At 34.2% G+C, this 144,179-nt stretch overlaps 1 protein-coding gene across 2 annotated transcripts; it reads left to right on the forward strand.

Annotated features, from left to right (window-relative positions):
* The first annotated feature begins 9,252 nt into the window (after positions 1-9,252).
* LOC137921591 (transcription factor sem-2-like) lies at positions 9,253-120,404 on the forward strand. Of its 2 annotated transcripts, XM_068764392.1 has the most exons (3): positions 9,685-9,771; positions 95,763-95,822; positions 117,285-120,404. In XM_068764392.1, the coding sequence occupies exon 3, from the start codon at positions 117,321-117,323 to the stop codon at positions 117,999-118,001; it is 681 nt and encodes a 226-aa protein (XP_068620493.1). In that variant the 5' UTR covers positions 9,685-9,771; positions 95,763-95,822; positions 117,285-117,320; the 3' UTR covers positions 118,002-120,404. The 2 variants fall into 2 exon arrangements, with proteins under 2 accessions (XP_068620492.1, XP_068620493.1); XM_068764391.1 differs by lacking the exon at positions 95,763-95,822 and having other exon boundaries at positions 9,253-9,771.
* Positions 120,405-144,179: the final 23,775 nt, after the last annotated feature.

Here is a 144,179-nt window from a genome sequence, read left to right on the forward strand (position 1 = left end):
CCAATAAAATATTAATTTTATTCCAAATCAAATTTCTCCGATTCATGATTTCGATTGCTTGGATTATATTTGTAAAGTAATATTAAAGATAAATATATACAAATTAATTTTTAAAAAACATACTTTAATACACAAAATCTGTGATATTAAATAGATTGGACATCTTGGAATAATTAAAAAGTATATTAAATTAATGAATCCACATTTATATGCATTATCATGGTAAACATTTTTAGGTTAATTATAATTGACAAAACTGATAATTTTCAATACGATAAAAAATTTCATAGTTTTAACTCATAAAAGCCTGATGCAGTATATGCCTATTCCAAAGATATCTATAAGGAAACATATCTTAACCGCCACGCTTGGCCACGGTAATATAATAATAAAAAGTGTTTTTTTGAAATTCGAATTAATATGTAAGTACGAGTAATATCGTTTTCTTAAGTTAAATTCACACGACTACTTAACAAGATTTTATTTTTAATCAACAATATATTCACCTTCGTTATCAACAACCTTTTGCCATCTAGTATATCATTGCAGGAGTGGTAAAAATCAATCGGTTTTTTCTGTAAAATATGTAGATAGAAACGACATTACTTTCCGGTCCCCCTAATAATTTGTTATTGTTTATTCTTTGTCCCTGCAGAGGGTTTAATGCAAGAAATTATCGCCCTGTCGTATTAATATATTTTAAAGTGATCACCCTGTACATGTTGAAGTAGATGATAAAGGTTTGACAATGACCTTTAAGGGACTGATCCTGTAATTTGTGATTACTTTTCACTATAATATATGAGTTTGTATGAAGTTACTTAAAGGTGAATTTAAGAATATATTTCATATCGAACCCTTATCATACTTGCAGAGAATGCTTTTGTACACACCAAAACGAGTGAATTCATATTTTTAATCTCTCCACTTCCACTTTCTTGTATACGAATGCATCTAATGGTCCGGTTACTTATGCGAAAGCGAGACATAATGTATCTAGTCTAAAGTGCGACAGAAACAAAAAATCAATGATCTTCAAGGAACACACTCGTCTATTCGATAGCTTGTTGCATTTAAAATTTCATGTCGTTTTAATTTAGACTCTACTCCTAAACATTATGGTTGATATTTGAATGCGGTTTGATTTAAAATAAGACTTTTGTGAATGTAACTTGTCTTCGTCCACCCTGACATGGCCAATTCGATGTTATCAGCAACTTCATGTACCTAGAGTGCCGATGAGTATGTTTTTTTTTGTTTTGTCCATCGCACTTTTTCCATTTCTGAATCGTATTTCGAACTACCGTTCAATTTACTTGCTCTTTAACATACGTACTTTGTCTCACATAATCCTTATATCGACAATCCCTAAGTATTGTGACGACTTTATCGAAACTTATAAACACTACATACACAGGTTACCATGATTTATTTTCTCATTGTAAGATTCGATCAGTGTGATAGAGGAATGAGACTTGCGGGTATTTACACTTTGTGTAATAATTATACAAGACTGCTCGCAAACAAGTTTTAGAGCTTTTCGTATAATATATATATTAATACATACAGGCGAAAGACTACTTATTCTTCTTTATACATTTCGAGACAAAGATCACCGTCGTGATCACTGGACAGTGGTCTGGTTGACTATATCATCGGTCTACCTAGTGGTGGGCATGCCCACATCACGTCTACCAGCTCATGATCGCCTTTCTAGAACCTTTCGACCCCAAAGGACATTGGTTGCACGAGCGATGTGTCTCATCCACTGCCAATTATATAACACAGAATAGCCCTCTCCATTGATCTTTGGGTCATCTTGAGTTTTCTAATGAGCTCCACCGTAAGTGACCACGCCTTATCATACCATCAGCAAATACGACAACGATGGTACTTTGTATTAAAATCATAATACGATTTAGTCAGAGCTGAATCGTCAAATCTAGATTATCAAAACAAAGTGAGTCAGTGTCACGACTGGGTCAAGGTACGTGACTTCGCACTGACACCCGAAACCCCCCCCCCCCCCGGCGCACGTAATACACGCGACTACCTACGCCCCACGGCTTTACGTAGTTTACAAATCGATATTTCCAATGGACAGATTTGTTCACGTCAAACGTACGAAAGTGCCTTCACTTGGTTTTTAACTTTCTCAAGGATGTTTGTTCGCGACCTTTGGATAACGGAGGTCATTTTAAAGTGGTTTCGATATATTTTTTACTCGGAACAGTTGATGTGATTATAAAGAATCGATGTTTCAATGACGATTTTAATCAATTCCGGTTATTGATTTCGTTTTTTTACTTTTAAATATAAGCAAATAGATTTTTGTCGTTATTTATATCTATCCAAGTGAGATATTATTAGCTTTGCATAACTTATGAACATCACTTGAATACGTTCACTGATGATAGAAGCTAAAATCTAATTCATAAGCGCTCTGATCCCACAAATACTTCTAATTCAGGTTTTAATTAGTGATGACTGTCTCAAATATGTTCTTTCCCTGTTTTTAATCACCATAAATAAAGTGATCACTATAAAATAAGTAACATTACAACTGATATAACTTTATATAAGTCAAATATTGTGCATTAATGATACAGGATTGCCTCTGCTTACAATCAAGTTTCTAGAGGATGAGCAGCAGTGTGCTGTGTTATAATATTGTAATCAAAAAGTAAGGTATTTACATGTTTATAAAATTTAATTTATTTCTCTATTTTCCTATCAATTTCATCCTTCGCAATGTAATCTTCTGATAAAAAGACTTTTGCCAACGTTTTTTGCAGTCCTCGAAACAGTCGGAATAGTCTTTCTCCTGCAGAGCCTTCAAGATCTTCGATTCGGTTTTTCCCGCGTTGGCCTTTTGAGCTTACAGAACAGCCAGAAGTCGTATGAAGCAAATTCAGGCGAGTGCGGTGACTACGGAACGATATTAGTCGAGTTTTAGACAAAAATTGTAAAGAACTAATGCAGTATGACATCGACCAATCGAGATTGGACGCTTTTGAGATACAAAATATCCTTCAAAATGGTTCAGGCTGATCCAACTGATATTCCAACACTATCAACAAGATCTCTAGTTATTGGTCGACGATTTTCAAACACTGAATCTTTGATTTTTTGACCTCGTCGGTATTAAATGACAATTTCACTATATATTTTTATCACAGTAGTAAACCACACTGTATTCGTCAATCCACCAGTCAAGTGTGGTGATTATAGTATATGCATAGATAACTTGACTAACTTGACTATGTTATAATAATAAAACCTTTTATTCGGACTTACAGAGTACAATAATGTTTACTTAATATTACACTAATAAATATTGACTAAATAACTTTTTTACACATATTTCGTGTTTTGTTATTCATGTAAGTCCGTTTGTCAGTTGGCGAAGTCCTCCTCCAACCTACTTCATTCCACTCTATCTCTGGCAACTCTGCTCTATGTTACTCCTGCAACTTGACTCATGTCATCGTCTCACTTTTTTGTTTATCTGTCTCTTTTCCTTTTTCGTTAGCTCGGATACCATTGTGCAACTATTGCTCCACTTGTTTTTTCCTCTTATCATATGTCCTGATCACTTCTCTTTAAGTCTTTTTATTTTTTAGGTTACGTCTTGTATCTTGGTCGTTTTTCTTATGTCGATATTCTTTACACTTTCCCTAGAGAGGACCTATTGTTTACTACATAGTCCTTGCGAGGACTACGTTAAACTATTTATACAACATATTATCATTAGGTTAATTATTTATGAAACTATTGATTTTTGGATGGAGTATATCATACATTGAGTGACAGCAAAATAGCTATATATTCACACCTTAAAAGCCTTTATAACTGTAATCAATCAGCCTGTATACAGTCATTGGTACTTCTAGCAATTTTGTATATATATGCATAGATAATGTATTCGTAAAAATGACGTTGTGTACATTTAATAATGCATCGCTAGCACAACCATCGATGAATCAAGTGTTTCCGTTACTGTTTTTTTTTCTATACCCTCGCAAACCATGACGCACGCCCGTTACAAACATATCTATGATTAATTCAGGTGTCAAATCAAAGGTCACGTTTGATTCTAGATTTATTTCGTTGCTTAGTATTTTATATTATCGCATTGATGTGTCTATTATAGTAACAGACGCGTTTTGTTATTATTGACTTCATATTCATTTTTTCATCTGAATTTATCTCTGCGCAGCCAAAACTGTTAATTGTAAGAATATGTCTTCAGGAATAAGATCATCGTTCAAATAAATAATGTAGGCTATTTAGAACTTTTCTAATTACAGAAAAACATTCATTTCTTGATATCTATTACTTAAACCAGTGATTCCCAAAGTGGTCTATGTCGACCCCTAGGGGTCTATGACAACCTGCAAGGGGTCTACGTCAGCGAAAAAAAATTTAGGGGTCCATGAAATGAAAATGGGCGTCCACGACAGAGGATCGCAACACATACACCGTTAGCACCTATTTACATACATCATACTATCTAATAATATCAAAACATTTACATTATTTATAAAAGTACCAATGAAGTAAAAAAATTATTGAACATGTTTATAAAATGTGTAAGTTGTAGGATTAATAAATTAACATGTGTTTTTACTTTAAGTTTTTAACACTAAACTTAACTACAGTTAGAAATTTACAGGAAATCAATATCAGATAAGTAGGGGGTCTACCCAACACGGAAAAACATGGCAAGGGGTCTACGACACAAAAAAGTTTGGGGAACTCTGACTTACACAATAACATCCCTTCTTTTCAGCCGACGGATACCCACTGCTAGGCATGGGACTGCCTAAAAGATTGCCACTAAGAACATTCCTGCACTTTTCGCATCCAGTAACTTCCTGTGACCTTAGCTATCGTCAAATACCGGAATGTTTGAAGGTCTTTCATCACTGCATAACTCCAGTGATGACATACTCATAAGGTTCAAGATCACCCAGAGAGCAATGGAGAGGGCTGTGCTAGTTTCGCAGCAAGATCGAATCAAAAACGAAGAGATTCACAGAATAACCAAGATAACTGATATAGTTAGAATTGATGTCTGAAGTTGCAGTGAGCATTTCGGACGTGCAACTAAAGGCCGTTGAGGTTGAAAGGTTCTAGTGTGTCGACCATGCAAGTAGACGCGGCATGGGTAGAAGCTCTATGTGTCAACACAGGACCTGTCATCATTGCGATGCTTATTGGAGACCTATCCCATATACCTTCGCTGACCACACAGAATGTGTGTGTCTACTTTTTTCGACTTTGGTTACCAGTTAGTCACTAAGAAACAGAGATGAAATTAATTTATACAACATTGGAATTCCGACCGACAGATTCTCCAGTGGGAACCACGAGACGTAAGTAGACTCTTCTCTAGGTGGACCAGGGAAATAGTTAAGGTAAGTTGCTAGAATGGTAGTAAACCATCTCATTTCAATGTAGTATCATTTTATTCTGGATCTTTTATTATGCGTTCATATTTATAATACGTTTTGTTTAAAAAACATTTCTAGTTGTATCAGAAAGTTAATTAAATTAAACAAAATTGTCCATTAAAGATTTCTTTTAATAAAAAAAAATTATGACAACAAACTCTTTAAATATTGCATTTGTTAATTAACAACTGTTCAAAAACATAACATTGTTTTATTGCATGTGAAAGAGTTTGCGGAATTATCATTATAATATTTATTTCCTATTACGAATATCTTTTAAAAAAATATATTTTAATTTAAACAAAGTTCTAATTAAATAAACATTTAAAATAACCCGAACTTCGTTATAAAAGTCAAATATAGAAGTGTAAAGTAATTTTAGTGTCGCCATTTGTCAACAGATGGCGCTACCCGTATCGAAAATAGTACAGAAAGGGTTAAAATTAAGATTGATTGTCTTTTATATGGAAACAGCGGTATGTAGATGCTATCTCTTTTTCACTTAACACTATATGTCCTTGACCCCGACAGTACAGAGAGATTGCTGAATCATTTCCAATTGATGTCAACCATTAAAAATACTGTTTAGTCATTGATTTTCAAAGATGAAAAATCTTATGACATTCCCTTCAAATGTATCTTTGGATGATATTTTGTACCAAAAAATAATAAGTTTTATAATTTAAAATGCTTTTTTAAGCAATTATATCAAAAAATATGCCGTTAACGTAAGAAATCATATTGTTTATTTATTTATGAAAACTAAAAACGGGTGGTGCAAAAGTAATGTCATATTTTGAAGCGACAACCATTTTAATATAAATTAAAATAAAGTTGTCTGTGTTTCGGAAAAAAATACTTTGAAAGTGTAAGATTTATGACATTAATTAGAAACATAAACCACTCAAGTGGTCACCCCAATCTCTTCGATGTGACATCTAAATAAAACATTTGAATTTGGAAAGATCTTAGCCATTATTATATCAGCCTATGGAGTACTGCAAGGTAGGCTTACACAAAAGATCGACACTATAAGTCTTGCGCTGCCTACATCCTGCAACTTTTTGGACTATGTCATCGGTACCTAATAGAGGTATGCTTACTCAAGCTATGTCTGTCCGTTGTTGATGCTTGTCAACCTTTCGGCTCCAACAGCTTCCGATTTTCCTCGCCTACTGGTCACTTCACACGTGGGTAGGTGCCACAAGATATTTAGATTCCATTTAATTCTTTATTTATATTTTTTTCTACTTTCAATTGTTTCTATTACGGGGACCGGAAAATAATGTCGCTTTCTTAAGTTAAACTCACACAATTACATCTTTAACAAGTTTTTATTTCTAATCGACAATATATTTACCTTCATTATCAATAACCTTTTGCTATCTAGAATTAAAATTTTCAATGCCGAAGCGGTCAAAATCAATCGATTTCTCTATATGTCGACAGAAAACGACATTACTTTCCGGACACATTAATATATGTGTAAGAAATATTGAAAATACAGTGACTATATAACTATATTAACAATTGAATTTCAAGGTTAACAGTCGTAACAAACGCTTCGCCGCATACTTAAATTGTACTTAAATAAGTTAGGTTTACGGCGGAAGGCCATCTGCCTGCCCGCATGCACCGTGCATTGCATCTACCCTAAGGTGTTTTGCATTGACATAGACGGTGCGAATTCACTTTTAGTTCGCAGGTGAAAACATGTCTCAAGTTGTTTAAAACATAATATTACAAATTCTAAAACTACACGATAATTATTACAACCTTTGGATGGATATATAGAAGAGTGTATGAGGGTATGTCACGTTTGGATAAGGCTTTGCAGAAATCGTTTCTTAACTTTGTACTTAACTTTGAACTGCCGGATATCGACTTAACTCCTAAATTTTCAGTTACGGTTAGTTTCATCTAGAGTTAGCGTTCACCAATGCCCTCTTTACAACCACACGTAAAATTAGTTTACTTAGATTTGCATTATTATTAACATTACAGCTGTAAGTCATACACTGTTAGATATAGGTCTGCCCCATAAGTTAAGGATCGAAGCATCTTTCGACGACCTTTTTTTATTTTGACCCTCATTTTTGGAGACCTCTCCTACGTCCCCTGTCATGGAAGGACACAGACTATTTTTAAAGTAATAATTTTTTCAAAGGCTTTATTATATGCATTCTCGTTGTTTTTCTATTCCTTTCATACGGCCTTACGACGCCTTCCTTCCAGAATACTGAAGGTTTTATATTTTATCCTCTTACACCTAAAAAGGTTGTCTACCCACCTTCCGAGTGGATATCTTAACTTTTGTTGTCTGAGGTCCTCACTCAAAAACCTTTAAGGCTTCAATGACCACCTATTCTAGTCTCTAGTGGCCTACCTATATCAGTTATCTATCTTACACGGATCTCCTCATGGCTAATTCCACGGCAATATAAGCTTGCTAATAAACGAAATGAGAGACCACGTGATATTTTTTAAGATAAAGATAAAATTTAAACAGAAGTCTTATTGATCGCTGTATTATTCAAATTAATTGAAATAGATTTTTAGTTTGTATATAGATTTATGCCAGTTTTATCCATTAGTCATCGACGTCATAACAATCGTACAATGCCCACCGCTGGACATATGTATATTTCCCACAAGGACACACGAGTAATAGCAGAAAATTAATTCTATAATTATTTTATTTGGGCAAATTTTTTTGTACGACGTTAATTAGAGTTATAATAACCACCGCAAATGCCTGGAGGGTTGGATGAGTAAGGCTGCTTTATATTATCAAATAAAAGCCTATTTCCTCACCATAATTTTTAGTATAAATTAATTTGCAGAATACGATGTTTTCCATCATCTGGAAAGTTTTTTGTGAGCAGTGGCAATTCTATATAATTCATGTATAAAGTGTAAATTATATAAAATTATACCCCGGGAATTGAACCCGTGACCTATGTTTGCAAGTCTCAGTACTTTACCACTGAGCTATCGACCCCATTTTACAATATGATAATTTAAATTTATATAAATTTAAATATTTTAATTAAAAGCTTCCTACAGAGAACAATTTTATCAAATGTATTTATGTTATTTGCTATTATTAATGTTAATTAAAAAACTAATTCATACGTTGTTCAAAACATCCTGTATACATAGTCATAGTATACTTAAGAACATTCGATATATAAATGTCATTTATATTCATTAGAAATTTAAAAACTATTTTTTTATTCCTTTATTGCGCCTAATATGTATTGCTAATTTTATTTTTTTAAAGAAATAAACGTGTAGGTGTCGTATATACTGTATAAAGTAATGGCTGCGAAATGTGACATTGGTTTTTTTTTAATGCGACCGGCAAATAACTTCACAGATAGTAAACAATAATTCATTTCAATATGAAGTATTTTGAATTTGGAAAACGCTTGAAACCAATGACTTTCGAATAAGATGTATAAACGCATTAAATAACAACAGCATATAAGCTATATTAACTTTTTTAAGGCTTTTACATGTGTAATCAATGACTCGGTGTATAAGTTGTGTGGTTGGAATATCTCGCGAGTTGTGAGCTGTGATGTTTGCGCTGATACGCGGGTCGTCACAGACGCAACAAGCGTGCGCTCGCGTCGTGCGTGCGCGAGCGTGTGCGGCGGGGGCCGGGGCGGGGGCGAGCGCGGACGAGCGGGGCAGCGGCGCGGCGCGGCGGGGGGGCGCGGCGGCGCGGGGCACGCGGGGCGGAGGCGGCGGGCGAACAGCTGAGCGGGTATATTGACAGCGGCGGGCACGTTGCCGTCGCGCTAGTCGCTCCAGTGCGGTCGCGGAGTGCACACGTAGCCGCAGTTGATGCACCGCTGAAATTATGACTTTTGGACCGTTCGCCGGCGAAGAAGGCAGCGCGAGACCACTCGTTCCGGAGCGAGCGTTGAGGACACTGTCCAGGTACTGGGAGGTCGACGGCCGAGCGCCCGCCAAAGGGCTCCGGTACTCCAAGAGGCTGCTGTTTATCTCCCCGTTCGGACTCTTATAAACTCGAAACGTAAACTTTTTAAAAGAGCAAAATAAAAAACATTTTATTTTTTTCTCACGCTAGTGTTTAGTGCAATACGTGAACTGTGCCTAGTGTTTAGTTATCTGGGGGGTATTATTTTATTTTTATTTTTGGTACCACTTTTTGGATAAACGCAAGATGGTACCGCAGCAGGTATCCGAAGTGAGGTCCATGACGCCCACATCGAGTGGCGTGCCGGTGTTCGGTTCCCAGCTGGTGGACAAGAACTCCTCTACGCCTTACACTGATGCCACTCAGGTAAGTCTCAAAAAGTGCGCGTCTCCCCACGTCTTCCAAAAAAAAAATTAAATCTAATTTCCGCGGGAACAAACCAAATAAACTTAGTATATTAGTGCGTCGTAATTTATTTAAAACAAATATAAAGTTTATAATAAAAATAACCAAGTGAATTTTTATAAAACAAAAAAATAAATCAATTAAACTTTCACGGCTATAAATATAAAATAAGTGTCTTATAATTCGTTAAAAATAAATTTAAAATTTACGGAATAAAAATAGTGAACTTTTATGATCATAACAAATTTCCTGGTTAGATATACCGTCGGAAAGTGAAATAAAAATTGAATTAATAGCTCCCTTCAAAAATTAACTGTGAAGTATAAAGTGTAAATCATTCTTAAACTTTAACGAAGATAGGTTCCGATTGAATTATCTCGTGAACTCACTTTCAATTTCTCAAACTCCGTGGAAACTTCGATGAAATAATTAAATTTTTGACGTTCAAAAATTAAATTCACTTTTATAATAAAATAATCATTTATTTATAAATAAACCAATAAATTATTGTTGCGTGAATCGTGAAAGTCGATGCGTAGTATATTCGTATGTTGTAAACAAGTGAATACGTCGCTTCTAATATTCGATAAGAGATAAAAACAAAATTATTTAGATTTTACGAAAGCATTTTTATATTCGTAAAAATTAAATTAAAGTTGAATATAAGTACAGCCTTCGTTCAAAGTTAAATTGTATTAATAATTCACATAAATGCTTATTGAACACGCAGTGAAATTTTTTCAACCCTTTGGTAGGGGCGTAATTAGGGGGATTATGTTTATTTAGCGAGCATTCTAGAAATCGGTGAAAAGGGGCTGCCATTATCGTGGGGATAATCTCTGTAAACATTCACTGGCCTGCGCGAGCCGGAATTCAATTGGCCAACTAACAGTATGCCAGGAGTTACGGTCAGATGGCACGCATCTGTACAGCAACCCTGGGTAATTTGAAACTTCCAAAAAAAAAAACACTCGGGTCCAATCGAAAACCATTCCAGGTTTTTTTGGACACGTACATATTTCTAAACTCCTTGAAATATTCCCGAGAAAAGCTATAGATTATATTAAAAATAATTTAAGTGTGAAATTATATTTTTTAAAAGTTCAGTATATAAATTTTATACAGTAAAATCATTCTATACATGATATTATATAGTAATACAAACTGTAAGGGATATGTATAATAAAATATAAATCAAATCATAAATAATCGACGGTAATTTAAAATTTATTATACAGATTAAAAATTATCAGGCATGATAATTTTACAGAAATAATAATAATAGTTCCGTAAATATTTATAAATAGTAATAAATACTGCAAGCGATATTTATACGAAAGTTATTTATTTAAAAAAATTCCAGTGTTATTAAATTGTGAAGCGTCTTAAAATTTCAGTCAATGTAGTTTTATACAAATAAAATATTATTTTACGTAAAGATACTTCTGTAAATGTTCATGAGTGTTAATTACTGCCAGTGATATATTTACACGAAAATATACATTAAAAAGAAATTTCCGACGGTCAAATTATAAAACATTTAAAATATTGAACTTAAATGTTATAGTTTTAAAGTGAATTAATATATAAAATAATTTATCTTTCGGTAAATGCGTATAAATAGTAATAAAAACTCCAAATGATATAAAATATAAAATAATGTAATTTAGGTTAGGCAAATATTTTTAGAGTAACGGTATATTATTTCTCTATCAATCTTTCGATACATTCTTATAAATAGTAGTAAATATTATATGTGATATATATATAGGAAAATATGGTGCAATATGACCGGCGAGTGCTCCTAATCACGTACACTAAACTTGTGCGTAATAAGCGGTCATTATAAAAAAATCACGTGCATTTATTATTGGATATCCGTCATTAATTTTCGGAATAAAATTATATAATTTTAATTTTATATCATACCATCGAATAACTTTCGAAATTTAAAAACGTTATCCTGTTTAATCGAAAAAAGCACCAATCGCTGGATACATAGGCAGTTTCTATAAATAAAAAGATATGTAGTGAACTAGACAAAATTTCCGAAACGTGCATATAGCATTATCAATATTTTTGGCTTCAATTTACACCTTTTTAGTCATGTAGCAATCATTATATATGATTAAAAAAAGAACACTCGTAATAGTTAAAATTTAAAAGCATATAGCAGATATAGCTCCAAAATGATTTAAATATAGCATTAACACATGCGATAGATTAAACTAAGCTATAGCAGTCAAAACAATCAATAATAATAAAAAAAAAAACTCTCAGCCCGATCGGTGCGCCGACGGCAGAGCGAAACATCCGTAAAATTCTCAGAGTGCATTAACATTTCAATGTCAACTGGTAATATTTTTAGTCATCCTCTTGGCACGTGTGACTGGCCTCTGATCTTAACGTACACTACTAGGAAACACTCTTATAGGTCATTCTCTAGAACTCTCATTTCAAGTTTAATGCAGCAAGAATTTTGATCGACCTCATATCTGTAAGATATGACCTTTTTCATCATTGCTGCAATGATAGTTTGGTATCCTCTGTTGTGTATAGGTCTACCCTATAGATTTTTACATCCATCTTCTATATCTGAAACATTATTTTGCTGTTTGGAACAACGATATAAAATTTCCGCTAAGGAAGCTAGGAGAGGTATGAAACCAAAAACGCTCGGAACTACTGATTAGCCAGCACAAGTTGTACCGCCTCTTTTTATCTATATTATAGCCTAAATATATGAATGTTGTTTGTTATTGTGGTGTCCAGAAGGCATAGAATTTTGTAATAGACTCCTGTAATATAGGGAAACTACTAATTATTGTATCATTTAAACAGATTGAGACCCGATTGTTCTTACAATTGCTATTGCATAGTCACGACGATACAAAAAAAAAATTGTAATTGTAAGTAATGGTAATTGATAGATTGAGAAATATCTTCCGGATTGCTCAGAGTTTGTTACAATTTAACTCGCATAGATACAAGGGAGTTTTCGGATCATTATAATCCGGTACAGCGAGGAGAAGCGTGTTTTTTTTTTGTTGTTTTTTTATCACGATCATGTGTCGAGTACGCCTTCAGTACTCCAAGGTTACGTTTCGTTTTATTGCCCGACCCGCGATTGTCCGTTCTCCGAGCCGATTGTTAGATTATACGGACGTAAAATAAAAAAAAAAAAACTAGATACGCTCGCCTTTTTAATTTACTTTAAGCACTTCCTAGAAAAGTCGCTGTGTAAGAACACTGCTAACTTTTTCCACACGTTTCAAAGCTCCCTCGGGAACTTTAGTCCTTATCTAGTTTCCTTTTGTTTTTATTTTCGAAGAATTTTTTTTTTCGTAGCTTAACATTTACTATGTTTACTGTGATAGTTCTATTTCACATTCCTTTTTCTTTAAACGTGATTTGTTACGCAAGTGTGATAGGTGCATGATGTCTTACGAAGTGAATTTCGTTTACTTGTTCTCGTTTATCGTTTCAAGTAAATTTATGTACACCTAATGCACTCCTGGCGGTTCGTTGCAAATCAAGGTTCGATTGTAAAGTTCGCAGTCATGTCGGCAAAAGCAATTTGCTCCACACTCGTGGGTGGCGTTTTAATGCCACCATTATGCCGGAGAACGGTGTTCGTTGCTTAAGAGAATTGCCTCTCGGCGTACACAAATGTTGCTTGAACGTTTTCAACCTTTTTACATTCGGTCATAAACTGCGATTTCAAATGCATTATACTATTGTGACATAGTTCCTATATAATTCTATATGAACATTTATATAGAATATGAAAATAATTTGTTTGTTACTAGCTTTGTGTTTGTTGTAAGTTATGTCTTGCTTGATGTTGGTCGATACCGACGGGTACTTTTGAAAATCTATTGGTAAGAAATCTGTTCTACAGTAAACGTTCTGGTGGTCAAAAACAGCCATGGCGTTTCGAGTAAGAAAAAGCAGTACAGGCCATAAAGGTTGACATCAAGGAAACTATAGTGTACGAATAGAGGAAACATGCTGAGTAGTTCTAAAAAGGTTTTATATAACACTGATGTAAGAAACAGTAAAGAGTGTAAGAAAAACTTTAAGATAGATCTTTGTAAGGTATATGTCCATGTTTTGGGCAGATACAATAAAACATAATTACCCTAGACTATTTAGAATTACGCAAAAGAATTTATGGAGGGTTAAAATGTTTGTGTCAAAAATTCAAATGTTGAAAATGAGAGAATTTTATTTTCTTTTCGGAGGACGATTTAGTTAACCCGGTCCGTACAAAGCTCTGAACTTTTTAACCAGTGATATGTCGTAGGAAATTTTACTTTGAAAATGACAATAAATTAATTATATCTAGAAATATACAAACTCTTCATTCGCTTCGCAGATATATTTTTAATTAAATTTCAACTACTTTGATCTATTACTTTGGAATAATCATTTGATGGTAGATTATGAATTTTGTCACAATGTACACTTTGAATATTTACATTTTTAGTCTTTTTAATCATATATTACCGTCTAAATGGAGGCTTTAAATATATTATGACTAAAGTTCGCGTATACCTACAATAGGCCAACTAATTAAAATTTGTAATAATGATGTTTTGCTTTAGGCGTATAAAATAAAATCTAGAATGTTCCAAAGCACTGTTGCTAATCTACGCAAGCCTGATTAGGTGTTTCTAGACGTGCCAACTTTAAGTATAACTTTGATTGGGTGGTAATGAAAGGTAGAAACTTTGAACACACCTTATTCTTGTTTTCGTTGTGTAGTTCAACAATAGTTTTTTCGCTCCCATCTAGCTGTTCGCCGACGTTACAAATGACTCTCTTATGGTAGTTAGTTGTAATTGATTTGGACGCTGGGGGAGTTTTTATTATCGTTTCCGATGCGAAAAAGTTGTCTCTTTCGTTCTCTCGATAATGTATTGGATCGAACAACATTCATTTGTCTTTTAATTGTATATTAAACTGTTTATTCATACCTTTACATGTAATTACTACAGATTACTTGATTATAACTTCATTTAAAACTGTTATTTTAATATAGTAGAGAATGTACATTTCAAGAAAGATGTAAACCGTTGAAAACATCAGTAATGTCAAAGAGAAAACATAAGGTTAACTTAAACATAAACGTTAAAGTGTCTGTTAAAATAAACACGTGAAATTAAAAAACTTAATGTTTAAAGACCGCTCGTAATTCTCATTTTTGCCGGAAACACAGTGACACGCGGCCATGTCGGACCAATAAATTGTCCCTCTTTGTTTAATTCAGCATCTCGGAACGCCAAAAACGATAAAGTTTACGACATTCCCACCAACTAACTGCAGGACGCTCGCCTCGCTTTCCAAAAAAGAAAATTTCTCCTCACTTAAAACTAGAACTTAAATTCGCTTATTTCACTTTATGGCTACCTTCGTTATCAGCTTGGTTTTATAGCGTACCGTCACTCGATCCGTCTCGGAGGCGAATTTAACTTGTGAAGACGTAAACTCGGCATAACTGTCGTTACGTTAAATGCTACCCGTAGATTGCAATCATTTGCATCGAATCCAAGCGGTGGAGGTTCCCTACCTTCCATTCCTATTCTATTAAAATAAACTTAAATTTGATCACATGCCAAGAAAACTGCTTTACCTAGATTGTCATAAATCACACTTTTTTTTTATCGAACACCCATAACCAGTGTTTCAATGCGTGATAATATATTGGATCTCCATAATGCCATATTATTACTATAATTTATAGCAACGTCATGAGTTTTGATTCGAATAATATTTCTACCTACGATGTGATCGGTGGATTTAATGTTCGCAAATTATTACTCATAAAAGCGACTCCATTCCTTTTTTATGTTTGTGCTGGGGTCTGTTCTAATCCCATCCTTGTCGATTAGATGAAGTTTATCGTGTAATTTACTGTTTGTCTCCTTCATTTGACGGTAAGAGGTGGTAGGAATATGATCGATGGGATACTTAAATATTAAAGCCTTTACTGTCTTCGTTTACATTCATCGAAATACAAAAACTATACAGGATGATTAGTTATATATGTAACAGCTTATGTTGACAATTCACCGTGTATTAAAATTAATCATTTTTAACTATATATCCCTGTACACTTCCTGCAAAAGTTATTGCCCCGTCGAGTTTTAATGGAAAAAATAAATCTGACATATATCACAATGATCACTTAGTACGTGTTCCGAAATAGGTGTAGAGTCTTTAAATATTTATGCTGACAAATAGGCTATACATTCATAACTAAGGATTTTACGCCAATATAATCAATCTATATACGATCTAATTCACAATTTATAGTTTTTGCATTTACTCAAGTTAGAACTTATAGATGTGATTTGTCTTTGTTTTTATTATTACTTAGTGTTGGTTTTTTAACGTCAGATTTATTTGATCGCGTTGTTTGATGTTGCAGCGAAGAGGCGAAGTGAAGCAAAGCTAAGCCGTTCTTTGAACGCTATCGGCAATGACCTTTAGAGCTTACTTTTATTTCGTTCAATTGAAACCGGTTTCTACGGGCGAGTCGGGACCCGTTTTCAATCCAGCACGCCCACCGGCCGCCACAGTTGCTGGCTCGACACTCTGACTTAGAGACATTTTGATGCATACGTGCTCTGAGCTATGCGTCTGTCCAATATCAAGTTCATTGCTTGCTTCATTCGTTACTTTTAACCTTTACAATTTTGTCTCGTCGATTCTAGGTTTAAGTTATTATTTTCGACATATGATCATTTGATCTTATGTCTTGTTGTCTATCATCTGTCATGATGATGATGATATCTTCTGTAGGTTACATATCATCCATAATGACATCAGGGTGTCCAAACACACCTAAATCTGAGAAGAACCTATAATAGACTGAAACTACTTTTGTTGTAGTCACTTTTATAACATCCTTAATACAATAGTAGAGCATTTCATTCCCAAGCTTCATTAGTACTTCAAAGATCAAAAACATCCTTCATACTGTAACAGGATTGTTTTATGGGTGTTCATAGATTTAGTGAACTGAGAAATAGCTTCTCTGCAATATCCAATAACAATAATTTTTTTAATGAATATCAAACTTCTAAGCATCTGTTTCAATGAGTGATAATATGTTTATATATTACACACTAAAAATTTTAAATAAGCTAGAGAAAAATGTCTATTTCAGACAAAATACAATCGGTAATGATTGTAAATGTTACAAATATTTACTGTAATTACTTCAATTTCCTCTTATATTTAATGTAAACGATTTTGCTTTATTGGATTAAATATCTTTTCTCATGGAACCGTCAAATTACCCATCGCTTGGTGAGAGTAATATATAGCCTTCTTAACAAAATTCAAATTAAGAAATTCTTTATTCAAAATAGGATGGATTACATATCTTGTCATCTTCACGTCAAATTGAGTCTACTGCCTGTTTAAACGAAATACCTCAGACGCGTGGAAAACAGACGAAAGAAACATCAGTAAAATATGCTAGAGATCATCAAAAACACTTGGTAAGGTTAATCATCATCATGGCTGATAGAAGCAAGACATAGACATAGATTTGCCAGAAAGTTTATATCCACACCGCGTCTACTGGCTCAGGTGGCCACTCGCGATATGCCTTGTCCGCTGCCACTTTAAACGAGCAATTCTTCGAGCTGTGTCTGTATTCTTGATTTTTCTGCGGATCTTAATTCTAGTTCTCTCAGATCTTTACTTAGTTAGGTTAGCTCATTTTTACTTTTTACTTCAATTAAGTCACACCTAAGTTACCAACAAGGGTAGCTAATGACTTTCACTTCTGTTTAAAGTGTTGGAACTTAGATGAAATCTTAAGTTCTGATGTAAGATTGAGAAGTAGTTAACAAATGTGTTCCCGGACAGCTACAGTCGTACAATTAGCCGCTTATTGAGACGACGAAAAAAACTCTGCCAACTTTTTATCTTAATTAAGTTAGTCTGGCGTTGTCGGATGGCTCCGATCATAAAACTAAAAAGCTGAGACGGAGCTCGGATTTCACGATAAGTTGCTACGATCCGTAGATTAGAAACTGTACAGGGTGTTTTGTGAAATAATAATTACCATAATAATATAGTAAGAAAAATCTTTTTCAAAATTCGTATCACTACATATTAAATTTAATTTTGCTTACTACCTGTTCCTTGTCTTTGTATTACCAGAAGTAATAGATCTATCGTATTCAAATAGTTTAAGATTTTCACTTTATACAGGATGATTTTAAATTGATTTTAGTTTAATTGATTTCGACTTAGTACTCCGTTAAAAGAATAGTTTGATTCGATTCGCTAGATTCTAAACATTTAGATGTTTGTTATAAAGTCTCTGATTATTCAATAAAATTTGCGTATATTTCTGCATTGATTAGAGTAATTTTAGGTCAATATACCAACAATAAATTAGAAAGAACTAGAAAAGAGAGGAAATGTCAAACCAATGAAACGATAGATGAATGTCATTCACAATTGCTAGGACAAACTAGATGAGACACGACAGAGACAGATAATGCTGCATCTAGAAAAGGCCTTTATGAGCGATACGGAATAATTTAAAACATTACTTTTCAATGGTATTTTTTTTTATGGCCCCCGCTATTGGGAGCCTCTCGTACCCCTATTTTGTTTGGGGACAGGGACTTTATTTACAAATTTTTTTTTCAGGGCTTTATCTTTATTCTACACTCTTTTTCATTCTTCTCAATTTCTTTTATTCTTTCCTTTTATCATTCACAATATCTTGCAAGTTTTTTTTGTTCTTTTATTCCTTCTTGCTTTCATCGCCTTCCTTTCCTCATCTTTTTTACTCTTAGGTGGCTTGGTACATTTTTATTTCAAATTTTTATTTTATTCTTACATTTTCTATCATTATCTTTTGCTATTACAGATTTGTTTAGATTAGACTTTTTAATACATTAGAGTCTTGTCTTACATTTTATTACAATGGTAATATTAGGTACATAATTTGAAATATAAAACAATACATTTTAAAGATTACTTTTAATAATATTTCGTGTATGGCTTGTATCAGGATAGCAAGAATCGTGAGCTAATTGTCCAAACAAATCCCATAATCGATAATGAAGGTAAATATAATTTTAGTAATGCGCATCCTACCCTCGTCGAAAGTCATCTACTCCGCAATAGGCAGGGGCAAACATCTAATTTTGCTCCCCCCCGGGGCTCGGGAATTTTCTCCAGGAAATTGAGCAAGGGATCGGCATTCGCTTCCCAATTCAGGTCGTTGGGGAAACGTTGAAATAAATATGGGCTGTGTTATAAAACGTGACACGCTTATGCCTGGCAAACTGTTACGTTTTAAACTAATAAAATTTTCTTATTCAAAACTCAATATATCAATTTTATTTTACATTGCTGTTACACAATGTTGACTTACATTTATAAATATATGACTAAAATATACAGCCTTTTAGATGGACTTGGGATATACGTCTAAAGTGACAGTGAGCAGGTGGAAGGTTCTCGAAGCGAATACCAGGCAGTAAACGCGTTGTAAGTAGGCACACCAATAGGTAGACCGTCAACATAGTTGAGGTGACGAGATGTCGCTAGGTGCTGGCAGCGCAGGATCTGGCATCGTGGCGATCATTGAGGGAGGCATATGTCTTGCAATGAGCGTCCATATGCTGAAAAGAATATGAAGAAGAAGATGCAATTCTAGTGTCATTGGTAGCTGTACAAATAACTGTGATAGAGCCGACAGCTTCCTTTGTATATGTATATGTATATATATATATATATTTATATATATAGGTATAAAAGTTCTGAAGAGATGAATTTATAACTCTTTTGCTGTTAAGTAATGTATTGTACGTCATATATATAAAAATCAATGGTTTTAAAAAACAATCACGAAATGATAATATAATAAAAGAAATCCTTTTTCAAAATTCGGATTATAATATTATTAATTAAATATATCAGCATCTGTGTTTACTTACAAGTTATTTTTCATCTAACTACAGTTTTATTCGGTAGTTACTTCCGTAAATACCTTCACGTTCGTCGTACAAAGATTTAAATTAAAAGCAATTTCGTCCCTTTCAAACGAAGCCTTATTTTTTTTTACACTAACATCGTAGTACGGGACGCCGGAGAAACAACAAGCACTTAACAAAGTGGTGCAAATAGTAAATTCCTTGCCCGACAGTGGCGTGTTCTGAGCAAGGCATTCTTATTTAAGTTAAAATTTAAACTACTCGCTATTGCCGGCTGATGAATAAACTGGTATTTCTAATTGACAATATATTTCATTCTTTTTTACATATATATAACATTGAGGAATACAATTTTATTAAACTTAATACTGTTATATATATCTATATATATGTTAAGGATACCGTGGCGACGCACTTAAGAAGAAGGTAAACCAACAGGTGAGGGGTCTTTTATACCCAGCGACACCAGAACGCGGTATCTATAACTATAGAGCGGGCTGGCGGGCGGTGTATTTCATTGCACGACTACCGCTGCATGTGTGGAAGTGGCTAAATATTGGTCCTTTTCTTACTTAGGATGGACTTCCGCGAGATAACGCCTGATTCCATTAAATAAAGTATAATTTAGACTTCAAAGAGCAACATCTACCAAAAAGTCGGTAACTTTACCTCCGCTTAAAGATTGTCGGGACGAGTATTGAGTATTGTTAGTAATGAGGCGATAATATATGTAGTTTCAAGTGTAACGGTAACCCTCAGTAAGAAAAGGACCAATATTTAGCCACTTCTACACATGCAGTAGTAGTCGTGCATCAAAGTGCACAGCCCGCTGATAAATGCGTATGCGGCAAACAATGCGAATCACACAACCGTCACCGCCAAATCACTAACGTGTTTCACCCCTCCACGGGGCATCTTCAGGAGTTATGTTACACCGATTAGTGCCAAACACAGTCACACAGTAACACACTCATCGTAAAGCAGAAACAGAAATGAGGAGATCCGTAGAAGAATAGTCCGAGTGGTAGTGAGCTGGGCATATAGTTCTCTAGTGGTGACCAGAAGTCGATAGATCTGCTAGTAGGTAGACCAACAAAATAAATATTAAGGTCCTACCGATCATAATGGTGATATATGGGGTAAGCCCATACCTTGCAGTGGGCGTCTTTAAGGTTACATGATGATGAAGATGATGAATTTTACAAACTTAAATATATTAACAACACATCATTTTTTAAAAACACATAAGACGTAAAATGTTTTAGAATACTGTATATTTTTTTTACCATAAAATTAAAATAGATTAAATATCTAAATTTAAAATGCGTTAATACAGTACAACATTTGCAGAACTGTTTATTATTTTTTCATTGTTTTGGTTCCTCTGTTTATTCTTCAATTAAGTAAAATACATACATACCTACATGAGGTTTTATATAGATATAATTTCGCAAAAATTGTGAAAGCTTTTCATCAATTTTTATCGATGGTAGATGTATTAATGTGGAAATAAATACATGAAGGGTAATCAACTGGGGCAATTATACAAAAAACCGTCATACGGTTTACCGATTAGTCGCAAATGGCGTCAAACGACCTCGTTCGTCCGTGTGTAGACGGCCTTAACGCAGCCGCCCCGCACGGCCCTAATCGATTTAATCGAATAAGAAAATAAATAAAGTAACCCCGCAGACGATATTGTTTCTACAAGATTAACCTACCTGTTGGAACGGGCGGATTACACGAATAAAGTAATGGTTGAGCATGGGCATCAGAGTTTGAAAAAGGGGAGAGAGGGGGGGGGGGGTGGTGGATTAAGTTGAGGGTAACTTCACTTTGAATAAAAACCCCAATTTATAAAACACTGGCGCGATTATCATACCCGTCGAGCAGATCCCGTGCGCTATTTTGGAACATACTAAATTAATTTTTAGTCTTTAAAAATTAAATTTAAATCTATTTATTTCAATTAGACATTTCACACGTACTTTTGAATTGTCAATTGTCGAGTGAACCATCGGTTTTAGAATGTTGTTGCCCTTGTCACGTGTACAATATAATTCAACTAAAAACTCCTGAATGCCAGAAAGAAGAATAATTTAAGCGGTAGCAACAGAGTTATACATTCACTCTTAAAACTCTTTTTATAATTCTAACAAATCATGTTGTTTATCAAATCTAGTGTGCAGTATTAAAACTGTTTAAAATATTCCTATTTCGACATTTCGGTGGATTGATTTACGATTTATAATGATTATTAAATCACCATTCCTTAATGACTTTTTAATGGACATATTATCGTCGATATACGGTTCCGGTGCCATTGGAGTCCATTAGAGATATATTTGCAAAAAAATATATTAAAAATATATACTCTATTGGTGGACATTGCATGTTTCCGGCGCATTATAAGCGCAAAAGATTTAAATCGTTATTCCTAGTTTCAGCCCATAGGCGCCCACCAACGCACAGGCTTCCCCAAAGATATCTATGGGGTTATACCATAATCGCCATGTTAGAAGACTGGTTGGCGAATGAAGTGTGGTATTATGGTACGCAGGCGACGGTGCTGCCAATCAAATGTAATCATATTTGTGATTAATGAACAAAGTGTGAATTATATAAGATTGTATCTATGATCGCAAGTCCGTCTTCTACAACTGGGGTACTTCTGCTCCTAGAAAAGTACGACCTTTTAATTTATTAAAAGAGCCAAAATTGTAATCTAAGTATTTTATTTCAAAGATTTTAAGATTTAAATGCATAGTGCGTTTTACCTATAACATTTTAGTTTTACCCAGAAATTTCAACTTAGAAATTTATTGCATCACCATGCATTCAATTGGTCGGTTGCGACATAAGATGACAAGCGGACAAACATATGTTATTAGTTATTGGTTAAGGAAACTTTCTGAGGACTGCTATAAATAGGGAAGATATAACCCAATATTTGTTCTATGTATAATTAGGCAAATATTCAGAAATTTTTAATCATGCATTAAATAATTAATAATTAACTCAGAATTATGTAAATTTAGGAATAAATCGGTTGGAAAGCGCCGATAATTTTGTATGTTGGCTGCAATTTAAATATATTAGATAGAAAATTTGTAAAGCGAATGAATAATTTTTGCTCCTAGACGATTAGCCAAAGGAAAGTTTCCCACGCCGGCCTCGACGTGTCGGGGCGTTCAGTTAAATGGTTTAACTCATAATTTCTGCGCATACATTGACTGTATAACGGTGGAGCTATTACAACATCCTGTATATAAAATACTCATCTGAGTCGGCGCCATCAAAGTTATGTCCGGTTCGTAAAAATGAAATTGAGAACATCCTTTTAGGAATTTTAGCAATTTTTATTGCTTTTCAAAGATCGAACGATATTGCTTTGGGTTAAGAGTACGGATATCACCGTCATTGTCCAAAGGCTTTGGATTATTTTTTTTATTTGGCATCGACCTAACGTGTTTATAGAGCCGATGTCGGTGGATTAGTTAATGAATAAACCCAATTGATGTTTGAAACTCTATAACAAATGTAAATATTTGATTCAGGTCGTTCACAAACACGCTGTTGGCAATTTTGTTAATTTCGTGTATGGTATTCTGTTTGCTGTGTTACATTTTTTTTCTATGCATATCCATGTTTGGAAATACGTCGTGAATAGTTTATTATCTTGGAGGCATTAAATAGTTTTCTCTCCTATCGAAATTGTCCCAAACAACAGTACTATTTTTTTCCCGTTTTGACCAAATTTAAAATTGCATCTGTTAGTAACAATAAATCATCATTCAACTTGATATCAAATCTGAAATGGCCGCGTAAAAAATGATTAAGTAAAAAAAACATTGCGCATACAATTTAGTATAACAATGACATCAGCACCGCAAGGAGGAAGAAGTTCGCGTGCGTTTGAAACAATTGTGCGGCCTTGAACTCTTCGCTGAAGTGGCTCGGACGCGGCCGTTTCGAATCGAACCTACGAGCTACTCCTTCGTGCATCATAACATATTACGCATCCAACAAATCAGGCAGCTGAATCCGTATAATCCATTCGATTCCGACCACTGACTTGTATCATTTCCCACGCTACGTGCCTGATCAGTTCATTTAGTTTCTGTTTAATTGGTTTCTAAAGTTCGTTTAAACTGGAGTTTCGACTTAATGGCCCAAATCACGCGATGTTCCTCGAACATATAAACCGCATATCCAAGAATACTACACACATGTCATTGGGTAATAAAAAAAACAAAGTTCTGTCCCCAATTTGCCCGTCTCCAATTATAATTCCAAATGTCTATATAATTAAATACAACGGAGTAATCAAAGCAGTATACCGAGGCTCGATTTAGTATTGGAACTCGATTTTCAATAACGCAAACGATCCTTAGCATTTCTGATATAATTACATATTCACGAGTCCAAATTCTCGTCTTAATTGATGTCGAACTGCCTTATAACGGCGGTAGCGAACGTTCATATTAAATATTTACAATCAATTCTAACAATCTTTTTGATTAGGGAAGCGGAATCTAATTAAAACATTTCCATCTACCCTCCCATGATGTAAGCTAGTGACAAAGGAGGTATTAAATCAAGTTACGATATCTTTGAAGTTGCCCGATGAGAGAAGTAAGTCTGTTTGATATAATTTAGTCCAGTTGAGTTACAGTTCGGTTCGCTTAGAAGATTACTTATTAAGGTTTGCTGCTATAAAATGATGTTTTATATATCCGGTAATGATGGTTTTTACTTCTGCTTACTTAGCAACAACATTGACCTAGATTTTAGGTCGGATTTTAACTTATGTTCAGCAAAAGCCAGTCAATATTGTTTATGAAGAAATAATTTGCCAAAATGTACGTTCTGATTTGTCAAGTCTTAACAAATTTAAATTGACAAATTCGATTTGGTCTTATCGCTAGGTGAGAATCGTGATAACGGTTCAATAATTGTCGTCTTTTCTTTAATGATATACTGTATCTCATCTGAAGTGGTAAGGTTGCATGTTACAGTTATGTAAAGGATCAAGAATGTTCGGACTGTTCTGATCTGCTTCGATATTTCCCTTTTCACTTCGCTCAAACCAAGTGTATAACGCGATCCCGAAATGATTTTAAATAAAGAGTGTGCGGCTTAAAAAAGATAATGCGAAATTCCTCACCGCTGCGAGTTATGTAGATAGGTTCATGCTGACGATTTATGAAGAAAGCCGGGAGAAATATGGCGTCGACGCGACAGAAACTTTTTTTACTACCTCCCCCTTTCGATGAAAGATAAATTTGCAAACAGAGCGCGGAAGACCGCTCGGCGACGGAATTTATATCAGACTGTATTCAAATGTAAATATTTCTACGTAAACTTGTTCATTTTTAACAAATAAAACTCTCAAAATACGTACAAATGAATTATATCAAAATTGCGCTCGAACCAACTTGCAGCTTCGCTCGCTCGAGATAATGCAACGACCCTCTCAATACCTATCTCGATGCACCGACGTATTGAATGATTGGTGCATTGACCGTGATTTAAAACTGATTATACAATACTCTGCCAAAGATAAATCACAAACAGACCCATTTATTAACTTCCAAATGTATATTGTAACAATAATTAATGAACGCTATAAATCTAGATTTTGTAATTTACATTATTTTTGTATATTTGGATGTAAAGTTCCCATTGTTGGAGTGCAGATTGTATGTCTGGTCTAATCTGCCACACTGGCATCAGTGTGACTTGATGGATGTCAAGTAAATTGTATATGATCGTCATAGTTCTACCTAAGTCAGTTTTTATTCTCACAGCTGGAGCACAAACGCTTTAGTAAGTCCGAAATAATTCACAACACACAAATTGAGAATTTTCATTCGTGCTATTTTCCTCTAAGTCAGTTCTTTACTACCAAATAAGATTCATAAAGATTTAGTTGTATAAAATTCTAAATATCCTCTGAAGAGTATTTCAAAGCTCTAAACAGACAAGTTCACAGTGTAAATAAATACATATGGCATTCCAGTTAAAGGAAAAAAGGATGAAAAAAGAGTTGAGGTTTAATTCGATGTTACTGCAGAAGTGACTCGTTTCTACAGTCAGTAATACACTGCCAATATTTGCGATGCCTGGACTCCGCAGGGATTGGCCGGGACAAACGTTGTACTACACGAACGCATTCCGTTCAGAGCGTCCCGGGAGATTTTGCTACTAATAGTGTTAAGAATACACGCCACCGGACCACTTGTCTGACATTTGTTGGAAATTACATAGATCCAGATTTGTATCTGTTGGTTTGATTGGAAAACAATTTTATATTTGCTTTAATTTTGTATATATTGAAATCAATAATAAAATAATTACAGTAGTTACATGAGATCCTGATTTATTTAGGATGTTTTTCATTTTTAAAAGTTTCCTCTGCATCTCAAGGGTTGAGTTTCTAACCTATAATTGTTAGTAGAAATCTAAGCTCTCGTTGTTTATGTAAATATTGGTATTATTCATACTTTTCTAACACTTAGGATTGTGTGAAGTAAAGTACGTTTAAATATAGTTTATATCGATAATAAAACTAAAGAGTGATGCAGCAAAAGTAGATTTAAATCGAATCGGATTAAATCGGAATAAGCAAAATCGTATAAATTTAACATTTCGAGCGCCCGAGTCGCTGCAACGAGTCCGTACGTGGTTTTTATTAAGCGCTTGCGAGCCATAAATTTTGCATTTACACGTCCAAACGTCCTCACTTTGTTCGCCGAATAAAAAGTTGAATTCGAGCAGCGAAGTGTCGCCCCGGGCACCAGCGCCCGCCTCGCATCTGTGTACACCGCTAACTTATTGATTGGATGCATCTCCGACACGCCACACTAGCATTCCAACTCTAGATACTCCACTTGAATTTTGGACGGAAACATCCCCAGGCCCGCGTAAAACGTAACCGACTTCTTCTATTTTAAATCAACCTTATAAATTTGAATTTCGAACTTAAGTCTCATTACGAAATTCCACGCTATCTAACTTATAATTATCTCTTTGTTATATTTCAAGTCTCAAATAAATACGAATAATAGCCAACATAAACTGCTCACTCTTCTAAACTACAATTATATTATAAGATAGAATTTCAAAGTCTCATTACAAACTCATTACAAAATTCCACGCTATCTAACTTATAATTATTTATCTCTTTGTTATATTTCAAGTCTCAAATAAATACAAATAATACCCAACACAATCTGCCTTATTCTTCTAGACTACAATTATATTATAAGATATAATCCATTTCTAGGAGAAGGTAATTTTGAAATATTAAATAAACACGATCTCCGATAAAATGTTCTAATGCACTGACAATAGTAGTTTTAACTTCTACAATAAATCTTTCAATACTTAATTACGTTAAAGTAGTTTTATTGTAGAATTTAGTAAGGAACATTGTTAAAACAGTCAAAATATTCAATGATTCTACATTCGATATACTAGTGTCGTCCAGACCTATGTCTTGATCTGGTATAAATATGTCATTAATAATCATAGCAAGAGAAGTATATTTATTTAAATCAATAAATTGTAATTAGATTTCAGTAATATCGAGTTCAATTCCCGTAGCGTCAAATGTACGAGGTCCGCAGTCGTTCTATTGACTCGCTAATGCCTCTCATTTCCCGAACACACCGGCTTTGGGAATAAGAAAAGTTCCGACATCCTCTCCGTCGAGGAAATGAAAGAAAAGAGGCCTTTCGCTCGTGCGCGAACCAAAACTTAATACCTTTGATCTAGCAACCGAAAGTTGGAATTAACTCTGAATTCAAAGACAGGCACGACCGTCCGTTTGCGATCCCAAAGAATTGGTTGACTAATTTTAAGTTTAATTAGAAAATCTTTAAGGGAAGATAATGCCATTGTGAACACTTGTTAATTTGTTAACTTTTATAGTTGCGTTTTAATTAATGCAATATTACCTCTCTAACAAGATTTTATAAACATTTTCCATTGTGATAAACGTAATAAAAACACATAAGAGTCAATAATCTAAGAAAAACTTAAATAAAATTAAACAAATGAAGGCAAAATTATAAGTCTATAAATAAATTATGTAAAAAAAATTAAGAAACGAGCTGATAGATGAAAGGCACCGGAAAAGAGATAAAATGGAATAAAAGGGCAAGACAGATGAAATGTATAATGTAAGGAAAGAATGAAAGATCTAAATATGCATGAAAGAAGAGCGTAAAAATAAAAATATAAGTGAAAAAATTAAAGAAATAAATGTCCCTAACCCATAAATAAGTTAGGGGAACGAGTAGCTTTCAATAGCGGGCGCCATTAAAAAAATTCCAGTCAGTACGATTGTAATCGCCATACTTCCGGATATAGGATATTCACTCATCGACAGTACATTCCCTCATAGATTTCTTATATCTACAGTGTTGGAAATTTCAAACTTTCTAGAATTTGAAAGATTGAAACATATCTAGGGAATATTTATTTTATTGCTTACTAGAATAATAACAATATAAATAACTAGAATAAAATTTTGTAAAATTTTGTCGAGTCCAGTGATCGTTATGGGATTATTTTGAATCTAAAATTAGATCTACAGGTTTTTTAGTATCTAGGCTAGCTAGTACATACATAGTTGAATTCAAACATTATTTTTCTTATATGTGTGCTTGAATCGTTTAGATTTAAAGAACAAACGTTGTTGTTCTTTCAAAGAATGTCTTAAAAAGCGTAGAATATTTTACCACCAAACGAAGGTCTTGTATATAAATAAATATTACATTAATAAATCTAAACGAATTGCTAGTGTACTATTGTGGATGACGAGGAAACAAGGTGCCTTAATTTAAATTTAGAATGAATCTAAACGTTGGAGTTAAGCCAGTCGTGTGAATAAATGACTGATTGAGGGGTGAAGAAGTCCCCGGCGCAGGTAATGTTGTCATTAAAATAATTGTTTCGCATTGTGACGCTTCGCTTCGACAGCGATTTCTTTGTCGCTGTATATCAAAACATGAAGTATATGATTTCTTAATGTCCTTTATCATTCGTCGACGTTTGCTTTTACAGATTCCCTTTTAGCTCTCTCTCTGTACGTTGATTGTGATATTGAATTTCGAGACTACCTTCCAGTTATGTGAGACTGTTTACGGTTTTTATTTTTCCCTTAACATGTTGTCGTTTAAGACTTCTTCATTTATATTTCGAAAGTGATCCGTTTAGAGATTAAAACGGGATCACGGTGTTCATTTTTTTACATTATAGAGACCGAAAAGCGTTGGTGCTTTTTTATTCCGAAAGCTATCTCGTTCCGGTCGACTTCCGGCGTACGTCTGAGCTTTTACGGTAATGTGTTTATAATAACGTAACGTTGTGTTTCGCGGGTCGCGATTAGGTGGAGTGTTGCCAGTTGCGTGCTCACCCATCTGTTGTTTCCGATTATAGAAGCGCAATTCTGGCCGTGAACTCCGAACAAAGGTGAAATAGGTCTGCTAGACAGCGAGACTGGTAATGAAATTTGTGTTAGCGACGTTATGCCCGTTATGGCTGTTATCTGCGTAATTAAATCCCTCCGCCAGGGCCAAGCGCGCAGTAAACGCGTTCCCATGCGCATGCGAAGATGCACCGTCTCCGCATTTAGACCCGTTAGCGCAAATATAGTGCGCCGCCCCGGAATTACGCGAGCTATACACGGAAAATTACCGTCGACCGTACGGTCCGACACTTTTTGTTACCGCCCGTATTAATATAGGGTGACGCCATCTGCTAATGATACAGAACTGGCTTATTCACACCGTAAAGTCTAGATATGACTTCCGACGTTTTTGTAACACTAAAACACTAAAATTACTACCATGTCTATATATAATTAACCTTTAAAGCTAAAATTAAGCCAACTGTCTGAGTTATGAGTTTTATTTATTTCGTTATATTATTATTTACGTGAAAACGTTTATAAAAGGGGGTGGACAGCTTTACTAGTCACGGTATAAAAAAAAAAACGGATCTATAGTGAGAAGAACCACTGAATCGAGTAGAAAGATACAAGGCGGAGAATACCATAGAAGTTTAATTTAATAGATACTACATCAAATTTAACTCTCTTTAAACAAAATTGTTTAACTAAAAATACGTGGTAAGGGTTCCCGCGGCGCCCTTGTCAGAGAATCTCCCTGTGTTTTTTCGGATCACTTTTACATTTATGCTTAATAATAATAGTTAAAGGAATCTAATAGTAATACAGACCAATAGAAAGACTATTAAAATACAAGTCATATATATATATATATATAAATATATATATATATATATATATATATATATATATATATATATATATATATATATATATATATATAATGTCTACACATTGCGCCATCACTCAATTAAAACTTGAGATCGATTTATGGGACGTTGCATATCCCTGATAGGTACAAGATACAACAATAAACCAATATAAGGAACCCATAAGATATATCTAACTTGGTATGTAAAACAAGGAAAGGATATAAAATCATCCGTAATGATGTTTTATGCGAGAAATATTTGACAGTAGTGATATTTAGAGAAATATGTTTATTTAATGACCTCCTTAGCGGTAGATATATAAAGAATATATTTAACAGTTAGCCATTTTGTATTTTGTATTTATTTATATCTATTTTATATATATAGTATAAAATGTGAGTTCAAGTTGGCTTGGCTTATACCTTAATAACATTGAAACGGACAGGAGTGATCCTATCGGATCGCGTGCCCAACTGTCCAAGCTCCCCAGGGAGCTCCAAGCTCTCCGCTTCTTGTCTTATAAACATCGAATTTATCAGACAGGAGGTAAAAGTCCTGTTTCGTATAACCTCGATTGCTCATATGTTCTCTTAAAACAACATATTGATCGACGTAAAACGAACAATGGTTTGTTCTTATATTTACGTACGAGATTCCTGGATGGGTCATTTTGATGATGTAACTTTGACATAGATTATAAACGGTGAAGAATGATTTATCAGGACGAGCTATCCACCTGAGTGAGTGACTTTTATCAATTCATCATAATCATTCGGTTGTGGGAAGGAAGCCTCCCCTACATGACCCGTTGGAAACGGCCTGCGTCCAGAATTTTTTGAACTTAACAAGGTCATTACACCTTATGGTTGAAAATCCTACGCTGCTTTCGTAGTGGAGATCATTCTCCACTTCGGCCTGTATATATATATATATATATACCTTCTTACTGGTAACTATGTTATCCGTAACAAAGATGGGTTATAGAATTTAGTATTTAAAAAATTATTACATCACAATTTCCACCAGCCTACGAATATAGACTGCAACAAAGTGCGGCAACTCCTACTATTGCACTCACAAACGTGGAAATTATATTTTATTCGATCGCCCACAGAAATAGATCATTTCCCTGCGAAAGCGTGGGCACGTGCTCGGATGTTTTCTGCGCAGAAATCGTTCTCAATTACGCATCTATTACCAGTCTATACGATTTCTCTTTCATAATATAAGTCCTGTATCCCATGTCGATTAAATTTTCTCGAAACTTCTATCATGCACATTGCCAGAGGATAGTCTTATTATTTTAGCTAGGAATACTTCGATTTTATTCAGATTATTCTATTTAACACATTTATTTTAATCTTTATTGACGGTGTAAATGTTTTTTTTAGTGGATCGAAAAATAGGTTTAGATATATTTTTCAACTTCATTTTTGGGGCCTTTCGCTTACCTTGCGTCTTTCTTATTTTGCTTTCTTCTTTCATACTTCTTAAGTTCTTTTATTATTCTCTATCTATCCTCACAATATCTTTAATTCTTAGGATTCTTTTCAAGCATAGCCTTTCATTACTCATCACCATTCACAAGGTACCAGTTTGGTTTTTAGTTTTATTATCACAGTACATCATCACTGGACTTATTTTCTAGTTCAATTTGTTTCTCTTATAACTTTACAATGACTTATTTCATAATCTTACTTCTTTAATTATTTAAATTTGTCTTATTTCTATTATTCTATTAGGATCTGTGCTAAATTATCCTCTTGCAGTTCTTCAATAATGTGGTGCGACTCTTGTCGTTGTCCATCAGAGGAAGTTTACTAGATATTAAAAATTAGGTATGGGTCCTTTATTGTACTACTGTTCTATCATCAAGAGAAATCCAAGTGAACCTAATCAGATAGAATATTTTATTTAAATGAGAAGATCTATAATAATATCAGATAATCATTGTTACAGACATAATATGTCCACGGTTGGACATGATCCTTCCGCACATTTGTTTCATCTGTTCTGTGCTATTAACATTAAGTTAAAAGGATTTCAAGTACGTCTTGTCACTTTGTGTGAGCTCTTTTCAAATCAAGCTCACTTCTCAGTCGGTTATGTTCGTGATTGTTTGTACTTCTAAACTTTGTTAACGATTTCTTTTATCGAATCAAAATCTATATAATGCTATGTAAATATAGAAACCACTTAGGTAATTGTTTCACAGTTAAGTAATGTGTGTATTTAATAATCATTAAATAAGTTATCATTAACAAAATGACTGTCGTTTAAGTGGAATAAGCGCTGTAAACATTATTACTAAACAATTCATTTGACTATGGTCTTAATGACCCATTGGACTTATTAAGTGATCGACGGTTTTGTTAAATTTACATTGAATAACAAGGAACAGTTGCCTATTCCAGAAGACTCGTGTGAGTCATACAAATTACGTATTCGAAATTCAACTGCAGCATATTTATTGAACGAGTTAATCAATGTAAATACTAATGGATCATTATTTATAATTTCATTATTTTTGGCCATAGAACATTCACTATCTTACTCAAAGAATTAAAAAATCCTACTTGTTCCATGTGGTCTGATTGCTGCAATTTCAACTTGCCAATCCTTTAACTTATATCATTTACTTTAGAGTAAGTTTTCCAATGGAGCTCAGAATGCGACACCACATTTCTGATATGGATAGATGGATAGGAACAGCGATTTATTGATAAAAACATGTGGAGTCTTATTAGGTACACATGCACTGAACTAAGGCGTCGCAAACACTAGATTAGGAGCACCAACTTGGATAGTAAAATCTAAAATGTAGCCATTCGAATTTCTCCGTATCTTTGTAAAAGATTGGTCAATATGTTACAACGGAATAGCACGATTCAGTGTGTCGATAAGGCTGGCTAGACCGTGCCAAAAGTGGAATTTATTATGCTAAAATTGGAAACCAAAAAGTCGTCGATGCATTTTCGTCTGGGAGAAAAAAAAGTTTATAGGTGATTATTTGATAGTGTTCATGTCTACACTTTAACTCATCTATGATTATTATTTGAAAGCAATCGTTTTTAATGTGAGTAGGTGTGACATTATTTTGAACACATACGTATTTATCTTGATCTATACTATTTGTAGAGCTATCGTGGATCTTCCACACTTAGAACCTATGATCCATCTATCGAAAATTACATTGGATTTTGAGTGATTTATTATATTCTGGACGAGATTAATGATAAAATTAATTTTTTCAACATTGGACCTTTTTTAACAGAACTCTTATTGATCGTCAACTATATATTTTTTCATCTACTTTATTTTTGACTCTACTGTTTCGCAAGGTGTTGTAGTTGTAGAGAAACAGGAAGAAACTCTACAACAACACATCATTTATAACATAAACAAGTTATTCAAAATAATAAGTCGTTGCTTGATATATCTACAGGATGTTATTCTAATTTTGTTTAGTCAATGATATCTGTAATATTATATTCCGGCACTTCATTACCAAGGCATATACAGTTAAAGTTTATTTATTTTATTTTATTTAAAACACTTTATATGTCGCTGGCATTCTCTAACAGTTAGTCGTAAGGCGGTGCAGAGACAAATTAATAAAGGAAGGTGAAAGAGATTAATATCATAAGACTAAAATAAATTAATAAAAACGAATTGAGATAGAAAATAATCACATAGAAACACATTATATCAATATTCTAATGGTTGCTTCTATATTTGTATATAAATATACATTTAAATATCTACATATACTATTTATATAAGTATAATAAATAATAAAATTCAATTATCGTGATTACCAAATAAAGTTTCCATGCCGTAAATAAACTTTAAAAACACTTGAGATTTAAAAATGGTAGTCTTGTTTTCGTATTACAATCTCCCCACGTCACTTTCATCATCGTCATTTTAACTTTGATCCACTGTTGGGCTTTAGCCTCCCATTTAGATTTTCAATAGTCTTCTGTCTACCTTTCGAGTGAACGTCCTTCGCTGCACTTGCCGAGCTGTGATGGACTCCAAAACCTAAAACCCCATAGACTTAGTCACTTTAACATAAAAGTATATATATATATATATATATATATATATATATTTGTGTGTGTGTGTGTATATGTATAAATATATAGATATGTTAGTTCCAGTATACAATTAAAGAGGTTTCAAGATATTATTTAACAATTATTTAATTTGCTTTCCAAGTGATACCTCACGGTATTATCCCACTTCAAAATGTGATAAGTGTGACTGAGTGTCGTCGTGATAAAAGTATATTATATTTCTAATATACTTATATATATAGTCTCGTGTAAAAGCGAATATGGTACGAGATGTATAATTTAGTGATGTGCGCATGTATCGATGTGAATATATATCGATTAAAATTAGTTTGTAAGCATGCTCGTGCGTCGATACTTCGTCTAACACAAGCGAAATGCATAATAACCGGCTGTCGTTACATCACTACACGCGCCGCGGGTTTATTAATAAACATCCACGTGTGATAGAAGTGCGCATGCGCTGATAGCGGTGCTACCATTGTTATAAGCGGTAGCGGGCAACTAAAATACTTAATAAATTCTCATTTAACTTGAGATCGCCTCTAAACGTGATTACTCTAAACCTTTTTACAACAACCTTTAATACAACGTGTGGGTGAACACAATGTTAAGTCATCGGACAGAGATGACACCAAGCTTTAAGTTTAAGTAGACGCAACATGTCATTCAGACAGCGTAAGGGCCCCCGAAAAGGGAAGTTGACTTGTTACCAACTGTCACACTAATATATGAATGATATTCGAAGATTATACAGCCTGATGATACAGCGAGATTTTTAGGTGAGATTTTTTGGGAAACTTAAGCAAGAACTTAACTGTCATTTCGAAAATCGTTGATAGAAATTAAAACAAAGTATCTATAGTTTCAGTGGAAAACCTTGCCTGTGTAGTGGCGATGTATTATTTACGTGAAATGTTATTTGTACACTGCAAATGACTTTGATTAATATAATTCATATTATTCAACTTAATATGCTGAGGTCTCTCAGAGGTCTTATTTAAAAATGTATTGATTCATTTATTGTTAACTTCTGTTTAGTTGTAAATACCGTATAATAATGCTAATGCTAATTAAACATTGACATTATTATAATATTCAGCCGATACACGCCTAAGTGTAAGGCATAGTCACCTTCACTAAAGGCCGCCATGATGATGGATCCTGCGCTTTCCACATCTGGTGAGCTCCTAAAACCTTAACTATGTCTTCAGTCTATCCAGTGGAGAGCCTACCCACACCGTGGCCATTGGCTCGTGGCCACTCCGAGAATCATTCTGCCCCCATGGCCATCGGACATACATAGACATATTTTTTTATATTAGACATTTTTTGTTTAAGAATTTTTCTTGAATAAAGCTAGCCTAAATTACTCCTTATTGAATCTGCAACATACCAGTATAAGTGGCGTCAAAATCGGTCCAGCCATTTAAGAGATTAACCAGAATAAATATAAAGACAGAACTACAAAAAAAAATTGGTACTTCTGCCGTATATATATTGACTTTATACGTGGTATATATACGTGATAATCAGAAATAATTCATATAACAAAGAGTTCATTTTATTAGAAGTCCCCTTTAAGTTTTTATTTCAATCCGCTACCGTCTATGTGACCGCGTCCGTTCCCGCTAAATGACGTCCAATATACGAGCACCCTTTCGTATCTCGTCCGCATATGTTTGATAGCGGTACGTTACGGCTTAGTGTTATATGATATCGGGAGTATTTAGTTTATGATGATACGAATGTTTATGTACGCAACCATTGCGCGCATTAGCTGAGGGACTCCTGTGTGAAGCGCAGGACGAAACTGCATGGAACGTTGCACAGCGATTCGTCTTCTATTGAGTCAAACATATTATAAGTTGTTCTAGATGATTCGGAAATTTTCCAATATTCTTCCATACTGAATTACGAAAAGGCTGTATATATTGCAAAGTAAAGATGAATAGAATACATCGGTCAAGGTGGGAGAAAAGCGACGCTGTGTAAAGATTGTTGTCCAGAACAAGGTTCATTTCTCAAGATTCAAAAATTGCCCAGCTTTGAAGTGGATAAATCAGATGAAGGCCCTCATAGATTTGCACCTGAAATCATGATCACAGCTGCATCAGAAAGTGAACTAAGAAAAACTTATTCACTTTCAAGAACTGACCACTCCATAACAAAACTACTATTTATCCTACTCCTGATCAGATTTCTTTGTAGGTATTCAAGTCTATGCTACTGCTATAGTCACAAACGTTAAAGGTACATTATTAATTGAGACATTTTTAGAAATATCTGCCGTCACAGTGTAAAAAATTGAAAGTGTAGGTACTTTCAATTTACGTATAAATCATAATAGATAAGTAACCGAGATAGTTTAACGGATTGGTTAGTTGAAGTGGCATTGGGTAGACCACAGAGCGCGCAGAACAGGGTTGCTATGGTCTTAAAGTTCGGGTGTGATCATGCCGAGAAAATGTATGAAATCAACCCACAAGGTGGACAAGCTTTAGTCGTCAAATAATGCAGGATCTTATTGGAAATACATGGCATACTACGGTTTGATCAATAATCATTTCCCTAGATAAATTATTTTTATTTATTTGAAAAAAGTTTTATTTTTAATAGGCTTATAGTTAGACTAGAGATTGGTTTAAAATTGTACGACAGTATCAGGGCTTTCGTGGTGGACGTAAATCTGCACTCTCTCTAAAAGGAAACTAACAAAGTTCCACAGAGAGAACACAAATTCAACAAAAGCATGTAACATAGGTTGGAAAAACAGATTTCCTAGTCATTATATCAAATCAAGTAGCTGAAATTGGTTTGACAACAATGATATATGGAGTTGAACATCTAGATTATATGCTCTGTGTCTCGTTGAGTCAGTGCCGGACAAACAGAGCTATTATTAGCAACAGATACGTGCATTGCTCGTGCCACGATAACTGACCGCCGATGCGCGAGCGCTACGCGATATTCGCGTATCGTACTGCAGTTTTCGAGGCAATATCATCAAAGACAATATCATCAAGAAATCTGTTCATCTTCGCGTCCCATGATGAAAAGGTCTAAAAAGACTTCTTGTTCATGTGGCAACTTCCACGCCTTTATTTACTAGATCAATTCAAAAACAAAATCTTTTCTCGACCTTTTCTCGGATTCACCTTACGTAGATTTTAGTGCATTTGAGGTAAATTTACTCTATAGTGTAATATGAAGTAACATTTAACTATGCTAATTGTTGATTGACCTAAAAATATTGCAATGACATACTTATAAGAGGATTTAAGATAGCTGATTCAAATTTGAAGAGACGTTACAGCTTCAAATAGATGGTAAATTTAAAAATAGAAAAGAAAACTTAAGTGTCTGCTTATGGTTGACTTTCTTCTTTTTAATATGTTTCTCTTATCTGATTTATTACGGAGAATGAAGTTGGAAATAGTAGAACGAGTATATACTTACCGAGTTTATACGTACCAAGTTTGCCAAGATTTTGCGAAAGCGTTTTTGGAGTTTTGCCTATCCAGCGCCTAATTTCGATCACCAAGTTAGATTAAAACAAGCTACTTGCGTCCGCATGCGAAACTAAAATAACTATCAACATTCAAAGCTTACGTTTAAATGACTTGATTTGCATTTCGGAGATGCCGTTACTTATCTCGGCATAAGTAAAATATCTTGTCCCGCGACTCGGAAAGATTAAAAAGTTTCAGCGCCCGACGAAACTTTTAAGTTTCTTAATTTTAAGAAGCGATTTAATATTCTTATGGAACTGGGATTTACCAACTTGATTTATTAAAATGTTGCGGAGAGTTTTTTTTTATTTTACGAAATAAAAGTCTGTTGTACAGTGGCACTGAGGTGTTACATCTGCGGCAGCTTTAAGCTGTTTTGGCTTCGACCCCGAGGTCATTAATTTAAAAAAATATATTTTATTACATACCGTTCTAGTGTAAAACATATTACAACAACCTTACAAAAGGTACACATTGAAATAATTAATTACGAAAACCATTTCACTGATGACAATGATAAATATTTGTTGGAATTTCCTTAAACATTCTTTTTATGATCTGACGATTAAAATCATTCGTGTGATTAATACAGGATGGATAGTTATAGGCAAAACAGCTTTGAATTTGTTAATGGTTTCAGAAATAAAGGGGGTTTGCAAAATACTATCTTTCCTTGCGAATTTTGTACTGCTATAAAGCTTTTTCTTATAACTAATCACGCTGTATGTAAAGCAGATTGTGAAATGGTCGATAATAACATATTATTATTTATAAAATAAATAACTGCAGCGTATTTCAGAGTGATCACTTTATATACGGTGATTGGATAGATGTAAAAGATTTTTGCTGTCATATGAAATATAAATATATGTCTTTATTGCTTCTACACGTACAATCAATTAAATTTCATTGTGAATAAAGAATATAATACATAAGTGAAATTAGTAAAACCAATGGAGAATGTAAACGACAATGAACTCTAAAGCGCAGCAAATTCAGCGTAAAGTAAGGAGTAATCCAATACCTCGTTAGACGTAACCTTAGAAGCTAAAGTCTAATGAAGCGTGTTTGAAATATCTAAACGTGAACCGATCTGCTCCATTGATGTGGCTAGGGTAGGAACCGAATCGATTGCTCTCTGCACAGACTTGTTCAATGAGCGAATAACAAAACTTGCTTTGTTAAACCTAATGCTTGTTCATGTTGATTTAGAACATTTTATAGCCCTTTCACGTCTTATATAATACACAGGGCGATTCGTTATAGGTATATAAGCTTTATCTGATGCCTTTGTCAATTTTATACCTATTTCCAATCAACTTCTATAAAGTGATCACTCTTAAATATCTTACATTAACTTTTTAATAATTAGAATGCAAAAAGGCAAGGCCTTCTGGCAGTACAAAATCTGCAGTAATAGATTGCGATTTCACGTTTTAATATTTAAAATGCTATATAAATAATTATCGTACCCGGAGGTTGATTTGGCACATCTGTTTATCTTTGTAGAGCGTTGTCGAGAGTTTTGTAATTGTGATGGACATAGGTAACGTTTTACAAAACTAGATTTAACTGAATAACTAGCTCTTATTTCTGTCGTGCCAAATCAAATGCCTGGTATTTTAGCTGTGATAAATTTATTAGGTGTTTTTCCACAATATTTTCTATATGTAATCGTTGTATAGATCAATTATCACAGTTGCATTTCGATTAACATTAAACTATTCCTTAGCATACACAGTAGATGTATTAAGATATTTCATTACCTTTATCTTATCTCGTCTGCGACCATGTCTTGTAATTAAAGCTGAAACAACTAATTACTAATCTAATTTTCGACCCACTCTCAGTGTGCCTAAAGCAATCTTACTAATTTGAACATAATTGCTTTACATTAAGATTCATTTTCGAATAGTAGCGTGACGGTCTGATCACAGTCACCGTTGAACCGAACGAAATAGAATTATCCTTGAGAAATTATTAATAGTTGTACGAGTGCTATCTAGACATCAGCTTTGAGATTAAATCAAGTGCTGTATCGATCGGATGCTTAACTAACCGATTTTTGATATTCGATTCACAAGATTCTTGCGTTCTTGAAATCGATTATCATTGCATAAGTTTCAACTCGCCTTAGCTGATTTCTTTGCGTTGAGTATTTGTTTTATCTAATTTCAAAGTTGTCTCACGTATACCTCTTCTCGTGTGTTTATTTATTCACATTATACAAACAGAACAAAATTCTGGTCTGTTTATTACGGACTCTTATCTAATATGAGAAGAAGATGTAGATAATGTAATTAGGTTTATGTGGGTTAAAAGCAAAATTATATACAGAAAGATAAATGCATACATGATGATAATCTGAGAGATGAAGAAGAAAAAGGAATAGATGGATAAAGAAGTAAGGTATGTAAAGTAAGAAACGCTGCACGAAAACATTTGTGGCAGCTACCACGCGCTATTTGCACACAGATAAGTCTAACGCGCAAGGTTGCGGAGCTATCAAATGTTTGCTGGAACAATATTTTCTTGCGAGCCCCCACTCGATGTCGACATCAGATTAAACATCGCTTTAAAGTAAGAAACCGCTCGCGGAGTTATAGCGATAAGAGTTTACGGGACCGGAGATAAAAGCAAATGAAACGGCACTTATGTTTTGTTAGCAAATCTCTTGTGTTACTTAACCGCGTAAGATTAGTCACTTTGATGCTTTAGATCGTGCACTATTGCAGTATTTGCTTCAACCTTATCGTTGTATATGTCCCTATCACTGGACACAACTCTAATAAAAATCAATTACGCACTCGATCATACAACAACCGTTGGAGACGAAAAATTCTCGATTCGCAATCAAGAGCAGCTACAAATAAATTTCTGACTGACTCTATGTTTGGCACTAATCTGTGTAATATAACTCCAGAAGATGCCCCGTGGAGGGGTGAAACACGTGTTGAGTAATTTGGTGGTGGCGGTTGTGTGATTCGCGTTGTTTGCCGCATACGCATTTATCAACGGGCTGGAGGGCGGTGCATTTCATTGCACTACTACCACTGCATGTGCAGAACTGGCGAAATATTGGTCCTTTTCTTACTTAGGATGGCCTTCCGCGAGGTGACACCTGATTCCATTAAATACAAATAAATCTCCTTCTGAGATTTTCAATTGAATCTGTTGAAAGACACCTGCTTCCAACATCTCCCGACCGACGAATGCCCGTCCGCGGTCTTCAGCCCAGAAATTTAATACCCCAGCAATATGAAAATGCAGCAATCTGAACAAGTCTGCCAAGTGGAAATAACTGAGTCAAACTATATAGAGGATAGAACATAATTGTTATGATTTACTGTAATTACAGCTAATCAAATGCGGAAGCTTGAATAAGATATTACTGATGTTTGCCGAAAGGCACGGGGATTTCCCGTGTTAACATATTATCGTATTACTCATAAATTAACATTTTTAATTTTAATACTGGTTTACGGGTTTTTTTAACCGTAGTGAATCATCTTTTGTATTTGCAAGCATGTTATTTTTTGTATAAATTTGGTCTACCTTACAATTTAGTGAAAGTTAGTAAAAAAAAGAGAACTGCTCAAAATTGAAACGAAACAACACATGCCTCAAATATTAGTCATTGAAGTAAGGGACTCAAAATTGTAGGTTATGAATTCGACCACCTGACATGTTCCGAATGGCAGGCACACTTGAACAACGGAATGGAGAACATCTGTCGGGTTTTCATGCGAATATTTAGAGCAGACGTCGATGTGCCGGCGACCACTTGAATAAATAAAACAATGGCAAACTTCCTTAAATATCTTCTTGCGATAAATAAATGATACGATTCCTTAGATCCGCGAGCAACTATACAAGACAGGACTAAACAATAGAAATATACTTTATATTAAATGGATAGACATCCTCGATGAAAACAAAAGAGCCAATAGCGAAAGACAAAAGGCACATTCTTTATTTAAAAGCAACTTGCAAACGGATGAATATGCTTTTTAAACTATAAAAATATAAAGCATAAAATCGTATGCACATTTTAAGATACGATGAGGGCCGTGTAAAGTGCGGTAGCGTAGGATAAAAAAAAATGAAAGAAAGAAAAATGTTTTAAACGAAAACATAGTAGAGGAGATAAGGCAACGTTTTATTATGCCGCAACATGGGGGCCGGGCGACAAAACATATGAAAAAACCGCTCAATACAGGCTGCTCTCATATCGCGTTACTCGAAAATTTCTTTTGCTACGCAGACGGGCTCACGAAATAAAAAAGAATATAAGCTTTATGATTTCCACACACGAGTCGAGGTAAAATAATGAATAAAGGAGTTTAGCTTTCTGTGATCTTTGTACGTTTAAATTTTTATTACTAACCAGAAATATATTTCATCATCGACATTTCAGATTGACGTCCATTGTGAGGCAATTTCATACTGTTACAGCGTGTACTATGAGATAAATGATTACTGTATTTAACATTAAAGATAATCACTAAATCTTCAAGATATAGGCCTCTCCAAAGATCTCCACGATGCCTGATGCGCTATCAGCATTCAGCAACTGCAACCTTAACTATATCATCTGTTCACCTAGTGGGGGGTCCATCCACGCCACGTCTACTGGTACGTGATCCATCTTCTCACTGTAGACAAGCAATTCTCCGAGCTACATCTCGTCATGTGGTTCTTCAACGATCTCCAGAGATATGGCGGCAAAGCTCCGAGTTTAGCTCTATTCGTTGCTCAAATATATTTACTTTTACCTAAATATAATTAAAGGTAGCTTAATAAAATTGTACAAAAAATCATATTTCTTTTTTGTACAATTTTTATTATATTGTCAAGTTCTTGTAATATCAATTTGGTGTACAAATTGAAACGTCCTGTACATATTTGACGTATGGACGTTTTACCTGCCTTCATCAATAATATTTTTTTTACGAAGCGAGTCCCTCTCTAACATTGTCTAAAGGCTGCCACACTTGATTGATGTGCTTGAACACTTAGAGGCACGAAGGACTTACATCCAATGTTATTGGATCCTTAACAGATCGGAAATGTAATACGTTTTATAAAAATTACTACGCAATCTGTCAATATCAGATTTTTATAAAAGGAATTAGATTCTTAGAAACTAATTATACAATATACGGATTATTTGGTAGTATCTAGAGCAAATTAATTAAAACACTTGATACTAGGAAAAAACTAAAGGCTATTCGGGAAACGGACAGTGATGTAAAAAACAAAAAAACCTCCCACGCCCGTCCGGACAATCCCGATAAAATTGTATAAGAGGATTAAAAGATTTATTGTATAAACCTCTTCAAAGGAAATTTTCGGGCGCAGTCGTTTTATTTTCTACGCTGGTTCCTTCCCGCCGGGTTAGGTTCGTGCCAAAGCATAACTTGCGGGAATGCTCTCTGTACATTTGGCTCGTTCATGTTAATGCCTACGCGATTTGCTTTTATACACTCTACCAAAACCTTATCGGGCCTTTTTTTTTCATCAATCAAATACTGTGTTTCAACTACCTTCGCCCTATCTAACTATATTTTTCTTTATTGTATTTTTATGCCTTTTCTATCAAATTTCTCCTGAGAAATAGATGCTTATATTTTTGCACAATTAGAGTCATTTGAAAACAGAAGCTAAAAGTTTTTGTGGTTGGATGTTTAGCTTATTTATTGTAAGATACACCATATCTAAATCAATAGTTTCAGAATTATTAACTAACATAATGATATTATTGTAAGAAAAAGCATTTTCAAAAAATCACACAAGTATTTAAAGATTCTATACTGCCAGATGTTATTATACAGGTTGATTAGAAACAGGTGTAAAATTTGTTGGCAAATGAACTACATATTAACCTTTTACACTACAATCACGCTGTATATTAATGAACTGTTACTATCAAAGATAAATATAAAGGAAAAAAATCATGTTTTACATTGTAACTTCTAACATGACTCTTGTTAAACGTAAACTGTTTTTTTAACCTAATTCATTTTTGACTTCACTCTGCTTCGCAAGTTGTTTAAATGTGTTTTGATAGTTTAACAACATAGATTTATACATATACACTTTATCAGATGTGGTCTAAATGAAATCAAAATAATCAAGCGACATCACTGCCAAGGATTCCTATCATTTAAATATTCGTTTATTCAATAACAAGCATTTTCCGTCAATTTATTTTTAATATGCCTTTTAAATGTTATAAATGGCAGGAAAATAATATTTTGCGAAGTTTCATCCAAAATCTGATTCCGTCCACATTTAATTATTCGTTTATTGAATGGTTACTTTTCCGTTAAATAAATTTTAATGTGTGTTTTAAATTTTATATGTGTACAATACTGTTATTTGTGGATTTTAAATACACAGTTTGATTTCGTTTATTACAAATGAATTGGAGATTTTTAACGGATGAATTTTAGATGCTTGCTTTTAAAAAGAATATTTAGTTTCGTATGTAAAACTGGTGTAATAGTGAAGGATATCTTGGAATCATTAATTAATATGGAAAATATCAAAGCGATGCTGATTATCTGTATAATTGATGCAACATTCGCGAGGCAGTAATTACATAAATACATCATAATGTATTGTTTCTAGATTGAATGTAACTTGTTTAGATTTCTTGGAAATAAAAGTGTATTTTCCATTCGATTTGATATTTGAGTTTTCCGAGATTTTTACCTGCTTAAAATAGATATTACTTCTGCTTTTCTAATACAGGTAATATAATTTGATGGACTTCTTCTTTTGACTCGATGGACGCATGGATGTCCAGTTCTGCGCTAAAAGCACTCTGCTACTTCCCGCGACCATAATTATGTCCAAGGGCGGCTCTAGCTCTTGCAGCGCCTGTGTGCAATGAAACCCTCGCGCCCCAGGACCTGACCCCCCCCCCCCCCGCGGCTAAAACTATTAACTTTGCCGTCGTAACAAGAAAGTTTTTTCATATTCCAACATGCTATTATATAAGTAGGTATAGCTTACAGTATGGTATTAGTTACGGCCTTTCTTATGACAGCAGAAAAACATTGTTTTTATGCCTGTAGCACATCTCTGTTGCGATACTAAGCGGCGAACCGCGATAGATTCCAAGACGATGCTCTTAGCTGTCTCATGGAGCGTCGCAGCGCCCCCTGAGAGGGCGGCTCCCTTGTGCATTGCACACCCTGCACTATGGGTTAAGCCACCCCTGACTATGCCGTTGTTCCTTCTAATGGGAGACCTACTCACGTCGCGTCTACCTGCTTGTAGTCACACTTTCGACCCCAACGGCTATCAGCTGCATGAGTGATGTAATCAGAATATAATCGTTGGTCAAATTCAATATATAAATTACAATACAATACGCCGTTAATAATGTGAATTGTAACACATAATGACATATAATTCGCGAAGCAATAAAAACAATTTTTCAAAGCGCAAACTGCAAATGTTCATCATACGTCAAATTGCTCCAATCCAAGGAAACTCCTAACGACCCATTCACTTTTATAAATCACATACGTACGGCACAAAGCGCTAAATTACAAAACTGGCTTTAAGCCATTATATTCTTTATTTCGTGTGTATCAAGAAATAAATTTGCTTCAAACACAAACTCAATATCCGATATTGTTTATAATAAAACAAATGACTCTATAATTTACAGCTTTGTTACAAGATATTGTATATGTTAAATAACATATTAATGTATGTTGAAAATATATTACCTATATCATGACATAATAATGTACCTAATATTGACTTTGTAAATATAACTATTAATAATATATTTCTTTTTGTTTGCAGGTAAATAAACGAGATTCCAATACACGAAATACGGTGAGAAGTTCGTATTTTAAAATTTTCGTGCCGTATTTTATATCGAGTCCTTTACCGCCTTCGCCTTACCTGTAAAAGCCTTACATTTCTTAACTAAACTATAACAATAAATTTACAGAAAGTTACACACATGCGGTGCGTTTAACAATGCCTTTTTGTAAACGTTCACGTTTTGATTAATATTTTACTTATTTGACTGTTTTCTTTTCTTCGTCTTCAGTTTTATCTTTTAAAAATAAAGCCTTCATCACCTTTTGTTTTGATAGCCTATTTGTTCGGAGCATTAGGTCGATGTTTTGTTACAAATTCTATTTATATTTATTACCAATTACCTCGACATGTGCGAATGTAGATTTCGTTCTCTCCGGCGCTAACAAGTGCTAATCTAGGTTGAGTGTTCGTCATACGTTTCCTGTTCTATGCTTTTAAGTGACGTTTTAATTCGTCTCCACTTAAGTAGATACATCCTCATTAAGAACTTTGTTATTATTTATTCTGTCGCCGCCACTTAGCATCGCTTGTAACGTTACCTTAATGTTTTAATAGGATTTTTTATCACAGCCATGTTACATTTATAAATTTTGCGTGTTTTATTTCATTATTATTAATATATCCGTTTAATATTTATTTTTATTTTATTCATTTAATACTTTTGTGTTAATGATTTAATCTTGTATTATGTCTTGATGTTGACAAGTATATTTGAAATAAAATTCTAAATTCAAAATATATTTATTTCAATAGGCATTTACATGCACATTTAAATCGTCGATTATTTTATTATTATAAGTAATAAACGCTGATCTGTTGAGAAGTGCATGCCAGGAACACGTTTCCTCTTTTAAATGAAATTTAACAAATTTTCATACGTATATTATAATATCAATCACGTAAATGAGTCAACATACATAAATCCAGATATTTCGAATTAATAAATATACTTTTAGTTTTAGATAACTAATAAAATGAGGATCTGACATATCTCGTGGAACTTTGTTATATATACGTACGTGAAGACGAAACGTAGGCGTTACGAGTTAATTTTTAGTTCTTGTATTTATCGTATGTTTGTCACTGTTTTTCGTATAAGATTTAAAACAACCGATAGAGTATCAATTTACTTAAAATTATCTTAATGGAATCAGGCGTTACCTCGCGGAAGTCCATCTTAAGTAAGAAAAGGACCAATATTTAGCCACTTCCGCACATGCAGTGGTAGTCGTGTAATAAAATGCACCGCCCGCCAGCCCGCTGATAAATGCGTATACGCATGGGCGGTGCACTTTGTTGCACGAATACCACTGCATGTGCGGAAGTGGCTGAATATTGCTCCTTTTCTTACTTTAAAATATCTCTCAAGGAATCTATTTCTTTTATATCATAAATAGCGCGATTATATAAGAAATAAATAAATGAAATTAAAAGATATGCCGTGACTTGTCAATTTTAAAGCCATTCAAATGTAATGATGATCAATATAGTCCAAAAACGATCATCTCGACAGTTTCGTGCAAAGGGAAACATCGTCCTTTACAATTATTACTTAGTTTCGTCTCTGTTACGTTTATAATTGGAAACATGGCGAGTTGAATGACGATACTTAAAGTTTGTTAGACAAAAGGGGTCACGGTTTGTTTGCTCCGAAACATGGAGCCCCTCGTTCCATGCCCATCGGATCTCCATCAGTCTTGACAAATTGAAACAAACTGGAAATTTGAGTTGAAAACTTAACGGGAGCGAAACTCGAACAGGGGACTCGAAATAATATAAGCGAATTGCAGAATCCTTATTAACTTTCTCAAATTTTTATTACTCTCCGCATTTATATTAATTGTTTTGGTGTCTGCGATAATACGTTTAGAAGTTACAGCTTTTGAGTTGTTGCAATTAAACGTTAAATGTTCTAAAGAATTCTGGAGATAATATTTCAATATAACGGAATGGAAAGTTTGCAAAAACCACGTCGTGTCAACCCTTTAAATTCAAATTTTTTCAGTATAAAATTATATAGTATAATGAACCAACGGCGCAGTAAGTTAGCATTAAGTATTCGAATTTCCAGAGCTGTCTCCGTCAAGGCAGTTAAAATTTCACTTGGCTAAGCAAAATTTTCTGTCCGCTGCAAAAATCTTCCCCTTTTTTTGGGGTGCGAGGGGCGTGGGGCGAATTCTTGCATAAAATTCTCATCGAGCGGTTCATACAAATTACCATTTCACTTCTTACTCTGATTAAATGTTGTAGAAAAAATATTGCTCTCTAAACGAAAGAGAGAATTCTCGGTTTTCGACTCATTAAAATTGATGTTTTGTTTTTTTTTTCTGCCGTCCGCCCGAGAGCGATTTGGTCGCAGTTGCTTTTGACTTTTTTAGACATTAAAGCTTGGAAGAAATAAAAGATATACCTCGCAGTTGTTTAGTTGTTTAATTTGGCTAAATTTAAAATTAACAAAGTTATCACACTGCTTACACTACCATGTGCCGGTTTTGGTCATCATCACCCATGCCATTGGACGTTCACTCCTAAACATCAACCTTGCTAGATTCCTAATCAGGAAGTTCAGGAGTTCAATCGAACTAGCTGGATGCGTTTTACAACTTAACCAAGTTGTCTGTCCACTTGTGGGCAAACATCCAAGGCGTTTGATAAGGCGAAAATATAAACGATTTTCAAGTCAGTCTCTATTAGCCTGTAACTACCATTTCGCTATCTTCAAATATATTCATAGTTTTAAATATGTATTCACATTATCACACCTTCATGGCTATATGGCGAAATTTACATACATATAATATTTTGATATAAATAATAAAGTTTTCATTACCAAAAAAACAATTGAATACATGATTGTCGCTATAAATGTATTAGGTTTTGTTCCTAACAAATACTGTGTTAAACTTGGCAAAGAAAAACAAAGATTAATTCAAAGAAGGTGTGTGTTACATCGACTTCCCCTCGGGTGAGACAACATAGGGAGCGGAGTAAAGATATTTGGCAGACATCTACAGCCTAATGATCCTCTTGATTGCGGTAAAGTGTTGCTATAAAATGTCGAGATGTTGCCAACTTGGAAAAAAACAGTTGTCTCTGCAAAGTGACTATTTTTCCTGGCAAACTCGTAGCACGGCGAGACAATTGCCATCGGAAAGGCTTTAAGTGGTGGAGATTTGACGCTTTCCTTCTTTTACAACAACAACAAACTTCTATCGTGGTGAAATTGAATTCGCTGATAGAAAAACTTTTATCCCATTCTGTACTTTTGCATATGAATCCGTTTCGCTCGAAGCTTTTGAAATATTTTAAATAGAAATATTTTTATCCGAATATAGATAGCATGGACTATAAAATTTATTAAGCGAATTAAATGCCACCGGATATAAATGAGATTCAATTAAAATATTCCGTGAAGAGATTGCAAAGAATAATTAAAATTCACTTCGCTCGAGTGAAATGTACAGTGGATGTATTTGAATCAATTCTACCGCAAGAGATTTTATTAGCAGACCAGCGGCGCATCAATTCTGAATTTATAATTTAATTAATCGTCCGACGTTTAAAAATATTTAGCTTCGCCACCCGGCGCCGGCCGTTGCTTCGAGGATATAGCACCGGGCGGTTAATCTAACTTCTCATTTCCACGGAGAGTATACAACTCCGTTCGTGCTCCACTTTTAATATACAATTTTAAATCGGGTTCAACTTTCTAATCCTTGGTTTGACACGACTCACTTCTTTTGTGACGTTTCTTAAATATGAATAAGGCTTTTGCTTCAGACAAGATTACTGTCAAACTAAATTATGGTTATTAATGTTTGTTTCTGCTTTGTATTTTGCTTGCATAGCATTTAATAGAGTATAAACCTCTTATTCATCATAAAGTAAAAAAAATCCTACATAAAAATCAAAAGTTTCAGAAATAGGAAATAAAATAAAGATAATATAGTAAGATATATATATACTATAGAGTAAGATATAGATATACTGCTAGACTACAGTGTACAGGTTGATTCGAAATACATTTAATTAAGGCTTAAAGCTTTCTGCTAATAAACGAACTATACATTCACAGTTTTAAAAGCCTTTACAAATAACTGACTGTATATAGTTTAATTTGAATGCAAATGAAATAACAAGTTTCTGTATCTACATTTATATATGAATTTACAAAGTAACGCCAAAGTTTTGACTTCAAAAATTTTCTAATTCATTTGTAATAAGCGGAATAATATATATTAATAAAATGCACCAAAACATCATTAACGAAATTAAAAACTCACCAAAAATAAATTGACGGAAAAGCTTATTATTCACTACATCAACTAATATTTTAATCACAAAAATTTTTGGGAGCGATTATGTTTGATTATTTTAATGGCGTTTAGGCTATATCTGATAAAGTGTATTTGTATAAATCTGTGTCAAACTTTATTAAAATATATGTAGTTGTGAAATTTCTTCCTGCTTCTTTTACACAACTATAATACCTTGCGAGGCAGAGTAGAGTCAAAAATAAAATAGATTAAAAAAAAATAATAGATAATAAGTTGATGATCAGTAAGAGTTCTATTAAAAGTTCCAAATGTTTAATAAATGTATTATATCCTCTTTTGATTTCTCGAAGCTGTCAGAAAGTTTTATTTAACACAAAAATAGACGATGTTGCGATAAATTGATCAAAACTTCACAATATCGAAAGCTCTGAATAGACGCGTGAATTTCGAAGCTTATGCCCACTAGGAAAGCACCGGCGTTTCAGTAATTTAATACTTTCGCGTCGGACGAATAAACGTTTCAATATTTCGAGACTTCATTAATCATGATAATTGACAAGGAGGGGACGATAGCCGCGTGCAGACGGTGCGAATCTTTGTCATGCTGATGTAATAATGACTTTTTTCTGATTGTAACTGATTGTTGGCTTAAGTCTATTTAGGTTTGTAATAGACAAACTGTTAGGGCACTTAATTTAAACGTTTTTACAGTATCTTCAGGGCTCTCACAATATGTTCTGCCAAATTGCGGTTAACATTATAAAAAGAAATAAAAGCTAAAAAGTAAGATAATTGTTAATGTAAATATAATAAAACTACTGTAAATAATCAAAATAGGTATAAAGAAAATTTAAAAACTGAAGACTGAGGTGACAAACGAAAGGTATTTAAAAAGAGAGAAAATTTGAATGAAAGGGAAAGGTAATGAAATGTAGAAAGCAAGGAAAAGAATGTGAGATCGCAAGAATAATGATTTTGATTTTGTTTATTAAGTGCGTAAATTAAATTTTAAGATATATTGTTAATTATTTTTTCTGAAAGTAATTTAAAAGAAGTCTCAAGCGGACGATAACATTGTCGGGTATCGTTAACCGTGGCTAAGTTATTTGCTAATGATGCGAAGTTTTGCATTTGTTGGTTTTCAGTTCATCCGGGCCATTCTTCATTAGCGCCGAAGCGCAGCCGAAACAATTTCGTGAGAAATAACAAATGGTTTAAAACTGAGCAACGATTTATTTCCTTTTAAAATTAGTTTTTCATTTCGTATAAACTTTACAATGTTCATTTATATTCAAAGTGAAATAGATGAACAATGTACAGAGTGGATCAAGAGTACATTGTCAACGAGAGAACAAGAAAAGAATTTTCAATAAGTCACTTTTGCAAGTGGTTGTAGACAAAAAGGACACTTTAGACGATCTTAAACTCAGACAGGATTAAAAATAAATTGACAAATGAAATGCTCCTTCGCCCGGCAATCCGATCTTTTTGTGTCTACTCCCAAATTAATTCCCAGCCTACTTAACGTTTGAAAGGCTATCATTGTCTTTCAGTGAATTAAATCTCTGGTGTTAGAGAGAACTCATTAATCATTAATGGGACATTAATCATAAATCAGAGTATCAGACGGCCGCGCCGTTCTCTTTCCAACTCGCACTAAGCGAGGGACCTGGAGGATTTACTTGACAAATTACTTTTTCCTTGTTTATGGGGTGGGTGGATGTGTACTCTGCCGGTATCGCAGTATCGGTTTGTTTACGGTAAAGTTTGCCGTAGTCATTTGGGAGCGATTTTTATTAACTTTTAGAGGCAGAAGTTTCCGGGCGTTGTACGATGTTGTTTTTTTTTTTTTTACTTTCTTCGTTTAATTTTACGTCCCGGAGTTTTTACGGCCTCCGTACTGAGTTTTATCACTCGTTTTTAATACTTTCCGATTAAGTATTCGATTATGGTATTACGTTTTCTTGTGTCGTAAGGTTATAAAGATTTCTCGATGATCCCTCGGTCTCTGTGAACTCTTTCACTGAGATCACGATCTCTCTTTGATCTTTTCCATATTTAAAATTTAGCTTTGCTTTAATAGTAACGTATGGGTTCATATAACTATTGTAGTTTCGGAGTAGGACGTTGTTAAATTTTACTCTAATCTTTGTAATTGGGCAATGCGGCCGTTATTTGAACCGATGTTTGCGTAAACTGTTGCGAAATGTGTCACTGTGAGCAGTTCTGCGGCACACCCACGCGCCGAGCGGAGAAGGTACCGCCGTGCCCGATACGTTGCTTTGAAATTTATAATTTATTGTTCGCTTGCTGCTCCAAGGTAACCTTCAAGCTTAGAATTTATTATTTCCCATGTAGCCTTGCTATCTATCGTTGTTTGTTGTATTTTCAGACTGTATTATTCCATTGATACTAAATTTATTCGTCCTTTTTTTTCCCTCTTTTTAAACCTTCTTCTTCTACTGTTTCCGATTACAGTTACACCTTCCAAATGTTTACTAACTTTCAAAGACTGTGTTTACAATACTAGAATCCAGTACGGATTGGAATCTTTTAATAATGCTATGAATGGTCTATACGCACCCTGATTTGATAATTTAAACATGTCTTACAATTCTTGCACTAGCATTAAACTGAATCAAGATTTTGCTTATACATAAGAAATCCTATTTTTATAAGCCACTTTGTTTTTTTGCAACCTCATCTGCTTTCATATCAATATGTTACAATCTGTTATCGATAGTGTGTAGTAAAGACAATGGTTTTCGCAATAAATGTGTTTGTCCTGTACCGTCTTGACTAATATCAAGTCACACATTACAAGCAGTCCTGGAATTGACATCGTTAGATGCAACTATTTTTATTATTGCAACATTTTATGTTCATTCTTCATTTGTTAGTGGTTGAACCAAAAAGTTATTTTGTCACAAATGTTTATTAGGTTCTAATTATAATGTAGTTTTTCCAACATCGAACGTTCTAGTGCTGAAATGAATTTATCGAAAAACATTACTTGTATTAAAATATGATCAGAAAATTGGAAATATTAAACTCGTAGTAACCAAGAATATTTTTCTGATTTGATCTAGCAATATACCGTGAAAATGATGTGACGGAGTAAGTCCGGGCATCACAGTTGATGTCTCATTAACGATATGAATTCGTTGGAACTTTTCTCATCAGAACTGATGCAGTTTGAAAAGTAGATGAATGAGGTTCCCACTTAACTCTCCCGAGTGGATACTCTTACACTACGATTGGATGTTTTTGACTAAGCTTCGATTTCGGACGATGATATATTTCTTAATACATTGGGTTTTTTATTATCAACTACTCTAGGTTTTATGGTATCTTCAAATTGACTTTTTGTAGAGTTTAAAAAAACTTTTAATGCATTAATTATATCTATTTTATCGATCAATATTCGTCGTTCAATATAGTCTTATTATACCAAAATCAATCAAATTGCAGTAGTATCAAAACATACTAACAATGATACTATTTTATATTTACTATCAAAATGAACTTAGCTTCTACCTTAGATACTGAAAATTTCCTGTCTATAACAAGGTACAATACCCGGCGATAAATATTGCACATCGATCTCTGGAAAGAGACAATCGGCTAATTTCGGCTTTGTAGAACGTTATCTCTGTCGCACGAAATACGACGACTGACAAATCGTCACATAGGTAGTGTGGGGCAGAGATAGTGCACTACGAAGCCGAAATTAGTCGATCGTCTCTTTCCAAAGGTCGATGTGCAATTTTCATCGCCGGGTACTATACACTATAATTGTGATTGAAAGGAAAGAATTGCAGTGAAATAGAGATGTAAAGTAAGTGTTTACCAGTGACAAAGGTTTAGTTTTTAGAAAAAAAAAACTTTAGTTGTACGATAGTGGAATGATTCAAAATTTAACCATCTTTATGTTCGATATCAAATAGGCGATTATTTAGTTATGTAATACTCTAAATATGGCAAGAAATCGTACGCAGTTACGACAGCTCGTACTTATCCGATGTTTTCTCGAAGCAATTGCTATATTACCCTATTATTCTGCCATTTCGGTCTTTTAAACACCAAGCGGAATGTATATAGTCTTTAAATAACGCTAAGTTAATTAATAGCAAACGTCAACTAAACAGCTGCGTCTGGTTTGATAATACAACAAATTGTTCAGATGACCTTTCTGACTTTAGCAACCTGCAGTATATTTGATAACATTTTCTACTTGTATACTTAAGGTCATGGCGAATTGTACTTAATTTGGCTGACGATAAATGCCTTCAAACTTTTAATTCGATATCTCCATTTTTATTATCGTTCTAGTCTTTTAGGTGATTCGCAAAAGAACCAAGATTAACGACGTAGCTCGAATAATTGTTAGTCTGAAAAGGGAGTGGGCGCGGCACATCGCTCGTGAAACCGGTGGTCGTTTTGGCCACAAGTTTCCCGAGTGATGACCACGAACTGGTAGACGTGGCGTGGTAGGCTCCATAATAGGTGTGATGTAAGGTTGCGGGAAATAGGTAGAAGCTCGATGACATAATCTTTGAGGGAGACTTATACTTTGCAGTATCCATCGGCTGAAAAGAAAAAGAAAAACGAGTGACATAAGATAACTTGCCATCACAGTTATATATTCGTCCACGTACGTACAATAAATGAAACATTTCCTTCACACTTACAAACACAGACTCACACATATCCACTAAGGTTAGACATATCCTAACATAAACATAAATATTTGACGTTGAAAAATTCGTGTCGAATGTAATGTCGAAGTATAAAACATAATTTTTATACATGTAAAGATTTTTCCAAGAGTACTTTATGTGGGAACCGCTGGAAATTTAATATTTGTATAATTCTTTAATATTAAGATTATTTTATTTCATTTACTTTCATATGAGTAAACTTTGCAATTAGCAATGTATAATATCATTGGAACGCTGAATTATTAGGTTTTAGCATCTAGATGTTAGCTCACAAAGATGTGTATTCTATTCAAACCACTACTTCTTGTGTCGTGTCCTTCAATAAATATGAAATAAAATTCAAATTTGGAACTTTTAACAGAACTCATATTACTAGGCAACTTATTATTTATTTATCTCTTAAATCTATTTTTGACTCTACTCTGCTTCGCAAGGTATTATAATTGCGTAGAAGAAGCAGAAAGAAACTCCACAACAACACATCTCTTACTAAAGTTATACAGATATATACATATACGCTTTATCATATATAGCCTAAATGGAAACAAAATAATCAAGCTCGACTCTTTTGGGAAACTTTGTGACGTAGTATGTTACGAAACCTGTGCTAGTCTTCGGTAGTGTTTGTAGTTTCGGCTTCTGTGGTATCGACCACGGTTTTGAACTTGTTAGACCAGCCCATGAGGCTATCACATCGTGGTCGACATCTATCTGATTTACTGATTTATAGTAAACCATTGAACCAAGGTTGAACACATACTAGTTATTTCCAAGTCCAAGATCTTACAAGGATTTGGTTAACAAAGCTGATGCTAATATCCTAATTTAATTACAATCCTAAACCAATAAGCTAATCACGAGAGGATAGGAGGCAGTATCTAAATTAGTATAATTGATTGCGGTTTTTATGCGCAAGAGAGTAAAGTTTGTTTATCCAAATCGATGGTAGATTATTAAAATTTCAAATTTAAATTCGATTCGAATTTTTTATTGGACGGCAACGGTGATTTGTTCGTGGAACTGGTTTTAGGCGCCACGGATCCTATGAGAGCGACAGCGGCTTTAAATCTGGGCTCACATAAACTACTTACAGTGTCTGTAAATGCAACCGATAGATGGCGTGCACTATCGTAACTTTCAGATATAACAAAAATTCTATCTAAATATGTCATTTTAATACTATTCACGAGTTTCAATACAAACAGTTAAAGGTTATAAATATACAGGGTGATTAGTTATGTTTTAAATGGTGAATTAATCGCTCATTTAGCTATAAATGAACTACAGTCGGAAACTAAAGTGTTAGAAATGTACAGGATGATTGTACTGTATACAATAGTTAAAGGTGGCGAATTTTGCTTATTTCATATTAGTGGTTACTCTAAAATATGTTACATTTATTTATTCTGTCTATTTCAATGTGACAGGCCAATATATTCAGGCAGTACAAAATCTGAGGAAACAGGCTGTAAAAAATAATTTGATTAATTATGCAGTATTCGGAATATTAAAAATGCTTTTTGTTACTATCATTACGTAATTTATTATATCTGAAATCAGTTGAGTTTAAAATGCACTGTAAATTATTTGACAATAAATAAGTTGCAAATGTATCCTTTCAATGATCGACGCTTAGCAACGAATGTCTGTATAAAAAGTGTTATAAATATAGACATTACAAATGTAATTTTAAAAGTCGAATAATACGAACGCAAACACAATAATCACGTGATTACGTTTTCTAAATGCAACCGATTCTTAATCAGTTTGTAAAAAAAAAACTCGAGAAGGTCAAGTCGCGTCGACTGTTGGTTTGTTCGGTTTGGCCCTGATAATAAGGTGTTAGAATGTGCTGCAGCCGCGTATCGTACGCTTTCCTAACTCGCACGAGGTTGGCCCCTAAATATTAGGAGTCAAGCGCGAACTGCCATATTGTATACTGGGTTCCGTTTACATAACTTTACAACACTAACTGTGCAGATTTTTACAGGAACAATGACTTGCTGTTTTCATACCATGTTATCCGATGTTTTTCTCTGACCAGTAGTAATAGGGATTCTAGTTCTTCTTTTTTGCTTTCAAATTACTCTGTGAGATGAATACTAGGATATATGGGATTCCTATTCACGAAAATTACATTGGTGGTCTCACTCTGAACTGTTTTTCTTCATAATCTCTTTCCATTCCTTTCCATATTTCATTTTTCTTTCTTACTTCGCCTCATACCTACTTTTATATACTTTATTATCGTTTCATTTCTATTTACTTAATTTTGTGTATTAAGGTACTCTAGATTTCAATGTTTTAATTTACTATCACAATTTGTCTTCTCATTCTAGTCTTACTCAACTAGGATTTAATGCTTTTACTTTACTTATTGTCTTTTTACAAAGCTCCAAGAAGATTTAGCGCTTTCCTTCTTCCACTCACAGCCTTTTGCGTGAGGGTATCTCCAGTATCTTCATAGTCTTTTTTTATCCCTAGTCACTTTTGATGTGATTTTCTGTCTAACCGTCCCTGGGTATGCGTAGGAGTCTATTTCTTGACTTACCTTGATCAGATCTATGGGTAGGTGATCGACCAGGGTTCTTTCACTGTCTACTGTTCCTACAGCCATTAGGTGATCGTTGTCGAATACATCAATGATATTTTTAAAGGTAACATATCTATATGTTATTAATTTACTTCTATCAGATGTTTCCACTTCAATAACCAAAACATAGTTTGCCCAACGAAATATCTGAAGAAGACAAAATTACAAATGATGGACGCTTCCATGAATAAATAAGCGACTCTCAAATCGTTATTCTAAACGTTAACTTGTTTGAATTAATAAATTCACATTATAAATATATAAACACAAAGTGGATCGACCTAAAACGGCGCACGCAAATCTGTGTAAAGGAAACATAAATTAGTTTAATTAAAATACGGTACCCTGATATAAAATTAACGAAAATTTAGATTTAACATTACGAAACTAGGCCCGTGTAAATTCGGGTTCTATTTCTAATTATGTTTACTCACTAATAAACGTTCTATATTTTTAAAAGCGTGATGTTATTTATTTTACATCAACGCATCAAAATTAAAACGTAACCTACAAAAACTTTTTGGTTTAACCAAGTCAATTAAATTCTCTGATTCCACTAGCAGTTAGTTTATCTTCGGGAAAGAGATCAATCACCGAATCCAACTCTGATTCTGCCTTTGAAAATCTCCAAAACATCTACATTGTCTGAAGGTGATGGTTTTTTATCAAGATATGTTGCTGATGATGTACCTGATTTTAGACGTGGTCGCTTACCATAGACCTTATAAAAAGGCACAGGTTCATGTTTAGATCAATAGATAGAGGTATACTCGGAGCTAGGCTGCGAGATCGAATTAGAAATGAGAAGATCCGCAGAAGAATCTAGGTTACCAACGTAGCTTGAAAAATTATTCGGCTGAAGTAATGTGGCGTGGATAGGCCCTCGACTAGGTGAATACATGTTGGTTGCAGGCATCGCAAGACAGGGCATAGAGGTAATCCATGTAGCAGTTAGAATTGTAGATATAACGTCAACATTACAAATGAAACTCTAATAAAAACGAATTTAAATTATTTTATTGATTTAAGTATTAAATTCTTGTAATGTTAATAATATATCCTGCGCTTAAACATCAGCTCACTGCAGATCGATAGATGCTAGAGGATAGTTGAATCAAATATGTTTCAAATCCAAAAATTTGCAGATATTGTGTAATGCTTACAAGGTATAAGTCTATCTGGTGTCAAGTCCTGTGACCTACGACCGTAATTATCAGGTTTTAATAGTCTAAACACTCCGTCCACCGACAGTCTATCAACCCGTCGGCCAAATCTTCGCCAAAAAAATCGTTGTACTCACTCTAGTAATAAAACGCTATAAAAACCAACAACGATAAAAAAACGGTGCGCGAAAAAAAAATTATTTTCAACAACCTAGCAACAAATCCGTTTGAAATTCAGACCCGATGTGTTCGATCGATGATAGTATTTCAGTGGAGCGAACTAAAACCTTGAAATTTAAATGCCATTGTATCTCTGTACAATCGTCTTGATTCTAACACAGATGATTTTGATATAATATAAAAGGACGATGGCATTGTAGATACTATTTATATAAGAGGTGGATTTATGACATTACAGTAAGACGTGGTTTAGATTGTAGATTTCAACTGTTTAGCAGTTAAACGCATAAAACTATTGATTCTGATCACATGGTTTAATCATATGTGCATAAATAGAACTATATGTAAATATATTATCCTAGTCAGTTTATCAAAATTTCTTGATTTCTTTATTTACATCAATTAAAATACGCTCAGTTGTTTTTATATTAGATTCAATACAATTTATTTTACTTAAATCAAGATTGTTACCATGTTTAAGAGGTATGAAATTATTATCCTTGATCATACAAGAACATAATTCATAGATGCAATTATTTTGTTAGTTGTTTATAGAGGTAAATAAGGCAATTTGTAACTAAAAATATTATTTAGTACATAAATAAGAATACAGAGTGAAATGGCAAAGGAGATGTTTTATGTTAGATAGCTATGGATGGGGCGTAAGAAGGTCTTCGGAACAGGAAGAGAAAAGTTTTCCTAGTTGCACGACCTTACATTGAGCGTTCATGGCGAATGGATTTTAAAATCCGAATCCGCGGAGGACAAATGGATCGTAAATAATCAAGGAGGTCGATAAGGCGAGGTATCGGTGCTGGCGAGAGAATGCCGCAACGAGACCGTGCTCGCTCCACGTGGATTCCTAATATCGGTGTAGGAATAAAATCTAAGTATTTCAACCACACAAATTGTATGTACGTGGGTGTTAAAAATAAATTAGATTTTTAAAAGCACTGTCACGTTGCAGAAGTCTAAGTTCGATCTCATTTGGATAGTTTACTTTCATTTTAATAGATAATATAACAAAAATTATCACCACAATGACACACATATACAAAACAAATTAATAAGATAAAAATGTACATTTATTACTATCTATGTCCTGCGACTTCGTCTGCGTGAAATAATTTTTTTTATCGTTTATCATATGAGCCAGAAATAATTTCACAATTTATCTAAATCCTTATATCACTTACAACTGGAAACATCATCATTCGTTCGCTATTTTCGTCTCAATTCAAATCGGCAAGAACTGTCACGGTAATATATGAAATTCATTGGAACAGTAATGCTATCTGTTGAAAATTGGTCATATACTTTTTTTTTATATATATAAGTCCTAAATAAAGTAATATTTATTTTAATTGTGATAGGTTGAGTCTTATTTTTATGGTGTAATTTAAATTATTTTTTATTAAAACGAATATCTCAGGTTCTTTAATAAATTCATTAGGTCTTTACCTTTTTAAGTAAACAACTAAGTTGAATTTATTTATATATGCGAGAGTGTCTTGTTAAGTTCTTCATTTAAATAACTTAAAAGAAGATTAACTCTACTCGAGTCAAATAAACAGAATTATAACTTTCTGATAAGATCGCCGAGAATCTAAATTGTTAACATTAAAGTGTAAATGTGACTATAAAAGGTAACCAAACAACCGCAATTGCTGACACATGTTTTTTTTTTTTAAATTAAACCTGTATTTATATTCGACGCTGTTAGTGTGAGTCATGAGGTGTCAGAGTGAAAACATGTTCGGACACGTTAAAAATGGACACAACATTACGAACCTTTGTTAGTATAGTAGGTAATTATTTTCGATTTTATTCGTACTTTACATAACTTCATTCGTAGCGAAATTAAACGAATTCATCTGTTCGAAGTGGCATTGGGCAACACTGTACAATATAAATAGCCCTTTAAACCTCAAGGTACTAAAATCACGTTTCAATAAGCGCAGTATTTTCACAAATGAACAGACACCCTTGTTAACATTAAATACATGCAGACCGCTTCTAACAAGTTCTATTGATGATCTATAAGAAGTCTGTGTTTAGCGATGGATGTTCTGTTTATGAAATGATGACGAATCAATAGCCTTATAATCATCATCACAATCTAATCTGTCTGGCCGATGAAATAATTCACAAGTCTTTTGTTCTACGAATAAAAATTATGTTTTTTAAACTCGTATTACCGCGCTGTTTTGGATTATTTAATAAATTCCCCTCTAAATTTAGAACATGGAAGTAGCAACACGGTTATACCGTCTAAGATTTTATCTGTTCAATGGATGGTTATATAGTTAGAGAATGAGGTTTTATATATATAAAAAAAAACTACACGAATTGCTGAAGGTTGTCCGTTTAGACTGAGGTCAGTTGGAAACGGTGCGGTTTTTTGTATGATTTCGTAATATCTCTGCAAATATATTGAATTTTTTTTAGATAATTCAATTTCCAAATCAAACTCTAATGTACATTTGTATGTTTACGATATATTATAACAATAATTTCTGCCATTTGTTTAAACAAAACTTGAGTGGTTAATTAGTCTCGATTGAAATAGTTATTAAGTAAATACCAAAATACATCTACAGTTCCCGGCGATAAATATTGCACATCGAAATTTAAAAAGATACAATAGGTTAATTTCGGCTTCGTAGAGCACTATCTCTTTCTCACACTACCTATATTATGTTTAGTCTTAGTATTTCGTGTGACAGAGATAACGCTCTACGAATCCGAAATTAGCCGATTGTCTCTTTCCAAACGTCGATGTGCAATATTAATCTCCGGGTACTGTACACCGGTTCGAGTAATTATTCGCGATTTAGTCGTGTTTTTATTTAGCTATGAATAATACATTAAACTTAATTGTAGATTATAATTCTGCATCTGTATAATTAAATTGATAGTAAACAATATTGTGTTCGCAAAAATTTTATAATTTCTGCCGTGAAAAATGTAATCCAATTATCATCTACAATGTCTATGTTACTAGGAAGTATCGCAGTTGGTATCAAATCGAAAATATATTATTTGTGTGAGCAATTTTCATCTCTAACACAGAGTGTTTTCGGGCAAAATTCGCGTGCATTGCTTTTGCAATATGAAGTAGGTATATATACCGTTTCAAAGCCGCTACTCACGAACCCACCGGCCTTCGGATAACTCTCGGATATTATTGAACAAGTTAAGTCACAATTAGGCGACCGACTCGAGCTCTTTAAAGGGAGCCAGAGAGAAAAAAAAAAGGAAACATTCGATCGCATACCATCTGCCGGTGGGCGAAAACGGAAAAAAACGTCACTTAGTTGAAGCATCTTTTTCCTGCGATACCTGTTCTCCGTCTTCAAATTGATCAATGGATTTTAAATTTGATCCGAATCCGTACGACGTTACATACACAATATAAACTAATTTAATTACCTACATTTATAAATAAACATCAATACATATAAACACAAAATATTTACTCCTATATATAATTACGATTCACCAACTTCTTTGACCGTAATATGAAAGATCCTAACCGTGATTGCAGAGGATTATCAGGCGTGACTAAGAAAGAAAAGAAAAATCAAACTTAATATTTACACAGACATAAAGATTCGAGAAGTGGTCACCCAGAGAGCAATGGAAATGTCTATGCTCGGAGTTTTGCTGCGATATCTAAATACGTAGAAGAACCAAGATCATCAACGTAGCTCGAAGAATTGCCCGTCTGAAATGGCAGTAGAAGGCCGTTGGGGCCGAAAGGTTCTTGAGTGTGGACCATGAGCCGGTAGATGCAGCGTGGGCAGACCTTCTGAGTCTGGGAAAAGTCGCTGGAGGCAGGTAGCGGAAGACCGACCATCGTGGCGATCTTTGTGGGAGGCGTATACCTTGCAGCTGGCTTCCATCAGCTGAAAAGAAGTAGAAGTGGAAAAGAATAAGCGTAATGTTTCTCGTGTAAAATCTCATTTATTATACATGTGAGTATATGTAAATATATATTAATAATAATTTTTAGTGTCTAAGGGTTCAGAACTGCCTCTTGGGAAACTATATTCCAATGATCGTGGTTTTAAAAAATACTACTAAAGTTAATAGTATAAGAAACCAAGGAAAAAAACCCCGAGATACCATCAACAATACAATGGTATACATTAGTCAGAATGTTGAGATCATTAAGTTAAACATTAAACTTGTACCCATCGAAGCAACAAGAACATTGCCCGGCAACAAATTGCTCGCATACAACGAGATGAACAAAAAAATATCTCGACTCCCAATAGATCTTGAATCTCTTCCGTGAAAGCCTTCACAATAGCCGAGTCTAACAAGCCAAGGTCTTCGAAATATGATCCTTGAACCGTTTAGTAATCGTTCCTTCCACACCAGCGCACTGAGTTTCACGTATCGCTGGGCATCCGACAGACGCGGCGACTGGAGATGTATCGATTTTACAATATATCGACGGTGGACGTTACATTTCTTTTATACTGATTTGTAAGACTGGTTTAAACAGTCGAATGTGTTCGTCAGTATAAATGATAAACACTATAATAAAAACCATAATTAGATATCTTATTTTAATTTACTTCGATATTTCTTAAGTTTTTATTAAGAAATTTATTTAAAATACGTGTCCCATAAATCAACGTCAAATAGCGTTTATGATATAGATTAAAATAAGAGCGCTGTCTAAATTATAATAAAAACAAAGCTAGAAATAATCGATTCTTAATTTTGTAAACAAAATAGCGTAATTAGGGTACTGCATGATTACATTGTAATTATATTATCTATAAAAGAGAGGGGCGTTTGTTCGTATTATTGAAATATATATATATATATATATATATATATATATATTTTAAAAAAAATTGTCTGCCGATCTGTGTTTTTTTCGGCTAATCTCTGAAATGGCTGGACCAATTTTGACGGGGTTTGTAACTGGCAGTTAGCTGATATAATAAGGAGTAACTTAGGTTACTTTTATTTTTTTTAAAAATCTTTAAAGAAACCGAAAACTAGGGAAATTAAATATTTTTGTTAAATTCCACGCGGGCGAAACCGCGGACACAGATATTGTTATAAATAGAAATTTATAATTTTATTTACGGGTTTATCTGTGTGTTTAGGCATTCTATTTTTAAAACTATCATTTGTCTCCAAAAGTGTCCTACTCGGATATTGCTGCATTAAATTGAATGTTGCAACAACAATTTATATTTAATTCGTTTTCTTTTTGTTTTAGATTGATGAAATATTTAAAGTAATTCCTATTTGTTTTTTAAACTTAATTTCTGTTGAGGTCTCTTGTGAATATTTTTTACCGTAACCAACACATAATCCTTCCCACGATTGACCTCTTGTTTCATCTTAAGAGTTATGAATTCTTCTAGAAAGGTCAAGATTAAATCGCATTAACACATTAACATCTTTACGTCGACTCCGGTGTGTGTGAAATAATGTGATACTTTACACCCACCAGTGAACAGGCTACCTTATATGGTTTGATTTTAAACTAGGCCAGTTGAAGAGAACCGCTTGTTTTGAACGTCCTGGAATATTAAATTCATTGATTGTTATTGTAAATCAAACGTTTGGTGTTTAAATATATTAACTCCGTTTCCTTTTGGACTTTTCACAAAGACAAACATTGATTAAAGTTTAGGTTTTTGGTTCAATGTTTAATTCATCATTTATGTTTAATTTTAACTGGTTTAATATATTTATAAATTTGAATACATATCGGACAAAGACATTTTGTGTAACACTTTTCGAGTAATTGAAGGTGATTTGTTTGTCAAAAATCTTTTTGTTCTTGGAATTTATTGCTGATATTAAACCAGTAAGTGAAATTCTGTCATTATTTATTCCTATGTCCCTAAAATGGGACAAAAAGCGTCCACAGTAAGTCACCATCCCGAGCGGTCTTGAGCCTCGCGTTTTACTTCGCTCCACGTCATTCCAACTGCCTTCACTTCTGCAGTGATCGTCCGCCGCCAGGTTTTCTTTGAGTCGCCACGTCTTCGCTTTCCTAGAGGATTCTATTCTAGGGCTTGCCTCTGTATGTGATCAGGTTCCTTTCGGAGCGTGTCATCCAGTTTCACTTGCGGCGTTTGATCTGTTGGTCGATTCGGTATCTCACCGCAGCGTTTCCAGAGATCTACGTTGGAGACTTTCTCAGGCCAGTTTATACCGAGAATACGTAGAAGACAGTTAACGAAGACTTGGAGCCGACGCTAGATTTCTTTGGTGACCTTCCATGTCTCGCACCCATATAGCAGCATGGTTTTCACATTGGACTGGAATATTTTGAGCATAACTCTCCTAGTTAGTTTCCGTGATTTCCAGACAGAACAGAGCCTTGTAAAGGCTGCGTTTTCTTTGGTTGTTCTCGAAGCGATGTCCTCTTCGGTCCTTCCTGATTCTGACATTTGTATTTGTGTCAGTTAACATAAATTTGTTCTGCATTACCTAGTTTCTTTTAAATATTACTATTATACAAAAATTATTCTTACACAGGATGGTTGATATCAGATGTCAAAAGCTTGAAAAGTTACGCTTTTACATCTGTACAATCAACGTTTATCTGAAGTATGTTACAATGTTTTTTTTTATACATAAATGCTACGGTTCTATAACTTCTGACTGTACAAAGTATCTAAGGATATATAGTAAACTGTAGTAATATGAATTTTGATAACGATTTTTCCTACTATGTTATCATTATGGTATATATTGTCTCTGAAATTTTAAATATGTTGTACTGAACATTACTTGATAGCAAATTTAGCTATAGATTCCCTATTGCAGATTCTTCAATTACAGTTAATAATCTATCACATTTCTTAATTTTATTAATTTTTAAGTGTTTGTAAATCGTTATTAAAGGTTTTTCCAATAAAGATGGAGCAGTAAATAACGCAATTACAGAAATAATATAAAATTTAAAATCTCCCAAAGCAATAAGCTCAGTTACTGTGCAAGAATACAATGGTATAACAAAAAACGTGTGTAATGCCGCACAGTTATGTGCATATCATGAAGATCGGGTTAATGAACTAGTGGTTTTGTTATTTACTGGTATAATAATATTTTGAAAGCGCTAAGCGTAATTTTAAAAACTGAACATTGTTAGGATGTCGTTAAAAACAAACAAGACATCAATGATTTAAAGAAATACAATCATAATAATTATCTGACTGATGTAAGTGATTTAATAGATTAAGAAAATTATTAAATACAACATGCAAAAATGTGTGCAAAAAATTTCGGAAATTTTAAACGTAATTGTAAAAACAAAAGCAAGGATGTTAATATCTGTTAAATATAGATCCCTAATAAATAAAAATATACATTTTGAAAGGTCATATCTAAACATTTCCATGGTAATGGTTTATAAAATGATTTTCTACGACATAATAATTGTTCATAATGGGAAAGAAAATACCTGTTATTTTTTTTTACTTGTTAAAAGCAATAAATCTGTAATGCTAGAGTTGTATTTGCCTCGAAGTTTTGTAAAACTTTCTCGTGGTACTTACTACTGAAAGTTTTTTTTTTTTTTTCTGTAAAAAAGTAGAAGTCTACCGTCTATAATTTATGTCGATTTGAATGTTTTATTACTTTGAGTTACATTGACAAGGAAAAAATTGTTTTTAAGAGCAATTTGTATTTTTTCGTCGTTTTACAAATATACGAAAGTCGTGTATTGTTTTATATGATGTCTTACGGAATGCGAATAATATGGGTTCCTATTCAGAAATCTATGCTTTTAGAAATAAAAAACATAGTGACAATATATTAGGGGAACCGGAAAGTCATGCCGCTTTCTTAGGTTAAATTCACACGACATTTTTAATAAGTTTTTTTTTTCTAATCAACAATATACTCAACTAAGTTTTCAACCTTTCGCCATCTAGTATACATCTTTCAAGTACGTAATGAGCTACCAAATAACAATCAAATATCGACATGTACTGACACATTAATTTCTGGTTCCCGTAATTGTAAGAAAAATGCTTTTTTAAAATATGGATTAATTCTTGCTTAAAGTGTACGGGAAAGTACTAATTTATCGCAAGTTAATAGTAAAAATAAATTAAAGTATCATATTTCACAGTGATTACTTTACAAAGGGAGATGGAAAATAAAATTGAGATTTAAAATTGTCTCCTTTAAAGGTTTTAGACCTATTTTCAATTATCACACATTACAATACTAAGAAGGTAAAGTGCAAGATGGTCTTGAATTATTATCTAAGTATGTTGAAATTTCTTTTATTATAATTTGAAAAACATTTCCGTGGTCAGATATTAGAAGATTATAGATTCTAAATTTCATTTCGATTTTTCCTTCGAATGACTTTTAACATGACAACGTCAAGACAAAATTTTATGAACGCTTATTTACATATTGAAAGCCATCGATGTTTTTCTATTCGGGCATTGCGTCGATGAAAAGTTTATAGAGGATTCTTTTAACTTTTGTTGTTCTGTCTTGCCTGATGACCAAACAATGACCAGATCTACGATGGTGCATGCTTGTCCAGAAAAAACTAAACCACTCTTAACTTTAAGACTCCTAAGTTATAAATCTTACTTGGCTGTTTTCACTATAAAATTAGTAGCAAAACGCTTAGTGCGAATGAAACAATGTTGTCCGATAGAAGAAAGGAGACTGGGGGACTTATTTAGAGTAAAAATTTTGAAGGCAAAAGCAGAAATTAAATGGCGATAATTTTGATTTCTCCTAAACATATTCATTTTTATTGTTATCTATATCTGTATATGTAATATTCACTCGTAGACGTAATGAGAAATTATAAATTTAATTAAAAATTAGAATTAAATTTGGTTCCTCTGTAATGGCATATTTGAACTAAAAAATACATGACTACGAATGTATCCTGATCTGAAAGGATCCAACAATAAACTCAGCTGGCTTTTTTCTGTTCACAAAATTCCTTTACACAGTATTTATAGTATTTTTATTAGTATAGTTAAGTTAAAGGAAGGTTTTATGCGCTTTTGATTTGTCGTCTAGAAATACATGTTTTAGTTTTGCTTAGAACGGCTACATGGTTTATTGGCAAATTTCCTAAACGTATTTGTCAGACTGACTCGGAAATTCAAAGGTCATGTCACATTAGATTTTTATTGATAGAGCGTTGTATTTCTTTTATTTTTCTTAAAATCATAATTTATCCAATGTGGTGTTACAAGCTTTTTCTAACTTATGATACAGACCGTGATCCAAGTATCTTGATGGTGTTCTTATTTTGAAAATGTCGTTTTAGGATGTGTTAGTTTTATGACAATACTTTTTTTTATCAATTTTTCGCAATGGTAATATTTATTAATTCACGTAATCAAAAACGCATCAAAAATAACAACTAAACTATGTAAAATTACGAAGCATTGTGTCTTTTCTATCTTTCTCTTACTGTTTTCCATCAGGCATGGACAAGTAAGCATGATCTCTATAAGTCTCTTTTGTCTCTGTATCCTCTTGCGTCTTTTTGTCTCTTTCTCTATGTGCGTTTTTGTCTCTATGTCCACTTTCGTCGATTTTGTCTTTATGTTTCTAGAAGTTTTTTTCTCTCTCTCCTGGTAATTCTTTTTTGACTTTGTCTCTTAGTATTTTTGGTTCTGTATCCACATTTGTCTTTTTGTCTCTGTATTTCTATGACTTTTTTTTGTCTCCGTGTCTGTATAAGTCTTTTTCGACTCTGTGTTTCTATGAATGTTTTTGTCTCTGTAACTTTGTGAGTCGTTTTGTATTCGTGTCTTTATTAGTGTTTTGCTGTCCTTACGCCTTTACAAGTATTTTTTTCTATGTCTTTATAACACTATTTTGTCTCTATCTTTGCTTGTCTTTGTGTAAGTTGCGTTATTTGAAAATTTACAAAAGGAAAGGAGAGAATATCAATAGTTTGAAGCGATGTTCGTGCGTCGGAAATATTTCGATAATATTATTTCGAGCATGCCAAATACACAACTAAAGTTGGATCGGTGTGCTGAGCTAAGCGAAGCGAATTTCATGTTAACTCGGTGCGATTCCGCCTTTCGTTGAGCATCGCTGTAATTTAGAGGAACAGGGGACAGAAGTGGCCAGAGGGGGAGGGCCGGGGGGTGTATGGAGGGTGCAGCGGAGCATGGGATGGAAGCGAAGCTGTAACCGGCCATGCCACGTATGACGGTTTACCATAAACTTTAATAATACGCATTCTTTATGCGCGACAGGCGGAGATAATCAAAATTTAAATATATAGATCGGAAACGTCGGAATATATGAATGCCGTTGTCGTGAAAAATAGAGACAAACCACACATATGGACGTACAACTTTGAATTATGCATACCAATACATACGATTACCATTATTTACGTTCTGATATCTGGGTGGAGATTTTATAAAATTTTGGCCGGTCGTTCAACTGTGAATTAAAATTTTTCATCTGTCTTATTTTCTTTTACGTGTTTAACGACGCATACAGATTTGTTTTACTAATAATTTTCAATTTTTTTGTTACAGGTAATCATCGATGACGTAGTGTTAGTGACTGAAAAAAAAATCTTCATATGTGCTGATACGATCTGAAGGTAACGCTTTGAAAATCACCGCAAAGAGAGAATTGAGCAAATAATTTTTTTGTCGCTTCTAAAAATCACACCGAACCGTCCGCGCCGACGATAACGATTGTAACTAAAACACAGAGTTCATTGGCCTCATTATCGGCTTCTCGCGAATAATATATAGGACAGTTTACGCGAGTTTTGACATATTTCGTCACAGCGCGTCGACTGGACCGGAGCTCGGCGTTTAGTTTGCACTCTTGTGATTCATTTTGACGAGCCGCTAACGTAAGGTTAAAGGGTAACGACCTGAGCGGGAGGACGTTCGGTGACTTCGGATTGAACATTTAAAACAATCATCGCTTTACATAATTATGATTCTCGTAGTCGGCTAGACGATTTGAAATTCGAACCCGAAATCCCGTGCGATGGATCTGATATCGATTGTATTTGCATAAAGGAGCTCTCGGATGCTCTGGGGCAAACGCACTCGCGCAACTCCTCGCGATGGCTTGACCTCTCTTGACTCTAATTTTTTTTGTGCCTTCGTTTTTCAGACACCTCGCATCTTATGCTATCGCTGTATACCAGAATTTGACGGAAATTTATTATCTTAAATGTTGAATTTTTAAATATCATCTCTAGACTATTTCGAGATTTGCTAAAGTCGTGATGACTTTTTTACTTCATCTATTCTTGCTTTTCAAATTTGATACAGGTATTCCATAAATCAATATCGAACCCAAATACGGTAGAGCAGGTAGTGACTACCCCAAAGGAATTAAAAATTAAAAAAAAAAAATTTCTTAACTTTTTTTATGTCATCCGCCAGGCACTTGATTTTTTTAACACGGCACCCTAAAATTCGATATACTTGACTTAAAAAATAGCGGGAATTTCTTACAAATTCAAAGTTGTAACGATTTACTTCAATGGCAATAATTTAAAAAAATATATATTATTTGTTTTTTTTTTAATTGATTCTGTTTTGCTATTACCTACCATTCGTATCGCGGTTGGCGTTGATTTATGGGACACGGAGTAAATTTTAAAATCAGTCGGCATCTCATTTCAGAGATATGTAAACGCCAGATATATTAATTAAAAAAAATGTGTCAAGTGATAATTCGTTTTTCGAAAGGATAAATCTGTCGTGTATTTTGAGATCTGTGTAAATCGATGTCGGTGTTAATTTTTTTTTTTTAATTTAACCGTATGTTCAGGCTTATGATTGTGCTGTTGGTTGGGTCGCAAGGTTGTCGACCCGGCGCGTTGTGTCGCACAACTTGCGGGTTGCGTGCGCAGCTGTTTAGCGCTCGTTTAATTTGTTGCGTGATTTTTTAACTGCCAGTGGTCAAGCTTTAGATCGTAATTCTATTTTTACGTCCGCACCCTCTATTCCTGTACAGAACTGAGTTTTTTTTTTTTAATTTTTATAGACCATTAATTAAACCTTCGTTGTCAGTCCAATCTGCGTGTACTTGGAAACTTTTTTTTACGACACATGATTACTTCAACGTGAATTAAAATTATGATAAGTGCCTTAAAAATGCTTACTATATTTATTGATAACATTTTTTTAATATATAAATTAATAACTACATACTAATTTAACAGTCTACATAGATCTTCTTACTCCACGCCGTTATGTATAGGCTTTTAAAATTGTATTATTGTAATGCCAGAAGATCCCAATTTTATAAAAAAACGTAGAATCAAGTTAAACTCTCAATTGCATCCTTCAATTTAAAGCTATAAAACTTACCCTGCTTGGAGAAGATTTCACGACAAACTCTGATGTATTACATCCTAAAACGGTCGATTTTGTTTTAGTTCATATACTATCTTCTGCATGGTGTAAGCCTCCCCCAAATATATATATATATACATGGAGATATACCATAATCGTCAAGTTTGAAATGTTGCCGTTAATATTGTGGTGTTACGGTACGTAGCAGGCGCTGCTCTCTATCCTCTGAATACGTTTATATCTGTGTGAATTAATAAGACTGTATCCCGGAAATAGAGCTCGTAATATATGATCGCAATTCAATCTTCTATCGCTAGACTATCACTGCATTGTCCTTGCTACATGAGACATCCCTTCTCTAGGTTAATTGTTCCTTTAGAAACCTTTTTATTATATGATTAGTAATAGATATGATACACTAGTGTATTATTGAAATTTACAACTGGGACTAGATAGAGAAAAGTATAAGAAGCATATATTTATTTCGAGTAGAAGGTAGAATTAAACCTTTTGGGGCACGCTGGTATTAAAAATGTCCCACCTTTTTGATGCGTAATAACGCATGGTAGGACATTTCTTAGCCCACCTGGAAATATTGGAATAGTTACGCGCTCATTTTTTTCTTAATTTTATTATTTAAAGTAATTGACAACACCATGAGCAATTGTTAAAAATATACTCGATCGCGTGTGCAAGGTTTATCATCATATGACAGATTCATTGAGTGTTGAAACCGAAAATTTTTAGTAGTTAATAACAGAATATTTTTTTAAAAAATAACACACCAATATTGTTAAATTTTAAACGAAATAAAATTACTGTGCAACATAGGTATTTTTATTTTCTAAAATTCCGTGCCTCAAAGGGTTAATATAAAATAAATAGATTGATATAAAACAACGTTAAACAATTGAATGTGCTAGCGCGGCGCCAAGCTCAACCCATCATGACAGCGGTTCATTCCTCGCTGTCATTCCCCAGTCAAATACGTAATATTGGTATATTAAAGTCGACCTAGTTCCGCCGCAGTCGGCGTTAGTGTCGACTATGATAACCTAACACGGACCTAGCATTTATCTTGATAACACTTGTCTATCACTTTCCACGACCACACTTCACTTATCTGTGAAATGGATTCGCCCGTAAAAACCTATTTATAATACTTGCAATTGCTCACGGTTTTATCTGCGAAAAAACAATTGGTAACAACAATAATTTATATAGACCTATCTTGTAATGAATAATTTTTACAACAATACACGACAATAGGAATATTAAGGATCCTAAATTCACAAGCACCCTCACTACGAAGCCCACTGTAAGACACAGGTCTCTCCGGACATCGTCCGGTTCCATTGTCTCCTTCCCACAACGTTAACTATGTCGGTCTACCTAGTGTGGGAAGTCTACCTTCGCCGCGTCTACCGAATCGTGGTACTCGAGAACCTTTCGATCAATGCCTTTAATCATTTACTAGGAGACAACCCAATAAATCTATTTATTTCTTTACATCTCTATTATGTATCAATGTAGAGGAAAATAAAATAAATCTTGTACGACAGTCAAAAGGAAAATAATTACAAATGGCGGTCTTATTGCAAACGGATATTTCTTCCAGACAACCATTTGATAGACTAGAATCAAGTAAAATTTAGGTAATGAATTTAAATATCATATCATTTGAAAGTACTTTAAACTGCTTATAAAAATTACCTATTTTAGTGTACTTCTTTTTGGCATACTAATATACATACAGTTTAACCGCATGTTTGTATTGATAGCAGAGTAATATAATAAAGCCTTTATTAAAGTTATCTTTATTTATATATTTATTATATCTTTTGATGTAACGCCGACGTTAATTAAATTTTCCTTTGACTGTAAAACCCGATTCGTTGTATGTTCGGAATTCAAAATTTACTCCCGATGGAAGTATTATTTAATATTAGATTTTTTTAAATTAAATGTTAATTAAAAGTTTATTGCGCAAGTCAATTTCATATCTGCCATTGGAGAGATTTAAAACCAATATTAATAAAGTGACATTGAAAAAAGTATGCTATACTCAGGAAACTAATTATTGTCGCGCGATCTTTATAAAACTATATTTGTAAAGGGCAACTGTTGAGTTTCTCTTCGGCTCTCAGCAGAACTGTCTTCGAAGCTGGTGGTAGATTTCTGTATGTACAACAATACAGATATTTTATGATGAATGACAATTCGTGTCTGTACCAGCCTATTCTAATTTTAAAAGGGTAAATATAAAGAAATTTTTCTATCTTTACTTTGAATATGGCGTATAGAGATACAATAGAAATCTGTCAAGCAAATGGTTATCATAAAAGCAAAACGTCAAGCTTAACAAATAGAATAAATTTCTTTGATTCGTAACTTCTAACATAAGTCATACAGTTCAGTGATTTATTACCTTGATTGTCACAATGTTAGTGAACGCCAGAGGAAACTTAGTGAATAGAGCATTCGGCTGATCGATCTTACAGACGAGTGGCCATCGTTTCATGAATAACTTGTGATTACTTACCGAATAAACTTAGCATATACTATTATGAATATATATTTGTTATACATCTGTAGATTTGCATGAAAGAATTAAAGATAAATGTAATAATACATTGGAAATTGTAACAGAACTATTATCGATCGTCTTATCTATTTTATTTTTGACTCTATTCTTCTTCGAAAGATGTTATAGTTGTGGAGAAAAAGCAGGGAGAAACTCCACAACAACACACCTTTATGCAAATATACTTTATCAGATATAGCCTGAATGAAATTAAAAATAATCAAGCGAATTCACTGCCAAGGATTCTTGCATTTAAATGTTCGTCTTTCCTTTTTATACATAAATAAATCGGATTTCGTTTATTAGAAATTAATTAGTGACTTCAGTCGAAACTTTGATACAGAAAGTTTTTTGTGATGCCTTGAAAAACATCACACAGTGATAACTAGATCACAAACTTCACCATTTAAGAAGTTCACTATTGGACATAGACATCTACTGAAAGATTTGAAGTATAATCGAAGCGAAGAGTGGAAGACTTGCATCCAACGTAATCCAACCTAAACAAGAAACAATATAAAAACTAAATAATGAGCACTTTTTAATTACTTGAAAAGAAATAAAAAATTGTCACCGCGGTCACGATTAACAATTAGCGTTCAAATGAATCGCACCAAAGTTTGGACGAAGTGAAACCAGTTTTTACGATCGCACCGAGACACGTTCACGGCGGTTTATTTTGAAATTTCTCATGATGGAACACTTAAAGGCAAACATAATCAATAGTGGATGCTCCAGTACTTTCCGAGTGACTTCTCTTTCACGGATAATTTCATTGTAACAACGGGCAAAAGAAATTTTGGACATCGGAATATCGTAATAATTAATCTTTTATTCTAGTTACATCATCACCGTGATTTATACATTCATTTATCGACAGAACACATAAACTAAAAGTGAATCGATAAATATATTTTTACTGACAAAACATCGGAACATTTGGACCAAATTGGCTGTTTTTTTCACATGCACTTTAAAATACACAGAAAAATAACGAGTAAAATAATAATGACATTTATTTTGACATTAAAACAACAGACTTGTTTGGTGTCAGCCAAAAGAACATGTGTGAAATCAAAATAAAAAGTAATCAATGTTTGATTGTAATCAAAAAACGTGTTTTATAAATCGTCACAATGAAAATATAATTACGCTGTTACTTCTATCTTGCAGTGTATGAAATAGATAACTTTATGAGTAATCTTTGACTATATTATAATTACTTGTCTGAAATGGCAGACGGAACATCACATCGCTCGTGTACACCTTGACTTGCGTCTTGAGACCGCGGCTTAGAAATAGCTGGATGCGTGTAGAACAAGAACGGTCATTGTTGCTATCTTTGGTGGAGCACGTCTCTCGGCTGATATGAATGAATAAACATTTCTACTTAATGATATTCCGCTCTATTTACTCCGTAATCAAGTCCATCATCAGACACTGCTCCCGATTCGAATCCAAAAACGTGACCACGGACCTTATGTGAAAACCTTAATATACCTCTGTTCAACTTACCGGACCTCCTCAAGAAAAAATCTACGGCAGAATCTTTTGATGAGTTGTCCCGGCACATTGTCCTAAACTCAAGGCATTTAACGGTTTGTAGCGCTTGGGCAGCAACTTGAAATTATGTACCAACTATTATATAATTAAGTAAAACTTCCAAATTGTATTGTTAAAATGTATAAATTTTAGGTGTGTTTGCCCATAAGAGAAAATTGTGTATGAAAAATTGTAAATAATTATAAAACGCTGTCGTGAAGAAGATAGAAGAAAGATCGGTATCAAATAGCGGCAACCATCTCCGAACTGTCTGCGTTTAGTAAAAGCAAAAAATATATATATATATTGTAAAAAACACTAGCGATACATATTAGAATTATTAAAAAAAAATCAAGTCCATCAGATTATCTGCAAGAAGTAGCCCTTTGCGTTAACAAAACCGTTATATTTACGAGTTGAATTCTGTAGGAACAGCGAGTAATATCATAAAGATATTCAAATCATACTTCGGAGATACGTTGTTAAGTAATAAATAACTTTAAGGCTTAATATTTGCTTCCCTCGTATCATTTCAATAACTTAAAGTACCTCGTCGAAAGGTTAGTCGATTCGGAGCCCGATGCCGCCTACGAGGGATATGTCGAACTTATACCAGAAACATTAGTCGCCTTCTACACTCTACTCGATTATTCACACTTCATTAACCACGACTTTTTTCATCGTCGAATGATCACGCAAATGGATCGTCGGACTTGTCTCGACGAAAACAATTTAGTCGTACATTACCACAGATGATAAATGGTTCCGGTTTTTATGTTTAACATATAATAAATAATCACTTTAATGTATTTCATCGGATGTATAAGCTAACGCGTGTCTTAAGAGCTGCAAGTAAATTTAATTTACCTTTAAGAATTTACTATTTTTCATTTCAACCTTTTTAACTACTCAAATATTCTTTATTCCTTTTTATTTAGACATTTAGTTGTCATTAAAATTTAGATAACACTAAAGAATCTTGTAACATAGCTCGAAGAATTGTTCGTCTGATAGTAGGCAAGGCAAATTGTTTTTGTAACCAACGACCGCTGAAAGTAAGTTTCTAAAATTACGACCACGAACCCATCACTAGGTGAACCAAAGATAGATTGACGTTGTGTTTGATCTGTCGGCTTATATGATGATTGGATCTTGACTACCATGAACCAAATCACATTCCTCAAAAGTGCACTTACCTTTAATTATGTTTTTCCATAAGTTTCTCCATCTTACAATCTCGTATAGCTTTCACAATACTTTGCAATTAGAAAAAACCAATAGTTTATAAAGAAATAATGTTAAATTTCTCAAATGAGTTATACTATGTGAATTTTAAAATCACAAACGAGCGATATAAGTAGCACGCAATGGATCAAGAAATCAACCCAAATGCGTCTCAGATTATACGCGACCCAATCGAATTTGTTCTCCTTGATAATAAGCTTTATAACGCTGAATATAAGTGAAATAGATTCTAAACATACATATATGTTATCAATCGCAAGATCTAGGATATTTATCGAGTTATTGCGTTTAAAGATAAAGAAGGATTAACGTCTTCAAAATGTGGAGCACAATTCGTGTCTGAGAGGGGACATATGTAACTTCTTTGGATTTAATATTTTATTTATTTACCTTACTCTCCTTTTCTTAATATTTTACAGTAACATTCTTTAACTTAAAACAGATATATTAGAGTTAAAAACGCATAGAGATCAAAGAAAGGAAGCATTTAAAGTAATAAGTGAACATGATTGTTTTAACAATATTATTTAAAGGTAGGCTGTAAATAAACTCATCGCGCAAGGTAATTTCAGAAATGCAATTCGACTATCGGAAAATGATCAAAAGGCTTAGTATAATAGGAAAGAAAAATAGAAAAGCAGAATAACATCTCTCGATAAAATTCCAGAGGGAAAAAAAAAATCCGTAACGGAGATTAACAATATCGTCGCGACTGTACGTCGGGTGGAAAAATTCGCGGAATTTCGTTATTGAGCCAGACATCGAGTGGGACGCACGGATTAATACGTCCAACGTACCGCCAGCGCCTGCTGTACCACGATAAACGTAGATTATACCGGTACTGTCGCGCCCGTAATCCCACTTCCAAACTGATCGGAAGGTTTAATATGACATAATAACTTTGCGCTTTCTCGCATTATTGAATTTGGAAAAGACGGCACTCACGATCCGAACTTTGATACTACAAATATCCCAAGCACTTCACGTGAAGGGGTCTGAAATAGTTGAGGATCGAAGACTAATAAAAATGGAGACTCGATATCGCAAGGGCAGGGACAAGACGAAGATTGGAAAATTTCTAATAATAGAAATTATACCAATAACGGTAAACATAAAAGAACTACATAGATATTTCTACGCTAAAGTCTATTAGTTAAAACAAGAAGAAGTACAGATTTAATACAAACAGAACATTAAAGAAAGATTACTAGGTTCTAAGAAAGTTTGGATACTACCAATCAGAAGTTAGATTGAATTTTTAATGTTTTCTTTTATGAATACTTTATTATCTTCAGAGACAAACCTAAAGGTAAGTTAAGATAAGTCAGATATTTTTTTTAGTGATCATATACCAGTGGAATTTTCATCAAAAATCACATCGCAATGTTTCGAACCAAAAAAAAAATTATGTATATATTTTTCCATTATCACAAAATGAAGTATAGAGTTTGAGATATTTAGATGCGAGTAATAAGAGTCGGTTATTTAGTTTGTCCCGAACATAACCCAGGTAGCGTAGAGCTTTTTATGCGTGAGCTTTATATTGTTCCTGTGAAATTGGAGGCACCGCATATGGTGCAGAGCTCTCGGTTTTATTGCCCGATATTACTGCAACGGTGTTGTTATATTTTTTAGGTTATATTCTTTATTAGTATTGCCGTTAGTTCATTGTGAATAAAACTCTACGGACCCCAATCCAGTGACTTTGTGTCCGATCTGAAAAAGTCGAAATACTAAACATATATGTCTGACAAGGTTAACTACTTATTCTCTGTTGTTGTTGCTGCTAGTTCGAAGGCTTTTACAGCTTCATCCGAACTTAATTCACGGAGCGGAAGGTTCTGTAATTTAAAAATAAAACTGGTAGAGCGCGTACCAGTTACACGATGATGCTTGTACATATCAAAGCGCTCTACCCGTCTAGAGCTGTGAATGTATTCATGATATGTGCATGCAGCTTGGGACGGCAGCGTGGACCATAGGCGAGCTGAGGAGGATCCAACCGCCCACACTGTTCACGGTTAGGGGGCTGGCGGCCGCTGATGGTGAACCAAGCCTGGGATATCATCATTATCTTCATGTCTCTCTGTAGACCCCGTTACAAGGCCTTATCGTCATATCACCTGCATTTATCCCTCTACTGTTTCCATACTGTTTGTCTGGAACAAATTGCCCCGTGTGATAAAACTGCCCACTATACTTTTTTTCTTTAATATTACGCATTCACTTATATATTTTATTTTTGGTAAATGCAAGAGTATCACATTAAAAAGAGTTGGAGATATATTTAGATAAATATATTTATATTTCAAAATGTAAAGTTTTATTTTACTGTTACTAGTCAAGTCTGAATCGTAATTTCGAAAATAACTCTAAAATACAATTAAATAATTAATATTTCGTAGTTGAAATGTTTTGATATTTCAAGAACCGTCCGAAATGATTAGGGGGAAAACTTTTTTAGAGGAAAGCTTTGGACGAGTGTTTTCATTTTTCAAAGTAACTTTGTAAAAGACGCGGGACATCTGCCGCTTTCAAGTATAAATGTTTTGGAAAAATCAGCTTGACGCTTCGAACACTATGTCGTATTAAATTTTAACAGGATTGCTTTTTCAGAAAAAAAATTATCTTAATACTCTACCAGTGGCTGCAATCGGTGATTGAAGACATAATAATATATACAGGGTGATTGGGTCTACACGTAAAGACTTTTTTTATTTGACCCCAGTTATTGGGATCCTCTCGTACCCCCTATCTTGTGTGGGATAGGGACTATTCAACATTATTTAATTTTTTCACATATTTTTTTATTTTCATTATCGTCTTTCATACATCGTATGATCTTTCGTTCTTTTCATTCTTGCCACAACTCTTCTGTCTTTCCCTTTCGCTCTGTAAAGCCTTTCATACATCCCTCATTACTCTTTTACATTTTTATTATTTTATTTCTATATAGGATTATTACAATATCACTTGGTTTTATATTTTTTTTATTTTTTGTTGTTTACATTTTTATTAGCTTTTATTTCTATATATTACTATACTTATTATTTTTCTACAGAGTAGGAGGAACTCTTCTTTGGTTTTTTCTTCTCTTATCAGGGAGGCTATTGATTCCTCCCTGATTTTCACACCAGACCGGCACTCGAAGTCGAACCGGATTCCCCCGAATGCGGGACACTGGGCCACAAGGCACGTAAAGGCTTTAAAGGTGTTAATATATACAAAATTTATAAAAAAAAATACTTTAAAGCTTTCACATATATTTCCATTCACTCTATATAGGGTAATCACTGTGAAAAGTTTATTTTTAACTTCATTACAAAGTCTGAATAGACATATAGTAAACGATAACTAAATTTAATATGTAGTAATCCGAATTTTGAAAAAAGACATTTAGTTAAATATGTCTGAAACCTGATTTTTGGATATGGTGTACTATACACTGATTGGTAGCAAATGAGCTAAACATTCACTCGTTTACAGCTATAATCAAACATCCTGTATATGTTTATTCGTTACAAAAGGTGACTATGTCGTATCTACACCGAAACTTGGCGATCTAATGTCACAATTTTGAGAAGTATCTTAAAGGCGTCGCATTGATAACAACATCGCTCCCGGTTTAACGACCTCTGTGTTTGAATTACTGTCATAACTGTTCACATGTAGACAATGTGCTCACACACACACGTACGTGCGTAAATAACGTGTTAGCGTTACGTCTGTGTGAGTTCAGGGAACTCGGCGCTGAGTGTTCGCTTGTTTATGAAGTGAATCTAATCACCGTTCATTTATTGTACCGCGTAACCTAAATAATAATTGCTGGATTATTCAAATGCCAACATTGTCTTACTCGCATGGTTTGGCCTTTGCTTATACGTTTCATTCGCCTAGACCATAGGTTCTCAACCTTTTATGACCTTTTTTCTTTATTTTATATTTCTCACTTCAAGGCAAATGATCATCAACTGTCAAGTTAGTCCGCTAGTGGAACGCCAGGAGGCGCATTTAGTTTTAAATAAATTTAAAATTAGAAACGAAAATTGCACGGCTATCAGTATGTATATTCCTGAATAAAGACTTCCGTGTTATGATCACTCCAAAAAGTTTTACCTCCAAGAGACGTATGTACTAGCAATGTGTTTTACAATAGGTGAATATTCGCTAACATAAATATAATGATAATTAAATATGCCTATTAGCTTTTAACAATAAAAAAAATTCTCTTTCTCTATTCTCTCTATCTCTTTCTTCTACGTCATAAGAAGAGTCGAATTTTATAGAAACTAGAATTAATTTGTGCTCCCTTATAATAGCCCTCTACGACTTATAGATACAATATGATAGCCAACCGCAAACTTATACAGTTTTTTATCTTATGATCATTTCAAAATGCCCGTAATTGAGCAGAATAAAAATAATTTACTGCCTCTATTATTACATAAAAAATTTCTATAAAATAAGAATATTTAATTTCGAACATTTTTTCAATAAATCGACCTGCCACGGCCTTAAAGAAAAATAAGAAACATACAACCTAGAAATTTACATGAAAAAATATTTTATGTTACTTTTATTAGAAAGCAAAAGTTTGAGAATCTGAGGGCTTAAATCACAAGGGCCCATGTAAAATGTTTCATTACAATTTTCATTACAGACATTAATATATTGTCAAACAATGCCTTATTGTAAATTGTTTTGATAAACATTTCTAATTTCGTTTTTATTGTTAGTAGTATACTTTGACAATGGTAGTCTTGTAGTTATTGTGGGTTACGATTGTAATGGGTTCGATGTCCTATAAGATTTTACAAATATAGCGAATTACAAAGGGTCAAGGTAAATATTAGGGAGGTAATGTCGCTTTCTTAAGTTAAATTCACACAACTACACTCTTAACAAGTTGTTATATATACGATATATTCACCTTCGTTATCAACAACCTTTACCATCTAAATAACATTTGCGGTAAAAATCAATCGGTTTTTCTGTAAAATATGTCGACTTCTTTCCGGACCCCCTAATATTATGCTAAAATTTATAGATCAGATGTAAATTCACACCGAATCTGATATATTGTCCCAGTGAAGGCTTTGTTCCCAACAGGCGACTTCAAGAGCTATATTCGATACATTCAAATCATTATCATAGATAGGCTATATTTACAAAATTATACAAATATTTAATTATTTTTGATTTAATATATCAATGATAAAAATCAAAAATTATTTCCAAAAATACACTGTCATTTTGTTTTAAATAATATCAAATATTTTACGTTTAGGCAATAGTGTTTTGTTAACTGTGTGTGTTTATTAGGGAAAATCTATCAAACACGTTGTTTTTATCACTTTTCCATTTCACACTCTCCTAGTACCTTAAAAATATATAAAATCACCTTATTGGTATATCCAATAATCAAAATATATATGCCAATTTATATATATGTATATAAGTTCAAATAATTTCGTGATGTAATGCTATATTTGAAGATATTCCTCACATAGAGGTTGCTAAAGGTATCTCGATCTTGCTGCGAGAGCGTGCACGGAACTGAGAGATAAGCTCACAGGGTATATCAAATGTCTCCTATGATTTATCAGTTATATGCATTTCGAGCAGATGTATTCGTGATATCTCTGTGTTCACTTGCATTACTTGCTACATTATATTTAAGTTTTATTTAAATTAACCATGCTTTTTATTATACTTGATGTAACTTGGAAGAAGTTAGTAAATGTTAAAGAGCGAAAGAAGAGAAAAGAAACTGTAAAATAAAAAGAGAACTGCCAATACCCAACAAAATAGGAGGTGGAATGAGAGGTTCCAATAGCGGTGGCCAAAAAAAAACTTGAAAGAAGAGTGTACTTGGAGAATGGCACCATCACCTCCCTAGTGGTACTGCTTACTTATTCTCGGTTGATGTTGATGCTGTTAGCTTGAAGGCTTTTACAGCTTCATTGGAACTGAGTTCACGGAGCGAAAGGGTCTGTGAACTTAAAAATAAAACAAAATCTGGACGGACGCGTTCCAGGTGTACGAAGTCCTTCGTAGTATCTCACTATACCCGATTAGAGGTGTTTAGTGTTAACATTATGTATGTACGGCTCGGGACGGCAGCGTGGACTATAGTAGAGCTAAGGTGGGATCCAGATCCAACCTCATTTCGCCCTGGTGGAAGAGAGAGAGTGTCGCCACATCTTTTTGAAGTTTTATCTAAAAATATAAAGAAGATGATAATTAAAAATGTAATATAGATCGAGTAAGAATAAGGACAAATAAAAATCAAATGCGAAAAATAGAAGAGTAACAGAGATTGCCATGCCACGTTTGCTCTTATAAACATTTTCCCTACTATGTAACATATATTAAAGTGAAAAAGAAACTCTTGTCGAGTCCACTTTAGAATTGCCCACCTAAACAATCACATTGCCCCCCCCCCTGTGGGATGTGGGCTTGGGAATCGCTGGTCAAAAAATTCATATATATTGTGATAAATATCACGAATATTTTGTTTGGTATACTTGTCAAGTGGTACTCATTAAATAAAAATGAATTTAAAATTCAACACGATAATGTTTATAGAGTATTATGTTCCGCGTGGTAACAACTTGCTACATCTGTGGATTGTTAATGCAGCGAGCGAATATAATATGCAACCGCAGAAATAATTGAAATGAATGCTCTTTAGGTATCTTTTACAATACCGCAATATGCGATTTATTTAGTAGTTGAATACACATATTACTTCCAAATGATTATAAAGTTTTAGCTTTTTATTGTCCACTTGTATATTTTAAAATATGCATATGCTGTTCTAGATCTTCACGATCTTGAGAATTTAAATATTTGAAATAAACTATAATTGTAATGTTAGATATATTTGTTGGTCAAAAATAATACCGGAGGCTTCCAGCAACGTCGAGTAAATCTCCATACTTAAATTATTCACTCTCGCAATCCGAGCAAAGCCTTCCAACGCCCGTTCCTATAATATTAAATTATGCCTCCAACTGTACCATTTCGAAATGGAAAATTGTATCCGCCCATATGTTTTGTGCCGCTACATGTTTTCAATAGTTCGCTGTTATAAAATTCTGTTTGTCGTCTCTTTTAATGCAATGCTAGTGCATATGCGCTGTCTTTATTAATCATGCATCATTATTACTCGTCCGCATAATAGCGAAATGGATTCTCATCGTTTTTTTAAAAAAAAACATTCACTACTGCACTGCACTTTTATTATCGGTAATTGGAAAGTGTGGAGAGAATTCTGGTATTTGTATCGTATTTAAATTTGTTTTAAATACTCTATATCTAATATATCAACAAACTTAGACACATTAAAGAAAATAAGTCATATATATATATATAAATTAGTTCACGTTCTTCTACTCGGGAACCTCAACTCCCTAGCAGCTATCTTGTCTGCTACTTCTGTGCCAAGGTTTTTATTTAATCATCATTTACAATATTAATACAATATATCATGATAATGAAAAAAATTTTTAGCTGACAGACGGCCACTGCAAGGTATATGTCTCCCATAAACATTGACACGATGATCACCACCTTCACCATGTTGGTATACCTATATAAGTCGCGTATACCGGCTGGTGGTCACCGTGATCAAAAAATACTTCGAGCTAGGTGTTCTTAGTTCTTTGCAATTATTAGACATAAAAAAATTGAGACGTAATAATCTTATATCGTTTCCAAAGTAATTACGAAAGCAATTTAGTGGTTCTACGGGTGTGAATGTCACTTGAAGAATGTCTCTAACTTAGTCTAGACATAGATATTAATGTGTTACTTTAAAAAGGTCTAGACATACGTTCCCGTATAGCGCAAATTAAAGCCCTGTGTACACTGTCCGGACTTAAAAGATCCCGGGATAGTAAAACATATCCATGATTATAGTATCATTGTTTGTGATCTAAAAATATATCATATATTTTGAAAGTAATGCAGTTTAGTAACTAAAATATTATACAGGTTGATCACACTTGTAAAAGCTCTGATGTATAGTTGAACTATCAGCAGACAAAACTCTTGCCCCTATTTCAAATCACCCTGTATATAATTATTCTGATATTACATAAATTTATTTATACATGGAATTCGACATGGCAATAATTTCTGGCAGTACATTCTACAGGACAGATAGAACATAATAATTAATGTGATATATATAATTCGGAATTTTAAAAACGCATCATTTTACAATACTATTATCATTTTATTTATTATATGTAGAGCTTTAAGGCGTTTACATGTATAACTGACGATGTGTATAATAAATATGTATATACAATATCCGTTTTTACTCCGGTACGGCGTACCAAAAAAACGCAGCAGTAAAAACAACAATGGACCGAATTCGTGGTTTTAATTTATTCTTTTTCCAATTCCGGATTCGGTGCCATTATTCTTGAACATGCTAACACTTTTGCTCCTTTAAATTATACGAAATTCAAAAAGATGTTTTTGAGCAAATCTCTAAAGTTGATATTATTTTAATATCTTTGAATAATTCCTCTAAAGTGAGTATATTTCTTTAAAAAAATATTAATAATACTTATATATAACATAATAATAATAATACTAAAAAAAATTTTTCGAAACTTAACTTATATTAAAAAATAAAATTCTGTTATTCAACATTTGAACTTATATCTGAACTCTTATCGATTGTCAACTTTATATTTATTTATTTTTAACTCTACTCTGCTTCGCAAGGTGTTATAGTTGTATAAAAGAAGCAGAAAGAAACCACAACACACCTTTTAATAAGTGTAATACAGATTTATTCATATACACTTTGTTAGATATAGCCTAAATCAAAACAAATCAAGCGAATGATGTCGTCAAGGATTCGTGTCATTTAAATATTCGTTTATTGAATAACAAGCCTTTTTCCCGTGAATTTATTTTAATATGCGTTTTAAATTTTGTAAATCCTATGTCAAAAAATGTTTTGTGAAATTTTATTAAAAAATCTGATTTTTTATATATACTATAAATGTATATGTAATGTAAAGGAAGCATGTGTAACATGAAAAAATATTATAAACGGATGTAATAGTAAAAACAAAGGCACGGGCACTAATGTCTGTGGAATATAGATTCTAATAGGTTCTTACGAAAGAGGCATATGTCCACCAGTGGACATCTTATGATATAAAATTCCGGAAAAAAAAATTACAGTTGTAACTTTTTTAATAAACTCCGTTACAGCGGCATTGTTTTAAGGCTTTCGTTGTTTACGTCCGCTATCAAATTAAGATAAGGAAAGTTAACGCACCGAAGTCAATTTGAAGTCATTGTTATGTAATGCCTTAGTGACTACAAAAGGGCACTCAGTTTTAACACCCATGAATATCATTATATCCCTGATTTGAATACTCTATGTAAACAAAGTTCTAAATAGGTCAGTTTAGTTTGCAAAATTTACAGAAAGATATTAACGTTAAACTCATAGTACAGTAAGTCAAAACTGTGATAATATAACCAACTATGATGATGTTACAAACTGTGATGGTGTAACAAAATTTGATGATGTATCAAACTGTGATAATGTTACAAACTATGAAACAAACTGAAAATGTAACAGAGCGGTCTAAGAACCAGGACGAGGGCAGCAAATTGATGCACGGAAGAAGATTTGAATGTGAAGAAACATAGAGATTATAAATGTGATTATGAGTGAGATAAAACTAAAAATACTTTACATTAGTTTTAACGCTATTAAAAAAACTCATAGTATATACATATAAAACATAACGTAACAGAAAGAGTACGAGACAGTAAAACGCAATGGAAAACAAAAACTCCTCGCAAATAAAATAATTAAATATATTAACAATTTTATTCAACAACCCTTAAAATAACTAAAAACATATCTGTCCGAGTATATATTATACCATCCTTTGTAATTCTCCAATTTGTGGTCAGATTAAACTTTAAAAAAAATTACAGTTGAAAGTTATTAGTGTAACTTAGATCGAAGAAAATGCAATCCTTTGTTATTAATGACAAGTTAAAATTTCGAACAAGGAAGGAAAGAAAACGTAAGCCTCTGTATCAAAACATCCGAAACAGTGTACTTTGAAGACTCGACTCTATTGTAACAGATATGCAAAGAGTTCCGTTTAATAAAAGAAAGAAATAGTAAGAAAAGGACCAATATTTAGCCACTTCCGCACATGCAATGGTAGTCGTGCAATGAAATGCACCGCCCGCCAGCCCGCTGATAAATGCGTATGCGGCAAACAATGCGAATCACACAACCGCCACCACCAAATTACTCAACACGTGTTTCACCCCTCCACGGGGCATCTTCAGGAGTTATGTTACACTGATTAGTGCCAAACAAAGAGTCTCGTCTTGACTGGAGGGCGGTGCACTTTGTTGCACAACTACCATTGCATGTGCGGAAGTGGCTAAATATTGGTCCTTTTCTTACTTAGGATGGACTTCCGCGAAGTAACGCCTGATTCCATTAAATATTAAAGAAACACAGTAACCTAAAGTAACTTGGCTCCGTTAGTGTTCAAGTTTGAAAGCGAGTTTCTCTTGTGCATCATTTAAGTCGACATCGGGCACTGCATTAAACGCATCTCTGTTTTTAAAGTCCTCGATGCGGTTGCCGGCGGACCACGAACGGCCGCAGCTCGGAATACTTGGCAAGGGATACCCGTCGGCACAATAAAACGAACACAACACTCTGTTGCGTCGAACACGCAACTGAAAAGTATTTGATATACGTTCACATAGGATGCATCGAAATTAGCGTTATGGCTCAGAAAATCTCTTTAGACAGCTACGGTACGAATTTATGGTATTTCTACAAGCCAACAAACAGTTATTATTATACACGCAAACGCAGGATTTGAAACAATATTATAGAAGTTTGATTAATTTTGCTCTTATATCATGACTTTTGCGTTAAATATAAACCTGAACGGTTTCCTATTTGCAAAATAAACAATTAAACGCTCGAACGTTGAAACTCAACGTCCTCGAAGCCCTTTAAACAAATCGGTCCACTTAACTCTATATTTGCAAAATTCCTTCGTTCGGACCCCTTTTTGGGGTAAATTTGACAAATAGTTGTCGGACTAATAAATTTTCATTGAAACTTCCTTCCCCCCTATAACTTTCCTCGCCAGTTTCAAATTGGGACATTTGAGAAAGTCAAAGCTAACTTAATTAACAGTTGAATTACTCTGTGCTTAAGTACGATTGTAACTTGAGTTATCGCGAGATATTTTTTTCGATATACTAGCTCACCGTGTACCTTCTTATATTTTTCCTTTTCTGTGCACCAAGTATATATTAATAATGAGATAATAATGACTTCTTCGTCTCCGTAATAAATCGAGCCGGTAACAGCTTCGCAGCATCCGCGGTTGTGATTTACGAAGATGACATTAGCTGCATGATTAAGATCGTCAAATCTATCTTACTTCATATAAGGTGAAATTTCATATAAAGTGTAATAGATTGTACTTCCAAATATACATCATCAAATTACCTTTCCCGTGATTTTGTACCATCATTACCATTAACTTAGATCGACTTCGATTTAGTAGATCATAATTTTATATTGATGTAACTACATTTCTTTTATGATCATTGACCGCAGTTTTTTCTCTTCATTTACTAACAAAAGAAGAAATCGTGCTACGGCAACCACATGTATATTCCAATTTCTGTAAGAATATCACATTTACTTTTTAAAACTGGGCCAGTTGGACCTGGTGACTGTCTTAACAATAGGAACATTATTACTATGACCTATTATTACTTAGATATAAGATAATGGTAGCCCAGATGTAGAGAACTGAAATTTTGCAATCGTATACCTGCCTTTAATGCATGGCGATTATAGTATATACCTCCATAAATATTTTTGAGAAGACCTATGCCTTGCAGTGGCCGTCTAGAAGCTGAAACGACAATGATACAAATAGGTATATATATAAAGGTAATAGATTCATTTATTATATTGTTGTGTTTATAAATATATTTCTATTATCCCCAACTATACATATTATCCATACATGTTTCTACTATTTCTATACATACTATTTCACATTATCCTAGGCGAAGCATTAAAATCGCTTAAATCAAAACTTTTTTTAAAAATAAGGTAGAAAAGCATAGAAGAGACCATAGAACAAGCATTAAAGTAATTGTGCATTCTAAAAATGTATTTATGACAAAAAAAATTCTTTCTACTTATACCAAGAGAAATTTAAATTTCAAAACGCAATATTAAGTTATGAAGGTTGATATATATTCTCTAAATATATGTGTTTGTTACTGTATTTTACAAGCAATTACTTTGTGTTTTCATTAGATTGAATCAGTTCAGTGTGCATTTATAAATATCTGTTTTTTTTTCGTTAACAACGCCTTTATCGAACAATCCGAGTAGCCTTGAGTTTGTAATTAGCCGACTGTGAAATCGTAATAAGACCAGACGTAAGTTTTAAAATTCGAAAAATTGTTAATTGATTTGATTACATGCAATTGTTCCAATTTACAATGAATCGTTTAATTGTTCTTTTTTTTATTGGCATATAAATTACATTTTGTACAAGCAAAATGCTTCAATTATAACAACTTGTAACTATGTAAGATATATTTCACGGATCCAAACAATCATGAAACATTCATATAGTGGAACAGTAATATAGTATTTAAAAAATAAATACATTTAAAAAACTTTTAAGTTAAACGGTTTTTTGATACCCATATTGTGGTGGTTATGGAAAAATATGTACCTTGTCCGCCATATTGGAACGGCGTCCATCTTGAATTTTAAATTTTGACATAATCATCGTGTTTTACTAGTGTAGCCCTTTCATTTCATACCCATATTGAGGGGGTTAAGGAAAAATACGTAATCCGCCATTTTATATCGGCGGCCATCTTAGATTTATAATGTTATTGATTTTCTTATATTATATTGTCATCTAAATTAAATGTGTGTACCAAATTTCAGATCAATCTGACAACGGGAAGGTGCTTAAATTTCAATTTCTAATTTTGGTCCAAATAAATTCCGTACGGGTTGAATTAAATAAAACCGTTTAATAATAGAGTATAAAAAATTTATAGAAAAGAAAATATCAAGTGAATATGGTTCAGTTCGCAAATTAAATAAGTCATAACTTAAACTTGACGGAAACACCTTTTTAAAAGTTTCATATTAAGTCTACCTGGCTGCAAGCGGTGGCGTCCGCGGTCCCGGGAGCTCGGGAGAGTTTCTAATAAAAAAAAAAAAAAAACTGTCTGACACCGAGCGGAAACTTTCTCACTCGCGACATCGGCAGCCAGTGAATTACGGGACTTCCCCTCCCCGTCGGTTGGATGAGCTGAAAATTTTCAGCGTAAATTTAATATTTCATGCGCCGGATACGAACTAACTTATTGATACAGACGTAAAGATGGTAAAGTTTGTAAGTGAGAATGCTTCTCCGAAACACTTGCCGTGGAATCTTGCAAATTGATAATATTTTTTACTTTCAATAATGACATTATAATTAAACAGATAACATATTCTTATTCTAATTCAACAATATTTTTTTATGAATACTGCTATTAACAAAATTCTTAAATATTTAACCCGATTCGGGTGACTCGATTTCGTTCTCTAGATCTGTTTTCAATTTAGTGCTGTCTTGAATTCTTATTTTTGGATTGTTTTTAAAATATTTCTCTTCTGGAATACTAAAAAATTGAGCTCATGTTCCTTTTTTAAATACCTTCAATTATCTGTTATGCATATCTCTGATTTATATGTTCACTTATTTGATTTAATATAAAATATCAATTCAAAAAACCACACCGTTCCGAAATAGCTTGATTTGGAAATAAAATTTCATCTTGCCTTTTTTTACAACCGTACATTTCGTTTGTGTAGTTGTTTGCCCCGAGTTCGGGCTGCGAAGTTCCCTTCGGTCGTGTTGTTCGAAAGTTTTTTTTTTCTTCTTCTGCTTTTAGCTTTTTCCACAGTTTTATAGTCATCGTCGAATCGTCGATCGTCTTATTTTCTTTCTTGTAACGCGACTCTAAGTCGCTATTATTTCGCGGATCTTTTCGAATTTGTTTCCTTAATACTGCTTTGTTGGCGTATTTTAAAATTGTAACCAAAGGCGAGGGTTTCTTTAACATTTATTCAGTAACAGATACTGTTGACGGTGACATTTTAACGGTTTTATTTATATTTACCATGACTATATCGTAAGAATATCATTGCTGTACATAACCCGCCTCCTGGGTGGATGTTCTACGCTGCGGTTACAGGTGCCAGGTATACAGGTCCAAACTCCTGTGCTATAACGGTTGCTTGCTCTGGTCTGCAGATCTTCGTCTTCTTTTTAGCTGACAGACCTCCACTTAAAGGTATATTCCTCGCCTAAAGTTCAATACGATGACAAATATTGTACTGCCTGTATTCAGCCTCTTTGCACAACCTTAACTATGTTGAGAACGCGCAAATAAAAGTAATGTGAAAAAAAAAATCAAATGAAATAAAACTACTCTGTCCTTCTCAAAGATAGAGGTCCGAGAGACCTCCAATAGTGGGGTATAAAAAAACTTAACTATATCGTCGGTTCAACTAGTAGGGTCCTAGTCAGATCGTATTTCCTTATTCATAATCCAATGATTAAAACTTGTAGACTAGGATATGCAATCAAACTTTTAATCACTAGTTTTAGTTCAAGGTTTAATGTTATATTACCTTTTTAAAATCAAGTTACCCTTCTTATCACATATCTAATGTTATTATGAAATATATTAGCTTATATAATAAACAGAGTAATTTATGTAACTCCAATTTGAATTAAGACGGCGGGTCCTTTAGCGCTTCGCCTCATGAAATATTAATTGCCTTTGTATAGTTTAAATTTATTTTATCGCCAGACGTTTAGTGTGCTCGAAGTAAGCGAGCGTGTTTACAAAGAGCATCCAGACAGTAGGATCAACAAAGTCTTAGTGTGTTTTATGAGGTAGAAAATTTTAACTCCGTTCCATACTTTGCTCTATGATAATAAAGCCAATTGTACAGAAACTTGCGAAGTTTCGAGTCCAGAAATTTTCGTGAGCGCCGGCAAAGTTCGCTCGGTCTCTAAAATCGACTGGCTTTTATTATGTCACATACAAATTTTGAATCTCACTATCTTGAAGTATAACGTAATCATTAATTATTAGAATTATTAAAGCGTTGAAATGATTGCGATAGAGTTTTACCCGAAGCTAATCTGATTTGTTGTACATACGGAAAACATTTACCCCTTTGAGCAATCTTCTACTTCTTGTATCTCCTTTGCTCCTAAAATACTTTTACTCTTGTATTTATTATGTACCTCATATTTGTATGTTTAATTACATTCTATTACAATTTTTTTTGTTACTATACATAGGTAGTTCATATTTTATTAAATTTCTGATTCTTTTTCAATCTATAAACATATTAAAATAATATTAGAAAATGAAAACGGCAAACGGAAATCCGAAGTCTACAAGAGCCAAAACACATTCCAACAAATAGACTCGTTTAGTTTGAAATATCCAACACGGTCACGTCTTTGATAGTATTTGCTGAAGTGCATCTGAATTTACATTTAGATGCAGCCGTGGATTCACGTGTATTGTTAAACCAGTTAGCTTACACAGCGCTCGTGGCCGCACGGATGTTTGTTTTAGAACGTTAATCTTTCCCTAACGTCGGGGGGCCAGACTCATCTCCGTTGGTACCTCACACTACTACATTACACATCTTACATTAAAGTCATAAAAAGCATACCATACAAAGCATCTGACTTTTCTTTGGGCGTTTTAATACTAATTATGTAACTTTACTAGAAATAATATGAATTAATTTGTGGCAGTAAAAAGTAAATAATAAACAATCAATAATGTAGTAGTTCGAATATCGAAATTGTCTTTTCTTATTTTATTATCATTACGTCATTTAACATTTCTGAAACCAATAGTTATTGGATATTACAATTCATAATCATGTGTAGTAAATGAATCTACTATCACGCATCTGAATACTTCAAAAATGAACTGTTTTTTTTTGTTTTTGCTCTATTGAAGGTATAGAAACAAAGTGTGAAAAGTGTATGCTAACATGTCATTTATTAAAGTCAATCCGACTTTTCTGAAGAAGGACAGTTTAATTTTAATAATCAATTGATAGTTTGGTTTGGTAAGTTGAAAAGTTGAAATGGTTTATTTTAATGTATCCAAGATCACTGAGGAAATTTTCCTTGATACGACAAAATCTACAAAAAAAATTGTGATGTTTTCATTTAGAATTTTACTAACCGAACTTTTATAACCGGTGCTTTCTTCGAGAAATATAAGCAATAACTTCACAGCAGCTTCACAATAAATACGTAGAGACTCTATGGAGCGCAGCAAGCGACTGGAGGTGGACGCACCCATAAAAGTGGGACCCCAGACTGCATTATGCTTTTACATGCTCATAAATTGTGACTGTGGAGGAGCTCTAGCGATACAAACCAAATACAGTCAAGATATCATTTCCAAGGCTTCCAATCTCTATTGTAAAGATTCTGATTTTGAAACCGTTGCCGCGTACAATGAAAACTATGTGTCATTGACCTTTTATTTTTCGCTATTGTTAAACTAAAGTAGATAAATACGACGTAAGAATTATTCAAATTATACTACGAATATGTTAATTAATGTGACTAAATAGAAGTAAATTTCTTAGTTTAGTAATTTCTTGACATTAATGACATTTTTCACGTGTACCATTTTATATATATGGATACTAAATTTCTTACAACATTTATGCATTCATCATTACCGCATTTCTCATGTACATTGACAAAATTTTATATCACGTGGGTCTATGATTGTGTTCGTACCTGTAATATAAGATCAGAAACCAGTTAAGTAAAATACTATCAATGCTACAGTCTGACCTTAAGAGATTTTGTCACTGCCATATAAGTTCGAGAGACGGTTTTTTATTTCGTATTTTATATTGTATCGTATTAGATCATTTGTATTATATTAGACTTGTAATTGTCATTGAAAATATTTCTAAAAATTACAATATATTCGGATACTTATATATCATTTTGGCAGTTACCCTGTAGCTTGCTTGTTGCTCATTTGATTTAATCTATTTGTTTAAATACTTCACAAAATGTTACTTGTTGAATTATTTAAATCGACTATTTTTCATAATTTACTATATATACTTCTCTAGATGAACCATATGCAGAAATGCATCGAAAATGGACAAAAATTACTTTATAATATTCAATATCAACCGTAGAAACTTATATCATTTTTATATAGATTCAGTTAAAGAAAGATATGTATGTAAGAGGAATTAAATGACATATGATGCTAACGTTCTCAAAGAAGTGACCAAATAGGTCGTCAGATCCCGAAAAAATGCGACGTATTAGCATAACAGATGATGTAGTAGAATGACTGAATAATGTACAGTTAGAGTTGAAGAATGACACGAAAGAATGGAGGTTTTAAATAATGCAACTTCGGCCAATGTGGTTAGCCATTCTTTAGAGAATAAAGAATAAAAAACAATGATTAGAAGATAAATATTTTTTTTTACCTTTGTAGTTTCAGTTTAGGAAAGATCTGAAAGAAATTTAAAGTAGAGGTAGAACTAAAAGTTCTAGATATAACAAAAATCATACTTAACGTCAAGTGAGAACCACGCAATTTTAATTTATAGGTCGATGTTTTAGGCAGAAACTTTGATCCAAATAGACTGTCACTTCTATGTTGTTAGTCTTGGATAACCTTCGGACCTCAGCTGCAGGCGATATTCTTGAATACGTTATGACGCAGGAAGTCACGAAGCGTTTGCGTTCAATTTAAGAACCAAAAACATAAATTTCACATTAATAATGCTTCACCGCACTTGGAATTATTCATAATTAAGTCTTTTTTTCTTTCAGTATTTTTCCGTAAGTTTATGTTTATACAAATAAATGATGGTCATGACGAGTATTATATTCAATTAGCTTCTGTAATCAAAGAGTAACGACATTTAGTAGCCCTAGTTACAAGTATGCTATCGACTATACTGATAGATGTAAAAGATATAAAGGTGAAAGTAAGTAAGTATTTAGCTCTCAATTAAAAACTATCTAAAAATTAAATATATCAGAAATAAACAACGTAATGATAATAAAGCAAGAAATCAAAATTTGAAAAACGACATATCAAAATCAATTATTGTTTACGATTTGCCCTCGAAAATAACTTAACATGACTTTCGGAATGATCAATTAATGAAAGTGTTTTTGAAAATTTAAAGATTTTTGATAAATGTGCTATACATTCATCCTCTAAGATTTTTAGCTTATGTTAAAAAAGACTTAAAGAAGGTTGAAAGTATATCAACAAGAGTTGAATTAGATTCGTGATAACTTGAGAAAGGATATAGAAAAAGTAAAGATCCACAATCTGTTAGAACGTAAACGGTAGATATGAGGTTTTATTATTACATATTTAGGACAAATTTTACAAATTTGTATCTCATACTTTTATATTCTGACTGGCAAACGGTGCAATCTTTAAAATCTCAATGCGGATAATAAATCCATTTAATGGTCATTTTTTAATATTCTTTTTTGTTAATAGCAAAATCTGTTTTACAATATCTAACTTGTCATTGCTAAATATGTTTTATATTTATTAGCGATGCATTGAATAAAACACACACAAGTTAAGATATAAAGATTCCATTAATTTCTGTAAAGTGAGTGATTTCTTCAAATTTAGGTAAAGAGGATACTTTTGGATCTGTTATATTTTTCTTAGTCTGATCTAAACATTGTGTGAGGTCCAATAGTTAAAGGGTCAACCAAGCTCTGGACACAAGAAGACACTTTTCATTCCTCTACTAACTGGAATACAGTGACACCAAAGTGACACTACAAGTATATTTGTGTAGACCTATACATAACACAATAAACGAACAACTTTCTCGTGTCTTACATCAAAGTATATATATAGTTGTTACATGCAGCTGTTCTAGCATCTGGATTTTGCAGGTGAACACGTATCGTTAATTAAATAAAATATTTGCATTAGACTTTTAAATTATTGCTATGATACAAACCTCTTAAAGAGAAGATACGTATACCCGTCTCGGTTTTGAGCAAATTATTGGATATCACAGTTTTTTTTTTATATTTTAGAAGAGCAATTACGTCAGATATCCTGAATTCTGATTAAATTTAAATATTGTTTCATATAAATTTGTGATCATGGTATCAGTATCTACTGCGTATGTGGTGTCAGTGGTTGGCTAAACTGCCTTATCGTGTAATTTGGCTTTACGTTGATTTAGGGCAAAAATATTTTATATTACAACTATATTTATGTACAATATTAGCAGGTACAGGAATTTTTCTGTCTTAGACAAGTTCGAACACCTGTTCCATAGATTCTCGTCCACATTCAGACATCAGGAACTTTTCTCTGTATTTTGTTAAACTCAATTTTTATAAATTTGGTTCAAAGAAACCTGCACAGTGTTTATAAGGATGATGTTTACACGCGGCTAAATTTATTTCATTTTTTTCAGGTATGTTTCACCATTCCATCTACAACTTTCTTCGGTACGACCACAGTTTGATCAAAGACGGTAAAGTAAAGGTTACTTACTGTAACGGGGTAACTGTAACATTAATATCTTCGCAAGCTGATAATGATGCTACAGTAACTTCCTTCCTTTTCTAACCTATTGTTATTTATATATCCATCTCGTTTATTTTTGAATATAGAATTATGTACAAGTATGTTCTTTTTGACGAGTTCAGTGGTAGAGGACTGGTAATTGTAATCTTAGGTCACGGGTTCGATTCCTGAGATTCAATCTTATATTGATTGCCACTACTCACAAACATGTTTCCAGAGGATATACAGCGTTCTCTGCTTACTATAATATAACATTGCGATCTTCAACTCTCTTACCAAGCGTTGTGATTATGCTATATCTATAAAGATATATTATGGGGATGCTCTTTGAATTATTCTTGTTCTATTTTATTAATACGTCCATCTTGTATAATTTAACTATAAAAATTACGTATAATAATACTGTACTTCGATAATCCGTTATCAAACAAATCTACCACGCCCTTCGGGTAGAGCAAAAGACGTCTGGTTTAATTATATTTAACTGCACAGTTACGCGGGGAAAGGCGTGTGTTTAGTTCAAGTTAATGTTAACTTCGGACCCAAGTTAAATGGTTAATAATTGATAATTGTCACGTCTAGTTTAGATTCCTGTTTCCAGCAAGTTTCTAACTTGACCCAGTGACTGCGGAACTAGATTTGCGTCTGAATCTTACCTGAGGTACAGTTACCTCATTTGTGGGTAGTTCGTAAAAGTAATTGTATTACAAATTTATATATATATATATATATATGTAAATTTCATTGTTTATATTGTTACGAATGCGTTTGTTAGTTAAGCATTAAACAAGTAAACGGAATTATCATGATAATTATATTTTATTATTTATTATATTTAAAAAAATAGTATATGTAGATATTTAAATTTTATTTATATATTAATCTTTATTTATATATCTCTGCACTTCCGGTTATCTGGTATGTATAAAAAGTGTTTCTGTATATATCGTATTTACTTATCGAAATAAGTAAAAATTAGGTTATGACCGTCGATATTATGAAAAAAATGTTTTTAATTAATTTCCTGATATTTATTATTTTTATACACACGGAGGAGATTATACAGAATTCTATTTAAAAAGAATCAATAATAATAATGAAATACAGTATAACAATCAAATCAAATGTGTGTATATATATATATATATATATATATATACCAGAAGTCAATGTACCAAGATGACTAATAAACATGTCTATATACCTGTTTATTTTAAAATTATTACACCATTAATAACCGTCAAGTAAGTAATATAAGCTGTTTTATTTATAAATGTATATTAAATGTCTTTAAATGTCAAATAAAATAAAATTAAAACTAGTTTAAAATGTCATTATGTCGCTTCGATCTTCTTGGGATCTGTTTAATATATTAACAATTATCTGTTTTGTGTAAACACTTGTTTACCTAACAGAATATTGGTTCAGGCTATAGGCGCCCACTGGAAAGCCTTCCTCTTGGCCGTGTGGTAATATGGTACAGAAGACACTACATCCTCCGGGAACTTGTTTATCAACAGTTGCAATGCTATATAATTAATACACAGTGTAAATTATATAAGATCGTATAATGGAACTTGGTACCTACAATCGAAGCCAGTTTTCAACCGCTGGTCCACTAATGAAATATGTCCAAAAGTGATTTTTGTCTTACATACAAAACATTAACACATTGATAAGTACTTATACAGGATGATCTGTTATAAGTGTAAAGGCTACATATGGGTGAATATATTAGCACATTTGCTGCCAACTACTACATATTAAAATTAATTATTGTTTATAACCTATCCCTGTAGATATTGCACTGCCAAAAATTATTGGCCTGTTGCGTTTAAATATATAAAATAAGTGTCACATATTTTACAGTGATCACTATATACAGGTTGATTGGAAATAAGTTTTAAACTTAGAGCTTGGCTTGGCTTGGAGCCTTTTACACCGATAAACAATCATCCTGTATATAGTTACTGAAACTGTATGTTTTAATTTTAGACTGTCACAAAAGTAAGTGTTAATGGTTGAATAATTTCAGACGGTCGCATTGTTTTTTGCGTGAATAATACCCGCATAGTGTGAGTCTAGAATTGCAGTCAAAAAAAAAAAAAACACCAGCTGTATTTCTCAAAGTACACCGTATTCAAATTAGAAGCTTTTAAAGAAATTGGCGCCAGTGCTCGAATCAAAGGCGACTAGTTTTGCCGGGCCGTTGTCTTTTCTTTTTTTTCCTACAATTTTTGGCAGAGACATGACACCGCGTAACCTCAGGCGCGCCTTGGCTGCTCTTGGCTCCCTTTCAAACTTAATGCCGCATCCAAAAGGAAATGATTTGAAGACGTACATCAGAAATGTGATGAAAAGCTTATGAAAACGTTTCGGAAAATATATACGAGTTTTCTTGACGGATTGCATTTTTATAGGCGAGAATATATATGACGTATCTAAACATACTGTATATACTAGATCGAATTATAAATGATGATCGTAAATAAATGTAAAAACTTCATAGATTTCTGCTGAACATTTAGTAGTGAAATAGATATATAAATGTGTGATTTCAGAGTAAACAATAACGGTAATTAAAACTTTCAGGGCCAAAGAAGGCTTTTGTGTATTAAGCTCAACCTCCAGGCGATTTTACAAAATAAATGAAGTCGACCGTCTTAATGGCGACTGCGTATTAATAAAATTTGCAAACACTGGAATTGCTTCCACAATGGAAATAATAATCATTCGTCAGGAAACAGACGAGTCTTGTCATTAGCCCGAATTGAATTGAATCGTTCGAAATTCGAAATTCAAAATTCAAATTTCAAGCTTCCGACGTCAATGTGGGTACTTTTAAAAACGATTCTCTATCTTCAATGGGAATACCGAAAGAGTTTTTGGTTCGCTTAAAAACATAATTAGCGGTTATAGACATCGAGGAGTTGGGGAATAACCGTCATTAGTCGTTCCGTTTTTATATTCCAGAGGTTCTGTAGACTGTGAATCGTTTTTTTTTTAATTAACATACATCTTATAAACTTTGTGGTTAAAGGCATCGTATGTTTGAAGCCACAATTCTCTGTTCGGTAGAGGTTTGTATTACCAAGGAATATAACGCAGCTTTCTTTTCTTGACATTGCCAATTATTGCCCTAATACTACAATTTCCAGTTTTTCCCTTCATATTTAACACCTTTAAATGTAGTTTTGTATTGACATGAAGGAATGGATTGGAGAGAGAAAGTGTATGTTTAGGTGGTATCCATGGAATGTCTATCCTGTAAAAAATTAGGAACGACGATAGTATATACATAGAAGCGGCAGTTGACAGGTGATGTGTCGCATGGAGTTCACGAAATGGCAACCGTATGACGTCCGTCCAAAAGGTGTGTAGTAGACAAGATCGTATAAAATGCCACATACAGAAAATATAGGAAGTTACGTCCAAAAGCGGACCTCCTGCGGATTTTCATGATAATATTTAAGATATATCCTTTTAAACAGATGTCCGTTATGAAGTCTTACAAGTAGATTAGGACATCGTTTTAAAAAGTGATCATTTCAACCCACGATCACAAGACGTCAAGGTCGAGCGTATGCCCCGGGCAAACGAAACGTCAGATAAACAATATTAATATTATATATAGTGTTACCGGTCTATTCTAGATACGTAACATAGTCACAGGTACTATCAACAAAAAAAGTAACAAAAAAGTGCAAAATGTATTGCTGACTACAAAACTCGAGAATATACTATATGGTTGTTGAGTCATTGGCTAGTTCTTCTGTGAACTACATTCAGAGCCTGTGGCAGCTTGGTATTTCATCCCATAGATATCCACAGCAAGGCATTTACCTCCCCTAAATATAATTATGGAGGGATACTTATATTATAATTACTATTATAATGCGATCGGGCAATATCTTCTGGCAGTGCAAAATCTGCAGGGTTAGACAGTAAACGATCAGAAAATTAACGTTGTTAATTATTTTTGAGACTTATTTTTATATGATAGGAAATGTAATATATACAGTAATACCCCGCTTTACGCGAGGGATACGTTCCAAAAAAAATCGCGTTAACTGAAATTCGCGTATAACGAGGTTTATGATTAAACATAGTCAAAAATTATTACAAAAAAATACAAATCATTTTAATCAATCACTTTAATTCTAGGAACACTTTATGCAATACATACTCTTATTTTTTACGGAAAAATACATCTATTGTCTTTTGGGTAACGCTCTGTTTACGTTCTTGTAAAATACGTTCATAACACCCAACAATGTTTTTAATTGTTTGACAGATGGTCAAGACACCATAGAGAAGTTGATGACTACATTATGTTAAAATCTATAAGCGATCACTGTGTGGAATAAGTGAATATTTTTTTTTGCCAACGCTACCGAAGTTGCCTGATCACGCACGAGAAGTAATAACTCCGTGTTATTTTTTTTTTCGCTTCACGTCAGCTCACAAATAATGGGTCGGCAGCGACGTCGCGCAGAAGGTGAGGCGAAGGTCCCGCGGGCGGTTTGGAAAAACTCGACCGCTCTTGTTTTGCCGCCCGACAAAAAGCACAAATAAATCACTCGCACAATGCCCGAATTATTACGAGCGTTCACTTTGCCCAGACGTCGGACGTTGGACGTTCTTTTTTTAAATAACAACTTAAAAGAAAATCTAGCTAGTGTTAGTGGCCAGTCAAAGTTTCTTGTTGGACGCTGTCCAATTTTGTTTACATTTAATCCCATTTATTAAAGTCCAACTTATCCAAGTTACAGTAAATATACTTTGAAGAGCTTAAGTTATTGAGAGGCTTAGGTCACTTAGGTTCGTCGGGGCAGCTGTTTTAGAACATTATTTTCTAGACTTACATTCGATTCCGTATGGAATATTATTTTTTTTATATACCTTTTTGTTGTATTCACATCCTTTAGCTATGGAATTTTAACAACAACTTTTTGTAATAACTTAAAGTTTGAAAAACGAAACAATATACAGCGTGATTATAAATAGGTGTAAAATTTTTTAAAGGGTGAATGTATAAATCAATAATAAACTTTATAAAAACATACGTAATGAAATGTGTTTTCAGAATTCAGACTAGATCTGTACTGCCATAAGTTAAAAGGCTGTAACATTCGAATAGAAAAAAATAAATTGATATACCATTTATCAAAGTGATTACTTTATACGGGATGATTTTAAATAGATGTAAAATCTTTTTGCTGATACATGAACGGTACATAGAACCTTTTAAACCTTTTACGCTTATAATCAATCATCCCGTATATTTCGGAACGCTGAAATCTAACGTGGCGATAGATGGCGCTACTAGCAAATTGCCTCACGCTTTCATTCTACGAGTATATGGGTTCATATAAGAACATCACTCTAGATTTCTCATGGAACAATTATATAAAAAAAAAACATTTTTATTAACCGTGTTTTGGCCTACTAATACATTTATACATATATTTGCTGATTGCATCACGAAGGTTACATTTAGCATTGTCAAATACATTACTGACCCACTTAAAACACTATATCTGCAAATTAACAGATGTTTCCACACATCTGTCTAAGTCTGATGTTCAACAGACATACATTTTTTTTATTATTATCGTAATAATTCCAGTATAATATACATGAATATTAAATTACGTTTTGATTATATTTTTATCGCTGTGTAACGTTCAGTCGGATGGAAATTAAATTGCGAGTTTTCATTTGAAAAATCATTCGCCAAGCGCGAAAAGTCAATATCAAAACTATTTTTTTTTATTATGAATAACTGTATATAGTCTATTCGCGTTAAGAAAATAGTGACCAATTGTTTTTAGTCAAATCAGCATTGTACCGTTAATTGTCGTATCATCGTTCATCGAATATCCTAATGTTCATCATCACAGGTCTCTTGTAGATATTTAATAAGACAGGTTTAAGGCTGACCTGTTTCCACTGTCTTCCGAGGACCTGAACAAGGTTCGTTCATCACATGGATAGACTATACGCTGCGTTTGCTGGTCTGTAGTCTCCACCCGAAAACGTTAAGGCTCCACAGTGGTCTGATGATGTGAAAAGGAAGGTGATGGACGAAAGACTATTTGTATGTGACGAAAGATAGACACTGTGAAGAATGAAAGGAGAAAGTTAAATAAAAGAACAATATAAAAATAGTGTAACCGAGTTGCAACGTTCCCGTTATACATGAGGGGAACGAAAGGCTCCACAAAAGGGGTGCCATAAAAAAACGATAAGGTTCGAAACTCAATATCACTTTAACTTGATCATCTGCAAGGCTATGTCTGTTAATTTTCTTTCAAAGTATCTTCTACGGATCCTCACAGTTCTGACTCCATTTTCCAATTTAGTGTTATTAAGTGTATTGTTACCTTTTTATGTAATATAATTTTTGTTTCACATAAATCCCGATTCAGTTCCCCCTTCGACATTAGCGTAGACGAAACGCTTATAAAACATTTACATGTCGTTGACGATTCCGCGCGTGTCCCACGGACCGTGACGAGAAAGAGCCACGGGGACCTCCACTAAAGATCCGTCAATTTGACCCCTTCCCTCCATAATCGTCTATTCATATGAACACGCGTTTTGAATTCAAACTAAGCACGACCTACAAACGTTCGCCCTATCCGAGATCTGTTCGCGATTGTACGAGCCGTTATAACTTTCAACTATATAGATATAAAAGTTATAGATATGTATAACTTGTTTTCATACAGTTTAAAAATGTGACATCACTTCTGGTCTCATTGGTTCGCTCACCATCCTTCAACTGGAAACGACAAGGCCTGTGCTTGGTATTTCCTTAGGCAAATGAAATTTACTGGCAAAACCCAGCATATTGGCAAGCAATTGGAAGTCTATGGAGGTGGATTTCCTGCTCATCACTCCTGCTATCACTACTCATCAGTGAGAAATATTATCCCGACGGTAGAGGACTGAGAATTGCGATAGCCAACCTTCTCATCAAGCGTTTCAATTATTGTTTATCCGTTGCTGTGGTCTATAATGCAGTTGTGTGTTTGTGTATAAATAATGTTAAGCAAAGACATATTAAAGTTTTGTATAGTTTCAAAAAAAATGTACATTTTAGAAACAGATAACGTAATGCCCAAGATTAGAGCTACAAATCTCGTTCGATATTCGAACAAGTTTAACATTACCTATTGCTTTTGAAATTTTCACATTTCTCACAAACAACTCTCAACTGCACACTCAGTCTCGGCGATACGACACCAGCGCTCATTTCTGCGGATGACAGTCCAATTTTCATACGTTTAGGCCACGTAGTACCTCTGAAGACCTCTTTAAGATGATCCGCTCCTTTGTTTGAATGCGACGTTCTATACAGTTATATTTTCTATTACTTCCCTTTCGCGCATTTTAGATTCTACATTTGTAAATTCTTCATTTTCTTTTTCAATCTTTGCTATACAATTTTCTAATACTGATATTAATTATATTATTAATCATCTCAAACACAGCGTTCACTTATTTATATTCTTGACTCAATTCATTTGGAAATATTAATCATACTTCGGTTTACTTTATCAATTATGGAATATTATTAATAATATCAAAATTAAACAGATCTATATTGCTACTACCTCCACAATATTTTTATGTAAAATCATGATTGGATGTTTCGTTCAGACGTCATGAGTGTTGAGGTCGCTACTGTTGCGTCCGGTTTGTGCAACATATAAATACTCTTTGTACATATGCGAATAAACCTTCGATTACTCTTGGCTCAACCAATCAGGCTCGAAATTTTTTTTTAACTAACACATGAATGTTTGAGTGATAGTGAAATGTCAATATTGATATTGATTTCACGTCAATTATGTATTTAAAATTAAAGTGTAAGTTCGTTTAAATATAGTGAGTTCTATATGGATATTTAATGTAAGAAATTCGTTGTGTTCATAATATTTTTCGAGCTTGTTTTAACATTAACATTAGAAACTTTTCAAAAATATTTCTCTGAAATACGTAATAAGTCAGTAGATAAATATAATATGATAGATATCAAGGTTTTTATGCCAGTCAAATATGACAGTGAAGGAGAACAATTTCGAATACGTTCTAGAGAAGCAATTATTGTTTGACTCGAATGTCTTGCGTTGGCTTTGGGCGTCGCAGCCATCCATCAAGTTTCGTCACAGTCCGGGCTATGTACCAAGCTTTACACGCACCATTGTCGACTTATAGATTATCATTACAGAATTCCTTTTGTATCTTATATAATAAGTTATTTTTTTCTTTAACAATTTCATTTATGTACAAATTTGTTTATAGGTCGACTTTCTTGCTAAAAAATTTAACAAGTTCAAGATGGGGGGTGAGGTTCCCCAGAAGCCTTCGAGATTTAATACCTTAAAAAGGTCTTTTACTAGGCGGCTTTTTACTAGGGATCGGGTAAGCCCAACATTAAGAAACCAAAAGTAAAATGACATAAGAGTGAGGTCAAAAATCGATGATCATGGATAAAATATATAGATACAAAATATAAATAAAAATCGTAAACTAAAGTGTAAACGAAGAAAAGAAATAAATATATGCTGTGATGTAGAAACTAAGTGCAATCAGGAATGTAGATGAGGAAAGTAAGGCTATGTATGAAAGATCAAAAATCAAAGGTTTTGTGAAGGATGTAAGGAAAGAAGGAGCAACAATAAAAAAATCAGAAAATAATATTTACACCCGCAATTTAACATCATTTCCCCAAACAAAGCATGGGGAACTAATCTGCAAATATCATTTAAGAAGCAGTGAGCACGATATCTCGATTAGATTTAGATGTGATATCTATAATTGCAAGTTCAAAACTTGTTTACTAGACATTTATGCAGAATATTATGATATTTAATACTACCATAACATAAGCACTAAAATTACTTGAAATTAATTGCCAACAAGGCCACATCGTATATTAGCATCTTAAATATACGTACATACGATATTTAAATTATAAATAAAACTAAAGCTATGACACGAACTTAGTAAATTGGTCTATAGATGCAATGTTGTAAATATACAAGGTCAAATTCGTATAATAGAAACAACACAATTTCATATCTTTAGTGAAATTTAATCATTGTCGTTTCAACTCATAGACGCCCACTGGTATAGATCTTCCCTATAGATATCTGAGGGGGGGATTATACCATAATCGCCGGTACGAAGAAAAGGCTGCTTCGTCTCCTCTGAAACCTTGTGAGAATACTACATAATTAATGCACAACCGTGAAATATATAAGATTATATCCTAGTAATCGAACCAACGATCAATGATCTTAAGTCACAGTTCTCTACCGCTGTACTACTACTGCTAGAAATAAGGTTCAATGAATAAAGACTAATAGACTATATACGTTAACCGTATATCTATAAAGGTTTATAGTATCACACAATTATATCGTTTAATTCAAGATTGAAGTGATTTTATGAGAATTCATTATCGTTATCATCATTAACGGTAACATGTCCACAGCTGGACATAGACATCTACCAGAGATTTTCAATATGACCTCAATTCAATATTACTAGGTCGTATCAACCTTGTTCGTCAAAATTATGTATGGGAATTAAAAAATCAAATTTTTCATATTTGTCGTTATGAGACTTCGCATTAGATGTAATATCAGTAACGTTGTCGAAAGATTCGGGTAACAAATTTGAATTCGTTTCAGTAAAATATATTATTATTTTTTTACGATCAAAATTTCGGTATTCGCCTTTGAAATCATAGAGCGTTACATGCGGGCCAAGGTTTGTTAGAATGTGGCGTTCAACATCACGTATTCGGCTTTTCGTTCGTCCGCGGCAATAAATCACCAGGCGGCTTCACTCGGGCGCATTGAAATTCTCAAACGGTTCATTTTCAATAAAGGACTTCGATTGAATTTTCCGTTGTTATACACAAACGCGAGGGATTTTCGCGTGGGTTTTTCTCTAGATTATTTTCGTTAGCATAACCCTTCAGTTGTTTCAAACATGCAAAATTGGAAATGTGTTCATTTTATTTTATAACTATCACTTCGCCGAGATATAAAAACTACTTATCTGAAATTTCTATGGCTTCTTGTTTCTTTTGCAAATCATGTAAAAGTTGTGTTCTATGTAAGATATCAAAGAAAACTTCCCGTTTTGTGTTTTCTGGAACATTCACATCAATATCTAATCTATATTAATTTTCTTTATTGATGTCTTCTTTAATAGAATGTGAGGTTGTACTGACTGCATTAAATATATTAGTAATCGTATATTTACATTTCGAAATAACCAATACGAATACTAAAATAAATTTTTGTTCCATCGAGTGTTACTTTAGTGTTCAACGTATCAATATCGGAACCAAAAAAGGAATGTATAAGCACTATGGGCTCAACCGCAGACGCAGGCGCAATACGATAATAAGAATTGTTTTCATATGTTATTCTGGTCCCACCCAACGTAAATTCAATGTAAAGTGACATACAAAACGAAAGCGTCAAGCGAATGTAACACTTAAAACTATCGCAGTAAAGGAATAAACTGTATGAATTTGCTTGCAAGTGATGTTACGCATAATTGTGTTTGTACAATGAAACAATAATAATTCTGGACTATGTTCGGAGACACCAAACTGGTAAACACAATTATGGATATGTACATACATTTAGTGAGGATTAGCTTTGTGTCCCGGTTTTGCTTGCACTTAAAATTTTGCGCGCAGCCTTGTCGATGCTATAATAAAATATAAGAGTAGATTTATACGCTGTTACAATTTGTAATATCACGATAATTAACAAACACAACATTCGATTTTGTTATGTAACTGAATATATTTCGAAATTAATGACATATTCGTACTTAAAGTAGTCATTTTCTTCAGATCTCTCTTTAGAAAGCGCTTGTCCTTTCGTACTAACCTAAACCACTAAATTTCTTGTTCAATTATCAGTTGTAAGCATTCTTCGAGCCTTGTCTATTGCATTTAAAAGTCTATATACACAAACATTGTCATCATTACTGTTCATTATTTCAACTAAAGGATCGTCTACTGGCCGGCATAAGGTTACCTGATAGATTTCTAAAATCGTCGTAAATCATTATAAGAAATTTTTGGTTCAAAAAATATAATATATTCGAATAGTGAAACTGAAATAACATCTTTATTCAAACCAACTTAACCAACGTAGTTAACTTGAAATCGTTTTCAACGATCACATAAATGTCTAAACCTAACTGATACAATGTAACAAGCGACATTAATATAGGCCGAGTTTCGTGTTGCAAGCGTCTCGTCCAATTTCGATTTGAGGTCGTCAACGTAACTTCTCGGATCGCGCACTTCTAAAGTTACCATGGTAACGGAAGATATCACAAGTCACCCGGCCCCTTTGCGAGCGGCGCCTAATCAGGCTGTAAGCTTTGGGTATCTGATCGCGTCTTTCCGATAGATTACCCATGTTACTCATCTACCAAATTAGTTCATAACAGTACTAACTAGCCGATATAACTTACAATTATAATTCACAATTTACAAGAATATAAAGTTTACACGCAAATTTAAAAGCTACATAACATGCTAGAAAAATATGAGCAGTGAAAGTAAAGCAGAGCAGAGAAGAGTTGAGTAGAGCAGAAAAGTAGTCGTCAAGATAATTTTTGGGGGAGACCTATGCCTTACAATGAGCGTCTGTTGACATGATGATAAAAAAATGTTAAAGTGTAGAAAATGGCTTCAAACAATAAGTAAATCTATTGCAATACTTTAGATAAAATAGTTAAAGAATCAATAAATTTCGTTTCAAATGAAATTCAACGAAGTTTGGATATCTGTTGTAAGCAATAAACTTGTTTGTTTACCGCAGAGTAAATGTTAGAATCGTTCAATTGTAAATACAGATAATGTTAAAATAATAAATGTTTGCGGCTCAATTTGAAAACATGTCGTTGGACGGGTAATCTCCGGCAGTGTAAACCTTATATAGCTTTGTGTAATTTAATTATTATTGCGCGTTATAACTGCGCCGCACAAGAATCCTTGACTTATAAGCAATTTAAATTCTCTTCCTTATACAGTGATATCCTTCTGACTTTTCCCTAGACGCCCCGCTTAACATATGTCGGCAAACGTAACCTCCTCTATAAGAGTTAATATTTCAATATATCCTTTTCTATTTCACAATAAGTCTTTATATACTTCGTATCTATTGTTCGCGATATTTTTTATTGACCTACCTGAAATCTTCTGTCCCTTTATATAGGGTATTCTGCTATTTATAACCGTATTTACTAGTCTCTCATTTATGTTTATCTATGCGACCAACGCGTGTTTGTAAATTTATTCCTACTTTCCTAGATTGCTTATTATCAATTGCTGTTTATACTTTAACAATTATGCAATATCTTTTTATTTATTCCAAATTCAAAAATTCTTTTTCAACTAATAGATAACCTAAAAAAAGGCGAAAAACACTTGAGGCATAGTAAGAAGATAAATATATTTTTAGAAATACATAAAATTACTTAGGTAATTAACATTGAAATTGTATGGAACGAGAACATCATTTCTGAGCATGTATGAAGTTGCTATACGCGCAAAGTCGTTCTATGACAATTTTATTTAAATCTAGGGATAGAAAGAGAGCGATAAAACATTTCTGAACATTACCTGCGATTCTATTAGAAAAGCGTATTTATTCTAATACAAAGGTTTGCAAAATCAATCAAGCCAAGTTATAGGTACACAAAATTTGTGATAGCTTGTTCTAATTAAGTCTATTTTGGTTTTAACCCAAAATTCTTCGATTTTGGATTGTTTAACGGAGTATTTTTACTATTTTTCCGAGGAGGTATTTCAATGTTATTAGAAGTACTAAGTCATTTGATCTTTGTTGCAAATGAGACAGCATTAAATACATCGCGGTGTCGGTATAAAATATTATTCAAAGACAATTCGAACTTTGCAAGTTCATTTGCGCGGTCGTTGTAAGTTTTGAATAAACATCGCGAGACAATGGCGAGCTTTTAAATATTCAGCGAGTTTATATCGTCATAAAAGTCCGAAGCTCCGTCGTATTTAACAAACTAATAACTCCGACAAACTCGACGATTCCGACTTAATAAAGCGCAAGATGTCGTCGATTCTTTATTCACAAACGGACGGACCGATTGCCACTGTAATAAGGGTTTGCGTTAATAAAAGAATCGACGGGACTTCGTGTTTCTTTGCACAACTCTGAACCAATATTGTTATTCTTAATTTTTTTAATGCATTACCTAACTTTTATGAAATTAAAGAAGGCATTGATGAATGTTTGCCCCAATCACCGCGATGATCGATCTTGCGATATCCGCATCATTTTTTGTTACAAATTTAACATTAGTTTTACTATATCAATCATATTACATTCTCAAAATGACGCGGTCTTTGTATTGGTTAGTTATGATTTTTTTTGATATACAAATTACCTTTGAATTAAAAAAAATGATGCATGTTTTGCCTTCTATTATCAACGGCGTTTCTAAAGATAACTTTGTCAATTCTTTTTCCAGTGCTAAATAATATTCTCACATAGACTGAACACAGATAGAATCTCACGGAGTGTTTGAATAGGCCATAATGATCCTGTGGTATTAGTATCGGTTAGTCAATCATGAGATATTTATTGATTTTCAAATAATCTTGGAACGTGAAACTACACAAGGTATATCGGTACCAGGTAGATTTAATCTATTATCAAGAGAAGTGTTGCTGAGATCACATCTTACAATTCTTCTTCCATCGCTGTCTTTGGAAAATGACAGTATACTGTACCTGTACAATTCCAACGAGAAGCACCCGCGAATAAGGATCCTGAGAGTAACTCAAGAGATTGTCCAAGAGAATATTTCTCAAAGGCAAGAACATGGGCATAAAGTTGCATGTCTCACAATATAACGAAATGTAACAGTAAATACTGAGATACCTATGAAATTTCTCGGACTTAGTTATTGTACGTAGATTCATGTTCAGCGTCTTTAATGTTATATCACCTCGATCCTGGTGACGTTGTTCAATCACACGAGCAAGTAATATCACTATATGACAAAGACAAAAAAAACCATGCACATAAAGTAAGTTTAGAAAGCAAAAAAGGACAGGAAAGGTTCTCGGATGATATACCTGAAATGCGAATTGTAGACAACAAATGAAATAATTTCGACACGCTCCACCCGTTTGGGTATCTCCAAAAAGTTTCATTTCAACTATTATAACTCATTATCAGGGAACACAAAAGGACTCATCTGCCCGAGCCTTATTACAATGACGTCCTGCCTAATCGCCGTCCCCGAGTCCTTTGTTCGGTGCGAAAGGACTCGGGATTGTCTAACATCTTCATTAATATTTTCTCGTGCCCCTTAACGACGATCGCATAATGTGTTAAACCCCTTCCCTCAACGGTTAAGACCTTAATGGAGAGTTTCAGATTCAGTAAGCCCAACCCATTGTTAACCCCATTTGTAGCTAAATTCACTATGTGCTAGCATTAACCATTTTTTGTCACCAAACTTCATGATCGCTTTTAATACTAAATAAATTGTCTGAAATTATCTATTTATACATAACTATGGTAATGTATATGTTTTTTTTTATTAACATTTGAAACAATTAGAATTTTAATGTTGTTTGCACTGCTAAGAATTTGCATAATTAACATTACCGGTTTCTGTGTTAAGAAAATAAATGTTTTAATTTTAAATTACCCACGTTGGTGTTTTTGTTAACCTTATTTTATATCTTTTAGTTGCAAAGACAATCCAATCTTCAAAACAAATTCTTGTCGTTATAACCCCTTTAATATTAGAAGCAAATGTTTTCGGGATGTCAATTAAGGTATGCTTACGATTGTATATAGCAAATTAGTTCTCGGAAAGAGCCCACGTTCCCTAAATTACTAGCTACTCATAGAGATTTCGTTCTGTCAAAACTATAAGCAAGTCAAATTTCATTCATTTACTAAGACTAATTTAATAAACAAAGATCACTGACCAAACTAAATTTATACTACAAACCATACAAGAATTTTTATTAATGTTAAAGAAATTTTGCATAACTTAGATTATCATTTTTTCGTTGACCTCAGATCTTTGACAAGTTCGAAAACTCGCTTTAATTGACCTTATATGGGTGAAGAAAAGACGTGTTCATACAATCTCCAACAAGATGAACAGATTTCATCAAAACAGCTTCTAAAAATTTGGATGCACTAGAACCTACTGGGGCTTATCCGCGATAGCTGATAGGACAGCATGACTGAGAGGAAGGGAATATATAATCTTCTGAATTTGTTTATTTTTCATCTCCATAATAATCTTTCGTGTGGCTTATCTTTTGAGCAGTTCAGCAACGGTGAAGAACACGTGTAAAACTCTTTATATCCTTGTAAAATAAAATTATTGTACCCATAATTGTACTATTACAGTTCACAAACTATCTAAAAGGAAGCTCATGTCCCAGCCTGTTGAAACATTACAAGGTTCTTGCGTAGATTATCAGCGAATGTTTCGTAAATATAACTACGGAAATATTTTATACGCAACAGGAAAATTACAGGCATCGGTTGCAATTGTAATGTGTCGTATCTAGGAAACCATTTACGATTAGCAAAATCATAATTAAAAACATTATTATCTTACCTTTAAACAGAGAGTAGCATTTAGATATTTATTTAATGTAATATATGACTATATGTATTAGTTCTAATATCAACTAATCAAAGACATCTATCAAGAAACTTTCTTTATTGACAATAAGAACGTATTGTCTTATGAACAGACATTAATCCTCCTAGGTCTTAGAAATCTTTGATCACCTTTCATGTACATATAAGCCATCGACTTGCAGTCTAGTTTTTTACTAGATCCATCTAAGATTTTTCTAATATCATGAAACCTGCCTAAGAATAATACAAAAATCATCTGACATGGTATGGTTTAAAAATCATGTGATATTCCCTTTTTTATCGTCGTTTCAGTCCATAAAGGCCTGCTGTAAGGCATAGTCCTTCTCAAAAGATATATATGGAGGGATGTACCATAATCGCCACGCTTAGCGATCGCAATGTGGTATTATGGTACGAAGAGAACGCTGCTGCCTATCTTCTGGAAACTAATGAGCATTTGGAGTTCTGTATAATTAATGCACAAAGTGTGAATTATATATTTAAGATTTGGTTTACGGGAATCAAACCTGCGACCTATCTAAAATACTTTAAGATGAAACTATAAGTTTTAATTACTCTTTGGATATATTTATTTATATATACTGTACATATTTAAATATTAATAAATGCTGTATTTATATTAAGTTTTCAATTATAAATTTTAAGTGTTTTAATTTTTAGTCTTGTGTATTTACTGATAGAGATCGTTCAAAAGAATAAATTTGTCTTTTATTTCTCCTTTTAAATTTACAGTAGAGTTTTATAGTTGCGCTCTATTCTAGATCGCGTACTTGAATAAAAATAGGTGACTATATATTTATGATTAACATAAATAATTCTAAATTATTCTCAACAGCAAAAGTAGGCTTCGTACTATCGTGTCAACAATGATTTCGAGCGCAGCGATATCTCGAACCGGTCGCAAACCAGTTCCTCGAAGGAAGTCATTATTAATCATCTTTCGAGAGCCTTATCGGCTCTCTGACCTCCATTCGGCTTGCGAAAACTCCGGAATTGAATCGTTCGCTTAAATACGCGGAAACTTTGTTTATCGTAAATTCGTTTAATCGACCTTTCCACATGTGCTCATGTCACAAATCTATCTCCACCACGGATTTTATGTTGTGACATTGATTTATTCATGGACAATTTTACACGTGTAACTTTTGAAAGGAAGTGCAAAGGAAATAAGGCTTTACTATGACTTCCTATACATTCGAGGTTAACTGGCAACCATGTATGTTTCTATTCATTTCTTCATAAATTTTAACTCTCCGTCGCTTCATCCCATACACACCAAATGCAAGACTTAGCCCTCTCCCAAAAATATCCCTTTATTTATTTATTTATTTACTATATTGGAGATAAACAGTAACAAAATGCAGTAAGAAAGTACAAACTTAGAAGCTTAGAAATATGAAATTAGTTACAATTGTTACCATATAACTATCTCACTGAGAACATGTAATGATTTATAGTCAAACAATGAAAAAACAAATAAAAACATTACTAAACAGGGATCAAAGCCTATGGTTTATATATTTATATTATGTTTGTTTATATATTTATACTATATATATTTATAATATGGTTTAAATTTGGGGTATATACCATAATCCGTCGAACAGACATCCTCAGGCTGTATAACAGTTTCCATCATGCAGTGGTAATATCACGTTACACGGACTCATTCGTATATTACACGGACGAGACTCAAGAAGTACAGATAATGCGCACAACCTAAGGATGTCAATATGGAAGAGGGATGAGAGTGGTCACATGAAACGTAATTTTAAAAACTAGACATTGTTAAGGCGTCGTTAAAATAGATTAAGTTACTTTGTAAATATGCAAAATCGTAACAAAAATTTAACTTAAATGTAAAAAAAAATAATGTCTGTGGAATATGGATCGCCACCTTTGGCAGACGGGTTGACAGTCCAGTATTGTATTGTGGTACGTATATCGCTGCTGCCTATACTCTGGAAATTTATTTATGAGCAGTGGCAATCCTATATAATTAATGCACAAAGTGTGAATTATATAGAATTGTATCCCTGGGAATTGAACCCGCGACATACGATCGTATATCTCAATCTTCCGCTAAGCTACCAATGCACATTTGACTGTCTTTTAAAGTATTTAATTGAGTAGTTTCATTTAAAACAATATCAGTTCAGAAACTGTACAATATATTGTCACAGATCATATCAGACAACTTGCTAAAAATGGATTTAACTCGAGCCAATTTAACTTTGTCCCATAATAGGTATCGTATTAATATTTAACAAGACGACGAGGAATTATTAACTGGTCAATTATAATCCTACCATTTTGTATCGGTCGCCTAAATAAAAATGTATTTATTAGTTTTATGACGGAAAAGTCTGTTCGTTGCCTTATTAAGTTTTATCACGATAGACATACATCACAAAAGTCTTCCTGACATAACAAGCGACGTAAAAAGCGAAACACATCAGATTATAGAACGTATAGTTGTAAAAAATCGATGTTGGGACTAGATATGGTCTAGCAAGCTTCTATTTAGAGATAGATCTACTCGGCGTGGCGGTCGCTTGTTCAGAGCCTGTCACAAGGGCGCCCACTTTGCTTCCTGAACACGGCGGACAAGTATTGAACGAATGTCGCTCCATAGACTTCGATATCTTTTTATGTTCCTCTAGGATTACTGTTGTTTTTGACTGCTGTCCACTAGAATATACAGGGTGATTTATTATAGTACTATAAACATATATATACATTCGTATGTCTCATATATTAAAGCTTTTACACTGAATTCCAATCAACATATATATTGATCATTCCAAAAATTAATAATAATATTTTTTCTATTGAAATACAACTTGCAAATAAGTTCTGATTGTACAAATTCGGCGGGTATAAACAATAATTTATTTAAATATGAAGTAATCCGAAATTTTACTTCATATTTAAATAAATTAACACTAGATAAACTATATCAATCTTTTAGAGTCCGAAAGAAATTTGCTAAAGATATATCCCATATATTTAAAAAATATTTTTGTAAATTTTTGTTAAATATATTTAAACGATAAACATTTAAATTGAATTAAATTTAAAATTGTAATTGTATAATATTTACAGATATAATTTAGATTTGAAAATACGATACACTAATAAAGTTTTACTATCTCCTTTGTGTATTACATGTTTGAAAAGATATCTTAGATAGTTATATACAGTTAATATAATATAATATATAATCATGTTTATTAAGACGTTAGTATAAATTCTATTGGGTATATACACTCCATTGTAAACAGCTCAGATTAGTGACTTAGGCACTTATATGAGCAAACACTCAAAAATCAATGCCAACAAAACTCACCTTTCAATTGTTTTCCGCGAGAATCAATAACTTCTTGAGTCTTCAATGCTATTAGGGTACATTCACACGATACAATATTTTTAAAGTATTTCATATGTATGTATATGTATAAATTACATCTGCTTTATGTTAGATTGTATTAATAATAAATAAATACCGATTGATTGGTTAAAAGTGTACATGTTTTTAAACGGTTTTATTTAGTTCGAACCGTACGAAATTTATTTGGACCAAAATTAGAAATTGAAATTTAAGCACCTTTCCGTTGTCAGATTGATCCAAAATTTGGTACACACATTTAATTTAGATGACAATACAACATAATGAAATCAATAACATTATAAATCTAAAATGGCCGCCGATACAAAATGGCGGATTACATATTTTTCCTTAACCCCCTCAATATGGGTATCAAATGAAAGGGCTACACTAGTAAAATACGATGATTATGTCAAAATCTAAAATTCAAGATGGACGCCGTTCCAATATGGCGGACTACAATATGGGTATCAAAAAACCGTTTAACTTAAAAGTTTTTTAAATGTATTTATATATATGTGAGTTTATAACGTTCATTTTTCAGCAAAGACATTTTAAAATTTTTAAATCTATTTCCAATCACACTGTAATCGGCAGGGACAGATGGTAAACGATAATTTTAAATATGTAGTAATACGAATTTATACAACACATTTTTTATTATCATTACATTATATATTATATATAAAACTATTCATTTTTTGATAGAATCATACATAAATTTTTTTTAGTGGTACAGGACAAAAACTTAAGAGTTCTATTCTCGGGTCCCAATATCCCAATCTTATATAACTTACACTTCGTGCATTAATTATATAGGGCTGCCACTACTCATAAGGTTCAGAGGGTGGACAGCAGAGTCCTTTGCGGTTCATACCACCAATGCGATCACCAACCTGTCTCAAGCGTGGCCATTATGGTATATCTCGAATCCCTCGAACTCTATGCCTTGCTGAAGCAACGTATATATATACGTTCATTGCAACGAATTAGTAATAATAATTTTCGGTACCGAACTACGCTTTGGTACAGACAAAAAAATAGTATACCTCTATTTTCACCTTGAGAGTTGGTGTAGGCGTTTCAAACTTGATTTAGCTGCCGCCCGACAAACCCTTTTTTTTGCCCTGAATATAAATAACGCCGGCAAAAAACGTCGACTTGATGTTTTTTTTTTCCCTCTCCAGTGGGACTGGCGCAATGTAGTTTAGTGAGAGTAAGATCTGAATAATAAAGGAGATATACCTTTATATATACAGTGCGGTTACTCATCAAAACTAAGTCTTTTTAAATGTAATTATTCGATATCAGGCATGATCTTTTGGGATACTATAATCTGTCATGTCAAAGCGGAGGCTTTAAGGCTTTCAAGGTTTATCGTGGTCATCATTTCAGTCGTAACGTCCACTATGAAGTCTGTTACTTTTAAATTGAACACTGCCAATATGTAAAGCCTACTTGGACTTTGCTAAGGTCGTCAGAGGACCTTATTAAGCTCGTTCGAAGGTTCTAGAATAAACACCGTCTGACAAGGACGTCATCCTTCAAGGTTGTGTAACCTTGAGAAAGTCGTCGAAATATTCGGAACGCAGAGTGATTTTAAAAAATCTATGGAAGAGGTTCCAATATTAGACGATAGTTTAACAGCCCAAGTTAGTGTTAAGGGAAATCTGAATACGCTTTATTAGCGATATTATCCGCGAGTTTCTGTAGTTGGAGATACATTGGCTGTACCCTTGCATTGGCACGTGTCCTCAGTGCTTCCTACATGATTTGATAATTACTTCCTCCGTCCTTAGCGTTCGCTGTTCAATGTTTTGTACGCTCATCCGATACGGAAGTGCTCCTCGAGTTAGCGGCACTCGGTCCGAGAGCACTGCGGTTAGCAATCGTGGAACGTTTGAAATAGAAATAAAATTAGGTCACGCACCTCTCGAACGTATCTCGAATTATATCAGTCGCTGCGTTAAATGTACGGACGACGTCAGGAAATTTTCCGTCGCCGATCGACGCGATCGGATTATGTTCTCGATTTGTTTGTGATAATAATAATTCCTATGATAACGATATCATTAATAGTAAGGACGCGGGCTTAATGGGGCGACGTCACGCATACTGATCGGACGCGAGCGGCTCCCGGCCCGAGCTCGCCGGGCATGCCTCAAATAATAATTAAGCTCGCCACTACTAAACACACAACACTGATTTTCGGACTGTTTCTATCCTCCGCATTGATATCAGCTTCAAATCCGTGACCTCTATTAATTGGAACTCTTTCATTTGTTCGCAGACGAAAAAGAACAATCCCAACCACATCAAGAGGCCCATGAACGCGTTCATGGTCTGGTCACAGATCGAGCGCAGGAAAATTTGCGAACAGACTCCCGATATGCACAACGCGGAGATATCCAAGAACCTGGGCCGCGTGTGGAAGACGCTGAACGACGAGGAGCGGCAACCGTTCATTGACGAGGCGGAGCGACTTCGTCAGCTGCACATGCGCGAGTACCCGGACTACAAGTACCGACCGCGCAAGAAGACCAGCAAGCCGGCGCAGCGGACGGGCGCCGTCTCCAAGCAGAAGCGCAAGCAGAGAGCTGACTCCAACAACAACAGGGGCGTGTCCCGGAGGCGAACGCGGCCGAGCGCACCGAGCCCGCCCGGAGTAGCCAGCGTGCCGGCGGACACCCCCGCACCGCCGCCGCTACCCGCCTCCCCCGCCGGCGCCCCGGACTCCCCCGAGTCCGCCTGCTTCTACGACGACAGCACGCGTCGCGAGCAGGCCGACCTGACGGACCTGTACTCCATCACGGACCTGCTGCCGCTGCCGACCGACTGCGAGGTGGACCTGGACGCGCTGACCGACATGGAGTCGTTCGAGACCGCGTCGTCGTCGTCGGGCTCGCACTTCGAGTTCTCGTGCACGCCGGACGTGTCGGACATGCTGAGCGAGATCGGCGTGGCGGGCGACTGGGTGGACCACACGTTCTCCTCGTACCTCACGTAATGGCAGAGCGGCGCCGCTGCCCACTTCCACTGATCTCATTCCCGAGCCGCCGCCGGAGCCGAGCGGCGCGCCCGCCCAGAGAGTGCCTACATCCAAGACGACGTGTCGACCTTTGGATTCAATGTACAAAGTTATTTAATAAGGTTCGAGGGTGGAAATGTTTCATTTCGTCAACCGGACACTCGCTCGGTTCCCTTTGTTTTCTCGATTGCTGTCTCCGGAACGCCGCGACTCGAACGGGAAGCGATGAGTTCCCTTTGTTCTTTTGTAATCTAGGCTGTGAGTTGATTCTTTTTACAGTGTTACGGTGTCGCCTGCGTTGGATTGCATTTCGGCGCGAAAGCAATCGGCGCGGCCACTGAAACGGCACGTCTCGGTCGCATCTCAGTAAATAATCCGTCTCAAACTCTCCGTCGCCCGCCGGCCGCACGGCGCCCGTGCCGCCTGCAGCCCGCGCCGCGCGCACTCGACGCGCGCTCGGCTGCACAGACACAACCCCATACAACGTCGCCCTACGATTTAGTTTTTACTCTAAGGATGATTGTAGTTTTTACGTTCTGAATACGTAGGTGAAACGTTTAACATTCGTGTAATAGAAAGAGATAATGCTAGATTATAGTCATGCCTTCCGTTCTACTGTACGTAAGTTCACTTCATATTTTGATGCACACGTAGCGATATTATTATTTCCCCTTCGGATGCTGATCGGTATGTCGTTGAGAGAATTTCGGAGTGCGGGTATTTTGAGAAGGCATTTTCGGGGTGGGTGAACTGTTGCCGTGCATGGAGGAGCTTGTCGGCCGCGGCCCTGGTCGCTTTGTCTTTTTCGGCCGGCATACGTTCCGTTCCACGCACGGCAAGGTTTTGTGTTTCGATACGTCTTGGTATTATGTAAGGTTTTATATAAGATAATGGATCAATAGTAACGTACGGATTTTGATACTTTAATCAAACCGAGTACCGGAGGGACACTAACTTTCTCCTTTTCAAGCTTACATCGTTCACTTCTATAGGATGATACATATCAATGTAATGGTAATGTATCTACAACCAATGAACAAAACACTAGTTCTATTTCAAACTCAAATGTTTTGCTGTTTCAAACTCTGTGATTTACTGTATGGATTTCTAAATTCTAAGGTTCCATTGGAGACTGATAAAGTTTAGTTTAGTTTAGCAGCGCTAGCCTATCTAACTCTTTGTTAATTTATAAAACTTCGCGATATGATCTACCTATTTTTGATAATTAGCTTCGCTGTGGAAATCGAATTCAACTTCGGAAACTTCCCCATTGTATTAAACCCACAAATTTACGTTCTTCAGACCGTCTATCGTATATCATACAAATTATCGTACTTAAACATTTTGACATCGAGTTTCCACAGTGAAAGCGTTCGCTGAAATTATATATTCGCTAAATCTGTCAATTCGGTGAAATGATGTCAGTTAGTAGGGGTAATTGTACGAAAGCGTGTTGCCTCTTTGTTTAATATAAGAATACCTTCTAAATATACTTTCAGATAACGAAATAAATAAAAAAAACGAAATATTTGTACATATAACCTGTGCCCCTGAGAACATAGAAATAAATATAGGGGATCTGTGTTTATAGATGATGAAAAAAATAACGATGCTTTTCTTATATTATATTCTTATAAATATATTATGTATAAAAAAAAACTTCGCGTAGCTTTAGTGAGTGTCTATGGAAATATAATTATTTTTAAAAAAAGTTACACAACCGTGACAGTGTTTGTATAGTCTGTATTAGTGCGTACACTGTGACTATTAACAAATATAAAAAAAAAATAATAAAAAATAAAAAACTGTGCCTAATGAATTACATGAAACTCTTCGTATGTATAATTTAGTGTTGCTCAACGTATTGTAAGCGAGTAGTGATTTAGACGTTGTTGACGTTCTTTATAATGTTATACATAAGGTATTTGCGGATGCCAGAAATGCATTTCACATTGATTTCTCCTCACGTGGCTAATGATACCGAGGTAATTGCATCAACATCCACGCGATTACCAACCTTATTTCTATCGTATAAAATTACAATTCGCGTACCAGCATTTACCAGTACACTACAATAGTGCTCCATTTCTACCGACAGATGGCATCATAAGCATTTTTGCAAATCAATTCTGAAAACTCCGTAGAAAAGCAATGTTTCCATAACGCCTCGATTACTAACTTGGACAATAAAGACTTCAACGTTTCGTCTGCTTTCCTTCTTTTCTCCGTCTTCAAGGACTCTCGATTCGGCTTTTAGTGAACGGATTCATCGAATAAAAGCAATATAATTATAGTAACACAAACGCTCAAATTTTTGTAGATTATATGTATATAATATATTACACAGTTCGGATGCAATTACAGTACGCGGCGATAAATATTGCAAATATTGCACATCGACTTTTGGAAAGAGACAATCGGATAATTTCGGCTTCGTAGAGTTTTATCTCTGTCACACGAAATACCACTGACAAAACGTCACATAGTATGGAACAGAGATAGTGCTCTATGAATAAATTAGTCAATTGTCTCTTTCTAAAAGTCGATGTGCAATATTTATCGCCGGGCACTGTAAACGATCGTATCGGATTTACATTCGAAATGATCATGAACATGTGGTGTGTTCGATATTTGTCATATTGTCCCGCGGAGATTGTTCCGGCGCATCATCGAATTTACCGTTGTAATGTAAAGCTTCTTGTTGTAGTTCTGCAAAGACGTTTGGAATTATCAGGGTTTTCAATATTTTCTGTTGAATGTTAGATTTGTATAAAGAAAAAAATTGTTCCGCGGTGAATTGTTACAGAACACACTGCAGTGACGAGTCACGTGTTTTTGCAACTCTCTCGCTTCGTGTCCGTAGCCTTTCCTTCGTAGCCTTTTTAGAGATTCTCATTTGATATATATCGTGTATTGTTTTAAAATTGTAAATAAGTATTGAAAAAAATAAAATAAACTGTTAATAATAAGGAGTCAAAATAAAAGCTGTACTGTGAGAAAACATAGAGGGTAATTTAAGTCTCAAAGAAGTAAATATCATAGTATCGTAGATAGTTATTGTAGGGTTTGTATGTATTTAGATATATATATATACTATGAAGAAACAAATCTTATGACGTATATAAATGAACACCCCGCATCAATATTGGCTTGATATCTCACATCGCTGTGTTTGAACCGAATCAATTCTTGTAGATTCAAATACCTCTTCCTTGTCTCTATGCCCGTTGTTATTACCGATTGAAATGTTCAATAGTGAGATTTAGAAACCTATAGATCGACAGGAATAAACTTTCGCTTGCTACATCGCTTATAGACAACACTGGCTGAAACTGAATCTAAATCCAAATCTTTTTTTAAAAAAAAAAACAATGATTTTTCGAATCGATCCAATTCGAGTCGACTCGATTTTTTGTTTAATTAAAAATAAAAATGTTAGTGATTTATTCACAGAACTGAAAAGTTAAAAATATTGTCGTTGTGTTAAATGTGAAAGTTTTTTAACTGTAATTATATCGATGTATTATATGTATGTATCAAACATTGTTAATTTAATCTATAAGTCGTATTAGATATGTTTTATCATTTCAACATGTTTACATATTAAAACTATCGTTTCCGTTCTTAGCTATGGCACAAACGAACGTTGTAAGTAAAACTGTGTATAATTGGTGTCTATAAGATTGAATTAATAATTAACCATTTCTATTGTAAGTTGAAATCGAACTAGACGCCTAATGATGTGCTATTATATTTCTTAAAGTAGCTGTGTCATTAACGATAATTGATATATGTAACGATAATGTTAATATTGATAAACAAACGAAAACTTCGCACAATCCGAGTCAAGGAACTAACATAGGAGTAACAATACTAGTTGATAATTATAATATTAATTGTAAACCGTGTAATCTTAAAGTGTTTTCTTTTCTCTCTCTGTTCTATTCACTGTCTCTATTCTTCGTTTAATTTGCTAACTGTTCTTCTGTTCTTTTATGTAACGACTTCGATTCTGCGTCGTAGAGTTAACTTAGTAGTTCATGTCGTCTCTTGATCCTTATCCTGATTGAAATGGGACATCGAAATTTTAAGATATACGAACTGTAATATCGCTAGATTAGCTAGAACCGTTTTACTCTCAGTTAATATATTTAGTGCTAACAGTTTTGTTTATTGTATATATATATATGCTTCGTTTTGATCAAGTTTAGGAACAAGATATAATAAAGGTCCATTAAAATGTTAAGATTATTGTGTATCACACATGTACACTTTGAGATTGTGTGCGGCTTGAGTTTTTTTGGTGAATGCCAAAACGTATTCCTAATTTTGAAGCTAGAAAACATGGCTTTAAACCGTATACAAGGATTCGAACGTTGTTTGCGTGGTTGAATTCCTTTGTAAATATCTATTAGGGTCTTTTGCTTCGACTCTAGTCTTATTTGAAAAAATTTCTGTCCTAATTTTTGGACAAAATTCGTTTATATGTCCATCTCTCTTCTTTCCGTCTATTTTGAATAGAGCCGTTGCACTTCGTCAGAGAACGTAGTGGACATTCTAGTAATTGATACCTGATTTTTTTTATTAGTGTGTTTTTTTTAATAATTTTTTTTTTCAATTTATACCAAAAAATAATGAAGCTCTTACATTACGTTAATAAAACGTTACCGATGGATCTCTTTTAAGTAGCTCTAAAAACGAAAAGGAAAAAAAAAAGGCAAGAAGTTTTCAGATTTTTTATGATGCTTACCAAATACGCGAGTCGAGCGGTTTCGTTCGCTTTGGTAGCGCTGCGTTCGGTTCTAAAATATTGTACATATTAGATTGAGCAGATTTGATTTAGGAGAACGACACATCGCTCTTTTGAACGAATGGAAAAAAAAATATGTTTACCCTGTATTGGGTTTATTTTACTATAACCTATTGTCCGCAATGTATAAGGGTTTATTTGTATGGATAAGTTATTGGGGCGGGGCATTCGCCTCCGTCAGTTGTATAAATTATTGACTTACCTAATAAGATACTGTACTTGCATATAATGTACGTAGTCTTAAAAAAAAATGTTAAGTATGAATTAACGATACTGCTATGGATTTAAGACAAAATTGTACATTTTGTATCGTACTTTGTTTCAATAATGAATATATATTATTATATGGTAAAATAAATCATCCAGTTTTTAAAAAATAACCAGATTTTCAATTACCCGCCTATCACCTTCCTGTGTTCGTTTCTTCTATCACAACCTAAACTAACTGAGGCCTGACTAAAGATATCTTTTCCACGCAGAGCTCACTGCTACCCATCCTCTAGAAACTTCTTTATGAGCAGTAGCAATCCTAAACAATTAATCCACAAATTGTGAAGATATAAATTATATCTCGGGAACGACCTCAAGTCTTAGTCCTCCACAGACATGCTACAACTGTTTTTATAAGTACACACAATAAATACAATTTTTGATTTAGCTAAAACCGTATTTTCACTATTAATAATTATAAATTAATCTCAGTGGAAAATTCAAATCAAAATATCAAGTAGACATTTAAACGATGTAGAAACTTCAATCATTTTTAACACTATATAAAGTTTAGTGCAGTCAGTACGTGAGTGTAACATCGCAAGTTGATCTGCTGAGATACGTCCAAAACACAAGCACAAGCTAAGCGAGGACTACACATTTAAAATTACTAAATGATAAATACATTTTATTATGTACTTTATAATCTCGATATATAATTACACACTAATTATGATTCCTATATATAACTTGTTCTTATCAACCAATACAAAAATAATACCTAAACATTACATTTAAATGTATATTTTAAAAGCTATTTAACCCTTTAATGTATAATGATGTAAAACTGCAAAATACCTCTTCTTAAACGTAAAATGAGTACTAAACTTAAAAGTAAATGCACAGTGTTGTATATCTACAACTTAAAGTTTTAAAAAAAATAAATATTATATACATTTCTTTCTATTTTCCCTGCATTTTAGTATAATTATCTGCAAGGTAAATATTTTTTTAAAGTATAAATATAAGACATGCATTTAAGGGTTAAAATACACGCCATGTTATAAATTTATAATAAAAATATTATCAAAAATAAAATAAGGTATGTAAAAAAACTTAACTTACGTAAACTTTTTTAAAACTTAACCTTTAAACTTAACTTTTTTGTTAACTTACGTAAAATCGTAACCTAACTTTCAAGCAGTGTTATTGATCATCTATCGGAAGTGCTTATGTCCAAAAGTGGATTAAATCTGAATTTGTTTTAAATAAGAGTACATATATACACATTTGCATATAGTGTCTATAAGATACCAAAGGGTAAAAAAAACGAACTTTTATATTAGTGTGTTAGCATATATTAGAGCTATTATCAGTGTGGAGACGCTCCACAAGGTTGACCGACGACATAGTTATGGCTGCGGGCAGGAGGCTTCTTAGGAGGGGGCCTATTCCTTGCAGCGGGCGTCTGTCAGAAGAAAAGAAGAAGAAGAATAAGCAAACAGAACCTAACGTATAACACCAAAATGTTTCACCTTTTTACATAAATGTTTTATGTATCGTAAAAAATATGAATAACATTATTGGCATTAAAAAGATTATATCAAATGTCAATTAAGACATATTTTATTAATAACACACTCTATTCATTTAACTTTTATTAATTATTACTAAGTATAAAATTAACTGCAGCTTTTATAGCAAATAAACTAATTACACATCTCTTAATGAACATTATGAAGAAACAATTGTAATCAATAAATAACATATACATGTTATAACCTACAAGTTCTACTACTGACTTTTTGTTGTGAGTTCGAATCCAACACACAAGCAGTGTCTTTCTTAATAATATAGTTATACGCTGGCAGTTTACCTAAAGGAAGCGGTGACTTTCTTGCCAATCTAAAGAGTTATACGTAGTAAGTTTACCTAGAGGAAGTAGTGACTTTCTTATCAATCTAGGGAGTTACACGCAGCCAGTTTACCTAGAAGAAGCAGTTACTTTCTCAACATTCTAGGGAGTTATACGCAGCCAGCTTACCTAGAAGAAGCAGTGACTTTGTCAACACTCTAGGGAGTTATACACAGCAAGTTTACCTAGAGGAAGCAATGACTTTCTCGACAATCTAGGGAGTTAAACCCAGGCAGTTTACCTAAAAAGAACAGTGACTTTCTTAAAAAATCTAGGAAGTTATACGCAGGCAGTTTACCTAGAAAGCAGCCTTTTATAATGATTTAAAGAGTCGAGGCAGTTTATCTAGAGTAAGCAGTTTTATCGTTGTAGCCTAGAGAGTTCTGCATAAAAACTTTAAGGAAGCAGCTTCTGTTTTGGTAATGGGAGACATCTTCTTTCGCAGTAACCTAAAGAGTGTTGCAAACTTAGCAGCTTCTTACTTAGTACTGTAAAGAGTTTTACTTTGGTAATTTACCTAGAAGAAACAGATTCTTTTTTAGTAACAGACAGTTTACCTATCATCAGAATCTACTTTCTTTTTTTTTAGTAAAAACGAATCACAAGGGGAGAAGGAAGCTGAGAAAGCCTATGACCGCATCGCAATTTGAGATAAGTAGATAATGAAATTATAAATCGTGGATCCTTTAAAAGTGTCCTGGAAAGAATTTCCCGCGGTCCAATTACGAGGACTTAAACGCTCCAAATTGGGGCATCGTAAAATTCGTTGATAGTGGAAGTTATGGTCTCCAAAATATGACGTCATCGGGACGGGATAATGAAACGTCTAATATAAGGAAGGGCATATAAAATTAAAGCAATAAATTTGAATAATAGTCGCCGAGGGTCCGTTGGGTGAGCGGTGAAATCTTATTTGCGAATTTGCTTAATTAAACGTTTTATAGGTCGCCAGAAATAACGGGCGCGTTTTAGAATTCAAACTGCCTTAAAGCAATCGATTGACATGCCGCGTGTGTGCAGGCTTCCTTCCTTTTTTTTTTCTCTCTCCAAATCACCGGACGCGGTCTTTGAACAGAGTTATTAGCAAAAAAACGGACTAATGATTTTTTTTTTACTTAATATTTTCCAAAGGAACTTTCTTTATTTAATTCCCGTAAAACTATCATCTACCTAATTCATTGAACTAGCAAGTTGATTTGGCTTTGCGTAGGTCACATTGCAGAACAGATCGCCGTTTATATATTCTGTGGTAGAAACTGTAGAACGGCAGCACAGGATATCCACTTATAAGGTAAATAGACGAGATTGGTTAGGTCTTCGAAAGATGCTAGATATAATCAGTTTCCAATAAAGCAATAGAAATGTCCATCATTATCCCAACAGAGGCCCAAAATTGCACGACTCGCAGCAGAATTTATTATTCATTTAGAAGACTAAGATTTGCGATCATAGGTTGCAAGTTCAATTCTCGCCATATATAATGCTTAGTAAGCTTCCAAGATAACTCCAACGTGAAAGAGTTGTAGTGAGCTGACTTCCTTTAGATAAGGTAGTCGAGTTCTGTAGCATATTCTACAAAAATCAGAGAAATTTGCCGGCAATGTTCTTGGCTGAGAAGGTTCTTATAAACAAACTTTATCACTTTTAAGTCGAACAACTGTTCTATTCAGTTAAGAACTTAGTGCTGTATTTAGCCATGCAATCTCAAAGGTGGTATCAGACACATGACCGGACCTGTGTCTGATACAGAGTAAGCAACTGTCACGGCTTAAAATACCACTTGACATTATCCAAGACACCCAGCTTACTAGCTAACTTAGCCATAGACGAAAGTAAGGTTTTCTGGGTTGAACGTAAAGGTGAGAGCTAGTCCAAGGAGCTTGAGATGGTCTGCCAAAGGTACAGGAACATTTGAACTCTACTAACATCTTGTTTTATCATGATTTTTTTGTTTTTTTTTTACTCGTTCAGGAAACTTAAAAACTAGTTACATTTAAACAGGCGACTTATACATCAAGTGGTGATTAAGTTTTCTCCTTTAGCATTATTACATACATTATGAGGACGTGCAAAATGATCATAATCCTACATAGACAAGAGTTACTCAATAAACTCTATAGCACATACAGAATAAGAAACAAAGTCTTACAAGATACATAAAAACATAAATTCACAAACACATGCATGTATACATAACATGCAAAACGACCTCTTTCCCTTTCTGCCCATAGTATCGCTTCTCTAAACAACATACTTCACAAAGACAGATGACGTTAAAAATAAACGAATTTACCATCGACCTGTACTTGTTAATAAAAATAATTTATTTTTAAATTCGTTAAAAACGTTAACAAAATTATATGTTAATCTTTGTAACGATATTTTCATAATAATTTTTAAAGCTTATTAACCCAATTTTATGCAAGGAACTGAAGCAGCTGTCGCGAACATCGGAGTCTTTGACCTGATGAATGTACTCGTGTGTTTAATTTTGATATAGAAGGGTGTGTAAAGGTCGATGACAGCTAGACTATATTTTTTAGCTTTCTAAATTGTCAATGGTTGATATATTTTTTACAATAACATATTTCAATCAAATTTGTATTATTAAATTTATCTTTTGCTTTATTGATACGTAACGTTATACAGGATGATTGGTTGTTGTTGTAAATAGAGTTACAGCTTTAAAAGAATGTTTTGTTCATTTTCTGTCTAATAATGTATGGTGCACTTTATTACCAAAATTCAACACCTTTAGACTTGATAGTAAAGTAAGGAAAGCATTTTCAAAATTCGTAATACATATAAAATTATTTATTGTTTACTATCTGCCTCTGCAGATTTTCCCTATCTAACCTTTTTATTTACAGCCTCTCGTTTCCCTCCCAGGTTATTTACTTCTCTCTCTCTTTTTCCATCTCTACCCTTTCTTTCTACGCCTTCTCATCGGTATCCCTTATTAACCTCTATTCTCTTGTATTCACTCTATCCCACTTATCCATGTCCCTCTTCTGTGCCTTCTTTCTTTATACCGTCTTCTATGCCATCTCCTTTCCTTTTGTTAGTTTCATCACTCACTTTTCCTTTGCATATCCCTTTTTTTATACGCATTTTGTTTATCCATTGACATCTTTGTACATCCCTCTTTTTTCAACTTTTATTACTCTCCCATTCTCTTTTTACCCTTACTTCAAGGTTTCATTTCTATACTTCTACTTTCCTTTATAAGTTTCTAAACCTAATTTTAACAGTTTAAGACGTGAGAACATTGAAGATATAATGATTTTTAAGCTTGCGGATATTTGGAAGGTCATATCTTAGAGAATTTCCAACAAGCCGTTAGTAAAAGCTTATAGGAATCACATGTAGAAGTACAAATTGATAGCGACGTGATCCTGCCCCGGCCGGTTGGCGGGCTCGTTTTTATCACGTCCCATAACAGAGGCGTTGCGGTTCGAATGCTAATCGACCGTTTGTTATTCAGAACGCTCGCAGCCTCCGACGCGACACGACCAGCGTGCATCTAATAGGATGGTGGCCATGTGGAAGGCTAATCCTGATTACTATCAACTAGATATTTAATCTCTCGTATTGTATCGTCCAAATCCAAATATTTATATAGTTTACCTACACATTTAAATATAGCCAAAATATTCGCCTCTCTCTCTTTGTCTCTAGTTCTTTCAATTACTGCCGAGGATCGTGGTCACGACTGACTCCGAACACCAGTTGTCTCAGATCCTGGCGATCTTTGATCTGACCACTGGATTTGTGGACTTAACTATGTGCAGTATATAACCTAACCCGCGTAATGTAAATGTAAATGAATTTTTAAGGATAATGAAGCTTAGATACTTGCATTAACAGTTAAATTAAGGATATTTGTGTAACTAATCACAAAAACAAACCGGCAGAGTTGGTTTTGGATATAGATCAGACCGCATTTTGAAGCCACGTACGTAGCTTTATTTTAAAAGATGCTGTTATAGATGGACCTTAATTAGATTTTTTAGTGGGTCTGTTTTGGGGCCTTTCGTACTCCTTTTCATATTGTGGACAGGGATTTTTTCACTTTCCTCTTCCGTTCTTAACAATCTCTATTACTCTGCTTCCATTCTTCAGATTATCTTTCATTCTCGAACCATTTATTTACATTCCATTCCCACCTCGCTTCTCATTCTTTACCACGACCTTTTTGTATCAGTAGTTTAAATTTAGATTTTTATTTATTTATTTTAGCATCGCATTATTTCACTGTCATTTATTACATAATTTCTAAAATATAATTATCCCTATCCTAAATATAATTATAGCCTCAAAAATATATTGCGACACTTTTTGTCTTTTACTAGAGAGGCGAAAGTACCATTTTCCACTCTTTTTTCTAACTCCATCTCAGTTTGCATGGTTTGACCTTAATTATATTCTTCTCCAGTATTCTTTTCACAATGTATATACGTAATAGACCTATACCGATGTACTGTTAACATATATATATTGTTTATCCATAGATCAGATGTTACTATCAAAGGGCTTTACTATGCACCCTTTGTGAACGGAGACACCGACTATCAGATAGCCTGTTGATTAATTCTATTGGCCAACATTAAGTCAGTTCCTACAAGGGTCTTGTCTGTCCGAAATGAATGTCAAATAGGCGAGGCTAAATTAATTTGCCCTGCGCTTGTAAGGGGAGGTTTTATAAGGAACATATTAACTTTCGTACGTATTACAGGATTCGTTCGATTGATGAAAATTTCATTGGAACAATCTTTCAGTGATTTCATCCGATTTTTGGAGAATCGAATAGATTTTAACAACGTAAGTGGGATGGAAAATTTATTAAAAGCATTCTAATAGAATTTTTGCGATGGATATAATTCAAAACAGATTGAATCTTTTAATGTTAAAGTACAACAAATAGTCCTTTATTGCTTAAGTTTAATTACGTAAGTAATTGTTAGATAGATCTAGGTACCTAAAAGGCGGATCTAGTACTTATACTAACAACGGTGATAGACGACCTTGGCAAACCTGTGATGGGAGCCCATGTCCAGCTGTGAACATCTTAAGTTTTGAATGATGATAGTGATAATAAGCTTGAAACGCCCTCCCGGGATAGATGCATAAATTCTATTAATATGTTCTAATAGAACACAATAATTAAAGTAGCATTGCTAGTTGAGCCATAAGGTTCCTGAGTGGAGATTATTGATCTTAAAGCGCAGCCTTGAATGTTCACGTGCAAGTAACAGACGACGCTGTATGCAGGCTTTTTTTTGGTTTCGGGGGGGAGGGGAATCTTCCGGAAGTTCAAGATGCCCGGCCTCTGGGGGTAGGAAAGGGGTATGTGGGATTCCTACCCACTAAAATCCCCCCGGTGATCGCCCTCTGCGCTATACGGGTGACCGCGGTATCTCTCGGTCAGGGTTCGCCACGCGGTCTTCCCTCGTGCCGTGCTATTTTTAAAAGCCCATCCCGGGGTATGCGTGTATACGCTACCCCCGAAACCCTCATGCTATCACCATTGCCCGTCTTAGAGTCGCCGAAGCTAGTGGGAGTTTAGGGCTCCCACCCTAAACTCTCGCGACTCCGAAGGCCCCATTTATGGTAGGGGAGCACCATTCACCGGAGGGCCGTTGCGAGGCGCGTCCCTGCGCTGACGGCGTCGTCTCCGAGCGGGATCTGTCTTCTGCTGATCCCGTTCTGCCGAACTGTATGGAGGCCTATTACAACCATCCTTCTTGAATTTTTGGGATGGTAGCCTAATTTTACTGCGAGTTGTGTAATGAAATTTAGCTAAAATTGAAATTTGCATGGCTTTCTGGCTCGCCCTGTATTTTTAAATATTTGAAACGCTAAAAATCGGAGCCAAATGGAGCAATTCTGGCGTCTCCTTTTGCATCGTGTGATTTCCATTATGAAATAAATAAAGATCAATACGAAAACCAAATAAATTTATGCTAAAACGCATTAACGAAAGACCAGCTGTGGGACACTTAAAATTACAACTCGTGACATGATCGATTTAAACGGACTAAAAATCTGGACCGTTGCCATTTGTGACGTTAAGCCAATTTTACTCCTTCGTCACACTTGAATTCTTCCTTGCACTCTATCTCTCATAGGTAAGATTCCTGACTCCACAACTTCTTTAGCTGCGTCTGTTCTATTATGAATTGTCTCCATTATGTTCTAGCTTCCAACCGGTCCTATTAAAAATTTCTGGGCTGGCCTATGTCTCAGCTGTGGACATCTTTCTTTTGAAGTGATGACGATAATGATCATGATCCTGATCTGACCTGATCCAAGTTTTAACTAAATCAGGCTCTTCGGACATTCTTTTAAAATTAAAAAAAAATCTTGTTTTTTTCTGCTCAAGGTGACTTTTAATTTACTTGGTTTTCGCAAGATTTGTTGAAACTAGGTTAAAATCTTAAGTCTATTAATATTCTATTACTACAGCCTAAAAAAATCGCTGAATTATATTCCTATTTGTTTTTTTTATCGGCTCCTGCTATTAGTGACTTTCGTTCTCCGTTCTTATTTTAGGAACTGGGCTATTCAATATTCAATAATCAATATTTTTTTCAATTTTCATTTTTATTTTTATGCTCACTCTTTCATCCTTTACAAATTCTGTCTTTTTTTCTTTCTTCATCCTTCAAATTTTCGTTCATTCTGACAGCATTCATTTACATTTCATTTACACATCCTCTTCTATCACAAATTTCTTAGAGATTTCTATTATTTACATTAGCAATTATTATTATTATTATTTGTATTTATTATCCTTCAATATTTCTTTTGTAATACTTTAATGCTATTAACATTACTACTTATTAATTTATGTTAGCTTTTACAGCTTCGTTGGGATCTATCTAAAGCGTGAAGTAAAGCGATCCTTCATATTTTCAGATTTTATTCAGGTACATTTTGTTAACCTAATATATTTTATAGCTTCCCAGGGGTCTAAAGTCTAAAATAGCTCAATTACATTTTTTGTTTCTAAATTTTTATAGCTTATTCGGGATACACGAGCTACGAAGATATTTATTTATAGCATTACATATATTCAGGTCGTCCATGGGTTAGGTATATCGCACTGGAAAATACGTTCAAAGTTGTTATCGGTGGTTTTCAAGAGCAGCGTGTGGCAGACAATCCGTCGCTCTGATAAGATAAGAACAGAGTGTCAGCGTCACGGCTATATTTAGATATAAGACTTAGATTTAGCATATTACTTTAAAAGTACTTATTGTATACCTACATGAACAAAGACTGGGAAAATTGTAGAATGAAAGAAGCAGTACGACAGATAAGATGATATATGAAAGAGAAGAATGATAATAATAAAAAATATGAATAAATTACTAGAATTAAAAAGTCCCTGTCCCACACGAGATAGGGGAACGAGAGGTCCCCAACAGCGGGGACCATATGAAAAAAAAATACCTACATGGACTTCGTTGAAGACTTTTGAAGGATAAGACTAGGGTCCGTAAAAATACCACATTAAAAACCTTTTGTACATAAACAGATAATACAATTTCATTAATAGTCTCTACAATAAATAAGCTATTTATTACGAAGTATACTACTAATATAAATGGATGTATATTTCAAAAAAAGATTTACTGAAATTGCTACATCGCGCCTTATAAAGCGTGACGTAGTGGGTAGTGTTAGACGAAACTAGCTTTGTGGACTTCAGATACCCTCCCCGTGTCATACCCAAGGCGCGGTACAGCGGTTCCGGTAGAACGATACCTGTTCTGTATGGAGAGGGATAAAATAAAATAAATAAACTCCTGGAATAAAGACCACAGATGAACACCCACGGCCTAGGTAAGTAGACAGATTACATTGTTAAGGAATACGATACGAAGATATTGGATACAATATGCTTTCAGATGGTCCCATTGGAAATCTATGAGGAAGCAAGTTCAGCTGTGGACATCTTACAGCTGAAAAAATGGTGATGTCTATGATATTTCTTATGTAACTAATGTATTAAAAACTCTATTATTATCTCTATATCATATATCATAGTTCACAAAGTTTTCAAAAATTTGTAAAGATTTTCTTGTTTATACTAACACAGATCTTGCAGTAGAAGCTTCGTAAATAATTTAATTAAGATATATATACGTAGGATAGTTGTTGTTAGGGTGTCCCATAAAGGATGAATTAGTGGGATAATCCTCGCAAGTTATTACGTGTGGGTATGACTGATAACTGTGTTTTTGTTGGTGCTTACACGTACTGTAGCATTAACTTTAGCTATTTATACAGCTTGTGCTATAGCAGATAAATTAAGTATATGCTATATTTATAATTCGGTGCTAAAAAGTTAAAAAATTGTTAAATCTTAATTGTTTCCATGAAAAAGGACTTGCTATTTAATGTTTTTATATAAACATCTTGTTCAATATACACAAGTAATCACTGTAAATGATTTCCTAATTAATATAAAATGTTCAGCACATCTGTTATTAAAGTATTGTTTTAATATTTACAACAATGTTTTAGTATTATGTCGTTGAAAAGGTTTTTTCCCAAGTAGTACTTAGATATATGTAATAAAACGTACCTAACTGGCTGTTTTTGATTATCTTAAAGGTTTCTTTTTTTTTATATGCCCCCGCTATTGGGGGCCTCTCGTACCCCTATCTTTGGTGGGACAGGGACTTTATGGGCAATTTTATTTATTCACAATTCACATCACTTTAAAGGTTACTTTTTTCAGGTTTAAAATCAAGATAATTAAATTTTGTGTGAAGTCTTTTATTCGATACACCTTAGAATTAATATTTTAATTACATCAAAAATTAAAATTTGTAAACCATACCGCGAATTAAAATTGTGATGTCGAAGGACATAAATCGATGTCCAAGGAATCTGATATCAAAGATATAAGAGAAAATAAATAAAGGTTTCACATCATTATCACGTGGTGAACAAAATAACTTTCCCATAGAAAAGCATGTGCTTGCAGTATCCAAGTTGAATGTGTTCCGGGACGATGTGAATGTTTACATACGATACGTCCCGTAGATGCATTCCCTCCGCTTCAACAACACGTGTGAGCAGGTGATGACACTTCCATCCGCTTTATCGAACAACTCTTTAATATTTGTGTTGTATCGAAAAATATCTTCCAAAATATTACTGAAACTATAAAACTAATATAATTATTAAGTTTTACCCTTGTGGGAGTCGTATATATACTGATGTGATGTCTGAATGAATAAAAGGTGTAAGATTTTGTGGGCGAGCGTAGCCGACGGGCGAACTTAGTGTGCCGAATTACTGCAGCGAGCACATGCACGCACCGGTGACGCGGGCGCAGACCTTTTGTTACTTTTGTTTTTTTAATTTCTTTTGTGCCTTTGTTCTATTGCCCGCTTTCACTCGGTCGCGGAGCACAGTGCGCCCCAGAGTCCCACGACGAATGCACGTCCTTTTTGCTCGCCCTCAAGCGCTAATAAAAATTTGTTCGTGTGTTAAATAAATTGATAAAGTGTTACAAACGTCTTTTAATAAGACACAAAACTCTTTACCCTAAAGATTGTTAGAAAAACAGACGTTACGATTGATATGAATACCAGTATATCATCATCATCATGATCGATAGACGTTCACTGCAAGGCGTAGGCTTTGTCAAAAGTTCGCCCCAATGTTCAGTCTAGCGCTGCCTGCACCCTGTGACTTTTCTACCTCGACTACGTCAGTCTAACTAGCGAAGACTTACCCCTGCCACGGCTATCATCTAATCATACTCGAAGGTTATAACACAGAGACCACACCACACTTTACCACTTGACGCACCGACCGGACGAGATCAAGCAAAAAAAACCTCCCGAAAAACTCATAAAAGAAGAAGAACGGGAAAAACACATCAAGAGATCCAGAAGATGTGATGAACGATGGCAGAAGCAACTCACTGAGGTCTACTCCAGCAATACTCAAAACAACTATATGACCTGCAGGCGCCCCACATTTCAACTCCCGATCGTACTAGAAAGAAGTGTTGCCGGAGTTTCTCTTTCCACTTCTCCTTTCAGCATATTTAGGAGTGGTAGTAGTCATATTATTTATTTATTTATTTACTCTTTATACACACAAAAAATGTACAATGGCGAACTTAACGTCAACGCCTTCTCTACCAGTCTACCTTAAGGCAGAGGGGAAATAATCGAGGCGGGTGCTTAAACTATAATAAAATAGAACAATCATACTAATGATACAATAACAATACTTATTATTAATATTAGTCAGGCTATAGCAACTGGCCAAGCCGAGTTTCGTACCTCTGGCGCATCCTTGGGTCGGAATGCTAAGCGAATATTATCGAGTGGCAAGTCAAACCGAGGTCTCCTCACGTAGGCCCTTGCGTTTAGTTCCTCCATGGGGCGTTCATTGAAGCAATCTAAGAGCAGTCCGGTAAAATAGTTATATATAGCGACCGTAGCCTAAGCTTCCTCGGCAGCGCTCAAGCTCCGTTACTTTAAAAAGGCTAGGTGAAATCTGCGCCTTACCACCTTAAACCCGAAAAATTTAAAAGTGACATTTGGGCAGCAGTGATAGTAAAATAAAAAAAAGACGACACCCAAGCGTTGCAATAGAATGTCAGAATAGGAATGTTTATTTTCAGCTTGCTGGTCTCTGATCTTCGAGCCCTCTGATCAACGAAGCTGTGACTGCCCCACAAGACCAACAGCGCCGACTTTAAACAGTAATATTCCGGCCGCAACGGCCATTGGGTGTAGTAATTCTGTGCTCTGTATAAATAAATATTTATGTTGAGTAGAAAGAGATGTCATAAATAAACGCAAATATAATACATTTGTATAAACGAATCGATAGCCGCACGCTATCAACAAGTGGTAATTGGTGTTTGATAAGAAACTTGTCACATTTGTCGGCGCACTGTGACGCAGCTGCCGCATTTTGACAACGGGGACTTTCGTAATATCTAAATCTTAACATTCCAGGACCTAAGACTATTTTACTAAATTATTCAATTATTAACGTTTCAAAAGAAGTTTTGTTAAAGTCATTTATTAGCTTTACACTTAATATCAATTGACGTATTGGTTATAAATTAGTACATATTAGGTACATCAGCTGATAGATGCCCACAGTAGGGCATTGGGCTTCCACAGACATTGCTACGGTGATCGATGAAAGCAGTGAATGTACATCACATTTACTGCATGGTACATGCTATTAAAAACCAATGATTTTACACAACGCAATGACGTAGATATAAAAAGTTAACGAAATTTGGATTATACCATATATGTTTTTATCTGTGCTATATAAAACTTAATGGAAGAAGTTATCGGCTTGTCGCATTCCAATAGAAAAAGTAAATTTATAGAGCATATTTTAAAGCAAATTACAAATGATCTAAGCATTCAACCCAGTAAAGTTTTAACACCTGATACCAATCATACTGCAGACTTACATTCGTTTTGATATAAACATTTATATATTTATATTTATATATATAATGGAATGAGGCGATACCTCGCGGAAGTCCATCCTAAGTAAGAAAAGGACCAATATTTAGCCACTTCCGCACATGCAGTGGTAGTCGTGCAACAAAGTGCACCGCCCGCCAGCCCGCTGATAAATGCGTATGCGGCAAACAATGCGAATCACACAACCGCCACCGCTAAATCGCTCAACACGTGTTTCACCCATCCACGGGGCATCTTCAGGAGTTATGTTTCACCGATTAGTACCAAACACAGAGTCATATATACACTGTTGGAACAAAGGCTCTGTTTTTTGTCTACTTATCATTTAAAACACCTGTAGTTGTACAAATTGCAACTACCAGGAATCTAAAATATAACCTGCTGTTATATGCCTTAGTTTTTATTCTACCATTGATCGTATATACGATTATCGTCAAAGATGATCAGCAATGTTACAAATGTATTTTAACACGTTCACTGCGGCTTGAGGTCGATTCAGCCTCATGGTAAACTTTGCACTGGTGCGGCGCGTAAAACTCGTGTTTTTTCTCTAGTGCGGCGGCTGTTTACACTCAACCGTATGAGTTATGACAAAGACAAATATAGCTTTCTTTATGTCTGGAAGCATTGACTCAATATTGTAAAAAAATATTGATGAACATGAGGCAGAAAAGGCCTCAACCGCACTACTAGGAAGTCCAGCTTGAGGCTGATTCGACCTCAGCCGCACCAGCTGAAAGTTCTTCAAAATTGGGCCCGCAGTGAACGTGTTAAAACAAATAATCATGTTCAACACCTCATACGTCCTTGTCACCTTGAGACAAAATCGTACATCCAATTAACCATATGATTAATATCTCTGTTACACATTCATGACAGAAAACATATACGAGGACATAATTTTTTGTGTGTCCTAACATGTCATTATTATAAATATAGACTTTTTACAGTAGATGGTTATACAAAAAACTAAATTACAAGATAATTTAATAATTACCATCATTTCGACTGCTAGAGACAGTTTACTCTCACAGACTGTTATACAGAGGACTGTTTGGAAGCAACCTACATCTAACGAGAGAACCCTAAGACACCAGCAGACTTAAATCGGTGATAAATGTAAAGGCACTAGTAAAGTAAAAATTAATTGAAAAAGTAATGTAAATGTAGAAATGAAAATAAAGCAAAACTTCTGGTGTGAACGCAACTAAAGTTAGGTGGCGAATAAAAGTATTAGGAAAAAATTATTAGAATGAAAGAATTGGTGATGAATAAGTGACATTGAGAATGAAAAAAGATGAGAATGCAAACAATACTATGAAAAAAAAAATATTTAAAACTATAGTCCCTGTGTACCCAAGACAGGGGAAGTATGAGAGTTCCCCTAAGAAGTGGACCTTAAAAATAATTCCAGCGATTACTCCGAGATTGGACCGTGAATCAGACCTTACTTACTACTTCCTCCGCTGGCTCAGTGACCCAAAGTGGGTCCTGGCCTCCGAAGCGAGAGACTTCCACTTTCCTCTATCTTGCGCCATCGTCTGCCATTGGTTGACATTCAATTCGCGCAAGTCTGCCTCAACGCGATCGATCACTGGTGAATCAGACCGAAGACTATTTTCTATGTTCATTGTTTTTGTCATAGATAGACCTCCTTATGTAAGTGGAATAAGATCTCGAAAAGTAAAAGTCACCAATTATTGCCAAGTTCCTTATCCAATTATTACTTTAACTCTTCCGTCGAAAATCGAAATTCTCTGATGGTAGAGGCCGCAACCTTCAAACCTATCCGTTCCGGGGACCTTCGAACGTCGCGCCGTCTTGTGACCGAGACACGACCTCAAGTTTCTGAACCATGAGACGATATGAAAACCACATAATTTGTAGCCAGTCAAAACAAACCGTCTTCTCCAATGAGGACAATACTTGTACTTCATTAGTGTCTTAGCACGAAAGTCACTACTAATATATTGCCGGGAATTACTTATGGCATTGGAATGTGGTCACTTTGAACGTCATTGAAAAAATTAGTCGCTTAATGAGCTATGGAGTGGCCTATACTTTGAATCTCAAGGAGATCAAACCGACGATAAGGAGATCCTTACACGAAAGAAAGTTGATTGGTAAGTTCAGTAGTTGATAAGACCGCATATAACAGATGAACAAGCCATTTAGCATGCAGAACAGATAGCCATTGAAGTCTTTAAAATTGTAGTGAAGACTATACCAGTAACCACAGTGTAGCTCTTCCAACCATATGGATGACAGACGATATTTTAAGGTCTTCGGAAGAAGCTAGAAGCGAACCGCTTACAAATAAAAATAAAGTGTCATAGCTTCAGTAGGTTAAGTAAAAAATGGATAAATAATGTAAAATAATTAAAATTGTACCTAAAAAAAGAATCACAACAATTCTTTATAAGGTCAATTGTAATAAAAGTAAAAAATATTCAAAAGTTATTACCCGTATATAAGAAGAACCAGAGCGAAAGGCAGACCTAATGCCAGATGGGCTGACAAGATTGTGGCAACGGATAGTCACGGATAGCTCCAAGTTGCCAAAGATAGTGAAAAATGAAAAGCTTTGGAGGAGGCTTTTACCCTGGGGTCCATACAAATTTAGTACAAAATTATCAAAACTTTTATTTAAAATTACTAATTTTAGGTCATTCGTATGGCACATAAAGCTTTATTATTGTTATTCTGTAAAAAGAATGACAGTAGGCGGCAGAGGTTTTTTTTTATTTTTTTTTCCTGTCGTACCCCTATTTTTGGTGGGACAGGGACTTTACGGGCAATTTATTTTTTCACATAGTTATTTATTATTTCCATTCTCTCCTTTCGTTCTTCACATATTCTTTCAATCTATTCTTTCATGCCACATTTCTGCTATCTTTTACTTTTACTCTGTGACCTTTCATTCCTCCCTCATTACATGTTACATTTTATCTTTATTTCTTTTCGTTTACATTTTTGTCACATTTTATATCACATTTTGAGTTACATTTTATCACATTTTTTTTTGGCGGCAGAGGTTTGTAGATGGAGGTTTAAAAAAAAAACTAAAATAAAGTTCTAGTGGAAAATTACGGGCAAACTCAGATGATAATGATAGTGAGATAGAAATCTCCCTCGGGAACCTTAAAGCACTACCTTATTTACTCCCCCAATCGTCTAAGCTGCGTGTTCACTCTCTGATAAATCCAAGGTCAAGCTGACGTCACTGCATGTAACCGATAGCGTTTATCTAATTTCTTTCTGACATATCGCGGTATCGTAATCCAATATAGCAATGCTTTCTTTTTCAATAATTATTTACTTGTTTTAATATGATTCGTTATAAATTATGAGGCAATAAATTTAATAAATTTCATCATGTTTTCAGTAAGACGCCCTCTGGTGGAAATTTAAGTTCGTAGTCCGTTTCGATAAAGCTAAAAATTCCTCCGGGCAGGTCAATATAAAAGCCTTTCTCAAATAGTTAATAAAATAAAACTTTTGGAATGTATTGTTGTATCTACTCTATTATATATATTGTGAAACTTATTATCAAAAAAATCTCACCCTCAAAGTTCACCGACACGACCAAAATAAGAATACACTTTGTAAATAAGTACATGAATTACTATGGAAAATACCACGTGTTTATATATTCACTAAGGTCTTCCGACGATACACTAAAATCTGTGATAAATGTAGCGTGAATACACGAAAGTAAAAATTAAGTTATATTGGAATATGAATGTAAGAATAAAATAATAAAAAAATTAAGAAAAACGAAACAAAATTTAAACTAGTACTACTCTAGTGGAAAGACGAAAGTCAGGTGATGAAATTATTAGAAAAGATGAATGAATAAATAACATAGATAAGGAAAAAGATGAGAACGCAAATAATATGATTAGAAAAAATACGTCAGGTAAAGCATGAGAGGCTGCCAAAAATAATAAGAATATAATAAAAGGTACCACGACGAAGATGTCCAATGCAAGGTATAGATCTCTAGCAAAGTTTGCCGAAAGATCGATCATGTGCGCCCGCATCTAGCTACTTCCCTCTACCTTGATCATACCGTTTCTCCACCCAATGGGGGACCTTTTTTAGTATCGGGGGGAAGAGGGGAATGTGGATCTACACAATATACCCTGCTCTCTGGTGGAAAGACAGGTTTGTATGGGATTTTTTTTTTTAATAAATGTTGTCGAGCTAATTGGCAAATGGGGAAAATCCTCCTGGACACCTGGGAATGTTGCCCAGGTAGTGTCGGACTCTAACCGACTAAAAATCCCATTTGCTAATCTCCCCACTTTTCAAGTTAGTCCATCGACATGGAGGACGATGCCTTTTTTCTAGATCCTTCTATGTGTCTCCAGGTCAAGGTGTCTCCTCAAATCTTTGCTTATTGGTTATATCTTACTACTAGTATTAGCTGTGCTGGCCTTTGCTTTTTTTTTGTTTTTTTTTTTTATATTAAGTTTTATGACTATGGTTATCATAGTCGTTTTCCTTCTTAGTTTTTGTTATTATTATTATATATTGGTTCTTTTTTTTATTTTATTTTTTTTACGTTTATATGGGATTCCTAACAGATAAAACCCCCTCGGCACTCGTCTTCGGTACCTTTGCAGGGACCGCCGTATCTCCATTGGAACTAGTAGCACCTCTTTAGTACTTTGCATACACATCCCGTAAGGAAGTTGTGCCAGTCAGAGACGTAACCACCATGATAGATACGTATCACTACTACTTCGGTTACGTATATAAAAAAAATTAGAAGGAAGTTAAAATGTAAAACAGTACAAACATACTGAACTAGATTAACAAAACCTTGAAAATATATGCAATAATACGATTGAAATTGCATGAATAATTAAATACCTTGTAAAGTAAATTATTCGAAGATCTTGACCAGATCATCGGTCCGGACCGCATCCGGCGCGATCCGTGCGCTCGAATCTGAGGCCTGCAGCGCATGAAGGGCGTAGAAACATGCGCTCCACTGCAACAACTGACTCATGCGCAGATAAAGTACAAGGCCAGTCGGTACCGGGAAGTTTTATTTGTTTTGTGCTATATTACGCAGAATTTTATTCAATACATTATTATTGTACGTTTATAACAGCATTTCAATAATTTAAAAACATAATGCAAGGGATTTTAATTTATAACGAATCGGATTCACAACTGCATGTTCCCGACCTTGATTATATCGTCTTTTCAACTAGTAAGTCTTCCAAAGCTTCGTTGTTACAAGGATCTATATTCCACAGACATTAGCGTTTGTACCTTTATTTTTACATTTACGTTTTATCTTACTGATTTTTTTTCTGTTTAAAACTAAGTTGAAATCAACTAAAAATTAAGATTTTTTTAAATCATTAGTGTCTTTAACTATGCCTTTACAATGTCCTTATTTGTGTACAGTGCAAGCAACGCCACGCTGCCTAACTAGTTATACAATAACCAAGTTACGAACAGAGCTGAGTGATCAAAAACAAACACAATCGTCGGCCATGAGTCAAATACAAACGGGTAACCCAGATACGTGCAGATTAGGTGGCTCCATGAAATTATAAATTACATAGGAAGTACTCTGACGATTCAGCGCTCGTGATGGCGTGACCAGCGCCGTGCACTGGACTCGATGCGTGTGCGTTGGATTTCTAACCGGTTTTATTTTTAATTTTATTCAAATTCGTTCGTGAGAAAAACGCCAGAAAATCTTGCGATCCGATCTAAGAAGAATCAATGTTATGTTTCAGAACATAAAATAGCATAAAATGGGATGAAGAAATGTGATCATTACCCGAATCTGTGATATTTCAGGAACGAGGCGAAGGTAGTGAGGCGATGAGTGAACAGAAACTAGTAAGAAAGGGAATGATAAAAATTGTAGAAGAGAAGAAGGAAGAATGATTTTACATATAAATGATAGTACATTTTAAAGTGGTTAAATTCAAAAAGATATATGTTTGAGCTTATCCATATATATGCTAAATTATTTTCATCTTTTAATGGACCCACAGTTGGGATGTAAATTTTACAAAGGTAATACATGCAAGACTAAAGCAGAAACAATCGTCGTTTCAATCCAAAGACCCTATGCAAGGCCTATAAAGATAAATTTAGGGGTATATACAATACTCGCCATGCTTGAAGAGTTGGCGATCACAGTATGGTATTATGGTAAGCAGAGGACGCTGCTGATCTTCCTCTGGAAACATGTTTGTGAGCAGTGGCAACCCTATGTAATCAATGAATAAAGTGTATTATGTAAAATTGTATCTCTGGAATCGAACCGGCGATCTACCATAGCAAGTCTCAGTTCTCTACCGCTGGATTACCAATACTCTGAACTATATTTTGATTTCTATAATATACTGCCAACAACGTAAAAGTTCTAATATAGTTAATTTCTTACCTCAATCCAGTAATTCAAAAATAGAACAGGCTGTTAGAGACATTTAAAACCGTTTGAAGTAAAGAAAACAAGCAAATAAACGCTGTCGTCACTCGCAGCTGGGAGAAGAAAGATCCGTATCGATTAGCGGCAACCTTCTTCCAACTGCTCTTAGTATAAGCAAAACAAAATATTGTAAACAAAATTCTAGCGAAACAAATTAGAATTAATAAAAATAATTGGAAACCTGCATTGTAATGTTCCTATCCCAAACAAATCAGTATAGAAGAAGAAGATCATCATATGATAGGTGATAAGCTTCTAGAAGTAAATAGACAGTTGAAATATGATAAATTTATCCGGTATAGCAGACAATTATCTCCGCTTACAGTGTGTTGAACTCAGATCAAATACCTCACCATATTGTTTCAACGACGTGATTTCAACATGTAGCAGAATTTAGATTCGATAACGCTTATCAGTGATACAGAGGTCGCTGATAAGTGGGCGATGAACCCTGATTAACATATTTTTTTATCACAGTGTCACCTTCGATGTTATTGTACCAGGGCACACCGCTTGCCTGTATCCTGACAGATTGCCTATTACACCGGCTATTTACCTCCCAGCTGTCTCGTCAGACTTTGTACTGCTAGAACTTATTATCCTATGACATTCTTCTTGCTTTTAGCTGATAGACGCCCACTGCAAGTCATGTACCTCTTGCATAGATCGCCACGATGACAGGTCCTACGTTGCCTGCATCCTGCGTCTTCCAGTGACTTCCAGCGTCTTCCAGCGACTTCCAGCGTCTTCCAGCGTCTTCCAGCGTTTTCCAGCGACTTCCAGCGACTTCCAGCGACTTCCAGCGGCCTTAACTATGTAGGCGGCACCTAGTAAGGAACCTAGTCGCCATTCGAGACCTTTCGACCCCAACGACCATCGGTTGAACGAGCAATATGCCCTGTTCACTTTCACTTCAGACGAGCAATTCTTGGTGCTATGAGATTTTAGGGCTTCCTGAACGCCAGGGTATCAGCTTGTCTGCATCCTAGCATATTGCCTATTTATTATACACTAGCTATTTACCTCCTAGCTGTCTCGACAGACTTTATACTGCTAGAAATTTCTATCCAGTCACATTCTTCTTCTTTTTTACCGATAGACGCGACTGCCAGCAATTTCCCGCGATCTTAAATATGTGGTCGGTCTACTTAGTTGTCAACTACCCACGCCACGTATATCAGCTTGTGATCGCCACTAGAAAAGAACTTTTTGGCTCCAACTGCCATCGGATGCACGAGCGATCTACGCCACCCACTGCCAATTTAGA

Source organism: Battus philenor, unplaced genomic scaffold, assembly GCF_028537555.1.
Source record: "Battus philenor isolate CCGP_79_NKW_IND1 unplaced genomic scaffold, ilBatPhil1.0.hap1 SCAF_19, whole genome shotgun sequence".
In the NCBI taxonomy this organism is placed as follows: Eukaryota; Metazoa; Arthropoda; class Insecta; order Lepidoptera; family Papilionidae; genus Battus; species Battus philenor.

Coding starts and splice junctions, on each gene's coding strand:
- LOC137921591 (XM_068764391.1), top strand. CDS start 9,652: ATGGTACCGCAGCAGGTATCCGAAGTGAGGTCCATGACGCCCACATCG. Junction 9,772..117,284: donor CTTACACTGATGCCACTCAG/GTAAGTCTCAAA, acceptor ATTTGTTCGCAG/ACGAAAAAGAACAATCCCAA.